A 122,196-nucleotide genomic window follows, 5' to 3' on the forward strand; every position below is an offset into this window, starting at 1 on the left:
GACACTGTATGTTCCTTGTCTAGATATTAAGTTGGATAATACGAAAAGACAGAAAGAATCATCTTGGGCGCCCACTAAACCTACATTAATCACATTTTATATTGATGGAAAATTAAACGTTTTTTTTTTCTGTTTTTTACTTTGGCTGAAAAAATAATAATTACTCAATTTTATGGTGAAACTAAAAAAAAAACAAAAAGAAAGAACTCAATCCATGTATCGATAGTCCATGTAATAACTTTGCAGCGAATAGAACTACTTTCAAATTAGTGCAGAAATATCGCATTAAGGCGTGGCACTATTTCTTACTCTATCCCCTCACAGAGATCTCAACTGATACTTTTAAGATAGCGATGCCCTACGAAATGCGAATTTATTCCCTTTTCTGACCTTTACGAGTTTTTAGCTGACTCAGCTGGCACCACCCCTTCGGTATAATTTTTTTTTTTTGCTTAAATTTTAGTACAGAACAAGAACGCAATTGAAATAATTTCACCTACAAGCATACGTTAATACAATGTATACAACAACTGTAATTGGTATCTTATTCACTTGATTGTTGGTATTAAAAGTTGAAGAGTTTTGAATTTCATATCAATTAAAAGGCTAATAGAGTAAATATTAAGAGCAGACAACTAACAAAGTGAGATTTCACACCTACACACAATTGAATTTTATAAAATGTATATGTAGCGTTGCCAAATGTCCCGTATTGGCCGGGACATCCCGTATTTTTCACAAATCTTAAAGTGTTCCGCCGGGAAATGCTATGTCCCGGCATTTTCACAATATCAAAATTAATAAATCATAACCTGCTACAAAACATGGCTATATTTGCATATTCGGTTGTATTCAGCTCATTAGCATATTGCATGCAACTCTGTAAAGAAGAAAAATTCATCCCTACGATGCAAAAACGTGTGACCAAAAACGTACACAGCCACACGGCACGATCACATTAATAGGAACGGAAAAGTTGGTGAAAAATCTACTCTTGCCCATGCAAATGTGACTATGAATATGACTACTACAATGACCGGGCACAATGACTGTAAATTACTAGTCAGATGACATGGAGCGTTCTTGCAGGGTACTGTGATTCTGAATATTGTCAATGTTTGACATTTCGCACACCTAAATATTCATTTTTCATGGGGAAGTGTTGTGTTTTAAAATAACGTTTGAAAAATTAATCCATAGAATATCGAATTCGAATTAAATGTTTGACATTTCGCACACCTGGGGGGATGTGTTGTGTTTTAAAATAACGTTTGGAAAATGAATCCATGGAATATTGAATTCACATTAAACACAGTAAACGTAATAATTGTTAGCCTGTTTCATAAAAATATTTGTCATAAATAAATGAGTTTAAAAATTTAAATTCTCTCTAAAAATTATTTCGCCGAATGAGCAACCCATACAAATATATAGGTGTTTCTTATTTTTCAAATGTCCCGGGAAATTTTTAAAAATCCCGGGAATTGGGCTCAAATTTGAGGTCTGTCCCGGGAACCCGAAATAAAAATCTGGCAACCCTAGTTATATGTCTGTATGAGTAGTTTTACTTGAACAGAAAATGAACACATATACACACACACCAACGTATACACAATATAAAGCAGATATCTAATAGCAACGTGCAACAAATTACTGGTCAACAAGCTGACAAAGAATCAATAAAAAAAACTACTAAAAAGTCAACTAAAAAGGGCCAAGAACGTAAAAGAGTGGTTAAGCACCATTGTATTGTGAAAACGTTTAAAAATATATTCAATTGGCACTGCATGCCAGGGTATTGAAGAACATCGCCTGCAGGGAAGGCACGTCTAGAATTTCAACTGCTGCAATCAAAGCTGCATCTGCTGCGCTTTGAACGCACTTGAAGAATAAAGGAGTATATAGCGAGTGAAAGGAGTATAAATTTAGGAATTTTATGTGCAATACATACATATATACTTATTTTTGTATGTATGCTAGTATGTCTAGGTATGTATTTGCAACAAATGATGCCACAAATTGAGTAACCCTGCCAGGGCCGTAGAGAGAAAATCCGGGCCCGGGACTAAACAATTTACGGGCCCCCTATAAAAAATCCACTGATACATTTGATTAACTTGAATTAATGATGTCTCATTCAGGAATCATTATTAATGGATTACATGAAAAAAAAAAATTTTTACCACATCAACTAAATGATTTTTGGACTACGAGCTGACAATAAAATTAACACAGAATATTTACTATTTATATTATTTTATTGTAACGTAGAAATAAAGTTCTCTTTTAGCAGCCATATATTCTTTCAAATAAACTGTTCTAGTTATTTGGTAACATTTTAATACATTTCTGATAAATTGAATGATGATTATACATTTTAATTATTCAATATAGAAAGTTCGGATATCAAAGAATGGTTTTACTTGTTTTTTATGCTACTAAATTTTTTAATAATATCAAAATTTAACAGTCTTGCCAAAACGGATTCAACACAAAACGTGGCAAATCCTGGAACTCGCTCTTGAGATGAACACAATCTATGAAAGTTTTTGATTCTTGAAAGGACGCTGAAGGAACGTTCTGCACTAGCTACACTGACAGGTATGGTGCAAAAGATACGTAAAGCAACACAAATGTTTGGGAGAAATCGTATACAGATTTTGAACATATGTAAATGGCATTTATCAATTCCAATGGTGACAGACCTTTATTAAAATTTGCTTCGTAAATGTGTTTCAAACGAATTATTTCGCAGTCTAAGCTTTGAGAAATGTCCGAATTGTATTTTTCGACAAATTTTGCTGCGCTCGCCCGAACCGTAGTTTCATCCATGTCTTCAAATTGTCACAAAAAGGAAAACGTCTCTTTTAAATTTCTTATAACTGCAAATCGTTTAATAATGCCAGTGATTACCGAATCGACGATCGCCGAGAATGTATTGTTTTTAAAATCAGACTCTGGATTATCCGTAGTCATCTCATTTCCATTATCTTCAAACCGTCTTTTGGGTTTTCTCTTTCGAATGTCCGAAAACTTTGGCGAGATAGTCAATTGAATAGCAAGTGTTTTTCATTCGTTTAAAATTGTTTCCGATTGGTTCCTGATCAACTTCATATCAACTAATAAGGCATCTAGATCTCGGACCTCAACATCTATGGTGGCGTCTCTAGCTTCGAGGACCACGTTTCTTTCATTAATGGTAGTATGCATTCTAGCTTGTTGATGTACTTGAGAATGCCGGTAACATCGCCGTATGCTTTCGCAGTCAAATTTGGCTTTTGGCTGAAAGACTATGAAGAGGGCTCGGTACATTTTTTGAGGATGTCCCATCGTTGTACAGTGCTGCTGAAAATAGTAAAACATTTTGTACAACTCCGAAGAAAGTAATTGCAACCGTACAGCATTCTGCAGCATCAACACCACATAAATTGAGACTGTGGGTTGCACAGGGAGAGTAATCATCATTCGAGATTTTGTCGAGAATATGACGTAGTACAATGGACAGTTTTGTTCACCAAAATATATGCTTTCGCCTTTGCAAGCTAGGCCTCTTTTCCGCAAAAATAAAATAGTGTCCAAAATTATATGTAAAATGTCTTTCCACTTTTGAGTTTCAGTGATTAGCTGTTCATTGATAAGTGTATCAATTGTAGACTCCTTTTGAATTAGATTTTGTAAAGATCGCCATTGCATATAACATATAATGTGATCTTGAGTATTTTCGTGTGATGGCAGTTTATCGTATAGCTTCTTCCACACCTGCAATTTCGAATATCCGCTAGGACAACAAATTTTGTGTCGATTTTAAGTATTGGTACATGGTAGGCAATAAAAAGTGTTACTACTTGCACTCCACACCAACCAGTCACGCTCCACCTTCTTCTCTCCATTTGGCAAGTTTCTGTCTAACAACGAGGTAAGAAATGCCTCGTATTGACAATCACGTGGAAAAATAACAGGACACTTTTGATGACCTCGACGAATTATTTCGTTGACTTCTTCAGATCACAAAAATTCATTATTCACTGTACCGATATCGAAGTCGTTTAAATAATCTGTACTTTAATACAGAGTTGGTGGTATTGTTGGAAGACTTTTTGAAGATGAACCTTCATCAGTGTCACCACGAAAACTTTAGGATTTCGGATTCATATAAACATACATTTTCTTTTGATGTTTTTATTATCTCCTCAGGCCCAGGCAAAAAAAAATTATCAATATTCGTTGCTTTTGAAATTCGGCTTAAAATTTGCACATGCAATAACTAAAGACTCTACTGAATTAAAAAAAAATGTCTTAGTACCTCTAAATCGCGGGCCACCTGAGAAAACCCGGGCCCGGGGGAATCCCCCACCCCACCCCCTCTCTCGACGGGCCTGAACCCTGCTACAAACGAAACAACAACAAATTTTTATATTTCGGGAAGCAATACAAAAGCATAGACAGAAAAATATAACGAGAAATATAATAAAGATTCGTTGTGTAAAATAAAAGCACACACGGCTATATATCTAACTACGGAAGGGGGATGCTTTATAAATGCTGACAAATCTCGCTGTTTGTAACGCAATATGGAAGAAAGTCAAAAACTAACAAATAAGTATACAAAAGTAAATAAGAGAAAAAGCAGCAATAAAGGATAAAAGTGTCGTATTCTCTAATCTAGCAATCTTTTGAACTTAACAATCCAAAAAAGCGAAATCGTCCATAAGGCACCAAAAAGCAGTAATTTGATACTAACACAAACTAAGTACACAGATACATATGTATTTAATAACTTAAGATATTACAATAAATGGGTATATGGGATGAAACTTTCAGTTTAAAACCAGAAACATTCAGGCATAAGTACATAAATACAAAATACGACGTTCTAGGCGAAATTCTTCTTTTACCTTTAATTCTCATGAAATAAAACTGTTTCACAAATAACGAATAACAAGTTACGAATTAAAAATTAAAAATTATAGTTTACGAATCACGAATAAAAAATTTTATAAATATATTTAAACAATTTAAATTTTCAAAATAAAAATTTTAAGTTTTAAAATTAAAATCAATAATTTGAGTTGAAAAGGGAACTGAGAAATTACAGGTTGCAAATTTAAAACATAGAATGACAATGTTAAAACTGTAAATTACAAATTATAAAATTTAAATTTATTTTGGCTAAAATCTACCTAACTAAAATTCCTGCCATATTTACACAGCATACGATCAGCTATCTTCCGCGGGTGATAGACAGAGATACAGGATTATTTGCTAAACCGTTTAAAGAGTTATGGCCGTCCAGAAAGGTGCACCAATCGCTTCTACTCGGAGTTAACTGGGGACAATTGATCACACCAAAGGAAATTAAATCGTTTTCCACATGGTCCTTCCAATGAAAATACTTCCTTAGGTGAAGCATCATCAGTCATTCGCAAAACATGGCCTTTTAATTCACTGCACTATGTTGATGTTGAACGCGTAGAGGGCCGTAAATCTTTCGAAGATTTTTTCTGTCGAACACTCCCAGAGCAGCTTCATCTTATGTTGTCATGGTCCATGCTTCTGCACCATATGGCAGGACGGGGACGAAAAGTGATTTGTAGAGCTTGATTTTCGTTTGCCGAGAGAGGACTTTGCTTTTCAATTGTCTTCCTAGTCCAAATTAGCATTTATTGCAAGTGTAATTCTTCGCTGGATTTCAGAGCTGATGTTGTTGTTTGTGTAAATTTTGTCTCCCAAATAAGCGAAGTATTTTACAATTTCGAAATTACGGCTGCCAGCAGTGACGTGGTTGCCAAGGCGCAAGCGTTCTCACTCTTTGCTCGATAACAGCAATTTTGATTAGGCGGAACTTACGGCTGTTCGGGCCGATGATATCAATGTCATCAGCATACCCCAGTAATTGTACGCTTTTATAGACCACGATAATCACTTCTAAAATCAGATGATCACTTCTATTTGTTATTTTGAGGTCTATGAAGAATATATCACACTTGTCTTATCCACAATTATCAGATTACAATGTACAAAGTAGTCAATGTCATATTACAAATTATAAATGACAAAAGATAAATGATAAATTATGGGTGAAAAAACTGCAATACAAATTGAAATGAAAAAACGAATGACCAAGCTTTAAGTGATTTGATGTAAAGTTGTGTGCGGAGGCTTCTTTTTTCCTCAAGTTATATTTTCAAGTCAGGATTTTCGGACTTGTCCTTTTTGTGACAACCTTAGTCCCTGCTTGAAACTTTAGAAGCTTTTGGCCACTATTTTTGTTTTTTTTTTATACCCAGCTGTACTTGTATACAGGGTATTATAACTTTGACTGGATAACGGTTGGTTGTATAGGTATAAAGGAATCGAGATAGATATAGACTTGGCACCGTCCACTTGTGATAAACTCAATTTTACAAATATTATTAATCATAAATCAAAAATCGTTAAACTTATAGCAACAAAATTCGGCAGAGAGGTTGCCTTTACTATAAGGAATGCTTTGAATCAAAATTATCGAAATCGGTTGAGGACCACGCCTACTTTTATAAATATTTTTAAAAGGATCGTGGACGAATAAAATAAGCTATATCTGTGAGAGATTTATATCAATAGTATTTCATTTCCGAAGTGAATTTATAACTTTAAATTAAAAAAATGGGAGTGGCACCGCCCCTTTTATGACTAAGCAATTTTCTTTGTTTCGGGAGCCATAACTGGAAGAAAAATTAGTTCAGAATAGAACCATATGTATATGTATTATTGCGCAGCCTTGTAACACTATTAAGCACACAAAACAAACAACAACAGCATTTCAAGTGTACAGATGGGTATGTAATGTTCGGTTTCACCCGAACTTGGACTTCCTTACTTGGGTTTTTCTAGAAATAAGAGAGATTTTGTGCTGTGCCGGTAAGCGCTAGTCAAGCGGATTACTCAAGTTCCACTTCCAGGTATTCACAAACTTTCAATGCTTTTGTCCCTTGTATCAATCCAAGTAGTTTCTACGTTTTCTCCCCTCGTTTGCATTTCTTTCGCTTCATTAGATAGTTTTAATGAAGTAAATCTAGCTTTTTTCTCACTTTTCCTTCCATAACACCAACGTTGAGCCATGGCCAACCAAGTTGAGTGGAAAATAAAAAATTTAAAAGCAAACTAAACAAAAAAACAAAACATAGTAAGTTTTAAAAGCAATTAACAACATTTGCTGACAGTATTTGCACACACGCACACATGCGCATAGGCAAAAAAAAATACTAGAACAAAAAATAAGAAATCCATGGTCAGAAGTAAAGTGGAGGAATTGCAATGCCAAGCAAACCTAGCAGGCAGCATAAATGGCAAGGCCAACAAGAAGACTGCAACTCAAGTAGACAAAATAAATGTAACTGATGTTTGGATGAGCTCGATTGGTGGACAGTTGGACAAGTTTGTGACGGTTTAGTATGTTCAGTGGATTCAAATCGTACGGATTAGTTTTAATTGCAGTATAAAATATTTAACCTATTTTAAGGCTATTTGAAGGATAATTGAATGTAATCAACTAAACAATGGACAATTAAAAATGAATTAAGAAAAAAAAGGTTGTAAGCAGTATTAAAACGTCGCAACAGCTTTAGTTTGTAACTGCCATCGGAAATGTGCGCGCTCAACATTCATAAATATTTCATATTATTCAACATATTGGCAACACTGTCACAACACCTGCCACTACAGCGCGACAAGCGAATTGCGACAATTATTGTGTCAGCTACAGCAGCAATGCAAACAAAAATAATAACAAAAATAGCAACAAATATTGTGAATACAAGAACACTAGCAGCTATAACAGCGCCAAGGACAACATCCGCATCCGCTTTTGTTGATGAAGTCTTGCCGCATAATGACAGCGTTGCCTCTACACGATTGTTGCATGCAAAAGCCATTGACAACAGCATCAGCAACAAAACCATGATATACTCATACAATAACTACAGCAACAACATCAACAGCAACACTGATGATTTCCAACAGCTGTTGAACAATAAATTACAGGAGGAGCAAAAGGTGGGCGGTGTATCCCCTGCGCTGACGATGGTCGATGGCGTTACGGGCCTGCCAGCGCCGCCGGACCATCGTTTACTCTCGCGCAAACGTCGTTATTTGATCTTTCCGGAGGGTAGCTCTTTTCAATTGGGTAAGTCTGTTTAAAGTTGACAATTTACTTAAAAACTGTTGAAAACTACTGAGAACTGAATTTATTGAGTCACTGCGTGCATAGATATGTGAATGTGTGTGTGTGTGTGTGTGTGTGTGTGTGTGCACTCATAAAATGCCGACGGGATTGCAATTACCAAGACTGTGTACGAATACTCAAGAGGGTTATTTTGCAAAGTGATTTTATACGAATTTCAAGCAACAATGTTAACAAATGTTTACTGAGAATTTCAGTTGAGAATTTTATTTATATTTTTCAAATTCTAAGCTTTTTCAAAGTTCACATAGACAAAGAATAGTGCATTCTGTGCAAAATTCTGATGTCCTTATAAAGAATAGGGTATGTGCATTTGGTTTTTCGAAGATTGGTCATTTACAAAGGCGTCAAAGGAGTACAAGTAATAATATATATTTTTCTTTTATATTACTTGACATTGAAAAGGCCTCTGACTCAATCTGGCATGATGGATTGATTCATAAGTTAATCAGCTTTAACTTTCCTCTGCATATCGTAAAGCTGATAAAAAGTTTTTTGGCCAATCGTTAATACAGTGTATGTTTGAATAATGAATACTCTAACTTAATTGAATTACCCACTGGAGTTCCTCAGGGATCAGTACTTGGCCTGGCTGTTATATATTATTTACTGTTCAGATTTTCCACAAGTTGAAAATTGCCAATATGCTATGTACGCTGACGATATTGATATTCTATTCGCATGAAATCGGCGATGAAACTGTAGTACGTATTTCTGACTATATGCATAATTGGAAAATTAAACTGAATGCTGGAAAAATACAAGCCATCTCTTTCACCAGAAAAAGAAGTCCTTGTTATCTACCTAGCACCAGGTTAACGCTAGGCACTCATCAAATATCATGGCAGAAATCTGTTAAGTACCTCGGAGTAAAGTTTGATAAAAAACTCACTTACAGCGATCATGTTAAATTTATAACAGAAAAAGTTAATATAGCTATTAAAATGATATACCCTCTTATTAATAGGAACTCCAATTTGAGCAAGGAAAATAAATTGGTAACCTACAATTCTATTTTCCTATCTATAATATTATATCCTTGCCCACCATGGGGCATAACTGAAAACTCGCATATTAAAAAATTGCAAATATGCCAAAACAAAGTTCTCAAAATGATGCTAGGGCTACCTTGGGATTTTTCCACTAGAAGACTTCATAGGGAGTCGAATGTAAATATGATAAGTGAACAAATTCAAAAAATTACTGAACGGTTTAAAATACGCTGTAGTATGTCTGACAATAATTTAATTTCAAATCTTTATAATTAAGGTAGAGTATTTTATGTAAAAATAATCAAACTAGCTTCTAAGATTTATAGCGGAGGTTTTTTCATATAGTAGTTTTTTTCCTCCGAAATAGCTACCTATAAAAGTACCGAAAAATATGTGATAACAAAAAACATGTTTTAGAATTAAGGTTTAGTTACCATATTCTGTAAGTTTTGCTAAAAATTATAGATTAGGGCGGGTCGATTTAAAAATCGCTCATTGCTCTGTGAAAATCGTATTCTAGGGATCAAAATAAGAAACTTTTCCGAAGGAACCATACCCCTAAAACGAATTCTGATGGCCCCCCCTTTGGGTCGAACTTTTGGGTAGGGACAATTTCAATTCTACCTGCTGTGTCTTGTGATGGCTTAAAAAAACAACACAAGCAATTTTACGATCTGCAATTGTGTCACAGTGATACCTTCTGTTTTTAAAACGGTTGAATAAAAAACCCACAGAACTATGTTTGCGACATGCAAATGCATCACAGTGATGTCTTGGTTTTAAAAGGGGGTTGCAAAAGCGCTAATTTCTAATAATTTTTTTAATTTCTTTTCTATTACTAAGTTAAATTCATTTTTTCATTTACATATGTTCTGACTAAATAAATTTCTAAAGAGAAAAATAAACTCCAAAAAGAAAAAACATAGGCATTTCAAAGTGGAATTTTTCAAAATTTGCAAGTTCGACCAAAGGGGGGACATCAGAATTCATTTTAGAGGTATAGTTCCTTCGGCAAAGCTTCTTATTTTGATCCCTAGAATATGATTTTCACAGAGCAATGGGCGATTTTTTTGCCTCCCGACAAATCGACCCGTCCTAATATAGATGTAAGATTTTTGTCTACTTTATAAAACACACAATTGATTATATATTTTTTTTTGCATAAAAAGAAAGATCACATCCAAAGTAGTCCAAAAGACCTATTTTCAATAAAAAAGAAAACAGCACATGTTGAAAAGTTACAAGCAAGTTAGATTGAATATGTTAGTTTCAGTTAAAAATGTAGATGTCCACATTATTTTTAGAACTTCAGTAATGCTTGTGCGTTCTATAGCTGTGAAATGCATCTTTTTCTGAGTTTATTAACAATTAATTTAATTTGCGTATTCATTTTTTTAAGAGGGATATGGAAAGTGATGATATCTACCAAAGTCACAGATTCCGCCTTCTAGAAAAATATGGCAATCAGAGTTTGTAATATTATAAAAGATGTGTACGATGTTATACTGATCCAGGGCGAAGTGCCTAAGAGTTTTATTTGTTATATTTTTTGTAGACAAAGGTTACCGCACACAAAGGTCGTTATCTGGTCGAAGAATATGTTTTTTTTCACTAATAAACAAATAGTAGGGAAATATCTGATGATATCACACTCTTTGCAGCAGGATTTCTGACTGGAAATATTCTTCTTAAGAAAAAAAAAAAATAAATGTAAGGCGCGATAACCTCCGAAGAGATCTAAGGCCGAGCTTCTCTTCCAATTTGCGTCGTGCTCCTCTTGATTTTCCCTACAAATTAGCCGGACGGGACCTACATGTTTTATGCCGACTCCGAACGGCATTTGCAAGGCCAATTTCCTTCTAAAACACAAGAGAGAACCAAGGGCATCCAATATGACTTGAGTCGGATATGACCTCTATATAGTCGTTATGACAAGGCTATAGCTAATAGAATCTCTCTACACGTTGTTTTGTGGGCTACAGTAACACAGTTTTAGGCTAACAATGGCAAAGGTTCATTATTTAAAGAAGGGGCTTTTATTTCCAATTACAGTTATCATCTCTTTTCTCCTCTTTTAATTTGCCTTAAGACCTCAAGTATATTGGGCAGTTATTCCTAGGTATTTGGAATAACTCACATAGCTATAGAATAATTAAGTCAACCAGTACTGGCCTAAAATAGAAAACAGTTTAAAAAATCATCAAATTCACGCCATTACATTGTTTGTTTTTTTACACTTCTTATACTCAACTGAGCATAACGGTAGTTCGTAATTGCATAGAGTAATCGGGATAGGTAAAGATTTCAACATGGAAATAAAAATATTATAAAATTGGCATGGCTCCGCTTCTTTTTTGACCAATCATTTTTCCACGTTTCAGGAGCCGCAGCTGAAAGAAGAATTGGTTATTACTAAAGCTGTCGGTTTATAGTTAAGATGATGGCCAATTCAAAATTGTATCAATAATCTTTATAAATCAACATTAAAATTTTTAATAATATTAATATTTAAAACCCTTCCCATGTTCTCCTATTTTTCTTTTAACACAGTCTACGATGCCATATTTGGTGTTGTTGATTACACCAATTATCTCATTCTTGGTATAACGGTCGCTCTGGCCTGGGAATTACCGGATAAGCCGCAAGGTGAAGTACTCGAAGAAATTGCTAATCGTCTAAAAGATGACCCTGACAACCCAGATTTGAGGCCCAACGACACAGTAACAGCAGCGAACGGTTATGCGGACATAAGAATGGATAAGGCACCAATAACTATAAAGCACTTACAACCAACAATAATGAAAAGCTCACGTCCCAACTACATCAATCTGTTGACAGCCACAAGTCCAGCTGCACGCAAAAGTGCCACCAACTCCATGAGTACCCAACGACTGTCTGCTGCTTTTCATGCACCAATGCATCGAAAATATTACTTTTATAACGGAAGTAATAAATATGATTACAACAGTAAGAATCATAATTTGCTGCGAAGACCAACAGAGACTTACTACCATCGTAAAGTGGCGCTACCGGTTGGTGGATATTACAAAACACATCCAAGCGACTGGCGGCGTAAGGACAATTACTACTACAAGTTCGAAAGTAACAGTAAAACACGAAATAAAAATTTCACAACGAACACATTGAAAGTGAATCCTTTTAGCAAGTGGACTTCGCAGCGACGTTTCAATTCATCGCCAGCACGCACGCATAGTTACGTGGGTGAAGAAAATGGCTACTACAGCCAATATCCTTGGTGGAATCTGAAATCGAGGTGAGGCCAATGCTTTTGAAAGGCAGTTGAGTTTGAGTGGCGCTTTTTCATACATACACACTTACTTAGTTGCGTCAATACGGGTTCATTCATTTGATGTGAAGCAATTGAAATTGCAATCTCAACTGAAATTATCAGTAGCGTGCGACATGCAATCACAGCATTAGGGTGTCCGCTAGGTAGAATTCCAAAAACCTCCTAATTGGTTTTTAACAAACTTGCTTCCTTTTATAAACTTAAATATGAGCGAAAGATCCACTTTCTCCACCTCTGCCAGGCTGTCGAAAAAAAGTATTGCCAAGAGTTCTGAGTAGTCTTGTCTGCAGTCCTGGAGATATGCAAGGAAATTTATAAATCAACACCCCTTCCTCCTCATACTGACAGCTTCCTAAGCGGTTGCTTGATTGAATGCGTCATTGTCGAAGCATTGAAGCAGCAGCACAACTCCTTAGAATTTTTACTGAAGCTTTTTTGGTTGTGGTAGTCGCACGCCTCCTTTTACTGTTCATCTCATAAGCGGAGATCCAGCAAAAGGAGACACTATAATACCTTCGGACTCCCTTAAAGCAGTCTGGCTGCCAACAAATGATGCAGTACTCTCTTGAAGAAGTCCAGTCACTCCCTCTATTGAAAAGAGCTCTGACTAAAATGCACTCTAAAAGTTAGGAAATAGAAACGGCTGGAACCTGAAATTCCTTTTAATGCTACACGGATATTACTGTTAAAGCAGAGGGGCTCCTAACGAAAAGGCAAAAGAGGGCGCTGCGCTCGATAAATCGCGGTATTCGTCCTAATTTGCTTGGAAAAAATCGAAGAGACATGCAATGCATATGATCTTCAAGCAGCCACATGCATATAAATTAGACCTCGTTAGTAACAACAGATGTCGGGGGTGTGCGCTGTGGAAAGAAACGGTGCTGTGTTCATGTTCTGCACTCGAGAGGTCAAGGATTCTGCGGGCCCGAGTTTGCAGATCTCGAGGCAGCTACTAAGTAGCTGGTATCTTTATGGACATATGCAGTCTACGTGACGTTTTTAGTAAGTGGCCATTTCAACCTATCCTTCTTCTACCTACGTCACTAGGAGTCAATGACTGGCGTAATAAAGGCCGTATCGCACGTTAGATCAGCTTCAAGCAATACCGTAACATGTCATTTAATAATGTGGTGTACCCTGATTCGGCTGATTTACACATTTTGAGCTCTCTCGGTCCAAGAAATTTGTTTTAAGGCCTGGCTTGAGACATATTTCTAATCTGAGAGCCATATTTTTAGTTTGTCTTACTTTAAGGCAAAACAATTTATTCGATAATTTTTCAACACCCTGTGCTCTATCATACAATCCTTTCGCAGCAACTTAAATTCACGCTTTTAAAATTATTAATTTTTATACGATTCATATTTTTCTCTCGTATGATTTTATTATACTTTGTACTTTACTCTCCGTTTACTACACATACAGACTTTCGAATTCATTGCGTAGAAAACCAATTCCCTCTAGACGTATTTACAATGCCAAAATTTCACAAAGCCAACAACAGCGACTGCAACAACAACGAAACGAACGGCAAGGAAAGTCAGCGTGGCAACAGCATGAAAATGAAGAAGAAGCCGAAGGAGCCGCATCCGGATTTAATCGACAACCACCTGCCACAGCACGGACACATCGAATTTATCCGGTCTTCGGTAAGCGCAGCATAGCAGATGAGCACCCAAAGAAGTCAACAACAGCAACAGTTGCAACAACACAATACACCATTCACAATAACAACAACAATAATAAGAACTCAAGTGCGAGTAACGCACACCAACAATCAATGCCTACTTGTCGCTATCGTCGCAGTGGCATCGTCGGTCCCGAGTTGAGTCGCATGGAACGAATTCATGTGAGGCATCATCGAAGTACAAGGCAAGCGCTATACGAGAAGATTGAAAAGTATCTGAACAAGTAAGTGACACTCATTTTGGCTGCATAGAGCAGCACATTTATTTTTATCATAGACTTTTTCCGCATTTTCCTTTGCATTACACACGAACTCTATCTTTTCACTTATCCATGATGGGACAAGTCGTAAATGTGTTATTCCTATAAATATGTGTATGGATGTAGGATAGAATTGCAATACACGTCGCAAATAAACAATTTTTTGGAATTTTTTATAGCGAGAATACAGGGTGTGGCAAAATAAAAAGTTATACATTACAAAAATGATAGTGATGAAAACTTCCATCTTTAGTCTTGAATTATTGAGCTTTAAAAGCCGGAGTTTTTTAACCAATCGAGTAGCATGCCAATACGCCAGTAATTACTTACAGATACTTTCAGAACATTTCTGAAGATTTAGCCGCTAGATCCTGAAAAGAGAGTCACGCAAAGAAACACTTTTGACCTACGGGTTTAATATTTACCTTCGAATTGATGCCAATCGGATGCAGTTCTTAGCTACACTTGCGCCAACAGCGCTCAATCAAAGCCAGCGTCTATTTCGGAATCACCTCCGACAAAAACAGTTACGAATGAGTTCGAAAAGTCTGCAAAGATGTGAAAAGTGTCAGTTGAAAGAATTGCGATGCGGTGGAACTGACCCTACCAGCTTCCGTTCAGTTCTGCGATGGTTCGGAACTAATGCAATTCGCTGCAGGGAGTACATACATATGTAGAGCGGCTACGTGGGCAATCGGGGCAAATATCTTAACAGGCAGGCAGGTATTTGCTAGTGAACACAGCTAAAGAGGGCTTTGGTGGTTGCAAGTAACTACAGTTCCAGAATATAAAATAATTGAGAAGCAGCCCAGCTTCCAAGAGGTCACATCGGGAAGCTCATTATGTTCGAGACAAAACTATGTTGGACGGTCCATATCACTGGAAAGTTTCCAAGAAATTTTACATACGAGTATAAGCAGAGATCAATCTGTATGAGGCTACTCGAATGGGATAATCGTTTAACTCAAGGCAATATATTCAGCTTAAATTAGATACTAAATAGTCCCCAATTACGTGGACTGGTTAGGGCTAGTAACACAACAAAGGAAGGCCGAAACAGTAGGAAGAGCTACATCATAGGGCGGCACTGGTGTGAATGAGACATTTTTGACATTTACTCAAACGATGGTTTATTATTCAGAACATTTCATGCTGCACTTGTTCTGATGAACGGGAGCTCTATGTATAGTTATTACTTAATTGACGCTTAACCGTCTAAACGGTTACGGCCGTCCAACAAGGCGCGCCAGTCGCTCCTTCGCTCCGCCAACCTTATCTATAGTTACTTCCTGCAAATACCAACATATGAAACCATTTTTTTCAAAATATTAACGAAAATTTGAATTTTGCTAACTCATTTTGTTCGTTTTGAAGAAGAACCGTTGTAGCATTAATCGCCTTCCTTCAACTTTTTATGCTTCCATGGTATCGTGCAATAAATTAGTCAAATATCGAAAATGTTTCGACACACCCTGTATTAGTTTGTTAGCATCCACTTTGGCTTGATATTCTGATGCATTTTCTTTTGAAAGTATGCAAATAGCTTTGCAGCGAAGTTAAGACAGCAAAGAGATTACTTTCAAGTCGATACAAGACATGTATGTGCATTATTTGATGTGTACGCATTAAAGTTCACATACTTTTAAATTCATGACTTCTTATCTATGAAACATTCTTATGTAAATTAGGGTCATCGAAAAAATTTGCAATTTATCCGTTGGAATGGAGAAATAAAGTATATTCTTTGAGCCATGATTGAGTATTAATATTCTTGACTTAGTCCATGTGCAAGCTGATCAAAACTACTTTTATCCCGACCTAACTTAAGATTTTTCTTAAAATGTTAATATCAGGGATTGCAAGTAATTATTAATGATCAAATATTAAACTATTAAGAATTAAACCATATTGACATCTACACACGAAATTCATCAATAAGATCCTTATTACTTGCGATTTACTTCATATTGATTATTACTTTTTGAGTTTTACTATAAAAATCAAAAACTAATAATTTTGAGTTTCTTTTGAAACAATAATGATTTTTTCTTTATATGCAGGGTTAGGCAGTCTAATGTACATTAGACTGGGTCGAAAAAAAAGTTGCTAATATCCGCCCCTAAATTTAAAGATTATGTTGGGGGTTTCGGAAAAAAAAATTTTTTTTTTTATCCTTCGAAATACAGCCGAAAAGGTTTTTTGTTGTAACTTGGTTATTTGACGTCCGATTTTTAAAATTGAGATGTCATTATTTCGGCCTTGAGAAGATTCACATTGCCGTTGCATGTCCTTTTAGGCCATGAAGTCATTTTCACATGACTAGGTCAGTTAACAAAGTTGTACACCCCCCCCCCCCAAAGGATCCTCTTTGCCTTACCAAACGAAAGTACTTATAAATTCAAGAAAATGTTGCTTTTAAACCATATTAAGTACTAAAATAATAAACAAATAAGTTATAGCACTTTCGATATTTATTGCAAATGTTATTTTATCTGATCCTTATTATACTTAGACCTGAAACTCGTGATATTTTTGGAGGAAAAATTATTATTAAGGTTTGCATTGGAAAGTTAATAAAGATATGCCAAATATCATGAATAGGGAAAGTCAAAGTAAATAAGTGAGTCAAACCTGTTGTTTCGTATTTATAATATTAACACTATGCGACAAAATCAACTTTTTTTCTGGGTATTGGACAAAACCCACTTTTTTGTAGAGATTGAAGCTTAAGTAAACAAAGTACTATCTCCGTTTTTCGTAGTTAGCCTCCAAAAAATATATATCGGCTTAAGAAGAAGTCAGAGTCTGACTGTAGTCAGAAGACAGAGTCTGACTTTTCACCTCAGCGCTTCAAATAAGGGAAAAGAGCGAACCACGACCACATTTTTACTTTTTCAATTTGCTGAACGCGTTTACAAAAAAAAAAAAATAAAATTTCGAAATGTATAATTTCGAACTTCGTAAGCCGATACCTATTTTTTGGAGGCTCACTTCGAAAAACGGAGATAGTACTTTTTTTACTTAAGCTTCAATCTCTACAAAAAAGTGGGTTTTGTCCAATACCCAGAAAAAAAGTAGATTTTGTCGCATAGTGTTATTATTATAAATACGAAACAACAGGTTTGACTCACTTATTTACTTTGACTTCCCCTATTCATTTTGTTTGGCATATCTTTATTAACTTTTCAATACAAACCTAATGTTGTTGTTGTTGTTGTAGCTTGCTCCCCGAAGGCTTTGGAGAGTGTTATCGATGTGATGGTCCTTTGCCGGATACAGATCCGGTACGCTCCGGTAACTCAGCACCATTAAGGTGCTAGCCCGACCATCTCGGGAACGATTTATATGGCCACATTAAACCCCCAAGTTCCATGAGGAGCACAACTTTGTTAGCTGACCTAATCATGTGAAAGCGACTTCATAGCTTAAAAGGGCATTAAACGGAAATGTGAAGCTTCTTAATGACATATCCATTTTAAAAATCGGTCGTCAAATAACAAAGTTACAACGAAAAATCCTTTTCGGCTGTATTTCGAAGTATAAAAAAAAATTTCCGAAACCCTCTCAACATAATCTTTAAAATTCGGGGCGGACATTAGCAACTTTTTTGTTTGTATGGGGACCAACCCAGTCTAATGTACATACATACATATTAGAAATTAATATCATATTAAGATAGCTAGAAACTTATTTTTCCTGTTCATGTAAGATAAATTCAATCGTAGAGGTTCCCGGCAGCTTAGGTGTGGTGGTAGCGTGCTCTGCCTACCACACCAAAGATCCTGAGTTCAAGTTCCAGGCAAGAAATAACAAGGCAAAACAACATCTAAAATTTAGAAACAAGCTTTTTTCAATTCAAAAAACTTTGGCATAAAAATATTGCTGCTAGGGGTCTTTGCAGAGCAAAAAAAATTTGTTTTTTGGACGTAGTGTTTATGTTGAGTCATTTTTTGAACATGACGTCTTGTATTAGTGGGTAAAGTGCTAGAGTGTCATATAGAGGAGCGGGGTATTATCAGAAACGTAAACGGCGGATGGACAAACAGGCCAACATGGCCCAATTAAAACCTATTTCGACACTGATAATATTGCTTGGAGTTGAAGTTTAAATCGATCCCTTTTCCTTATTACGCGATATAGATAGTTAGTCCTCACACGTTCAAGAGAAAATATGTCATAACTTCTAAGGTTCCTGTGAAAGCTAATCCATTCTAATAGAAAGGATACATCTGCTAAGCCTTGAATTATGTCGAAAACAAAGCAAAGATATAGTATGATTCTTCTATTGTGTAACATTTTTAAGTTAATAAGGAGGCATCTTAAATTATATGTAGGGATAGGATCCACAAAGTTTCGACCGCAGCCATTCTCGTCTGCTAACATGGAAATTTAATATGGCCCCATATGAAAACTGCCTTTTCCAACTTGGAACATACTAAGGACATATAAAAAGTTATAATTTGTATGGGTCAGTAAATTCTGCAAGCATTTAATAAGATTTAGCATTTGTATGATTTATATGATATTGAAAGTAAACTTAAGTCAAAGATTTTTCATAAATCTCGAATTTCAGACTAGATGGTCAGTCGTGGCTCATTAATATAGTAGGATGTAGAGATTGAAGTACGAGACTTACAAAAGGTTACGTGAAAACATTTACTAATATTAAGATACTGTGTGAGATACAATAATGCAGCAGCATTAGCAAATGCGATAGTATTTGTATTTTTTATGCTAGAATCTGTAGCCACAAAAACAGCAGAAGAATCATCAGAGCTTAATGCCTGTGAAGACCGTGTATTGGTAGTTGGTGTGCTTTGTTTAGGTTTCGCACTAGCTTTATTTTTATCATCACTAACAGCAATTACTAATGCTTGAGCTGATGGAGCAAACGAAGTTTGAATCATTGAGAGTGTTTAATAGCGGCAAAAAGCGCACAATATCTGGTTAAATTCTGCAAACTCTTTAAGCAACGAAAACCGTGCAATTAGGTGTGTGTTATTGTTATTGATGCTGCCTTCAATATTGCTTCTGGTATCACGTATGTTATCAATAGAAAAACTAATCCAACAAGTATTTGCACTACTTCACTCTTTGCACACAAACAATCTGTGAACATCAGTTGGCCCGAAGCCAGTGCACCCCAAGCAGAGAACTGCAAAAATCACAATTTTCTTGATTTAATCAATCACTAAAACTTGCATTCACATTCAATCATGCGAATAAACTCATATCGAATAAACTCATATATGAATAATCTCGTAATTGAATAAACTCAGCATCTGTCTTTACAAGACTCTGTTAGCACGATTGCAATCGAATGACTGAACAGGTTTTGCGTACGATTGTATTGATAAAACGAATGCAAGCGGAGAATAAAATCAAAGCACGAGAATTAGTATCGTTTAGTTCGGCAAACAAACAGAATCGTAAGCAATGTATATATGTATGTTTATATGTATATTTATATGTAGCTTGTCGCCGTGACGTAAGGGCAGAAGAATCATGCAAATATTCAGACGCATGGAGTTTTCAAATTTGTCTTTTTATTCCGATGAATGTAATCGCGGTGGAGGCAAACGAGCAATCGCCTAAATTGATTATATTCACGCATGCAATAAGTTGGTTGATTTTAAATCAATGTCCATTATGTTCGTTTAAGCAAGTTGGATCATTGAACACGATCATGTTGCCGAATTTAATCGAACGTTGTTGTGTTCGATTTTTGCAGTTCATTGCCCCAAGTGAAAGATCTCTTTGTAATTGTAACATTGCACTTTAGATTGGGCACGATCTACTTTTTGCCCACACACACGGCATATCTACCCTGCAAAAATCGTTGGACCATGTGGTCCACTGGAGTACTTACCATTATACTCCACTGTAATGCAGCAATGGACCAACTCATGTTTCTACACGAACATATTGTAAGCCGATCATTGCTCGTTTTTAACGATTGTAATCACTGCACGATGTTTATTTGACTGTGGGTACTCCATAGATTACTCTGATGTAATGCGGAGCTGGAGTATATGGTCCAGTCCTAGGACATCGCAATGTTAATTGAACCATATTTTTTGTATGAATTGTGGTTAATTTTGGAGCACTCGGTTGGTCCATAGCGAGTACTCCATACATGCAAAAAATATTTGCGAGCTTATGCATATTTCAGAAAATCTGAATCAGCTACATATTTGTAAGCCTGAAAACGAGGCGCGAACCGTTGTAAACCGTCTGCAAACAGCACGTCGCTGCTCTTGAAATAAAACTATAAGTCCATAAACCAATCTCCTTTTAAGGCATTTAATAATCTTGTGCATGTTATTGCAAATCCCTTACGTATATTACTATTTGTCCACAAACACCAATGTGAGTGACTCACTTTCGGTTTCACTCAAGTCAAAGTTTCTAATCTTACAACTTACATACATACTTACGCAATATTATGGGTCTCAAGAGTAGGACAAATTACATTCAAAGTACCTACATTCATATTTCCATCCAGTTTTTCAATGTTGAAATGAAATTGCAATGCTTTGAAAAGATTTACACAACAACAAGAACCTGAAATATATGTTTGTACAACATGCAAATTGCAACAGTCATTGACGACAATCCTATTTAGTTACAGTTACGCAAAACTTCCTGCTTTATGGCGATCTTCTTTGGAAATGGCAACCGGCAACCAAGAACCGGATGTTGCAGTTGAATTGAGTTACCAGCATGGATACTAACTGTGGCCTCTTATTTAGATTGGGTAAGGTAGGGAAAAATTGATTTAAAAGAGTGTGCGCAGCAGAAATGAGTTTGATTGCTAAAATAAGAAGTGAATTTGAATGCAAGCATTTCTGCTTTTTGAATTCTCATATCACCGCACAGAAAAAAATGAACTGTTGTAGGCAGCTCTATGTCGAGATTGAAATTATTGATATTAAATAATTCAAAAAAGAAAAAATTTTTGGAAATTTCACAAGTGAGGTTATCACGATGCAAATGGCAATGGGGGCATGTGAGCCCTCGTCTGGTTCTGTTGTTTTCCAGAACGATTATTCGTTACCTTTGGTTGTACACCAACCGGTATTTATAGTTCAAAGGTGGATTTTAAAGTATTGCCAAAGTGCTTGTAGATATTTGAAAAAAAAAATGTCAGCTACCCAACAGTGGCTTTTGCGATTAGCTGAAGCAAGTGGAAGTCAGACATTTTAATCCTTGTTTTGTGTGTTTGTTCCTTACATTTGTTCATCTCATTTTCCTTCCATTTCCTCAACCCGTCCAACTTACCACTCCCTCATTAACGATAAATTCGATTTTTTATAAATAGGTCGATCTCTGATCCGAGAATCCCCAATATTATTGTAGGCAAAAAGCAATCCGTGTTTTTAAGAATACTTGATAGTACAGGTATGCGCCTGGTTCATTTCCTGGATAAAATGCATACGAATTAATAGCGTAGACAAATTGCTACCTAAGTATCAAATTTCGAGCGAATCGCGTATCAAACAATTCGTTTTTTTAATATATGAATTTAAAAGTAAATCGTATATAAACTTTCGGTGTTGATCTGGTTTGTTTAGGAGGTGTCATAAACGAGAGTTTTCAAACAAAATAAGACCAAGACCTAAATCGAAATAAAGGGGCTAGCCGTCCCCGCCCCCCATTTTAGATTAATTTTAGTATGCCAATCAATTCCAGCAATTTGTATACGGGTGTGAGCAGCGACGTTGGCCGTTGTGCTATTTGAGCATAAAATGGGAATGTTAGAGAGCAGTAGGCCTTTTGTTTTTATCATAAAAGCATAAACGGTTGCAAAATAAACGTTCTAGGTAATGCATGGCCCTGTTGAGAAACTAAACAATTTAACCAGACACATAAATAAAGCAAACACATGTAATTTTAAGACTTTAATTAGGCAAATTCGCCAAGTCGATGAGATATTTTTCTCTTAGCAAATTAGGGTCTTCAGTTTTATATATAATAAAGATAGCACTTGCCATCTAATACCTATATATACTTTGACATTTAAACTTGTAGTACCTGAGCGACCAAGCTTTGCTTGGCAACGCTTCGTTGTGCTGGCAACGTTTCTTTTTTTTTAATTTCGAATAGGTGGCAACCTTAAATAACAACCCCACTCAAAAATTTCCCTATTGTAATGCGGAGTGAAATACCTTTCGTTTGATACCCATTCCGGCATATCTTATGCAATTTTTTTTAATTCCGAATAGGTGGCAACCCCAAATGGCAACCCTACTCAAAAATATCCCTATTGTAATTCGGAGTGAAATACCTTTCGTTTGATACCCATATCGGCATATCCCACGGAATTTTTTTTAATTTCGGATAGGTGGCAACCCTAAATGGCAACCCTACTCAAAAATGTACCTATTGTAATGCGGAGTGAAATACCTTTCGTTTGATACCCATATCGGCATATCTCATGCAATTTTTTTTTTAATTTCGAAAAGTTGGCAACCCTAAATGGCAACCCTACTCAAAGATGTCCCTTTTGTAATGCGGAGTGAAATACCTTTCGTTTGATACCCATATCGGCATATCTCATGCAAGTTTTTTTATTTCGAATAGGTGGCAACCCTACTCAAAGATGTCCCTATTGTAATGCGGAGTGAAATACCTTTCGTTTGATACCCATATCGGCATATCTCATGCAAGTTTTTTTTATTTCGAATAGGTGGCAACCCTAAATGACAACCCTACTCAAAGATGTCCCTATTGTAATGCGGAGTGAAATACCTTTCGTTTGATACCCATATCGGCATATCTCATGCAAGTTTTTTTTATTTCGAATAGGTGGCAACCCTAAATGGCAACCCTACTCAAAGATGTCCCTATTGCAATGCGGAGTGAAATACCTTTCGTTTGATACCCATATCGGCATAACTCATGCAAGTTTTTTTTATTTCGAATAGGTGGCAACCTTGAGAAACATTCTGAGTGGCAACACCTAGGTAGAAAGTCTTAGAAGGTGATACATTATCTCTGTGCCAAATTTCATTTAAATCGATTGAGCAGTTCCCGAGATCGTTCGACTATACAAACAAATAAGAATTGCTCGTTTAAAGTTATAAGATTTACTTTTCAGTGGAAAAAGATTAACCATGGGGCACCATGTCGTATACGTAACATTGTGGAATATTTTGAGAACAAGCTGACCCAATAAAGTAGAAATGAAATTTTATTCATAAAAAAGACTGTTTAATGTTGCTAATTTGGCCTATTTTCACACGTGTTCTCCGGCGAAGCCAGTAGCCGTCATAAGATCACCAGTAAAAATAAAGTCCTTGAAGCGAAGGAGCGAAATTGATGGGTGCACATAGCGGTTGTTATTATTAGAGTGCCATTCCGAGTCAGGAGAGACCATGCAACGTTAAGATAGCTCTTTGCCTTTTGAACAAAATTAAAAAAAAGAGATTTAATTGAATTTCTTTTTTAATTTCACACCAATGAATAGTGTAAAAAGTTATTACTTTTTTGACTTGTTTGACACGAAAAAGTTACTGAATACCTTCGGTAACAAAGAAAAATTTAAAGAGCACCCAAAAAAATAGCAAATCTAATTGGGCACATATACACGTTCATATGTTTATGACCTTAAAACAATGTACTAGTCACACTCACACACACACACATCCGCATTTTTCACGTGATGTCATACTGTTGTCATATCCACTCAAAAATATTATACTAATATATACAGAATTGCCAATCAATTTCAATTTTCTTCTGCTTGAAAAGATTACAACTGTATAATCACACAATCCTAACAACAAATATGCAAATATACTTACCAAAATGTAAGTATGTAAATGCATATAAAAATTGCATTTCACAATATCCACCAACCTTAGTTATGCAATGAGATAAAAACCTATAATTTACATGTAAATACTATTCTACATGCTTACATATGCGTATACATATTGTTTTTGTACGTATGTAGGAACATAAGACCATCGGAACATGAGTGTAATTGTTCCTTAGAGAGCTAAGCGCTGACATACATAGGAGTTTGTATGTGTTTGCGTGGTTGCATCAGTGGAAATACCAGCTTGCACTTACTCATACTTATATGAATATGTTCGTATGGATAATTCTAATAAAATTTCATAGCAAATATATGATAAAAGCAGAATTTCATACAAGCTAGTTAACATACTTATATTTGTAGGTATGAAACTAAATTCAATCACAGATATTGCATATGAAATCTGAATGCTTTCAAGCAGAACGAAACTTGATTGTATAAACATATCAGTTAACTTTAATACATACTCAAAGATTTATGCACGAAATATTTCCCAGTAGTCCAACGTTTTCAGTCAAAGTTAGTTTTGAAGATGAAACCAGTCACTTTTGGATGGTTGCATGCCTCATATAAAAAATGCATTTATTGAATAAAAAATGTTAGTGAACGTTGCTTTATTAAAAATCACAGAATTACACCTAACCATATTCGTACCATATGAAAAAACGTTTACCGGTGCGTAAACGTAACCTTTTTTTATTATTTGTAATAAAATAGGTGCATACCTACTCTTGCTAATTTTAAGGGTTTTCCTCTTTTGCTTTTTGTTGTCGTTCAAATCGAACTGTCAAATAAACTTTAATTTTCCTTATAAAAAGGATCTTTATTTACCGCACTATGGAAATACAATTTCACAGTTCAAAATATTCGCGTATTTCACTTACAACGTGTTAAAATCAAACTGAATAACCATCACTTGGACTGTTGCATCTTTCGCATATTTCCCCCAGGGTCTAGTCTTTTCGCGAACAACCTTCTCAATAAGTTGCTTATTTACTTCTCTCTGCTGTATCTCATATTCGCTGTTGTTGTTATTGTTGTTGTTGTTGTAGTGATAAGGTTGCTCCCCGAAGGCTTTGAGGAGTTTTATCGATGTAATGGTCCTTTGCCGGATACAGATCCGGTACGCTCCGGTAACACAGCAATATTAAGGTACAAGCCCGACCATCTCGGGAACGATATATGTGGCCACATTAAACCTTCAGCCCATCCCTTCCTCCCCACCCCCAAGTTCCATGAGGAGCTTGGGGTCGCCAGAGCCTCGTCTGTTAGTGAAACAGGATTCACCGCGGATAGGTGTGGTTGACAATTGGGTTTGGAGAAGCTATATATTGTGCTGGCAACCTGAAGGGTTGCGATACACAGCCCCTTGAATCTGGTATTTTAGTCGCCTCTTACGACAGGCATACCTACAGCGGGTATATTCTGACCCGCTGGGGTTGTCTTCTATGTATATGTGTGAGTAATGTTATTTGCGCTCCTTGTGGCTATGTAAATGTGTGTGCAATGTTTGCGTAGCTGTTTGATTTTATAGTTGTGGAGGATTTATTTGCTAGTGGCACAGTCTGTGAAAAACAAATGTTTGAGCAGTTGGCTTTGGAGAAAAATTATGAAAGTCCTCGGGTATATGGTCTATGGCTGAGCTGTGAATATTTACAATCAACGACTGCGCTGCTTATTTGATTGTAGCCAAATTTGAAAGCGTTTTTTGTGATTTGTAAATTACAAACTACAATGAGCTTGGTTGTAATCACTTCGCTTGTAATCAATCTAACAATGGATTTAGATACACTATGAAATTCTATTATTGAAATCGTCAAATATACAATAATTAGGCCATTAGCTGCTTCAAATAAAGTGTGCGATTCATTACTATGGTCCGCCTACCGCAATTCTGGAATCATATTCATGAAAATCAATATTACAAAAAACCAAAATAATTGTTTTTGAGATTGATTGCAATAACAATTTTTATAAAATTTGCGACTGTAGCTACGAGGTTTTTGCAATACATGATTGCATAAGAAAGCTGATTGCAGTCACTTTTATACAAATAATTGAACATTTAAATTTTTGGTCACATAATACTCCGAAGTGATTAAGAATGGAAAGGGCAAGTGGTAAATGTGAAACGGAATTCAGCCACTGAACTATACACTTACGGGCCGATTCTGAGCTTTACCGGTAAATTAGTACCCAGAACATTGTGTAACCGAAAATCGTTACCAGTTCTTTTATTCGCGTTTCTGGCCAAAGTGGTAACGCTGTCATTACCGAAAAACTCACAAATGTCTGTGGTGAAATTTAAAAGTTGGTTTTCTTCGCTTCAACCATGGCGGAACGATACAAAGTGGCAGCATGCGACAGCTGAATATAAACTTTTTTATTTGATTTGATACATCAACTTCCGGCGCAGTACGATTTTGACATTCGTCCATTGAATTTACAAAAACAAAGTACATGGAATTTTTATTTATGTTTGTAGGTATGTCACCATGCTGCCACCTTGTATGGTTCCGCCATGGCTTTACCGAAAATGTGTCACTCGTACGTACGAGGTTAACGAATAAACGAGACGATGTGTATATATGTACATACATGCATAAAATTTTACATAGCTATATTGTAATTTATTCTGTGAAAGTACATAATGTAAACAAATATATAATATATAGCAAGAGGCAACACTTTTTTACTATTATCTTTACTTATTTGCGCTTACAATTCTTTATTTTTCAGTTTTGCCTTTTTCTAAACAACAGCTGTTGGGTGGTTATTTCGCTGTAACCACCTACTTTTGTGGGTAAAAAATTATCCGGCTACTTTCGTGGATAGAATACCAAAAGGGTGTAAAAGTTTCCACATGATTTCGTTACCGTGGTGAAGAATATTGTTACCACACTAGAATCGGGGCGTTACTATTGACTTCGTCCCCCTTTTTTTTTTTTTTTGATAGGTACAAGCCAAATGAAAGTTAATACAACATTTCATGTTCATAAATGGTCAAACAAGATTCAGAATATGTAATCAGATAATAAACACTTTCACTATTCATTTCTTTTAAATTGGAGATCGAAATCCAGCCGGACGAACGGACAGCTGGAAAGAGGTAGTATAGACTGGATTCTAATATCTTAAAGGTGGTACACCTGAAAAGTATTTGAATCTTGTTTACGAAAAACAAGACAAAATATTGAATGATCAGTCAAACCGATTGGTAAATTTGTATCAACTCTTATAATTAGTTTTGTTGTAAGACTTCCTAGTAAATAGCCAGTTTCAGCCAAGCGAGAGTGTTTGCTGGGGATTATATTAGAAAATTTTCCTAACACATATGTATGTACGTTTGTATATATACTTACATATAAAGGGGAGATTCACACAATGCTTATTAGCTGCCTTGCAAAGAATCCAACCATGTCATGGAACAGTTACATAAGCTACAATGTGAAGATAGTGACAAACGAATACTTTTATTGTGTTTTTTCACTGACATTGCCATCGAAATTCCTTGTAGATTTAGAATTCTTTGAGTAAAGGACAAATCAATGTGGATATGGTAAATTAAAAAAAAGGTCAACTGCAAATGTCACACGCTGGTGACAAAATAAACTTCTGCTGAAAGCTTCAATTACTTAAAACAATTACATGGCATAAGAAAGCTTTGTGAAGTACTAAATAGAATGGACCAATGAGATGAAGATGATAAGCAAAATCGTGCTAGTGGATGTACAATTTTGGATAATAGTAAAATGTTAGATAAGCAAATTTTAAAACGCTCGCTAAAAATAATTAACTCAAATATTTTAACGGGCCGGGTGTAGAGCTTTTAACTGAGCTACCTATGTATGCAATATAAAATCTTAAAAGCGTGCAGCGAAACTTTCTAAACTTAGGCTGGGTGCAAGTTCGCTTAAACTAAACTAATGTTCCACAGCATTGCAACAACTTGGAAAAAGATTGTCAAACTGTGCGAGTTTATGCGGGGAATTATACCCAACAATATAAATTTGAGACTTGAATGGTGTTTGCAATGAATTTTCTGAATTTGAGTTGTTATTTTTCGAACTGGAATTGTAATTTGCTGAATTTTAAATTGAGATTTTCTAAACCTGAATTGAAACTCACTGAATATAATTTTTAACTTTCCCAGTGTGGCTTGTAACTTTCTGATTTTACAATGAAGTTGCTGAACTGAAATTTAAGCTTTCTGCATTTGAAATGAAGTTCTATACTTGAATAGTGGTTTTCCAAATTTGAGTTGTAATTTTCTGAGCTTGAATTGTGTTCAAAAACATTGACATTCGCTGAACTTGAACTCGAACATTCTGATTATGTGTTATATTTACTGAATTTGAATTGCTATTTAATTGAGTTGATTTCCTATGAACTTGAATTATGATTTTCTAAATTTAAATTGAAATTTCCTGAACAGGAACTGTTTCTTTCTGATTTTAAAATAAAGTTTTTGAACTTGAATTCTGAATTTGAAGCGAACTTCTGAATTTTAATTGTAAATTTCTGTATCTAAGTGGTAATTTTTTCAACATGAACTGTTTTTTTCTTAATTGTAATTTTCCAAATTTGAACAGTGATTCTCTGAACACAAACTATAATTTTCTGAAATTAATTTGTTTATTTCTAAGCTTGAATTGGGATTTTCTGAATTTAAGCTGCGATTTTATGAAATAGTAATTTTCTCGCCAAAATCTTTAAAGCCTGCAGGAAAATTTTCTGAACTGCAATTTTTGAATTGAATTTTATTTTTCAATTGAGATTTTCTTAGCTTGAATTAAAGTTTTCGGCATATGAGTTGTAACTGGAAATATAAAAACTATAACCATCTCATTTTTAAATTAAGTTTCTGATCTTTAATTCAAGTTATCTGAATTTAAACTGAAAAAGTATCATAAATTATTATGAGCTCTTTTAAGTCTATTCAACACACTTCAATTTGACTTTGTCTTTCTCATTTCAGATTGGACATTAAACACAGTCATCAATGCATATTGCGCGCTCTTTGCGAGACTGGACAAAAATCCAACGAACGTCGGCCTGGCACTTTTGTAGGCGAAATAATGCGCGCTGTTTTTACAATTCCAGAAGCGTTGGAGGCAGATATTCTACAGAACCGCATTCACTACAAAGATCAACGCTATGATCGTGCAAATACTTTTGAAGGCAACTGTGCCAAAGAATATTCACTCTGTCAGCAATCATTGTGGGACACACATTTTGTTAAATAATTCAACAAAAAAATAAAAAATTAACAGCTTTGAAACTTAAATTGTTAAGTTAAATTCTTTTAGCGTAATTTTTTTTTTTAATAAATATCACACGTTGTCAGTTCCGCGTTTGTCCCATCAACCAGGCCAACATATTGAAAGGACATGCTGCTTTTAGCTCCAAATCACATTTCTCATAATCCGATTGTACGATGCGGCTATATTCGTCTTGAATCCCACTTTTTGTTGGAAAACTGTGGGAAGTAAAATACAAAATTTTTTGTTTTACTATATTTTTTTTGTTTGTTTTTTTCATAAAATTTACATTAAGCAGTTTCAAAATGAGTGGCGCAAAATAATTTTGGAAATGATGCCCATGCGACTGAAAACTTATTCTTTAACGGATCTCAGATATGGTGAAAAGGAATTTTAGGCTCCCTGACTGTTTTTGTTATTAGCTCAATTTCATGTACATTCGCAAACTTGAGTATAAAGTAGAAAAAAAAAGCAATTCGTCTATATAGAGCAGAGGTTGAGATATATCGGGATCTTTTAAAAATGCAGTTTAAACAGAGCCCTGTAAAGTCCAGCTATCGATATTTCTCATTCAGATCAAAACTTGAGGACCGAAACAATATAACAAGAGGGAAAGCAAGTTTTGTTAGATGGCACACACATTGAGATAACATTTCGAGTTTCGCCATAAATTTTTATGTAGATTATCCGGTAAACTAAAGATTTGATAATAAATTGAAACGTGGTTCAAGGTTCAATACGTAAAGCAAAAATTTTCGCGATAAACCTACGAGAATATTTAGGCCTAGCTTCTCTTCAAATTCGAGTCTTGCTGCTGCGACTGTGAACGGCATCTGCAAGGCAGATAATTTTCTCTGAGATGCTTTTTGTAGCAGAAATACGCTTTTTATAAAGTATTTTGTATTTGGGGCTTAAACCTAAGATCTTATGCTTAGTAGACGAGCACGTTACCTCCACACCACCATAGCCGTTAATGAAGATATATAATCTTGCGGCGGATCTTTAAAAGACCTTCTACAAAGCTATGCACCTCAAAACTCACCCAATGCAACAAAATGGAAATATCAAATATCGAAATGCATATTTAGAAAAATTTAGACAAGATTACACATAGTGAAATACTAATGTAAAAACAAGGGGAAAAATTATGTTTATCCTTCATAAAATGGACCCTAAAAAAATATTTTAATGCACGTCGAAGGAGAAAAATTATTAAGTGGTTAAATTTTCTATCTCGAATGCAACTTCTCTTCCTAGGTAGCAACAAGTAGTACAAAGAAATAAAAAATTTAAGCAGTAACTGAAAGAATAAAGCTGGCAAAATCAACCGAATTACGGATTATTCATCTAAAGTTACTGTGAATTTCAATTGCAAAATGTCAACAAAAAAATGCCATAGCTCTGCTAATTATCTTTTATGATTATTATTAGCCGTGTTTTTTAACACGCTTATATCCGTTTACGCTTAAACTATATATTGACTGCTAGTCGACAAACTATAAATACACCTCTGAAATTGCTGCGCATAAATTTTGTCCTACTAAATTTCAATACGCTTTATACTCAGATGTAACTGAAATATGTGTCTTTGTTTCACCCTCTACACTAATTCTATGTATTCTATGTGTGCCCACAATTCATCGCAACTGATTCAGCTATATGTTATACCCTATGGCCATCAGAGCGTTGCGTCTCCGCTTTTCGGTACACCCTGTTGCTGTAGCTAGTTGTTTAACCACAGCCGCTAGATGGGTCTCCTAAGCATTATCTAAGCGAAGATAGGCGTTTTTTAACACGCGCAAACGAAACGTATACGCGCGTGTTAAAAAACACGGCTATTGTCACCCTAAGAATACCAATGAAAACTGTTAAAATAACAGATTTTCAACATAAGAATAACATCGAATACTGTTGATATTGTTACGAATATTAGCAAAAACTAAGGGGTGCTGCTATCTCTAAGCCGATGCTAAGCAGTGACGCGAATTCACATCAATAATTCAATAATTATGTATCTACATAAACGATTTTTTTTTTTTTTTTACATAAACGAAACAATAATTGCGTCTACACATATGTACCATGTACGTATACGGGCAGCGGAGAGTCAATGCACGCATATATCTGAGATACTCCTGAAAGTATGCAATGAGAAAAGCTATAAAATTGTGCAATTGTAGTTACAGCTGAGAAGTTTGAGAGCTGATGGACTAGTAGATTCTGGAAGCGCATAGAAGATGCGAACGTTGAAATCAAAGAGTATAAATGGCAACAAGTGTAGAGGCGCTGGAATTCAGTTTGATTTCAGATTTCGATTAAGACGCTATCTAGCGAGCAAGAGCAGTATTATTTTGAATAGTAGAGTTTCACTTGAGCTATCAATCAGTTTGTTTATTAAGCAAGCTATTCGTTGCAAAGTTTGAGTGTTATTGTGAAGTACTTTAATAAAGGCCATTTTGCATTATTAAATATTGGAGTTATTTATTCAACAGTTTAGTGATTCGAACTCAGCAGAAAATTGCAAATAAGGGGAATTGTGGTACCATGGTCATAAGAATAAAATTGTGGGCGCCGTGAGCATAATTTCCCGAATCCTCGACATAATGTAGACAGTTTCTCGCTGTTGATATGGCCATAAAAATCAGTTGTTTTAACAGAGAAATGAGTTAGGTTGATTTAGAATTTTTCATTTTCGCAGAATATTGTTAGCCCGTGACCAGCAGTTTCTACTCTGTTGAAATAACTAATTAATTGGTTCGTTTGACAAAAAACATGGTTGCGTTAACGATAAGGCGATCAATTTTACCGAATATCTGTTAATTAAATAATAATAAATCAAAGTTTTTACTTTACTAGCTTTATATTTTCCGGTGTATATCCATCACTAAATTGATTGTCGATTTGGTCCTTTTTCGTACAAATATTTTCACTAAGAATACTCCTTGTGAAGGTTTCGCTCCAATAATTTTCATGAGTATATCAAGCAACCGCCGTGTTGTGGTGGTAGCATACCGAAGATCCTGAGTCCACGCCCCGGGCAAAGCGCATCAAAGAAACAAGGTTTTTCAATTAAAAGAAAGTTTTTCTAAGCGTGCCCGCCCCCCGGCAGTAATTTGGCAAACAATCTATCGCAAACTTTTCAGTGAAAACTCATCTGCCTTTTAGATACCGTTTGGAGTCGGTGTGAAACATATAGGTCCCGTTCCGCCAATTCGTAGGAAAAAATAAAAAGGAGCACGATGTAAATTGGAAGAGAAGCTCGGTAGAAAATCTCTTCGGAGGTTATCACGCTTTGCATTTATTTTTTTTTATATGAATGTCAAACCAAGCCCATCCATTTTAACGACAATAAATCGGCACTCTGATGTTTGCGAGTGTACCCTGTTCATTTTAGCAGTATAGTAGCGTAATAAATTTGATGTAGGGAGGCAAAAAAAATCGCCCATTGCTCTGTGAAAATCATATTCTAAGGATCAAAATAAGAAACTTTTCCGAAGGAACCATACCTCTAGGGGCAAATTTTGAAAAATCCCACTTTTAAATGCCTATGTTTTTTATTTTTGGAGTTTATTTTTCTCTTTAGAAATTTATTTAGTCAGAACATATGTAAATGAAAGAATGAATTTAACTTAGTAATAGAAAAGAAATTAAAAAAAATTATTAGAAATTAGCGTTTTTACAACCCCCTTTTAAAACCAAGGCATCCCTGTGATACATTTGCATGTCGTAAACATAGTTCTGTGGGTTTTTTATTCAACCGTTTTAAAAAATGAAGGTATCACTGTGACACAATTGCAGATCGTAAAATTGCTTGTGTTGTTTTTTTTAAGCCACCACAAGACACAGCAGTTAGAATTGAAATTGCCCCTACCCAAAAGTTCGACCCAAAGGGGGGGACATCAGAATTCGTTTTAAAGGTATGGTGCCTTCGGCAAAGTTTTTTATTTTGATCCCTAGACCACGATTTTCGCAGAGCAATGAGCTATTTTTAAATCGACCCGCCCTAATGTTCACCCTAGCTGTGATCCGATATGTGTTTCAAAACTTTGTCAATTCATTTTCAAACATGGAGTTGGCACAACGATTTCGAGGCTTCAGTTTAAAGGTCACAATTTACTGCGCAACTAAGAATATTGTTGCACTGCCTTAATTTAAACTCCTTTTAAAATCTAGATATTTGTATAACTTACATGAACATTAGCCGAAGTATGTCTTGTACCATTGAATAGCCTGGCGGAAGCAAGAAACGCTTGCAATCACAAATAGCACGTAGAATGCAGGATTTCATGTCAATTCCAAGGCTGAAAGTATGCAACAATAAACGCATTTTAAAATATTTCTACTGCTTGAAGGACAACCCTAATAAGAATTGTAAGCAATACCCCATCAAGAATTAATCTAAACTACACCCACTCAACTTCCAACGATGTGTTATTTCACCTTACTCGAATAAGGAATTTCTTATATACATACATGCCACTCAAACTGTCCATCTGATAATACAACTGTCTGCGATCACGATAATTATGGTAATGCTTCCATTCATAATGATCATCCAATTCAGGAAAGTGTGCATACAATGGCTCGATTTCATCCAATTCATCTAAAGCATCAACTATATTCGGCTGACTTTCGGAATTACGACCTTCTGCGTTAACGTACCCCATTTCTGCTATAGGTGTGTGACGTTGCCAACGAGAATTCTTTGGCCAAGTGCTGCTAGCTTTATTTGAATTGTTCCATTTTCGCCATTTGTTCAACTTTTGCTGATTGTTTTTCTGCGCTGCCCATGGCAACGTCATAGTCGTCCACTTACTCCATTTCGGATCTTTTGACAACCATGCCGGTTGCTTTTGCGGCCATTGTTTAGCAGGTGTCCATTCATAACGCTGTGCATACCCAGGAGCACCATATTTAGACAACTCTTGCCACTTTAGTGGTTGTTTGTAATATTGTGATGGAGTTGTGGATTGCACTAATTTCTTTGTATCCACCCATTGCAATGTTTGACCAACATTCTCATCAATACGTTGAACTTTTGGTGGTTTTGTAGCGGGTTTTGCTTTATATCGTATAAGTGAACCAGGGATTTGTACAATTAGTGGTGTAGTAGGTCCTTTTGGCTTAGGCTTCATCGTGGTCGTCGGGCGTAAGCGCTTCGGTATCAAATCTAGTCTACTTGTTATCATGGGATAATAACATGCCAATTCTATATTGAAATTAAATCCACTGGGAATATTGGCGACTAGCTGTTTGCTTAGATTCAGCGTAAATTTGAGACGTGTCTTAGGTGGGGCCAATAGAAAACGTTTCTGACGCATAAAAATACGTTCAACTGCAGGACGAAGTGCGCTTGCGTCTTTCCCTCTGTTCATGTTGCTTGAAATATTAGTGGCGAACGATTCGTCCTTAGTCAAAATAGTTGTGGTATTTTGACCTTTACCACTTAACAAGTTAGGAAGTAGTAATATGAACAATAAATATAATTCATGCACAAATTTCATTTCGATTGTGGAGCCAACATTGCGCTCGAATTTAAATTTGGTACTAATTGCAGTGAAAGCTTTCGAGATGTCGCCAAGCCATATAATTCTAGTTAATTTTTTTTCCATCCAAGTTCTAGTAACTGCCATTGATTCTTTGCCATTTCTATTAAAATTTATATTTATTACTTTCCACTATACCCCACTGCAGCAAGCCAAAAATAAATTTTAGTAAATGGTGTTTTTACACAAAATATTTTAAATGGGCGGAAGGCGACTTCTACGATTGAAAAAATCGAAAAAAGTTTGTTACAAATTAAAAGTGATAAAATAAATTAAGGACTACCTTTATAAAATAGAAAAAATAGGGGCAGCAGAAAATTTATTCTCAAACAAAGATGAGGGCAACAATAATTAGTCCAGTGAAGACTTTCAACGCCTTGTCTAAATCGACAAAGCCTCCGATTAGCTACAAGATTACAAATGGCGCAGAAGATAACACAACGCTGTTACCGGTTTGTCTTCAGTCCCAATTTGAAAATATATATCGGAAAATTGGGTTAATGTCTAACAACTGATAACAATTTCAATAAAATTTGAGCCTTCTTAATATTAGATCCGTCGCATTTTTATACCGTCGTAATATTTATCCCATGATGCATATACGGCAAGTTCTGAACCAAGGCTTAAGTTTAAGGTGTCTAACTACTTATCAAGCTCTTTCAAAATTAATTAGAAGATCCCAAATTTAGTTAGATTCTTCCAAACACGACGACCCAAGCACCATCTAGCGGAATTTGATGCAGACAAATTTCCGTTGGACTGAGTTCTGAGCTAAGGTCCTTTTTGAGATCTCAATCTCACCGGTTAGTTACTTCAAAGTAAATTCCAATATTAAAATTTAATTTGAAAATTCTAGTTATCTCGATTCGCGAGCCACCTGGTGTTTTTTTTTTCAACGTTGCAATGTCACCAAGCATGACCTATATTCTATTTAAGGAACTGTTTACCTGGAAGTTCGATTACAAGATTCTGTCTGTTTTTAACAAATTTTCTTTATATCCTGATCTGTGTTCCTAAGTGTAACGGGACTTTTTTGCATCACCTGTAGTTCTTTCACAGCGCCTGTAAGATCACAGTATAACACTGTAAAAGCTTCGAATAAATCACGGTGACTTACTGAGCGGACGGCGTTTGAGTTTTGCAATTACAGATCCAATCACAGGCACTGTCACAATTCGCTACCGTAACATAAACAAATAATCCGATGATTTGTGCTTCGGGTAACTAGCGGTACATTTGCTGTAAACTTCAGTATATATCGCTGTGCAAACACTCCAGCTCGCAGTTTTGGAGGGGCTTAATCTGAAAATCCGTGATTTGTGCTGCTATCTGCTGCTTGATGTCGCAGAAGCCTGCTGGCGATGCAATTTGAATAGCTGCTTATTAAGCAGTTTATAGCGACATCTAGCAGTGAATATCAACATTAATTACACACTCAATAATTCGTTTTGCCACGCTATTTACTATGCTATGACAAGAGCCGTGATTGGATCTGTGATAACAATTACTGGTAAGTGTGATTGTGAACTGCCATTTATATAATCCTCGCGTTCCAATGAATAGAGATCAAGATACCGATAAAATTTTAACATGCAAATGCAAAAACAAACTGTTCCATATGGGTCACATTGTTGTTGCATATGCATGTTAAATTTCTATCGTGATCTAGATCACTGTTCATTGGAACGCGAGGAATATTACTCTACGATCATTATTCGGTCACAGTGGTGAAAAAATCACTGCAGGTAAGAAGACACAGTCACAACTTAGCTTATACAGTATTGAACCAACTTTAAGTCAAGAAGTGAGTGTAGGACTTCTATATCAAAGACCATCCTTGAAATTAAAAATTACGAAATTAGCCGATTTTGCACAGACCTTAGACATCACTGTTATTGTCAAAGCCTACAAAGGTGTATATAATTTTTGGATTAACTGGAACTTGGCCTTGCTTACATTCCCATTTTTTTTTTTTTTTATTTGTCACCTCTTTATCACAGCAATCGGATGCACGATTTGATTTAATTTATTTGTTTGCATTAATAATCTTCTCTTTCGTTGACTTAACAAATTTACAGCTCATTGACAATTCTCTGTTAATTCACATTTAATAAAGTCATCATCCCAAACAGAGAACCAGCTCTTACACTTGCTACTCTAGCCAATTCTTTAATCAAAAAGATTTATAATTTACTGTTTATGTTAGCGACATTCTGGATTCGGTGAAGCTTTATAAACTTTCCAAATATTCAATCAGTAAATTTTCATCATTCGTAGTGAACAAATCAACTTGCGTTATGTCAATGTTCACAGTTATTTTAGTACTCTACACGTTACAAGTGAACAAATTGCAAGCCTTGATTTATCCCCCTTCATCTACCTCCTTAGGTGTGAGTACGATGTACAATTCAAAAGATATCCATACAATATTAACCAGATGATGGCCTTTTCAAAATGTCTGTCATCCGTTTTCAGCTGATACACTCTGTGTCTTATCCCGTTGTTGAGTATCTTCCAGATAGAAGTATACTGATTGATTGGTGTTTCCAAATGTCCTATACATTGCCCGGTAATGTTTCACAGTTCTATAATATACCAATATGGCCAGGTATCCAGAATCCAAAACCAGGAAAAAGAAGTGCTTACGATGGGAACGAAAGTCCTGAGCTACAACAATATTTGAAGTGGTTAGAGAAGTATGACCGCAAGATTGGTGAAAATCAGCATCCAATGGATTTGACAGCCGGTGAGCTTTATCGTGGCATTGAGGACTATTTGACGAGGTAAAGTAGCAAAGGAATGAACATATCTATGTATGTATATGGATTTTAAATCGCAAATTGAACCTGGTAGATCACTAGTTTAACTGTTACTTTTTCTCTACTCTTTTGCGGTATAACCGTGGTTTGTTCTTTTAAGATATGTCAGCTATACTTTATATTTCAACAAAGAGCCACATATTCACATCATGACAACATCGTGCCTGTTGGAACTCACTATTTGCAATTCGTTTTCAAACAACGAACAAATCAATGCTTTCGCCCTATGGATTGTTAAGGTGGTACCTCAAAAACTATATGGATTTATTTCTGGATTTCAGCGTCCGTAAGAATTGAATATGTATAGCTGTGATTTTGTCACAGCGACTGAAGTATCACAATAAATCGTAGAGACAGCTTGAGAAAAATCGCCGTGACTAACAAACTTTAACGGCATATGGCGTTATTCCCAATTAAAGCTGTCCTCGATTCTTGATAAGTCAACCAGATATGTGAAGGATCTTAGACTGATGTCGTTTTGCCTTCTTCCTTCATAAAACGACCGGAAGATTCCACATCTTCGCCCTTCATGCAAAATTAACTAAGCTTAATGTTTAGGAGAACGGCACTTGCGCATTAGGCCACAAAGATCTCGCCCTATATAAAAATAGTGGTTTGACTGTAATTATTGAATCCCTGTAACAACAGAGCTGTGGATTGTGTGCCACCCACCTCAGTAGTCAGCAGGCATGCTACAATTTTGGCCAACGTCAAACTCTTGAAAGAATATATTGCTTCCATCCAGATTTTTATACACAGAGGAGCAGAGCTCACAGAGTATATTAACTTTGTTCGCATAACGTTACCCCGTAACGGCATAAACTAATCGATATAGATATAGACTTATATATATCAAAATGATCTAGGCGAAAAAAGAAATTCTTTTGTCCGTCTGTTCATAAACAGGTATCTTATTGAAATTTGTTATGTAAGTTCCTGGGCGCTCATCTCAGATCGCTGTTTAAAATTAACGAAATCGGACTATAACCACGCCCACTTTTGCGATATCGAAAATTTCAAAAAACCGAAAAAGTGCGATAATTCATTACCAAAGACGGATAAAGTGATGAAACTTGGTAGGTGGGTTGACCTTATGACGCAAAATAGAAAATTAGTAAAATGTCGGACAATGAGCGAGGCACCGCCCACTTTTAAAAGCAGGTAATTTAAAAGTTTTTCAAGCTGTAATTTGGCAGCTGAGTATGTAATGTTCGGTTATACCCGAACTTAGCCTTCCTTACTTGTTTGTTTGTTGTTTTTTACCAGCCCATTGCCTGAGACGAGATCATGGCAGACCTATAAATTAAGACTTCAAGCACCTTATTCCATTAATAGGGGGAAGTAAGAACGAATTTCCTTGTAGCGGAAGAATACCCCATCACTAAATCAAGATATACTTTTTTTATTCGACAGCTTTGGCTTGCATGACACCTGTCTGCTACGTAGCGTTTGTGAGTTGGCCCAACATCCGTTTGACGACAAGCATCAAACAATACTCACCGAGTTATTTACATTTGTACTGACGTAAGTGTGCATAAATTTATATATGTGACCCGGTCTATGAAAAGTTGGCTTATGACTCAAAAAAGAAATTGCGAGAAAAAAGAAAACAGCTTTCTTTTTTTTTTTTTTTTTGAGTCATAAGCCAACTTTTCATAGACCGGGTCACATATAATATATATTTTAGAGACATTATATCTGATTTCTTCATAGGCCATCCCTGCATCAAGGATTTTCCAAGCATGAGCGCACCTACCAAGAAGCCTATGAAGCGGCTGAGCTGCATGGATTTTTAGGTGAAAATTGTACTGCTCTATATGTCGATTGTAAACGAGATCTGTTAAGTGTTGTTACTAAAGTTATATTAATAAGTGGATAAGTGGCTGCTCAAAGAAAAATTGTTGTAGGTTTAGTGGGTTGAGGACAGCTTAACATAACTCTATTCCCATATGCGTTCTTCTAGAATGAAAGAAAAAATATATATATTTTTTTCTCTACAATTAAAATAGTCTACTTTATTTTCTCTTATTTAATCATTATCAAATATCACATGTGTAATAAGTTCAAGTAAACTTTTGTTACAGAAAGGATAAAGCATTTTGCAGTTTAAGCCAAGAGTTCCTGATTTCTCGGCAACTTCATAAACAGCTCCCTGCAACTCTTCACTCGCAGAAAATCCCAAATGCCACGAAGGACTAAAATATATGAGAAAAAAAAACAAATTTAAGCCTTAACAAAACAATGTTGGCAATATTTTACTTACGTGAGCGTAAATGTTATTAGTTCTGTTATTACATGATTGTGTTTGATATCAAAAGGATGTTTTGCCAGTTCGCACACACTTTGGAGTAAGCAACTTGAGTGATAGCTATGACTTGAAATGAAAATGTTAATAATATAATATATAAAGCCAAGCTCGAATGAAATAACAACAACATTTTATATAATATTTTATCATCCAGTGTAAGGGATATACTAACGCACTACTCTTTGCCTACGACAAGGTTAATCAAAAGCTTCATCTTTCCTCTAGACGAATAACCACTGACGTTCAATCGGTCACGAAACGTTCTACTAAATGATATTGGGAAGCCGGTAAAGGCTCCAAAATCAAAAAAAAATTGCGTGACAAAAAAAATTTGTTCATGTCTCAAAAACTTCAATTCGAAAAAATATGTGAGTACCAAGCAGAGTTTTTAAAGTGTGCATTTCATTTTGAATTTTTATTCCTCTGATTGCAGCATCAAAACTTTATAAATAAGGTTTTTCAATTAGAAGAAAATTTTTCTAAGCGGGGTCGCCCCTCGGCAGTGTTTGGCAAGCGCTCCGAGTGTATTTCTGCCATGAAAAGCTCTCAGTGAACTCATCTGCCTTGCAGATGCCGTTCGGAGTCGGCATAAAACATGTAGGTCCCGTGCGGCCAATTTGTAGGGAAAATCAAGAGGAGCACGACGCAAATTGGAAGAGAAGCTCGGCCTTAGATCTCTTCGGAGGTTATCGCGCGTTACATTTATTTTTTTATTTATTCTTGCTGTTCCGGTTTCTAAAAAAAGCACATTACCCCTGAAAAAGATTTTAAAAAATAATAACATAACATTACTTTTATTTTGAAAAATACGTTAAAATACACGGTCAATTCTAAGTAAAAAAATATTTGTTTAAATAAATTAAATTAAAATTAAAAAAATTTTGTTTTTTGCTTTTTACTTGAAAATATAGTGTTTCTTGAAAATTGTTTTCTACTAAAACGAATTCGATAAAAGAAAAACTGTGTGAATGAAAGTTGTTGGAAATATTCTGAACTTATTTTAGCTATAAAGTAAAAAAATTGTTTTCCATGAGAAATTTGTTAAAAATTATAATATATTAGTTAAAAGTTCATTTTAGGCTAATCTCTCATAATTTAAGCCTGATATCTCTACTAAAATTCAAAAACACTATAGATATTAATACAGATTCTGAAATGTACGCAAAAATGCCTTTAAAGTAGTCCAATATGTTATTTTTCCTATAATTCTATTAAAAGCTATGAAGATTTTTTAGCCAAACCCTTCATTCATATGGCAAAATGTCTATTTTGCAAAAGGCGGGGACTCGAAACCGGACTTAGAGCTGTGGTGTCTTCGGCAATTTTTCTTAGAATCATCTGTAGATTACGTTTTTGCTATACTCTAGATGAAAAAAAAATCCATCCATACAATTTGACCCGCTCTAATAATATAATAAATAAGTTCGATATGACCGATACTTTCACCAGACAGATGTCGTAAATGTACATTGATATATGAAATTCGGTCTTGTGGTAAAAAAGCGAGAGCAGACATTCAGGAGGCACACCTACAGCCAGTAAATAACGATGACATAGGTAATGAAATAACAAACGTAAAAGAAAATAGCGTAAACAAATGCATTCCTTAACAACTCTGGTACCAAATACTCGTACAATTCTTAGTGTATTATGGTGTACGTCTAGGAAACTAATGTTTTTAAATTAAAGCTCAAAAGACGCATGTGTACCAGTACCAAATATTTTTGGGCTATTTCATTGTTTTATTATCTACTTATTATCGATACCGATATTTTTATAGCCGAATCATCGCCTTCTTATTGGTTTGTTATCGGATGGATAATTTTTTGTAATAAATCGACAACTTTGGTAATACTTCGACTACAAATCGATACCCCTTCAGTAACCAATGGATAACGAATGGATATCTTTTCAATTACAAATAAATAACTTTGCGATATCAAAGCGATAACTCGTTAATGAAAAGACGATAACTCATCGATATCATTAGATCGATAATAAATCAAAAACTCGCCTATACTTCGTTGATAACGCTTCCATATCAAACCAATAACTCACCGATACTATACCGTTATCACTTCGAAAACAAATTGGCAACATGCTTTCTGGTTTTGAATCCCTTCCTTTCCTTTCCATTTCTTTACTTTCCTTCCCTTTCCTTTCTAGGCCATCCTGCCCCCCCCCCTCTCCTATTGTTTTATAAGGAACTTGGGTTGGCCAGAGCCTCGCCTGCTAAATATTCCTTTCCTCTCCTTTTCTTTCCTTTCTAGACCATCCTGCCCCCACCTCAAAGTTTCCTAAGGAACTTGAGGTCGTCAGATCCTCGCCTGCCAAATATTCCTTTTCTTTATTTTCCTTTCTTTTCTAAAAAGCTGATTTGCTGTCCGATTTTGTTCATATCAACTTTACATTTCCCATCTTACGCCACAGTGTAGTAGCTGCACTTACACCTATGCTTTACATTCAAGACTCACCACATCGGGCGCATTTACAAGTAAAAAATAATTCATACTTAGCTCTGAATAAAAACTATCTTGCTCACCTCTCCAGCAAACGTTCAAGTGATCTGTATAATTCGCCAGCTGTAAAATCAAACCGATGACGTGACCCATCGTCAGTAGATGTTGTAACTGTTTCATTACTCCCAAAATTTTCCCAATATTTTGCAGATCCCCTATCGAATCTTCGTGCGTGCTCATTTTCAATATTGCGTTTATTCTTTGGCCAAATGGGTACATTGTAGAAAGAAGCTAGATTATATGGCAAATTGTAATTCATCTGCAGTCCCCAGTCCCAATTAATTTTGCGATTTGGTGCCAAATCGACGACCGGCACTGATATTGATGCCGTTAACTGTAAATTAATAAGATATTAAGTATGTAAATTAAGAGCAAATAATTGATAATTTTTTTTTAGCATTATTGCTTTGCTCTTTAAAAAATGTTAATTAACAAACCTGTAATACCGTATTATTTGAAAAAAGTAAATAAGTGGTAGAAATATGAAAGAAGCTGAAACAGGCGCTTATGAAGATGTGAATGTGAATAACAAAATGCTGTGACAACATATTTTAAACTGTTAGTTGTTAGGTATGAATGTTAAAGAGTTAGTTATTGTGATTGTGATGTAGGAGAGTCAAATTGAGGAGACAGCTGTGCGGTTAAAATAAACAAATAACAATGGAACAGGTATTTGCAATATTTACCCTTCCTTAATTGGTTAAGTGGTTTAACGAGCTTCTAATTGGCAAACTGTATATGGGTGTGAAGATCCACTGAAATGTGCGGCTTAATTTATTGATGACAAATTATGAGTTGCCTTAGTAACATGTTAATGAAATATTAGTTTTGACACTTACATGCGAGAAACGGTTGATAAATTCACAATTACAAATAAGTACGCAAGGCATAAAATAAGTCATATTTACATACATATGAATAAGGCAGTTGACAAGATCTCCTATTCGCCGTATGTGCTACACTGAGGAAAAAAAATAGTAGAATCAAATACAAACGCGTATGATTTGACTAAATACGGCAATGAAAGTGCTGTATAGAGCAAATTATTTAAATCAAACATGCACACATTGTACACGAAATTATTCGAATCGAATATGCAATATTTGAAGCCCAATTGAATACTTTCATATTAATTTTACTACATAGCTTTTGAAAGCGATCTGAATACGAAATATTTGCGTGTAATAAGATGATATACAAATCCTATTCAAATACGAAATATTGAATTAAACAACTTTCGTGTTTAATTGTTTTTTGAGTATTAAATAGTATATTTAAATTTAAAAATATTTAAACTTGCTTTTGCTGGAATTAAAAAAAACGACTTTTATGGTTTTATAGATACTTATTTTTATTAAATATAACTTTGGTTGTACGTATATATGTATGTAGTTATATTAAGGCACAAAATAAGCTAAATACTATTACTATATCTAATAAAAGTTCTGCATAATGGAAATCATCTTGATTATCTTTTTTGTGGAGCTCATCACCAGCACAGACCTACATATAATATATATACAAAGTAATATTTATAATAAGCAACATTTTTCACTTCAAGTTTTTATTACGCTAATAATACACAGAATCCTCACAAAATGCACCGTGTGGTTATTCAGACACAGAAAAAGTGCTCTACTACGTCCAGCGCTGGTAGCATGAACGACGTTAGCAAAAATATATATTGTAACGAATTTAGAACAATTCCGCTTATTTGCAACCTTCTACTATCGTTCGAATCAATAAACTGTTGAATAAATAACTCCACTATTCAATAATGCAAAATGACCTTTATTAAAGTACTTCACAATAACACTTATACTTCGCATTTGATGGCTTGCTTAAATCAAACTGTTGCTGCTTTTATACTGTTTGGTTTCCTCGTTGGCATATTTCTAGGCGTTTCTATTTCTAGATATTACTAGTTAGTTACCAGCTATAAAATTACCAGCTATAACTACGTTTATAGCTTCTCATATGAGCGTGTATATGTGTGCGATACTTGCAAAAATAATTGCCTACTTTTGGGAGTATCTCAGATATATGCATGTGTTTGTGCGTTGCTCTCCGCTGCTTGTATGGACATATGTATAGACATAATAATTGACTTGTTGATGTGCATTCAAGTCACTGCTTAGTATTGGCTTAGAGATGTTAGTATCCCTTAGCGTTGCTAATATTCGTCACAATATGTACATATGCACATACATATTTGTGCTTACACAAACTATTTTGCTTCCAAATGCGTTATTTTCTTTAATAAAATACACTTGCACTTTGAATAACAATTGCACAATTCAAAATATAGTATTACGTACATTTTTCTTTTGCCAAGCAAAAAGCTTTTCTCAAAATTCAGCTCTTTTCCCAACTATCTTCACAGCGTCGGCAATATCAGCTTCATTTAAGTAACTCAAATGACGGAATTCTATGCCAGCGATTATAAAAAATAATATTACACGTTTTTTAATAAATATTTTACAAAAATTTGTTTAGTTACCGGTTAATTCTTCTAGCAGTTTATCTAATTAATAAGAAACCCGCAACATTTCTTTCAGTTGCTCATACATTTTTCCTTTTTCTTGGAGCTGCTATAAAATCATACCCTTATTAATGAGTTGCCACCTAACTATTATTAATTTGGTAGGTACCGAGTTGAATTAAATTACACATGTTTCTTCCGCAATACAAGTTTAATTGACGAAGCGCACTAATTCACGAACTTCGTTATCTAGAATTAGTATTTCGGTTGAACTTACTGATCATTTGGGGACGCTTCTGGGGTAATTTCTGTATGGTTTTCGGGATCCCGCCAGGGTAATTTCATGATGAAAAAAAACTAAAAAACTCGTTTTATGGCATATCAAACTAAAAAGTGAAAAATTATTATAAACTGTATCAAAATAAAGTTATAATAAAATCTAAGATATTAACAAACAAATTCAATTCAGAGTTAAAAAGCGTGGAGTGTCTTACTACTTTTCATAACTTTCCTCTTATAGATAGTTCCCAATAGAAGGATTGTTAAATTTTATTTAAATATATCAAGAACCCTACGCTTTTAACTCTGAATTGAATTTTTCTGTTCATAACTTAGATTTTATTTTGAGGTGATTAATTAGGATTGATTGATCGATCTTCTACTACTGCAGTATTTACTACTTGTACTTAAAAAATATTGTTCTATTATTTAATTCGGTTAGATATTAAACCTTGTTTCTTTTTAGTTTTTAAAATGTTAATGAGAAACATATAATAGCAAAACGAGCCTAAAATCTCTTTCCAAAACGGGCTGAAATGTGTATCAATTTTGAAGTTTATGAAGCACACCGGCAACACTGCATGGAATAAACGCATTTGTATATACTTGCTCCGCTCCGCTTATCAACAAGCGTACAAAAGAATGTACTTACATATATAAGAATGAAGATAGGCATGCATGCCTGAACACGGTTGGCATTTAAGCTGAATGCTTACATCTAGGATTCAAAGTTTTCTGTACAGCATTTAAATACGTACGTATTAAACTTTGGTCTGATCGTATTATTTTTAAACACGGAAATATTAATTTTTACTATGCATATTTTCTCTCGGTGTATGCATTAAACAAATTATATATTGAAACCCATAGAAACAACTCAAATCTTAAAATTTTACATGAATACGACACTCTTGTGAGTTCCAAGATAGACCTCTAAATATTAGAGCTATTAATATTAATGTAACAAATTTTGTAGAAGCTAGTGAGTAAAAATATCGAGGCGCAACTATTACAGCATTAAGCTAGATATACATATGTACATGGAAAGCTTGCCGCGTTTCTACGCTTGACGCTTTTACAGCGCCATATATTAATAGTCCCTGCATTCCAATGAATAGCGTTCCAGATCCCAATGATAATTTAACATGCAAATGCAACAACAAATTGATTTATATGGATCTGGATCACTGTTCAATAGAACGCGAGAAATATCTCAAGTTTTAGCTTCGCGTTACATTCCACAATCTCGGCGTAGAAAGCTATTGGTTCGGCCATACATTGAGCTCAACAAAGAGTTCTTTGTAAGTCCGTCATAAGGCGTTTTCAAAAGCTTGAATACGATTAGTGCTGCCACCGATATGTTTTTAAACGTTTAGATAAAAGGTAGCACTTTAAAAGAAATTGAATGTCAGTAAAAGGCAAAGGACCATCAACATTTATAACACTCCTCGAAACATTTGGGGAGTGTATTTGTCGCTACAATAACAACAAAAGATGTTATTGCTGCAAATGCTGTAAAAATAAAATTTTTACTTTTTTATATTTTTCAATTTGAAAATAATTTATTTATGATTGTCATTGACAATGAAATTCGAAAACTAAGCAAAACGGACTAAGTTTTTGACTGCATTCGACATTTTATAAAGCAGTAATGAGATAATTAAGAATTTGGCGGCCACCTCGGTGTGATAGTAGCGTGCTCCCGCATCCACACCGAGGATCCTGGGTTCACGCCCCGGGCAAAACAACATCAAAATTTTAGAAATAAGGTTTTTCAAATAGAAGAAAATTTTTCTAAGCGGGGTCGCCCCTCGGCAGTGTTTGGCAAGCGCTCCAAGTGTATTTCTGCCATGAAAAGCTCTCAGTGATAACTCATCTGCCTTGCAAATGCCGTTCGGAGTCGGCATAAAACATGCCGGTTCCATCCGGCCAATTTGTAGGGAAAATCAAGAGGAGCACGACGCAAATTGGAAGAGAAGCTCGGCCTTAGATATCTTCGGAGGTTATCGCGCCTTACATGTATGTATGTATGTATGTACGAATTTGCATGGAAGATTGAGTTTAGTAAGGGCGTTAATGTAGAAAACTTGACTAATTATGACATTAACACTCTATGTGAAAATGGTATTATGTACATTCTTAATTTTCTTTCTTTGCTAAATGTAGTTTCGGGCAGCCTTTTTTTCTTTTAAGGAATAATTAATCAGTATATACTTTTTTTAACTTTTTTTTATATAAATATTTCATATGGCCCCAATATTTGAACTTATAACTTAATTGCATAGATGGGCAATTCTTCTGCGTCACACATTTTCATACAATTTGTCAACAATCTGCAAATCACTGACATAAACAATTTTAAGTCAATCGGAAGCAATTCCAGTGCACCAATAATATTTGGCACATGGCAATTGCACGCTCACACACACCTACTATACTTTCATATGCAAAACACATACACACTCACAGATATTTTAATTCCCAAAACATATGAAATAAGCTCAATTCAATGAATCCAAAAGTGATAATGCGAGTATTGGCATATTTGCAGATGCCCAGAGGCGTCAACATATTTTGATTCACTTCATTCATCATGATGCACTTTCTGAATTCATTTTGACAATCAAATTTACGTCTGCAGCTTTTGATAGTCTGAAATGCTAGTGAGGTGAAAGTGGAGGTGAAAATGCAGCACAAATAAAATATTTAGGGGATTTTAAATTTTCATAGATGCTATCAGAATAGTCTCGGGCTTGTCTAACATCATATATATTATTTATAATTGCTGTTTTTATGTACGGGTCCTTTTTTCGCTCTTATTTGGAATCCAAATCTATAAATAAAGTTTTGGTTGTAAAGATGGAGATTCGGGCTATTAGCGAGCTTTGGGCAATTTTTGTGGTAGTGCATTTGTTTAGCTATATTTTATTAAAAGAATTTGTTAAAAATGAACGATTGTGAGCACACAAAGAAATCTATTTTTACTATGGCACTATTGTGAATATTTGCACTGCATTACTGGCAGTTGCTAACATACGCTAGATGGCAGCGCAAGCTGTAGGGGTTTTAATTAATTGATAGAACAGCTGATTTCTGTTGATGTTTGATAAGAGACTTTTATATTGGTTGCGCAAGATGCGCACGGGTCCGGCTCATTTGATATAAATGTACATTTGTATGTATGTACATAAATTTCTACCAAAGTTTAGTCTTTCAAAATCAATAATTGTTCGATCATAACAAATTGATTTGGACTAATCTTTTATTGTGTAAGGAACTACATATATGTGGGTGATAAAAATGTTTATTGTTCAAACCAATTTCAAAACGAATGAAAATAAACATGGAAAAACGTGAGTGAGAGATTGAGCTACTACCCAACAGTAAAATCGCTCGATTTTGCCAGCGAATCAAATGAAAGACGAAAGGTTCCAATGCTGGAATGAATTTATATAGAACACGGTGGCCTGGACGCAACAATCTCTGCTCTCTTGGACGAAGATAGCAACGAAGAGCCCAGCATGAAGGCAACTGCACCAACTGTGGCTCAGAATCAGCATTCCAAATGATTGGACCTTTTATGTGAGGCTTCAGACTTGGTAAACCAACCATCACCTCGTCATTGATTTTGAAGCCGCCTTCGATATCAAGAGCGTTTGTTACCTGATATATCTTTGTATTAGCTTGATTGCCATTCAAAACTTTTACGGCTGTTTAGTATGACGTTGAGCAAGACTACAATTCCAGTCGGATTTGGGAAAGATCTCTACCTACCCTAAACGAGCTTTCAGGCAGAGTGACTGAAACAGTAAACGACCTATTTTATATGGGCACTAGCATTAACATTTCGAACTCTGTTGCTCATACGTTCATAAGGATCATCATCGCCATCGACAACACGTAGTGATCCGTAAATCCTTCGAAGATCTTTTCTATCGAACACTATGAAATCCGCTCCATCAGATGCAAAGCAGGTAAGGTATTTTTATCAGTTTATGTGAAGAGGAAAACAAAATTCTAGTTCTTTTAAATTTGTTACTAAAGTTTTAAGCAAAAATAGCTTATTTAATATGAGCTTTTAAGATCACAAAATTCTTAAATAGGCTTAATTCAGCAGGCATATACACGTGCACTTCTATGTAGATTGAGCAAAGACCTCGCATTTATAATGTGACCGCCTAAGGGCTAAAGGAATTTGAAAATTGGATTGAATTCAAATTTGCAATTGTAACGAGCTTAACAACAACAATAAAAAGAACTTAAATTTCAAAACGGGTAAAGTAGAGGGGACAACCGATAACATATATACATATAATTTTTTTTATTAGGCTGAGTCAAACATTAGGCTTAATTTTAAGCCATTTACAAATTCTGCATGTTTCTCAAAAAAAATATAGAGGAAAAAAACCACGAGAAAGAGGAAAACTACACGGGACAAATCGTACGTAGTTTTTCGCCTCTAACTAAAGCAAACAATAAATGTGTCAATGTGTGTATTTGAAAAAAAATTTATATTTGTATGAAAATCTGAAATAAGCATGCGTTTGTACGGGACAGCTTTTTATCATCTTTTTATTTTCACTTTTTTAGTGCTGCCTACAAAAAGGCCTTTGGAGTTTTGGGTTTTGACTCACGGCCCAAATTTCAAGACTCTAGATCACCGGGAAATTACTTAAAAATCGATTGCAAGATTCCCCTCGTTTTTCAAAGACTTGCAATTATCTTGACTAGAGCGCCACCTAGCGAAAATTTGTTTTCTATAAGTTGTATTGTCACTAGGCCTCTAACTAAGTGCCAAGTTTCAAGTCTCTAGGTAACCGGGAAGTTAGTTAAAAATGGATTGAAAGATTCCCAAATCAAAATTAATTCTCTTAATATCTCGATCCATGCGCCACCTAACGAAATTTTTTTGATCAAATATTGCATTGCCAGCGGTTCCTGACTCACGGCCCAAGTCTCAGGTCTCTAGCTCACCGGTAAGTTACTTAAAAATCGATTGCAAGATTTCCTCGTTTTTCAAGGATTTGCAGTTATCTTGATTAGCGCGCCACCTAGCGGAAATTTATTTTCTATAAGTTGTATTGTCACTAGGCCTCTAACCAAGTGCCAAGTTTCAAGTCTCTAGGTAACCGTGAAGTTAGTTAAAAATGGATTGAAAGATTCCGAAATCAAAATTAATTTTCTTAATATCTAGATCCATGCGTCACCTAGCGAAAATTTTTTGATCAAATATTGTATTGTCACCGGGTTCTGACTCACGGCCTAAGTTTCAGGTCTCTAGCCCACCGATTTTCGTTTATCTCGATTCGTCTGCCACATGGCGGCATTTTGTTTCCACGAATTGTAGTGCCATCGACTCGCAAACTATGTGCTAAGTTTCAAGTCTCTGGATCACCGAGAAGTTAGTTAAAATTCGATCAGAAAATTTCCATTTAAAACTAATTTTCTGTATATCTCGATCCGTGCGCCACCTAGCGGATTTTTGTTTCACTTGCAAGACTTTTCCGTGGGTCAAAAATTCGTATGGAAATGAGGGGACAAACATGAAAGCGACTTAATATAAAGGTAATAAAAAGATGAAAAATATCTTATATAGTACTTGGATCAAGTTTTACTGCAACAAGAAAATACTTTTTTTATTTTAAGGTTGAAATGTTGACGAACTTTTTCTTTATTAATCTTTAAATTATCAAAAAAAATATTATTTTAAAACACATTTTCCTTTCCTGATATTTCAAACAAATCGTAAGTATTATGAAATTTTATACCAACACACAGAAGTTTAATGTAATCAAAACTTTGTTTAATAAATTAAGTAATTTTGCCTTTTTACATAGGGCCATTTGCTCCATTAACGAACATCTGTCAGCAGCCCCAAAAAAATTTTTAAAATGGAATGCAGGCGTTTTCGCTTTTATTTTGAAAGTAATCAAAATAAAATTCATTCGAAACTATTCACAGTTATTGCATCTAACCAAATATATGCCTTTATTTTAAAAAATCATATTATACTATCTTTTGCTGCAAATCCTAAAAAAATTTAATTTTTTGTTTTTTTTTTTATTTTTATAAATTATTGAAAATAATTTATTTTTCATTGTCATTTGTTGGATTAGGATAAAATTCGAAATTCCGAACAAAACCAATTAGATTTTTTACTAAATTCGGCACTCAACAAAGCAAATAATTAAAAACATCTGTTTGGTATGGGCTTGTATCATATATGTAATACTCCTATATTGCTACAACAGGCTAGGTACATTCCCAAACATCAGAGTGCCGATATATTGTTGTTTAAACGTTTTTGTTTTTGTATTCAATAATCGAATGTACCTAAATTTCAGTTTTTTCTTGTCACACTTATGCTGCTACAATCACAAACATTTTATGGCTGTCTTGTTTTGATTTCGAATTCAAAACACATTGCGAGCAGTTTCTATTAGCAATATAGGAGTATTACATATGAAGGGCTCAGAACCAAAAGGATCTAAGTGACGTTTTTTTTTAAATTCAGTTATACCCATATTTGTATATTTAATATAGTGTCTATTTGTTGACAATGCGATCCAAGCCATTTTGAACATTTTAGTGTCATATATTTGCCAGGCCAAAAACGTACTGTAACGAATTTACTTGCAAATCCTCTTATTTGCAATCCTCTGCTAAGTTCGAATCACTAAACTGTTGAATAAATAACTCCAATTTGTAATAATGCACAATGGCCTTTATTAAAGTACTTCACAACAACACTCAAACTGTGCAAAGAATAGTTTGCTTAATAACCAAACTGATTGATAGCTCAAATGAAACTCGACTGTTCAAAATAATACTGCTCTTGCTCACTAGATAGCGTCTTAGTCGAAACTGCTTGACAACTCAAATCAAACTGAATTCCAGCGCCTCTACAATTGCTGCCTTTTATACTCTTTGATTTCAACCTTCGCATCTTCTAGACGCTTCCAGAATCTACTAGTCCAGCAGCTCTCAAACTTCTCAGCTGTAACTACAATTGCACAATTTTATAGTTTTTCTCATTGCATACTTAGGAGTATCTCAGATATATGCATGTGTTTGTGCATTGACTCTACGCTGCTCGTATACGTACATGGTACATATGTGTAGACGCAATTATTGTTTCGTTTATGTAGATACATAATGATTGATCTATGGATGTGAATTCACGTCACTGCTTAGCATCGGCTTAGAGATGGCAGCACTCCTTAGTTTTGCTAATATTCGTAACAGTACTAAATTTTATTGCATTAATGATTGGAGCCAAAAGGATCTAAGTGCGCTCCTCCAAGCAATAAAATTTAAGTGCTCGGCCAAAAGAACATGCAGAATTTTTTCAAGTATGCAGTTTTGTAGCCATTAAGTCAGTTAATCTTAGTTTTGTAAAAAATTTCCATAATTTTTGGCAATTTTTTTCTTGAGTTATACCCCATAAGAATTTTTTAACGTAATTTTTTTTATATGGAAAAAAGTCCTTATCCTCGTAAGAAAAAAAAATACCAAAAATCAGCGAGACTTCCTACGAACTTAAGTTTAGCACTTTATTATACTAAAATTAAACGGGCTACAAGACTGCCTACTTGAAAAAATTCTACATGTTCTTTTGGCCGAGCAATCAACGTTCGAAATTTTATTGCAATAATTTTTGGAAATTTTTGCAATAATTTTTGGAAATTTACAGTTATTTTCCATCTGCAGTAAACATCCTTTGAATTAGTTGACTAACCTGCATTCATTTAGGCAGGAATTATTTCAAACGCATTTACCCAGAATTTACAATAAGTCATTTACATTAACCTTAATTATCTCAATTCAACGTCGATGTTATTTAGATCCTTTTGGTTCTAAGCCCTTCATATATGGATTTTATATAGAAACTTTGACTAATTATATGAATATAATAATTGGTTTTACATTCATTTCGACCCATCCTAATAGATTATGTCGTTGTTACATGATGCAAAAACTATTGAACATTTTTCTCTACAATTTTTGTGTGTACGCGTGAAAATATGCATAACATAAGGAAAATTTAATTTGGTTTAATTTAGCTAATTTTAATATTCTAATTTTTCGCTGTAGGCTATATTTAGTCAAGCTTTTTTAACTTGAGTGTACTTATACAGATAAATATTCTCCCATATATATTAAAATAAATTTTTTCAATTATTTAATAATTTGGCTTTAAACAATAATGCTTAATGTACCAAAGGCCCACCTTTTAAGTCAGAGTTGACCTGACACAAGGCATTGAGCTCGTATATTTCTGAAAGTTGTTTTAAATTAACTCTGTGTTAAAAAATAACATTCCGTTCTGCAAATGGGCCAAATGTGTGACCAAATTATTTTTGGAAAATCACAAAAATTTCGTAGAAGTTGAAATACTTTTTTGGATAGTTAAACCTTCTCCCATCGCCCTTCTTTCACAATGGGAGCCTTCACCCGCACCTGAAACCGGGCGTTGTTGAAAACAGTCTTCTTTTTCGACTTTTATTTTGAATCACTGATGAGTCCTGACAAATGAAAGTTGGTTTAAAAAGGGTCCTAAACCTGTCAGCTTGTCGATTTTGCCACATTTTTTATATTTGCATAGCACATAATAATAAAAATAATTTTCAAATAAACAAAATAAACATAAACTCTATCATTTTAATAATTACGATCCATTATTGTGCTTTTGTGTTTACATACATACTTTTGATTTCTGAATAAATTAGTTATTGATTTTGAATACCAGGAATGACATCGAATTGATAATTTTCAATTGTTTTAAAGTCTTTTAAAAATTTATTGTTGCATTAATTTTAATTTTATTTGCAATTAACACAAATTAATATTATTGCTACAGCAAAAAATTTGTAAACAAAAAACCATCATTTTGAATTAACGCAAAATGTCATGAATGAGAATTAACAAATAAGTATATTTATTAAATTTGCAAAAACATAACAATTGTGTGACAAATTTATGTAGCAAAAACAATTTTTGCTGTATATAAAAATAACATAAATAAATAAAAGGCGCGATAACCTCTGAAGAGGTTTTAGGCCGAGGTTCTTTTCCAATTTGCGTCGTACTCCTTTTTTAATTTTTCCTTCAAATTGGCGGGACGGACCTACTTGTTTTATGCCGACTCCGAACGGCATCTACAAGGCAGGCAAGTTTTCACTGAAAGCTTTTCATGACAGAAATACACTCGGAGTGCTTGCCAAACACTGCCGAGGGTCAAAGTTTTTTGTACTAATTGAAAAACCTTGTTTCTAAAGTTTTGATGTTGCTTTTCCCGGGGCGTAAACCCAGGATCTTTGGTGTGGCAGGCGGAGAACGCTTCCATCACGCCACGGCGGCCGCCGTCAGTGCAATATTTTTAAAACAATATATCTTTCAGTTCTTTACTTCTGACAACTTTTTCTATTTTAATATTTCGCTCTCTCAAACAAAATGAATAAGTAAGGAAAACTCCTTAACTTAAACAAGTACAATGCGGAATATGCCCATAAAGAACCTAGGAATTATCCCGAAATTATTTCAAAAACAATACCAAAGTTATCCTGTTATTGTTCCAAATTGTTTCTTAAATAGTCTAGAAATAGTCTCAAATTAGTCCTGGAATGATGCTTTAACTGTCCCTGATTTGTTCCGAATTCATACCGAAATAGTCGCGAAATGTTTCCAAAAATAGTTTCGGAGTGTACCCTAAAGGTTGCTTTAACTGTCTCAAATTGTCTCGACACAGATTCCAACGTTTTCTCGTTGTTATACCTAAAATAGTCCCCAAGGGATTCTGTTATTGTCCCAAATTGGTTCTTAAATAGTCTAGAAATAGTCTCAAAGTAGTCCTGAAATGATACTTTAACTGTCCCTGATTTGTTCCGAATTCATACCGAAATAGTCGCGAAATGTTTCCAAAAATAGTTTCAGAGTGTACCCTAAAGGTTGCTTTAACTGTCCCAAATTGTCTCGACACAGATTCCAACGTTTTCTCGTTGTGATACCTAAAATAGTCCCCAAGGGATTCTGCTATTGTTCCGAATTGAAGTGATCCTGTAACTCTGTGGAAAAGATTTCGAAAGAGTTTTGACATATTCCTGATGTTCTTCCTAAATGATACCTAAAATAATGCGGAATCAATCCTGAAATTGTACCGAATCCGTTCCGATATAGACTCGAAATAACAATGAAGTCATTACGAAATGTTCACAAAACGGTGCCGAAATTGTCCCAATTTATGCAAGAATATGGGGCGCAGTTTCATGCCCTTTGAAATTTTTTCGAAGTCTGTCAATCCTTTGCGCATGGATTAAGGTGGCACTCAGATTTGTATTAGGTGATATGCAGGCGTAAAAGTCGCTTTTAAATAATTAGTTTTCGAGTTTTTTACTTCCGTATTTATTACTATCAATTGTTTGTATGTAACGGAGACATTGACGTATGAAAATACAAGTTTCTAGGCAAATAGAAATAAATTTAAAAATAACTGTTATTTTCCAAGCGAAATTTTCAAAAAATAATAATTATGTATTTTCAATTTTTGTAGGAGAACTTAAAAAAACAATCAATCTATCCATCAATAGTCCATCGAATAAGAATCGTGTTTACTCCTTATGTAAGTAGGTGGCATTACACATTCAGAATTTTATACTCAGTTGAGCAGAGCTCACAGAGTATAATAACTTTGATTGGATAACGGTTGGTTGTACAGGTATAAAGGAATCGAGATAGATATTGACTTCCATATATCAAAATCATCAGTATGGAAAAAAAGTTTGATTGAGCCATGTCCGTCCGTCCGTCCGTCCGTCCGTTAACACGATAACTTGAGTAAATTTTGAGGTATCTTGATGAAATTTGGTATGTAGGTTCCCGGGCACTCATCTCAGATCGCTACTTAAAATGAACGATATCGTACAATAACCACACCCACTTTTTCGATATCGAAAAACCGAAAAAGTGCTATAATTAATTACCAACTAGTAAAATTTTGGACAATGGGCGTGGCGCCGCCCACTTTTAAAAGAAGGTAATTTAAAAGTTTAGCAAGCTGCAATTTCGCAGTCGTTGAAGATATCATAATGAAATTTGGCAGGAGCGTTACTCCTATTACTATATGTATGCTTAACAAAAATTAGTAAAATCGGAGAACGACCACGCCAACTTTAAAAAAAAATGTTAAAGTCAAATTTTAACAAAAAATGTAATATCTTTGCAGTATATAAGTAAATTATGTCAACATTCAACTCCAGTAATGATATGGTGTAACACAATACAAAAATAAAATAAAATTTCAAAATGGGCGTGGCTCCGCCCTTTTTCATTTAATTTTTCTAGGATACTTTTAATTCCCTAAGTCAAACAAAAATTTACCAATCCTTGTGAAATTTGGAAGGGACTTAGATTCTAGGACGATAACTGTTTTCTGTGAAAAAGGGCGGAATCGGTTGAAGCCACGCCTAGTTTTTATACACAGTCGACCGTCTGTCCTTCCGCTCGGCCGTTAACACGATAACTTGAGCAGATAAGTTCACGTACCTATCTGAACTCACTTTGTATATTAAGTAGAAGAAAATGAAAAAGTTCTGCAGGGCGAAATCGAAAGCCCTTGGAATCATGGCAGAAATACTGTTCGTGGTATTACGTATATAAATAAATTAGCGGTACCCGACAGATGATGTTCTGGGTCACCCTGGTCCACATTTTGGTCGATATCTCGAAAACGCCTTCACATATACAACTACCACCACTCCCTTTTAAAACCCCCATTAATACCTTTAATTTGATACCCATATCGTACAAACAAACTCTAGAGTCAGCCCTGGCCACCTTTATGGCGATATCCCTAAATGGCGTCCACCTATAAAACTATGGCCCTCTCCCTCTTAAAATACTCTTTAATACCTTCCATTTGATACACATGTCATACAAACACATTCCAGGGTTACCCTAGGTTCATTTTCCTACATGGTGATTTTCCCTTATTTTGTCACCATCGCTCTCAGCTGAGTATGTTATGTTCGGTTATACCCGAACTTAGCCTTCCTTACTTGTTTTTTTTTTTAGTTTAAATTTTGACCATTAACATTTATTTGCTATTCCTAGTTGAAAGGAAGCTAAAGCTGTTACAGTTAAATTAGAGCCATATTATTATTATTTTAATCAATTATTAAAAAATTACTAGCAGCACATCGACAAATAACGAAAAGGAAAGAAGCCTCTCCATCATTTGCACGACTTGCTTAACAAACAAACAAAAAGTCACGCATACGCCCTGGTGACCAAGCAAACAAACTAATCCAAACTTGTTTTCATAAAAGCTGCGGTGTTTGTTTTAGTTATTCTTAGCACACAAGGTAATCTAACGGTGTTCGCGTAGCGATAAGTTGGTCGACAATGAATGCATTGAGAGACGTATGGGCTCACACATGCAAATTAGGGTGGTCCTAATAAATGAAATAAACGTGTTTTTTTAGTCTCACCCTTTCAGATGGTAATACTAGGTCAAAAATGTCACAGACATATAAATTTTAGGCCCGTCTATTATTGGATCACAATACAGCACGCCTTAATTTTCCAAATCGGGACCATTATTTGTATGGTATATCGGAATTTATATGTACACGGTAAAAATGCTTGGATGATACACCCTCGATTGATACCATACAGCACCTATTCATTAGGTATGAACACAACCAATTGAGGAACGTGGAGTGACATCACAGCGAGGCTAACTTTCGTTGCAACAAACTGTGAGATACATTGTCGAAATTTTGGAGAAATTATACAGTCCACTTAATAGCTAGATGAGAACGCATCTAAGCAATATTGACCAAACACTGCTAAATTAGTGACTGATCAACAACAAAAACAAGCTAGTTTCGCAGAATACAGTGTTTCACCTCGAAAAACATTTTTTTTTTCTTAACAATCCCTTCGAAGAGTTTGGAAATAATAGTATTGGCCTATAGTTAGAAATATCATTGCCACCGATGAAGCCATTCTTAAATTGCAGACGAAATTGAAGCATAACTTATTTGTTACTAGCAGACCTGGCAGACGTTGTTCTGCCCTAAATTTGGCCTATCTGAATTTTTTAATAAGCTTTTTCCTTCTAACTATGCCCTCCCCCACCCCTCTTCACTTTTTCCCGATCCTTTTATTCACTCCTCCTTCCGTCTTTTTCGCTTCATCTATCTCCATATTCGTCTCATTCTATTTCTTTCTCAGTATCCTTCTACTTCTCTCTTTACTCTTCTCTCACCTTCTTCTCATTCTTCTTCATCTCTTATTGCCTATCCCAGAGGATGGTATGTATTTTGTTCCAGTCCCAGTCCCACTCCGAGTCTCAGTCCGGGTCCTAGTTCTAATCCCAGTCCCAGTCCGTCTCTGGTTAACTTCCCGGAAAAAGGATCGTAAATACTAATATAGGCAAATTTATATACCAAACTAGCAGACCCGGCAGACGTTGTTGCCCTAAATTTGTATATCTGTATACATTTTAAAAAGCTTTTTCCGTCTAACTCTCCCTCGCCCCTCTACACTTTTTCCTAATCTTTGTATTCACTCCTCCCTCCGTATTTTTCGCTTCATCTATCTCCATCTTCGTCTCATTCTATCTCTTTCTCAGTCTCCTTCTCTCTTCTCTCAAGTTTTTCTCATTCTTCTTCATATCTTATTGCCAGTCCCAGAGGGTGGTATGTATTTTGTTCCAGTCCCATTCCGAGTCTCAGTCACAGTCCCACTCTGAGCCTCAATCTCAGTCCCAGTCCTAATCCCAGTCCCAGTCCGTCTCTGGTCTACTTCCCGGAAAAAAGCATCGGAAAAACTAATATAGGCAAATTTATATACAAAATTCAGGCAAATCGAATAGGACGTATGTAAATAGGTATGTGGGTATTATTAATTCATGTCTTTATTTCGACTTCGCATGCATATTTATCAGTTTCGCCAGGTTGATGCGACTAAATCGAATATCACAATGAAAATTACTTAAAAGCTCTCAGCAACAGCTTTCATTTGATATCCAAAATACACACACATTCTAGGGGTGCTCAGGTCCACGTTTTGGCCTATATCTTAAGACCCTACTCACCGATAGGTATGAAAACTTCCCTGTACTAAAAGCACTCATCAACAGCTTTCATTTGATATCCATATTGTATAAACACATTCTAGGGGTACCCGGGTCCACGTTTTGGCCTATATCTCGGGATCCTAGTCACCAATAGGTATGAAAACTACCCTGTACTAAAGCAATCATCAGCAGCTTTTATTTGATATCCATATTGTATAAACACATTCTAGGGGTACCCGGGTCCACTTTTTGTCCTATTTCTCGAGACCCTAGTCACCAAGATGTATCCTGGTCCACTTCCCGGAAGAAAAATTATCCGACATTTTATTCTAAATATAACGCTACATACATACCAAATTTCAGGCACATCGAGCCATATATACGACAGTTTAGAATAAATCGGTCCCTGGTCCACTTCCGAAAAAAAAAGCTTTTCACAAACACTCTCCGGGTTCCTATTAAGTTACCCTAAAAATTTCATGGCAATCTTTCTATCCGTTCTCGAATTATGGAGTGACAATCAAAATGTACACTTCTTTTTATATATAGATATATGAAGTGCACTCTCTTAATTTATGTTCAAGTTATCTGTGTAAACAATATGGAGAGTTTGCAAAGCGTTTGTATCGACGTGCCAAACAAAAAGTGGGCCTTGAAAACTTTTTACAAAGAAATTTAATGTAAAAATTTTTAAGGTGTTACTTTTCGTTTGGGATGTCAATATTTCAATTTTTCTCACACAGCACAAAGCAAACCAATGAGTTCAAGGAATTCCAAGACTATTGTGGTGTTAAGTCATGCAAAATACTAGGCATTTATTTTATTCGTTTGCTCACTCTGGAAAGTGTGTTCTTGCGTACGCCTCACATTGCGATGGGCTATATTTTTTATCATTTTGTGTGAAAGTTGATGGCGTTTCTGCTATACAACTGTTAAATTTTATCACTTACAGAATTAAAAGTCTATATTTCCGGCGTGCACTAAGGAATTCAATAAGAAAAGGTTTGTCTGCCAATATTATACCATCAATATGAAGTATATTTTGAGTAAATTTGTACAATGATTATATCAAAATATTGGTTTTAAAAAATTTTAATGTACCTAATTTAGAATTATAGTTATCTTGACCCAAGGAATATTTTTATTGGAAGTAAAGCAGAAGACATATTTGTTGAAAACGATAAATTCACAATTGCCGAACCGAGAATTGATATCAAAGTTTTGTGTCAGATTTTTCATAAATAACAACATTGTTAACTAATATCTCGAGCCTAGTTAAATGTGATCAAAGTTCCATTGTTGCACAGTTAAAACTTTTAAAACTTTTCAATGATTAATCTGGGAACTGTGGCTAAATTCAACAAAATGTGAATTTTGAAATATAAATTTTTCTCTGAAACAAATTATATGGAAAAAAGGGTACATTTCAAAACCCGCCTGGATTCAGGGCCATAGATGGGCAAATTGAAGCCTGAGTTTGTATTGGTAAATGGAATAGTAAAGAATTTAATTTGCGTATCATTAAAAAAATTTTAAACACCTAGCTATTAGAAACAATTGTTTTTAACTATTAGGACTTATACATATTAGGCAATTCACAAAATCTGCTATTCGTTAAATCAAAATTTGTGGAAGGAGATCGTGGAAATAACCTGAAAATTAAGACTTTACAACGAGTTCGACACATTCGTGAAATACCGGATTTTTCGTAAGCCAATTAAAGAATACAAAAATTTGGTCCATTTCATTGATAGTTGGTCCTTTTTTATGCTGATATTGTGTCCAAAATGAAAGCATGGTGTGGCCGCCGTGGTGTTAAAGTGCTATAGCGGAATTTGGCTGAAAACACGAAAGAACAAGCAATGGGCTGATGGGATAACACCACCCTGTACTGAATCTGCCCTGTTACATTATCCTAGGTGCCGCCACTTAGAAATATTTAACATCATTGACATTTACTTAAAAAATTTGTTTTTTTGTGTTTCAATCGAAGGTGACCTTCGTCGTTTTTGAATAGAAAATTAAGTATGGTTGCGACATAATACGGACCAATAAAATATCTTATCGGGACTATTTTGAGAACGGATTCTTGCTTTAATATTTTCGGTATAGTTTCAGAAGTATTTTGGAACTGTTTCCAAATCTATTTTGGAATTACTATCAACTTTTTGAGCATTTTGGATGAGTTCTGATTTTTGTGTTCGAGATCATTTCGAAACTTACTTAAATTGGCGCTTAACCGTCTAAACGGTTATGGCCGTCCAACAAGGCGCGCCAGTCGCTCCTTCGCTCCGCCAACCGGCGCCAATTAGTCACACCAAGGGAGTTTAAATCGTTTTCCACCTGGTCCTTCCAACGGAGTGGGGGCCGCCCTCTACCTCTGCTTCCATAGGCTGGTTCCGATAGAAACACTTTCTTGGCCGGAGCATCATCATTCATTCGCATAACATGGCCTAGCCAGCGCAGCAGCTGCGTTTTAATTCGCTGGACTATGTTGATGTCTGCGTATAGCTCGTACAGCTCATCATTAAATCTTCTTCGGTACTCGCCATCGCCAACGCGTAGAGGTCCATAAATCTTTCGAAGAACTTTTCTCTCGAACACTCCCAAAGCCGCTTCATCTGCTGTTGTCATGGTCCATGCTTCTGCCTCATATAGCAGGACGGGTACGATAAGTGACTTGTAGAGTATGATTTTCGTTCGCCGAGACAGGACTTTACTTTGCAATTGCCTACCTAGTCCAAAGTAGCATATTCGAAACTATTTTGAAATAATTTAACTATTATTTCGGAACTCTTTTCGAGATCATTGCGAAAATAATTCGGACTATTTCGGGATCCTTTTAGCATTTTTTTTGGAATAACTGAGAAATATATTACGATTTAGGCCGTACCTAACAAGTTGTGGCAAGTATCCCTGCTTTGCCATTTAAATATAACTGTGACATAATTACACAGCTCCGAAAAAATTGAGAAATAAGGAAATTGAGAATAAAGGACACACATACATTTCAGCTTGATATGTACACGTTTGCTTATTTATAATGCAGTTAGTAATTCGCAAGGCACGATGTTTCTCATTACTTCAGTAGTACAAACATGCATAACTACCTAAGAATGTTTATCGCGTATTCCAATATTCCAAGAGCCGAGCAAATTATAAATGGAATTTTATGACATTTGCCATCACATATCTGTCACATCCAGTGGAGTACATAAGGGGGGTTATGAGGCAACCGTTAGATCCTTCAACCTTAAAATCTTTTTGTAGGCTTCAAAGCTGCCTCCATCAGCTGTAAAAAAAGTGTTATGTATGCTGCTATGTTTGAACGCGAGTTCCTTTCAAAGCTTTTACGGCTTTGGTTAATGACGTTAGCTACAGCATAATTTGCAGATATGAGCATAGTGTAACGAATTAAAGCCCAAATAATTCAATGACTATGTCATGTTACGTATAGAGCCTCTGACTTAGAAACTGTTTGGAAGCGGAGGAAGGTGGTGTACAGGTGGATGAGATTTGATCACCCTTGCTTCTCCAAGTTTACGTTAGTTATTGCGATGTAGGGATAACTGTAATATCTCTTTAAGCTTCTATAAATGATGACAATAGTGGTTAGACGTTAGTGCCCAAGTCTGAATTATAATATGTACTTGCCGTTATGCTACATTTGCTATCACAAAAGTGAGCTCACTCAACTAAAAAGCTGTCGTTATTATCTGAACTCCTCCATCAGCAGTTTTTGGATCTGCCTTTGCAGTACATAACTGTATAAGCTTTAGAATAGATGTCCAACTACAAATAACAGTCATGTATGGATTACTCTATACATGTAGTAAATTTAATTTAAGGCGGTAAACGCAAAAGATATGCTTTAATTCCTTATAAGCATTGAACGTGAAAGCATTCGAGCATTAAAGTTTATCCATCGCTTAACAACCAAATTTACTAATAACGTAAAATATGAACAAATAAAACAGAAGGACTCCAGCAAAAAAGCAGCAACCGTTACATAAATTGCGCCCCCCAAAAAAAGTTTACTGCAAATCGAAAAAGTCTTTTGTTCAAGTATTTTTGTTTGTTTCCAACGGCGGACTGTCATTTTTCTTAGCAAAAATCTTTGTGTAAATACAATAACAACTCAAGTGCATACATAAATTACAAATTAACATAGTTAATGTAATTAGAAACAGCAGCAACAGCAAACAGCAGCTCAGCTCACGCCTACGACGTATAGCACCAAAGAGCATCTTCATCAATACTAATCCACCAATAGACACACACACATACTCGGAAAGCCTCATGCCATGCTGTCATTTGCAGGATTCACTGCCATCCGCCATTATGCGCTAATAATGTGCTTAATAATATTGTTTGTTTTCTTGTTTCTTTTGTTATTATTGTTAGGTTCGTTATACGTCTTGACCGCCTGTAATAGTAACACCAACATCACTACAATTACGTTAAATAATAGCGATTTTGAAACGCAAACTAACAATAAATTAAGTGAAAATCCCAACAGTCAGCAACAACAAGAAACGCTTAAGCCTCAAATATTGCGCGCTGACCACCGACGTGTTGATGGTAGCATTGGTGACACTGTCGATGCTTCTCTTGTAGTAGAACACAACAATTTGCCTAAGTCACGCATCGTCGGCGGAAGCAATGCCAAAGTAACAACAAACTCCATAACAGTAGACCGCAAGTCCATTGCAGACACTGAACCAATTAGGTATAGCAAATCGGAAAATCAAGTTAACAGTGGAGTTAACAGCCATTTTATACCGGGGAATTCAATAAAAGGGAGAAATAAAAGGGTTATCATTTTCAGTGGTGGTGGAGTTGTCAAGGTCAGTGTACAAGATGCCTGGATTGAATTTCATTTCAAAGTCAAACCACCTCCTTTTTGTTAAACTAAAATAAGCAAACTGCTCTTTAGTGTACTTGTATGGACCATATTAAGATAGTTGGACTTTACATGTCCGATCCGAAAGCTGGGGTTTGAGCACCGGTTGTTAGCGCAGTAGTTCACAAGACATAACCGTTGCTCTCCAGTGCTTATGGGCTGCAGGGATAAGGAAAACTTTAAACTCCAGCTTTCGAATCGGAAATTTAACGGCTAATATATCCCATCCGTCAAGCAATTTTTGTAAAATTTAAATTTGGAGCTTATTTTAGGTAATTAAATGGGAATCAGAGAAAAATTCCGAGGTGATATGGTGATATTGAAATTAAACTCAGGCACCCCGCTAATTATAATCAAAATGTTTACTTTATTTTCCTTCCATCTAAACCCCCAAAATTCATCCGATTTTACCGATTGATCGACCTCTACCTTTTTTTTTTTTGATGTTATAGCAGCGCACTAACCAAAAGTGCGCCAACGAACTTAGTCTAATCTTGTTTCTCTACTTTTGTCACGACCCCCACCTAGAAGAGTCAGAAATTTACCTACCATAATATAAAGCATTTCAATTGCGTCTAAAATATGTTTCCATTCTAGTTCGTCGTGGGCGTTTCTTTTCCGATCGATCTTGGTGATAAACAACGTTCCTTAAGCCATTTTTACAATCTGCAAGGTCAATTCCCCCCGCCTATGAGGCCCACTTACTGGTGGAACTATTTCAACTCAAGCTCATTTGCAGCGCGTCGTCAGCAGCGTAAACAAAATAATTATACAAGAGAAAAACTGCATCATCGTCTAAAGCACGATGTAAGTCGCGAACTCATTTATACAGCTATCGAGCAGATTTATGAACGGTACCATCCATATCTCATATATATGTATGTATCTATAATGGTATTGCAACATAGCAACGTATTATATTTTAGGAATGGTCTATCCGGAGAGTCTTGTCTCTTACAAGCTATTTGTGAAGTTTCACAGCTACCTTTTCATGTACCACGAATTTGGGAAAACCACTTAGGACATCTATGGCATGCTATCCTCAACGCTGTGTTAATGTAAGTAAACAAATAGAATTTCCGCTGTAGTTTTGTACATATTTCCATTAAAATTCAATCTACAGCCCCACTCTACAAAATGTTGATATAAAATATTTGCATGCCGGTCAGGCGGGGCGCTTTGGTGCTGATTGTCGACAGGCATTTAGGGAATGCCCACAGAGAGTAAATATGTGGCTAAGGAATGTGGCGCGTACTATTTAGGAAGGTAGCATTTTATTTATTTATTTTGTTACTTTTATTAATTATTATAAACAATTAAAATCACTAACCTTCGGCACCGGTTCCGCTAAACGAATCGATAATCGTCGAAGTAGCGAATATCTTTCAAGTGGTTTCAAGTTACACACTCGCCCCAACAAATCGTTTCCCCACCAACCAAATAGTTCACGCAAGTTGAAAGAGAATCTTGGCCCCTGGGGGGATAATCGTTATTATTATTAGCCGGTTCTTACACTTATATACATCTACGTTTGCGGGTAAAAAAAACGCTTATCCTCACTTAGATAATGTTTAGGATACGCATCTAGCGGCAGGGGTTAAATAACTAGCTACAGAACATGTTGTTCCGCAAAACGGAGACACACTCCTTTGTTGGTCATATGTCATATGTATAACCTCTAGCTGAATCGGTTGCGGTGAATAGTGGACACACACCATTTGTAGAGGCGATACATAGAATCAGTGTAGAGGTGAAACATAGACACTTATTTCAGTAACATCTGAGTATAATGAGTATTGAAATTTAGGAGTACTAATTTTCTGCGCAGCAATTTCAGAAGTGTAGATAAAGTTTAACGCTTAGCAGTCCATATAAGGTTTAAACGTATATGTACATAGATGTAAAAAAAAACACAGCTATTATTATCATATCCGCATAAAGCTCTTATAGCCCATCATTGAAGCTCTTTACATACACACCTTTGGCATTGCGGACAGGACCATACATCTACCTTCTTTCATACAACATCTCTTCTACGCGATGTTAAACACGCTAATTCTTCATGTTTTGCGACAGCATGCGCTCGTTGGACCATATTTTGCACAGGAGTTGATGCATGCTCTTTACAAACTCTTCCCCTCCGTATTTGAACAAATTGGCGGATAGTTATGGCTCGGCCTCTTGATATTTTTCAGCTGAGATTTGGGTATCGGTTTCGTCTTCTATATTTAAGCACCGTAGCCAATGTTGCCAACAAGGGGTTCTACGAAGAAATACTGTGGATAGCGTTTACTAGATTGGCTATGGTCCACTTGCAGAACGATCAGTTATTTTTATAGCTCGGAGCTAACCTGACATGGGGGGCTCAACTCATAAATTTTTGACAAATTTGTAAACCTTTCATGAAAATTAAGAGGTGCATTAAGTTTGTCACGAATCTCAAAATTGTAAGTCTCTAAAATGGAAGAGATAAACTCAAACAATTTAGTTCCAAAATGACGAGGATCACGATCTGAGTTTATTTAGCCATGTCCTTCTGCCCGTCTGTCTGTTTGAATGCAAACTACATAGCTCCACAAATTTATGTCTGTATACATAAATATATCGTGATGAAATTTGTTGAGCGGGTATATTTCGGTTCCCGATTAGACACTTGTCGGGACCGACCGGGTCGGACCATTATACGTATAATCGACTTGCCAGAAAAGAGGTTTTCTTGTAATATATTCCTCAATTTATCAGATAAAAGCTTCAAATGTCAACAGATGCTTTCATGTATGGGCATATATTGTTGTTTGAAAATATTGTAGAGATCGGTCGTATATAGTATATAAATATATTGTGCAAGTGGGCTTAAGGATCTTTTTCTTTAGAAAATTGCAATTTTTAATGATATCCAAAATGTAGTTATAGCAGTTTTAAGACTAGAATTTTGCGTAATCTTTATTTGTTCTCTAACTTTCAATGGAAATAGAAATTTTGTACATCGTGCCCACGGCGCTCACTACTGCACTGTGACTCATGTACACTTTGTTATTTTTAATTCGCACAAAGTGCACTCGAAAAAGTTTTAACGAAAACTTCAAAATATTTTTTAAATTCTCTTACAAAAAAATTACAAACAACTTCTTTTTTCTTTCGGTCTTAAAAATTCTAATTAAAAATAAAAAAAAATCTTTAATATCTAAATAATTTATGCTACAAGTCAAAATTAACTATAAATGAAATGTCTATTTCGGCCAATGTTGGACGGTCCTTAAGTTGCGTTATGCAACGGCTACTGCCAAAGTCATCGCTTGCTGCAACTACAGTGCAATCAGTAAAACGCCTTTTATCATATCGATCGGATTGTGCCAATGCCAAAGATGGTTCAGAACCGAAAGAAAAGAAAGAGGAAAAGAAATCTATGTGGTCGAATCCGGAATGTTGTTTAGATCCGTGTCCTGATGTATTGCCACGTCTCGATGATCTATACTATAAGCCGTCTGATAAGTTGAAGCGTAAATACACCCAAACTTGGGTTGAATGTCCGAAAGTGAAATACGCACGGAAAAAGGTATGTTGCCTTCAGAACATCATTAAGCCTCCGTTCAAAAAGCGAATGCGCAGAAGGACGAAGGGAAAAGATGGGGAATGTATACCTGGGAAAACAGATTTAATGCCGTGCAAACAAGCTCAGCCTCGAAGCAAATGTCCAAGATTTATACTACCTGGCTGTAATCCAGCTCGGAATCCTCCCAAGTGTAAACGTCAACGTTACAAGGTCGATTGCCGTAAAGTGTGTACACCTTATCCGAGTTTCTCTGAATGCGTAAAAAAGAAGGCGCGCCGATTACGACCCATCGAGTGTCGTTGCTTAGATATCCCATCTCTGTGTGAAGTTTTACAAGAAATGCGTCGCCAAGCAAGTGTGAAGAAAGTAGCTGGCCAAGAAAAGTAAAATGAAAGTATTTTAAAAATTTAAAAACGTTAAAATCTTGTAACTACGTTACAACTGTGGCTTGGAAAATTTTTATTAATGAATTGGTATACGGACAAGAAAAAATTTAAATTTGCTATTAAAATATTTGTTAAATAAAAAAATATCCAAAAACACTGTAAGCTCTATTGAAATTTATTTTCCAAAATTGGACTAAAATTACATAAACTTTTTTCAAATCTTAAAGAATGTTTTTTCGAATCGAGAGTTATATGGGCATTTTTATACCATGAGTGTGATACCTTTAGCTTAGACGTCAAAATAACAAATAGATTGTATTACCCCGTGACACAATAAACGAGATGACTATCTGGGACGAACGTATTACAAAAACTCGCGATTGACAGTATACGGTACCAAGACCCAATATTTATAAACATATGTACACCAAGCGTTGAGGAAGGCTTATTGAGCACAAAAAGTGGCTGGTGTAAAAATATTATATGTATAGCGGCAGAGGGTTTACAGCAACAATGCATTAACAAATCAGAGCGCATAGATTTACCCGATGGAAAGAAAAAAACGTTGGCTTATTAGAACTTTATTTTAAACAGCTCTGGCTAACCCTACAAACATGAAATACTTCCAGTGGTGTAGCTTACCCACGCACGTATCTTCTGTCCAACCCTGTTGTTGTAGCGATAAGGACACTCCCCGAGGGCCTTGGGGAGTGATCGATGTTGATGGTTCTTTGCCGGATGTCGTTCCGGTAACAAGCACCATTAAGTTTAGTACGACCATCTCGGAAACGAACCTTCTGGTCATACCTTCCCACCCCCTAGATCCATAAGGAACTTTGGGTCGCCATAGCCTCGGCTGTTAAAGAAACAGGATTCGCCACTGGTAGTTGAGGTTGATAATTGGGTTGGAGAAGCTATGAATTGCTAATAGAAAATGCTCGCAATGTGCATGGTGGAATTATAAAAGGTGGCGGATGTAAGCAGTTTCTCGCTCTAACGCCGCTATCTTGAACGCCCTTAGAAATAAGAATGTTGTCGCTTCACAAAACTCCTTTTTTATTCAATAGAAAACGTGTATGTAAAACATTACAAATCGTTTTTTCTAAAAAAATATACAACGGCATCACTTTTTTCTCAAATTCCCTTTTCTGTTGACTTTTCTATTATCCACCTTCTATCATTACATTATGGCAATGTGTTTTGAATTCGAAATCAAAACAAGACAGCCTATAAAATGTTTGTGATTGTAGCAGCATAAGTGTGACAAGAAAAAATTTAAATTTATGTACATTCGATTATTGAATACAAAAACAAAAACGTTTAACCCATAATGTAATGATAGAAGGTGGCGGAAGATTTGACAGCTGTCATATCGAACGCCCTTAGCTCCAGTGACCTCCAGGTTGTATTTTGGAAGTACAAGAGAATGGGGGCATAAAAGAGGCCCTCTTTTGAAATAGTACTTAAATTAATACTTTTTAGATAATGATAGAATATAGATGTAACTTGATTTTAGTGCAACTTTTTGATAAAAACTATGAAATTAAGTTTGCTTTATTCATTTCTGAAACGTATGCAGCTTATCGATGTTACTGGTAATACTCTAGGACAGAGGTCGACTGCTAATACACTGCCAAAAATGTCGGAAAAGATATCAAAAGACGTGCTTTGATATCAATAACCTCAAAGTAAAGACCTTACTAATGTCAAAAGATGTTTGCAAAAAAAAAAACTTATTAAATTTTATGCTGAAAGGGGTCCTGCGACAAAAGACTACGGATCGTACTCCTGCTCTTGGAGCGGTTGAGGGCCATTGTTCGTATTTAAATACCGAGCCAAAAACGTGCCTTTTGAACACGCTCCTGACAGTTTTGAACGAGTATTAGCAGCCTACCACTGTTCTGTAGTATAACTTACTTAATTGACGCTTAACCGTTTAAACGGTTATGGCCGTCCAACAAGGTGCGCCAGCCGCTTCTTGGCTCAGCCAACTGGCGCCAATTGGTCACACCAAGGGAGTTTAAATCATTTTCCAGCTGATCCTTCCAGCGGAGTGGTGGTAAAATTTAACAACATACAATAGTAGGTGTATATATTACTTTGGATATAAGTTGAAGTTCTGAATTTGAGTCTTTATCGCGTAAACCTGAGAAGTTTCCGCTGTGATAAGATTCCTTGTTGGCCACCCACCATTACAATTCGACGCTCATATCAACTGTAGGCAGGGGTTGGGAGCCAATGGCATAATGTAATGATAGAAGGTGGATAATAGAAAAGTCAACAGAAAACGGAATTTGAGAAAAAAGTGATGCCGTTGTATATTTTTTTAGAAAAAACGATTTGTAATGTTTTACATACACGTTTTCCATTGAATAAAAAAGGAGTTTTGTGAAGCGACAACATTCTTATTTCTAAGGGCGTTCAAGATGGCGGCGTTAGAGCGAGAAACTGCTTACATCCGCCACCTTCTATAATTCCACCATGGTTTAAACAGCAATATATCGGCACTCTGATGTTGGGGAATGTACCTAGCCTTTTGTAGCAATGTAGGAGTATTACATATATGGCAGCGCTACACAACCCCTTGAACCAAATTGGTATTTTAATTGCCTCTTACGACAGGCATACTTGCCGCGGGTATATTCTAAGCCTCAATAACCCTATGCCTTTCCTATTTCCTCTCCCCTCTACATTTTCTGTTTTACCTAAATCAGCTCATTCAATTTCCTTATCGCTCTCAATCTTCAGTAAATATCTTTCCGCTCTTGCTCTTATCCAAGTCTAACTATCACTCTCACTTTTTATCTTATCCTTATTCTTCATTTACCTGTCAACCTGTCAACCTTTGTTTTCTACTTTGTCCCAAGCCATTTCGATTACCTGACATATTGTTGTACAAGGCGTTGTATAGAAAATAATCAAGAAGAAGCAATCAGCTGTCGGTATAACAACACCTGCCCTCAAATTCGAAAATTCGCTAACGCTAAATATATCTACAACAGTATCAAATGCGCAGAAAAGTATGCAACATTTAGTACCGAGTTAGGAATAACCGCCTAAGTCCCATGTAAGAGTATTAGTGTTAGGTTGTTATTCTTTGTACTCATATCAGGGTTCCATGATTTTTATTTGAATGAATCACGAATCCAAAAATAAAATTATTTTTTATTTTGTAAAACTTGACTATTATTTCTCCTTATTTCAGTGGAGATGCGAATAAGTTGAATTAACACACGTTCTCAGTTTGCAATCAGTATATTTAATGACAACCGGAAATTGACCATCTTCTTCTTCTTTTACATAGTTGCATTAATTCTCAATATCATATATTTCATAATCTGGTACAATACAATAATACAATTCACTAGCCGTTTTGTTGCCGTTTAGAGTTACCATCTTACAACTCGGCCAACCTGACGCTGTATCGACCTCGATACAGTATAACTTAATTTCTAGCATATATTATTCTGGTTCCTCCACATCTCTATCAGGTATTTGAGGCCAGCCTTTAATTCTGCAAGACTTCACTACTCCGTCGTAAGGCAACTGCGTGAGCTGACAGTTATCAATATCGCGTATAACATACCTATCTTGACCGAGTACCTTATGTATTACATATGGACCTTTATAAAATCGAATACATTTTTTATTACTTGCATATGTATTATCAACGTTTCTTATGACAACATAACTCCCTACTTCGTACGTCTTGGTCTCTGCCTTATTCTGAGAGATTCGGTTGGTATCGTAATCTTGCTTGGCCACTATTCTATTTGACGCATCCTTTCTCATCAGCTTTAAATTTCTATCACCGTCCGGGCAAAGTTTATTATGGAAATACTCTGTGAATTCATCCACTATTACGCCTCTTTGTTCAACCCCAAACAATAACCGACTTGGTGTCTCTTTGCACGTACTATGGACAGAATTGTTTATTGCGTACTCAACCTCCAGTAGCCTTTTAACCCAGTCGTCATGGCTTATTTCATTAGTCAGTTTTCCCGACATAGTTTTCAACACTCGATTCACTCTCTCCACTTGTCCATTGGCTTGGGGGGACACTACGGCAACCTTTACATGGCAGAAAATTCCAAAGAGGTAAAACAGGTTCCCCTATCACTTACTATACGCCTCGGTCGGCTATAGTAATTGAAATATTTTTCAACAGCTTCAGTTACTTCCCGTGTACTTGTAGAGTTTGTTGGATTTAGTTTAACATATTTAGTAAAAGCATCAACTACCACCAGAATGTGCTTGCGTTTAGATTTCAGTGGCGGCAGTGGTCCAAAGTGGTCAATGTGAATATTGTCAAATGGTAAAGACGTTTTGGGAATGGAGTATAAGGTTTTCTCTTTGGAATAAGGAGGGCTAGCGTTCAATGATACATTTTAAACAATTCCTAATGAATTTCTCCACTTTCATTCGCATACGCGGAACCCAATAATAAAGACTTAATTTGTTAGCAGTTTTATCTATAGAGAGATTACCCATTTTCTCATGTATTAATTGTATGACATTGTTTTCCATTTCATGTGGTACGTAAGGCGCATCTTTACCGTCCGTCTTAGTTCTGTATACTAAAGCATTAATCAATTTATAATCTCTAAGCTCCTCAATTTCGAGTTGCTTTCGCACCGACTGAATATCTTGATCCCTTTCCTGGGCTACTTGAATATGAAATTCTCCTTCGTCCGAATTTATGATTGACGCTATCTGTCTCCTGCCCAAAGCATCTACATGTCCCATAGAGCGCCTTTCCTGTGCTGTATTTTATAATTATAATTTTCGAATTCCAAGGCCCATCTTGCTATCTAGGATTCAATTGTTTTCTATCAAGGCTCAAAGCTGAAAAATTGCAATCAGTGACTAACGTAAACTGTACACTTTCCAATAAATGTCTAACTCTCCGTAGTGCGTATACTATGGACAGCGTTTCTAATTCAAAACTGTGGCTCGAAGCGGTTTTAGAAAAATACGAGATCGGATGAAATTTGCCATCTTCCTGATGTTGCAGCAAAACTGCACCGAACCAATACTACTAGCGTCACAGTGCAACTCAGTTTCCTTATACGGATTATAAATGGCTAAAACAGGACTCTTGACTAGACTAGACTTTAGTTCAACAAAAGCTTCATGACATCTGTCATCCAAATCGAAATATATGTTCTTTTTTAATAAATTCTGTAAAGGTTTAGGAGGCGGAAAGTTTTGTATGCTTTTTATGTGGGAACCCTAATCCAGGGTGTTATGTGGACCGTGCCTATTGGACGATTTGCAGCCAGGGGATAAATTCGGCTGTATTCGAACGGAGCCTTCCCGATACCGGGCCACCTCGGGAAGTATTTATGGCCTTACCACAGTAAGGGCGCTGCTGTAGCGGACGGTTCTTTCCCCGTATATAATACTGTACCGCTGAGCCCGCCTTGTCGGGCAGGTGGTCGTACGACCAAGATGAACGACTCATTACCTGATTGTAATAAGGAAGATGTAAATAGGAGGACTGAGTCGCAATCCAAGGACGACAAATACGAATTAAGCGATGCGTCGGACTCGGAGAGCGAGAGTAGGGCTGATTCAATGAACTCCGTGTTGGAGAAAATGGAGTAGAAGAGTGGAGAAGGGTACGGAGCAGAGGAAGTAAAAGAGCTCTCTCGCAGTACCGTGCAGCACTAAGAATTGTACAACGCTTGGGAGCAGTGGTCGATCCAACAGAAGTGGAGATCGAGCGCTAGGAATGGGCCCATGAGGCGGTAGAAGTAGGTCGAAGGCAGTTCAAAAGATTTGCTGGGAGAAACCCTCGGTTCTGCAACCGGTACGAGGAGGAAGAAGCGTCAAATGGCAGAATGATGAGGCAACGTTCGGCGGAAGGCGACAAGCCTGCTTTCAAGATGCAGAAAGGACCCAGTCCTAGAGCCGCGAGGCAGGGCAGTCGCATAGACAAGACAAGTAGGCCCAAAGCTGTAAGACAGATGGACCCCAATAGCGAGGTAGCAAGTACCTCGAAAGCTGCGAGTCAGAGGGAAGTCCCAACTACGGAAGTAGGAGATAAGCCAAAGGAAGATAACGCTAATACTCCGGCTATCTCGGAGATGCTAAACGGAGTTAACGCTAAGACTCCGGCATTCTCGGAGGTGCCAAAGGAAGATAACACTAAGACTCCGGCTTTTCCCGAGAAGATGAGTGATGTGGCAAAGCAGTCCCTGACTGTGGCGCTGGTTGATCGTAGCAGTCTTTTCGGACCAATGGCTACTGAAAGATGGAGATCTGTGGAAAGGGAGCTTATTAGCGTAATGCTTAAGATGATGCGGGAACAACCAAGTAAGCCCCTTCCAACCTTTGATTCGGGGGGATGGTATAATGGTGTGAAGATGATAGCGTGCGACAACATCGCGAGTTTGCGGTGGCTGGGGGAAGTGGTTCCAAACCTCCAAAGGCAAGGCACGAACACGCGGTTTGACGTGGTAGATAAAGCGCAAATCCCCACGGTACCAAAAGTTAAGGTATGGATACCATGCGCGATGAAGTTGGAGGATACACTGCGACTTCTACAGAATCAGAATCCGAACATACCGACACAGGATTGGAAGGTACTTCTTGTATCTCGGCCTACCGAGGATGGTCAGTTCTACATCTTCCAAATAAACAAGCAGGCGGAGGATATTTTGTACACGCAGCTTGGCAAAATGTCCTTTGGCACTAGCAAAATTTACATGCGACTCAGGAAAAGAAGTCCCGAGGACAAAAACCCTAACACGTTAGAGGTGGGCGAAGTCGAAAAGGACCTCAAAACCCTAAGGGAAAAAAGACAGGTGGAGTTCTCCGACGTCACCACGAAGGTGTTAGACGAGGACCAACCACCAAATGGTGCTGTGACTCGCACAGAGGAACACCCGGCACAACAGTCACGAGAGGCTGAAGGGGGCCTCGAATACTCTAAACCAAAAAGGCAAGGGGAGGACGACGACGTCACGACGAAGGTGCTGGAGGGGGACAAACAGCCCAATGGTGCTGCGAGTCCTACAGATAAACCTCCAACAAAGTAAAGTGGCGTCGAGCGAACTCCTCCTAACCCTTGAGAAGGGTTCGTTTGACGAGGCGCTGACTCGCGCCACGACTCCTGGGGCTCTCATTGGGAGGAAAGGTTTCTGGACTTAGCGCGCGCGGGTTTGGCGTATACTACGCGCAAAGGGAAGGACGGGTGCGAGCTCTAGTAATGGTAAGGAAACAGCTGCATTCATATATGCTGCTTAATTACACCACTGAGGACCTCGTAGCGGTGGCCGTTGAGCAAGAGAATAAGCAGGCATTTATGCTGGCGTCCTTCTACATGGCCCATGCTGCGGAGCTTCCTCCGATGGAGTGCAAAAGGCAACCTTAGACTAACAAAGTTGCTTCTATCATTAAAAAGAGAGGACTGTATACTCATGACGGGTATTCTGTCTGGACACTGCCTTCTGGCGTCACATGCCTTTAAATTAAGGCTTGGTCAGTGATAGCAGATGTAGGAAGTGCGGGTTGGAGGAGGAAACGATCGAGCACGTTATGTGCTCGTGCCATGCACTTGCCAGGCTATGACTCCAGCTATTAGGAGTGATACAGCTGTCAGATCTAGAAGCAGCAAGTGGCTTAAGTCCCAGGAAGCTTCTAGTATTTGCCAAGAGAACGGAGTTATTTTATAACATAGGTCCTGGTTTTTGATAGGGTTTTTCAGTTTGGTCGTTAAAACAAACTTCTGGTAACACTACGGACTCAATCAGTCTATGTGAGGTCCTCATGGACCGGCCAGTTTAACCTAACCTAACCTATGTGGGAACTACTCTGTGAAATTCCTTTGTGGTTAACTTTTTAACTTAAATAGTCGATTTACCTATACCCGAATTCACATTTACTTAATTTAAGTTCTAGAGTGCGAAATTTAATCCGGTCCATTACCAATTTCAGCAATTTCGCATGGTCCTCAAAACTTTCAGTACCAATAACTATACCATCCATTTAGATAATAATTTTCTTCTCATCTATCATATCTCGAAAAACTTTGTTGATAAATCGTTGAAACATGGTGGGAGCATTTTTCAGCCCAAACGGCATTTTCAAATAATCGAACTGCCCATGAGGGGTTACAACTGACATAAATGGTATTGACTCCGAAGCCATCTGAACTTGATGAAATCTGCTTTATAAATCTAGTACTGAAAAGAATTGTTTATTTTGCAGGTATTCGATACAATCATCAATTAATCTGGTTTGTTTGTTGAGTGCCCTGTAGTCCACGCACATTCGAGTTTTCCCGTTCTTTTTCTTAACCAACACAATGGCGGAATCATAAGGCGAGTCGCTAGGAGCTGCATCACGCTGGAACCCGCTTTGAAAAAATCCAAATTTTTTTTGTGATTTCTATAACTACAAACGATGCAATTGATTGTAGTGAAATTCATTTTTTTGTAGTTCTTATAGTTACTCCGAAAATATAATACATTGTGCGGAAACCAAGCAATTTAAGCAAATTTGGTTTTTTTCTTTTTGAAATACGTTTTAAATCGTTTGTAGTTTTTCATACGAAAAATAAATTTTTTTTTGGTCCACAGGTTTCGGAGATATCGGTAACGCATCTCAAAAAAACCAAGAACGCAGCAATTTGGAAGCACTAAAAGTACTTTTCCTATAACTACAAACGATGAAATTGATTGTAGTGAAATTCATTTTTTTGTAGTTTTTATAGTTACTCCGAAAATATAATACATTGTGCGGAAACCAAGCAATTTAAGGAAATTTGGGTTTTTTCTTTTTGAAATACGTTTTAAATCGTTTGTAGTTTTTCATACGAAAAAAAATTTTTTTTTGGTCGACAGGTTTCGGAGATATCGCTAACGCATCTCAAAAAAACCAAGAACGCAGCAATTTGGAAGCACTAAAAGTACTTTTCCTATAACTACAAACGATGAAATTGATTGTAGTAAAATTCATTTTTTTGTAGTTCTTATAGTTACTCCGAAAATATAATACATTGTGCGGAAACCAAGCAATTTAAGTAAATTTGGTTTTTTTCTTTTTGAAATACGTTTTAAATCGTTTGTAGTTTTTCATACGAAAAATAAATTTTTTTTGGTCCACAGGTTTCGGAGATATCGCTAACGCATCTCAAAAAAACCAAGAACGCAGCAATTTGGAAGCACTAAAAGTACTTTTCCTATAACTACAAACGATGAAATTGATTGTAGTGAAATTCATTTTTTTGTAGTTCTTATAGTTACTCCGAAAATATAATACATTGTGCGGAAACCAAGCAATTTAAGCAAATTTGGTTTTTTTCTTTTTGAAATACGTTTTAAATCGTTTGTAGTTTTTCATACGAAAAATAAATTTTTTTTTGGTCCACAGGTTTCGGAGATATCGCTAACCTATCTCAAAAAAACCAAGAACGCAGCAATTTGGAAGCACTAAAAGTACTTTTCCTATAACTACAAACGATTAAATTGATTGTAGTGAAATTCATTTTTTTGTAGTTTTTAAAGTTACTCCGAAAATATAATACATTGTGCGGAAACCAAGCAATTTAAGGAAATTTGGGTTTTTTCTTTTTGAAATACGTTTTAAATCGTTTGTAGTTTTTCATACGAAAAAAAATTTTTTTTTTTGTCGACAGGTTTCGGAGATATCGCTAACGCATCTCAAAAAAACCAAGAACGCAGCAATTTGGAAGCACTAAAAGTACTTTTCCTATAACTACAAACGATGAAATTGATTGTAGTGAAATTAATTTTTTTGTCTTTCTTATAGTTACTCCGAAAATATAATACATTGTGCGGAAACCAAGCAATTTAAGTAAATTTGTTTTTTTTTGTTTTTGAAATACGTTTTAAATCGTTTGTAGTTTTTCATAGGAAACAAAATTTTTTTTTTGGTCCATAGGTTTCGGAGATATCGCTAACGCATCTCAAAAAAACCAAGAACGCAGCAATTTGGAAGCACTAAAAGTACTTTTCCTATAACTACAAACGATGAAATTGATTGTAGTGAAATTCATTTTTTTGTAGTTCTTATAGTTACTCCGAAAATATAATACATTGTGCGGAAACCAAGCAATTTAAGTAAATTTGGTTTTTTTGTTTTTGAAATACGTTTTAAATCGTTTGTAGTTTTTCATACGAAAAAAAATTTTTTTTTGGTCCATACGTTTCGGAGATATCGCTAACGCATCTCAAAAAAACCAAGAACGCAGCAATTTGGAAGCACTAAAAGTACTTTTCCTATAACTACAAACGATTAAATTGATTGTAGTGAAATTCATTTTTTTGTAGTTTTTAAAGTTACTCCGAAAATATAATACATTGTGCGGAAACCAAGCAATTTAAGGAAATTTGGGTTTTTTCTTTTTGAAATACGTTTTAAATCGTTTGTAGTTTTTCATACGAAAAAAAATTTTTTTTTTTGTCGACAGGTTTCGGAGATATCGCTAACGCATCTCAAAAAAACCAAGAACGCAGCAATTTGGAAGCACTAAAAGTACTTTTCCTATAACTACAAACGATGAAATTGATTGTAGTGAAATTAATTTTTTTGTCTTTCTTATAGTTACTCCGAAAATATAATACATTGTGCGGAAACCAAGCAATTTAAGTAAATTTGTTTTTTTTTGATTTTGAAATACGTTTTAAATCGTTTGTAGTTTTTCATAGGAAACAAAATTTTTTTTTTGGTCCATAGGTTTCGGAGATATCGCTAACGCATCTCAAAAAAACCAAGAACGCAGCAATTTGGAAGCACTAAAAGTACTTTTCCTATAACTACAAACGATGAAATTGATTGTAGTGAAATTCATTTTTTTGTAGTTCTTATAGTTACTCCGAAAATATAATACATTGTGCGGAAACCAAGCAATTTAAGCAAATTTGGGTTTTTTCTTTCTGAAATACGTTTTAAATCGTTTGTAGTTTTTCATAGGTAAAAAAAATTTTTTTTTGGTCCATACGTTTCGGAGATATCGCTAACGCATCTCAAAAAAACCAAGAACGCAGCAATTTGGAAGCACTAAAAGTACTTTTCCTATAACTACAAACGATGAAATTGATTGTAGTGAAATTCATTTTTTTGTAGTTCGTATAGTTACTCCGAAAATATAATACATTGTACGGAAACCTAGCAATTTAAGTAAATTTGGTTTTTTTGTTTTTGAAATACGTTTTAAATCGTTTGTAGTTTTTCACACGAAAAAAGATTTTTTTTTGGTCCACAGGTTTCGGAGATATCGCTAACGCATCTCAAAAAAACCAAGAACGCAGCAATTTGGAAGTACTAAAAGTACTTTTCCTATAACTACAAACGATGAAATTGATTGTAGTGAAATTCATTTTTTTGTAGTTTTTATAGTTACTCCGAAAATATAATACAATGTGCGGAAACCAAGCAATTTAAGTAAATTTGGTTTTTTTGTTTTTGAAATACGTTTCAAATCGTTTGTAGTTTTTCATACGAAAAAAAATTTTTTTTTTGGTCCACAGGTTTCGGAGATATCGCTAACACATCTCAAAAAAACCAAGAACGCAGCAATTTAGAAGCACTAAAAGTACTTTTCCTATAACTACAAACGATGAAATTGATTGTAGTGAAATTAATTTTTTTGTAGTTCTTATAGTTACTCCGAAAATATAATACATTGTGCGGAAACCAAGCAATTTAAGCAAATTTGGGTTTTTTCTTTCTGAAATACGTTTTAAATCGTTTGTAGTTTTTCATAGGAAAAAAATTTTTTTTTTGGTCCACAGGTTTCGGAGATATCGCTAACGCATCTCAAAAAAACCAAGAACGCAGCAATTTGGAAGCACTAAAAGTACTTTTCCTATAACTACAAACGATGAAATTGATTTTAGTGAAATTCATTTTTTTGTAGTTCTTATAGTTACTCCGAAAATATAATACATTGTGCGGAAACCAAGCAATTTAAGCAAATTTGTGTTTTTTCTTTCTGAAATACGTTTTAAATCGTTTGTAGTTTTTCATAGGAAAAAAATTCTTTTTTTGGTCCACAGGTTTCGGAGATATCGCTAACGCATCTCAAAAAAACCAAGAACGCAGCAATTTGGACAACTTAAGAAGAAGCATTATGAATGAAAAAGAGGAAGCTAGTTTTCAGGATTTTGTGATTTACATTTAAACATACATATGTATGTATGTACACATGCTTGTGCGTAAGAATAATTATTGTTGGAAGTGGTTGGTTGAATAGAAGTTTTTTTTTTTTTTTGAACATGTGAATGTACAAACATACATATGTTAGCTTATGCTTGGATATATTGGTATCAATGAGGTGGGTGTGAAGTGGAGTGAAGTGGGGTGTTGGTTGATCTTTAGTTTAAGAATATACATATGTATGTGTTTGCATATATATCTAAGTTTGTTTATACGCTACGATCGTCATAGCAGATACATTACCATGTTCATACATTTCTTAGCTTACATATGAGCATACATACATATGTATGTACGTACATTTGCTTGAGCGTAAGAATAATTTTTGTTAGAAGGGGTATGCTGAAATGAAGTTTGTTTCATTTTTGAACATATGAATTGTAAGCAACAATATTTACTTGCACATTCAAAAACTTTAATATGCTTGTAATTTAAATCGAGAGAATTATTCAAAGAACCCATTTGCTGTGCAAAAATCATTGTTTGGAATACCCAACCGGGTGTATTCGAATTTCCCAATTTTGCAATGTATTATATTTTCGTAGTAACTATAAGAACTACAAAAAAATGATTTTCACTACAATCAATTTCATCGTTTGTAGTTATAGGAAAAGTACTTTTAGTGCTTCCAAATTGCTGCGTTCTTGGTTTTTTTGAGATGCGTTAGCGATATCTCCGAAACCTGTGGACCAAAAAAAAAATTTTTTTCCTATGAAAAACTACAAACGATTTAAAACGTATTTCAGAAAGAAAAAACCCAAATTTGCTTAAATTGCTTGGTTTCCGCACAATGTATTATATTTTCGGAGTAACTATAAGAACTACAAAAAAATGAATTTCACTACAATCAATTTCATCGTTTGTAGTTATAGGAAAAGTACTTTTAGTGCTTCCAAATTGCTGCGTTCTTGGTTTTTTTGAGATGCGTTAGCGATATCTCCGAAACCTGTGGACCAAAAAAAAAATTTTTTTTCGTATGAAAAACTACAAACGATTTAAAACGTATTTCAAAAACAAAAAAAACCAAATTTACTTAAATTGCTTGGTTTCCGCACAATGTATTATATTTTCGGAGTAACTATAAAAACTACAAAAAAATGAATTTCACTACAATCAATTTCATCGTTTGTAGTTATAGGAAAAGTACTTTTAGTGCTTCCAAATTGCTGCGTTCTTGGTTTTTTTGAGATGCGTTAGCGATATCTCCGAAACCTGTGGACCAAAAAAAAAATTTGTTTTCGTATGAAAAACTACAAACGATTTAAAATGTATTTCAAAAACAAAAAACCAAATTTACTTAAATTGCTTGGTTTCCGCACAATGTATTATATTTTCGGAGTAACTATAAGAACTACAAAAAAATGAATTTCACTACAACCAATTCCATCGTTTGTAGTTATAGGAAAAGTACTTTTAGTGCTTCCAAATTGCTGCGTTCTTGGTTTTTTTGAGATGCGTTAGCGATATCTCCGAAACGTATGGACCAAAAAAAAAATTTTTTTACCTATGAAAAACTACAAACGATTTAAAACGTATTTCAGAAAGAAAAAACCCAAATTTGCTTAAATTGCTTGGTTTCCGCACAATGTATTATATTTTCGGAGTAACTATAAGAACTACAAAAAAATGAATTTCACTACAATCAATTTCATCGTTTGTAGTTATAGGAAAAGTACTTTTAGTGCTTCCAAATTGCTGCGTTCTTGGTTTTTTTGAGATGCGTTAGCGATATCTCCGAAACCCGTGGACCAAAAAAAAATGTATTTTTCGTATGAAAAACTACAAACGATTTAAAACGTATTTCAAAAACAAAAAAACCAAATTTGCTTAAATTGCTTGGTTTCCGCACAATGTATTATATTTTCGGAGTAACTATAAGAACTACAAAAAAATGAACTTCACTACAATCAATTGCATCGTTTGTAGTTATAGAAATCACAAAAAAAATTTGGATTTTTTCAAAGCGGGTTCCAGCGTGATGCAGCTGTCGCTAGGTTGTATTACTTTGTCCCTAATAAGTTCATCTAAAATGTCTCGTACTTCGTTACGTTCACGATAAGGCAGTCGACGTGGATTACAATGGAAAGGAACATCGGTTTTTAATCGTATTTTCATTTTATATTTTAATGGCTCACTTTTCATTTTCGGGTTAAAATAAGTATTGTTCATAATTTGCTTTTACTTAGTACTTTACTCCTTCGTAATCATTTCGTCTATATTAGGTTCGTCTTTGTTATAAGAAACGTCAATATGAAATATATCTGGTAAACAAACGGAACCGGTATCAACAATTTTACTGTGGTTAATTTCCTTGGTTATCAGCAGAGTCTGATAGAGGATGCTTTGGAGCCAGCTACAATTTGACAAGCTTTAGAAACATTTAATTTATTTTTACGTCTTAAATTCAAAAATTCCATACATTTTTTCTTAACCCTCATCAATTTAATATTAAACGTACCATGGTTCAACTATATGGTTGGCTCATTTGTACAATAACAAAATATGTCTGTTCAAGTTGTCAAAATCTGTGTATTGGTGTTGGTGCGAATGGTATGGAATGGAAACATAAAACTTAACAGTTTTTGTATGTGTAAGAAAATGTTGCCAATGTTTTGGTTTCATTTTGTCCTTTTGACAATCCCATCGACCATGCAATGAAATAAATAAAATCAGCTGATGAAATGAGCCAACCATATAATTGAGCCATGAAACGTACTAAGAAAATCACGTCCCAATATAACTGGAACAACCATGTCATTATCTGGTATGACATTCAATTCAATTTTATTTCTTTGTTTATCAAAGTTTACATAACAAAAAATTTTATTTATAATATTAATATTTTTTCCCCCGATGCCTTTATATTTTGAGGGATATCTTGCGACTTGATTTTCCAGCAATTGTTTTGGAACATATGTTTCCCTAATAAAACTAACCGGACTACCGGTATCAAACAGAGAAAAAAACTTTGTCGGGCGTAAACTTATTATCTATCTTAAAGGGGATACTTACAAAATTGAATGCATTTATTGCATCGCTACCCGAGTGGTTATCGTCATCCTCACCTACGGCTGCAATCTCGTTGCGAGTTTTGAGAATCTTTGCTGGATTTGGAAATGAGCTCATAGCTCATACGCCAGCACCGGAAGCAAGCTCCGTTCAGCCGCATCGAATACGGACAATGTGGCTTAATGTGTTCATCTCTGGAGCAGTTGTAACATTTTATTTTATTATCGTTCACTGTTTTCGCCGCAGACGCCTGTTTTACTACTTTTACCGATTCCATTTGAAAATATTTCCGTTGATAGCGTCTCACCAATGTTTTCAGCCCATCCAATGTCCTAGCCGGTAAAAGGACGTGGGCATTTGGCAAGACATTTCCTATGCCATCAATAGTGAAATCAATTGTCTCTGTCTCCTCTGTATTCGCCCGTCTATCCATCGCCTGCATTGAAAGGACATAGCAGTGTAAAGATTCTTTCTTTTTGTTCCATTTACTCTTTGATAGCATTTTATATACCTCGTGTCCCTGCACCGACACATGGAATTCGTTTAACAAAGCTTTTTTCAAGTCATTATAGTTCAATGCCTTTGTTGTTGATAGAAAAACTTTTGCTATTCCCGTAAGACAGCGGCGAAGGGCCAACAATTTAAATCGCTCGTCAACACCTAATAATTCTATTACCTCCTCGAAATCTTGTATAAAATGCTCTACCGTAATTGACACGTCATCTCCACTAAATTTCATGATGGCGTGCTCGATGTCAGCTAAATCTATTCTACGTTGCTGTTGCGTCACGGCACTAGTTTTAATGTCGTCTACCTCTTTCATTAGGTTTAGTATTTCGACCATTGTTTACTATATAGTTTGGCAGCTTAAGTAGAGGTTATGTTGCGAATAGAGTGGAAGGCAGTGGACTAGGCAGTCGAATGTCATATAATGAAGGAATGGTGTTCGGAGATTTTTCAAAGTTAAAAAAAAAAATGATAAAAGCTTTAATATAAACAAAACTTTTGTTTTAATAACAACAAAAACGCCATATATATTCTGTATACATAAATTTGTAAGGATTATCTCACTTTAAAATTTGAATTAAATAATCTAAAGTTTTGTTTTGAAACTGAGTCGAGAACTGTGCGTGTGAATGTGCGAATTTTCACCGATCAGCTGTTAGTTGCGCTACTTGGTAAAATTTACAATGATTTCGACTCTCTTTTGTAAAGCCGCTAATTCGTCTTCTACATTTGTGGCGATCGTTTTGCCGATGGCCCTGGCGGCAGTTATTTCAGTTTCGGCTGGATTGATAGCAGAATTAGTAGGAACGGAAGAGGTAACAGCATTAGAAACGGGAGCAGAATTTGCACAAGTGGCACCCAAAATATTTGATTCCATGAAACCATCGACAGCGGCATCAACAAAAGTGGCTTGAACAGGGGTATCGGTAATAGGGGCAATAGGGACAGCAATGGCGGAGGTGGCGGCGGTGGCGGCGGTGGCGGCGGTATGAGCAGCAGGAGTGACAACCGAAACATTTAGTTCTGTAAAATCATCGGCAGCGGTATTAACAAAGGTAGCCGGAACGGCAGTGTCGGCAGTGTCGGCAGTACAGGCAACATGAACGGCAGTGGCATCAACAAAAATAGTTGGAATGGCGGTGCCAGCAGTAGAAGTAAGAGGAACAGTGATGGCGGCAGTGGTGATGGTGGCGGCGGTGGTGCAGCGGTGGCGGCAGCAGAAGTGACTCAGCTGTATGAGCAGCAGGAACGGCAGTAGTACCATTGGAAATGTTTTCGTTGATGCAGCCGAAAATCTTTCAGTATTTGAATTGATATCAGCTTTTATGCCCAATATATTCATCATTAATCTCCATAATTTTGCTATTGTGGCAGTAATAGGGAACGCCACATTGTTTTGCATTAGGACTTTAATTATAGTTTGTTCGTTAGGGTTTTCCACAACTGAGATTTAATTTATGTTATTTTTCTTTATTTCAGTGGAGATGCGAATAAGTTAAATAAACACACGTTCTCAGTTTGCAATCAGTATATTTAATGACAACCGGAAATTGACCATTATCTTTCTCTTCTTCTTTTACTTACAGCTCCGACACATAAGCGGTTTTTTCATATAGATGAGTTCAACACATGCTTATGCATTATGAGTAGATTGCACGTATTTTTATGGAGAACGGTAGAATGAGAGACACTGGCGCCATCTGATATTGAAAATTAGTAAACTCCCCAATTTTGTTCCAAGCAAATCATAAGAAGAAGATTTTGACATTTGCTTTGGCTAAGGGTGTTGGCACACTTTGCAAGTGCAATTATTTTTCCCACTGGTTGGTAAATTTTCTAACATTTTTCACAATTAAAAACTGCAATATAACAATCGAAGACGACACAAAATATATTAGCAAGTATTTTTGTTGTATAGGGAGAATGTTTACAACTGTGCCTCGCGAAATTTTGTATGTGGATGGGAAACGCGTAATAAACTTCAATTGCCAAGTCTGAAGTTCCTTCATATTTACAAACGCACATCTTGGTTGATTGTGGCGATGTTATTCGAATGCATAAGCTTGTGTTAAACGCATCTATATGAAAAATGTCATTGTACCGCGGCCTTAATACAATTCCTTAGCCGTTTCCAGGTTACCATCGCATAATTCGAAAATGTTTTCCAATCAAAGATTTTGGCCCCTATTATGAGACAAATTCGATCTTCGACTGTGGTCGAAAGAGCTGATCGAACGAATTTTCATTCGGTATTATGACGCGAGTTCGATGAAGGCAATCGTTATTGTGAATTTCGATAAATTCGAAAGTTCACAATAACACATTTCCAATACCCTGTCAAATAAAATAAAATAAATAAACAAAAGCATAACTAGTTAATAAATGCATGTATTAAAAATAAAAGTATGACTACGACGGAATTGTGGTTTGATGATTCGTCAGATAAAGAGGAAAGCTTACTGGAGCTAGCCAGAAGAATAAGACTTTGTAAATGAATTCTACCACGTAAGTGTAGCTTTCTAAATAAGTTGTTAAATTGTTGAAATTATAAGTTTTGTTTATATATTTACTCAAAACTTCAGACTATCCAAAGAAGCGTTCATGTAATTATTGTCCAGTACAGATGAACTGCTGCAGCAATGCACAAGAGCCAAGTCTTTTCCTAATATTCTAAAATTGGCAACATTTCTACGATTTTGTGCTCAGGGGCCAACTGAGCATTGGAAACGAGTGTGTCTGTGGTACTATCAAAGGTATTGAATGTCTTGACAATTTTATTTGTGAAAGATGGATAAAATTAAATTACGAGGAGGCTGTGCTGCATTAAGAAAAGTTACATTTCTATTAATGTCCAGTTCCTTTTGCTATATGGGGATTTCGTTCCATAATTGAACCCAGTCTTTCAAGCTTTTGTTTTGTACTCAACATCTTGGACCTATATAAAATTAATTCAAATAGTTTAAAATTACTACTAGGTAGTAAAAAAGTAGAATACAAATACAAAAAACTTACATTTTAAACAATTATTTTTCTATTCGATACAGCGTCGACAACAAATTTCTATTCGCTTTAATATTAGATACACAACGAAAATTTCGACAGAGAGAGAGGTGTCATAATACCAATTTCAAATTCGATTTTCGATGTTCGATAGTCAGCGAAGATTGAATAATGCTCATAATAGGGGCCTTTATTTTCGAATTTTTTATATCTTATTAGATTCGGCATCCAAATATTTTAAATTTTTTTTATTTGTTATTTGATTTTTCAGTCGAATCAAAGATACTTTTTATTTTTTATTGGATTCGGCATCCAAATAAAAATACTTTTTTGCGTTATTCGAAATTGGCGTTTTCTTGTTTTTTGTAAGTCGATAACTTCGCAAAATCTCAGGCCCAGTAAAATTTTTCTTTTGGAGCATAATCTGCTGTTAAGCGCCTAAAACTACTTTTGACTTGGGGGATCAGCTACGACGAGGCTAGAGAGTTCGCCAAGCAACATATTCTAAAGTGGACGTATCCGGTCGGTTCCAACACAGTTCTAATCACAAACCAAAATATATATACCCCCCATCGACTTTCATCAAGATATCTCAAAATTTGAGGAACGAGTTTGGCTTTGAACATACACACGGATATGGCTGAATCAATTCAGATCATCATCCAGATCATTTCCTCCGAATTTTTATAAATACGTCTATCTCTTCTCCTTTAAAAAAAATAAATAAATGTAAGACGCGATAACCTCCGAAGAGATCTAATGCCAAGCTTCTCTCCCAATTTGCGTCGTGCTCCTCTTGATTTTCCCTACAAATTGGCCGGACGGGACTTACATGTTTTATGCTGACTCCGAACGGCATCTGCAAGGCAGATGAGTTTTCACTAAGAGCTTTTTATGGCAGAAATACACCCGGAGCGCTTGCCAAACACTGCGGAGGGGCGACCCCGCTTAGAAAAATTTTCTTCTAATTGAAAAACCTTATTTCTAAAATTTTGATGTTGCTTTGCCCGGGGTGTGAACGCAGGGCATAACTTATGAGAGTTACAACGAAATTAAAAAACAAGTACGGAGGAAAAAAATTAGTAACGGAAGGGGTATTAAAACACAGCATGGAGTATTTAGGCTATACCTACACATCTATAATTAATGAAAGTTTCCAATTTGGTGTATTTCCAGACTGCTAGAAGACCTCAGTAATTGTACCTGTGGAAAAAGTAAGGGGAACAATTAAACCAGAGGAGATACGACCCTTAAATACCTTAACTAGCGAATAGAAAATAATAGAAACTGTAGTTAAGAACCAATTGCTGGATTACTTAAATAAATACGAAATTATTATAAATGAACAGTCAGGTTATGATCAAAACGCTCGTGTGAAACTGCACTTAACCTGGTAATTGCAGAATGGAAAGAAAGTAGAACGAAGAAACAATTTACAATTTCAGTTTTCCTCGACCTAAAAAGAACATTCAAAACAATAGACAGAGATATTCTTATAAAAAACTGTATAATATTGGCATTAGAAACAAAGCGCTTAACTGGTTCAAAAGCTACCTAGTGGAAGAAAACAGAAAACTGTAATAAGAAGTAATATTTCCCCCGAAGTGGACATTGAAATAGGATTGCCACAGGGATCGGTGCTTGCATCAATTTTTTTTAGAATTTACATAAATGATATTAAAAACTGTATCGCTGATGATGCACTTTTGACTATAAGCTGTAACACGATTGATGAGGCAGCCTCAAAAATACAGTCGGACCTACAGGCAATATATAAGTGGTTGTGCTTAAAATAAACATAGAAAAGACAAAACGGATGATAATGGGGTCTAGAGTGACTCAAGATGATAATGTGGGAATAATTATAGATGACAAATTAAAATTTGATGAACATCTAAAATACATTGAAGGGGAAATTTCCAAAAATATAGGGTCCATGTTTCGATCATGCAAGCATATTAGTATGCAATACAAAATACTGGTCTATAGATCCATTATCGAGCCGAATTTCATTTACTGCCCTACAATCCTATTCGCATTAGCCGATTCGCAAATATCCAGGCTACAAATTAAGCAAAACAAAATTATGCGTTTCATATCCCCCAGCGGGTTAGGGGATCAGAATATACCCGCGGTAGGTATGCCTGTCGTAAGAGGCAACTAAAGTACCATATTCAAGGGGCTGTGTAGCGCAACCCTTCAAGTTGCCAGCGCAATATATAGCTTCTCCAAACCCAATTGTCAACCTCACCTATCCGCGGCGAATCCTGTTTCACTAACAGACGAGGCTCTGGCGACCCCAAGCTCCTCATGGAATTTGGGGGTAGGGAGGGAGGGAATGGCCTGAAGGTTTAATGTTGCCACGTAAATCGTTCCCGAGATGGTCGGGCTAGCACCTTAATGGTGCTATGGTACCGGAGCGTACCGGATTTGTATCCGGCAAAGGACCATCACATCGATGACACTCCCCAAAGCCTTCGGGGAGCAACCTTATCGCTACAACAACAACAACAACATGCGGTTCATATTAAGAAAACGGTATGATACCCCAATTAGAGATTTACTAGACAGCTTAAACTGTTTTAGTGTAAAACAGAACATCAATTACTACACATTGAAGTTTATACACAACATAAAGTTGGGAAACCTGCCGAATTACCTAAGTGAACGTGTCAGACTAAATAGAGAGGTCCGTAGCTATCAAACAAGATACAATAACAACTTTTACTTGCCGGTAGTGAGATCCGAATTCGATAAAAAAAAGTATATACTTCGAAGGAATTAGAGAATATAATGATCTGCCAATTGATATTAAAAACTGTAATAATACCAAAAAATTTAAAAAATTATTATACAGCTACTGTAAAGCGCTACCTATCAAGTAGTTAAACATTTTTTAGTAAATAATTTTATAGATTATTATATATTTGAACTCAAAGAAATTCAATGAATTGAAACAAATATCTAAACATTAAAAATACTTTGTACCTTATTAAATTATATAGATCTTCAAGATCGTAGTAAATAAATAAATAAGGTGTGGTAAGCGGAGCAGGTTACCGTCACACCACGGTGGCCGCGATATTCGGACCAAACTTAATGTACAATTTGCATGAAAGGTGTTAAAAGTATCATTGATTTGGTTGAAGAATCAAATTACCAACTAAAATTGTCTTCGACTTCGCTGAAAAACCAAATCACAGATAAAAATTATTTTTATTTGGATGCCGAATCAAATAAAATGTAAAAAGTATGTTTGATTCGGCTGAAGAATCAAAAACAAATAAAAAATATTTTCGATTTGAATGCCGAATCAAATATAAGATAAAAATAATCTTTGCTCTGAAGCTGGATTTTAAATTAAAAAGGAATGTTGTGATTTTAAAACCATGATAAATACACAAATTTTCTTCGTTCTGTCAATATTTATTTTTTTTATATTTACGCTGTCATATTTACCTTAAGCCACGCTAATATTTTCAAGACGGTGCACCACCAAACTTATCAAAAATTATTATATCCCATGAAAAGACACCTTTCGACCTTCGATTTTACAATCCGAAATTGAAATTTAAAAATTGTATTTTTGATAAATATCAGGTGGAGCACCGTCTTGTAAAACGTTGCCTAAACTCTTTTTTTGTTTTCGAATTAAAAATTATGTTATTGAAAGAATAGCATCAAATCGAAATGTGATTTTCTGAAAGTCGAATAAATTGGCCTTTACAACTGCCACAAATTCTAAACTGGCAGTGCTGTGATAATCAGCTGATGATCTGTCAACCAGAAACGGTGACGATTTGAGAGCGCCTATATTCATACATCCATAATTAAACATAATTATTACTTATTACTAAAATAACATAAATGAACTAAAAAATTGAGAGAAAAAGTTGGTTCGTGTATAGTGTTTTCTTATTCTCAACCACTGATGACTTCACAACTTTGCTTCTCAATCGTAAACAAATCATCTGCGAGTGCTAACGTGCAACGTGACCAAAACAAGTGCAAGAGCAATCAAACGCCGCATTGCGTTGGAAAAAAAGCAGTTCCAACAATCACTAACGCACATAGAAATCAGCGAGTTTTTCATTTGTTTGTTTATTCCAATTCATTCCATAATTTTAAGTGCTAGCAAAAAGAAAGTTGCACTTCACATTACTGTTGTGTATACGTAAAGGTCTGTATACGAAACTATTATTTCTTAGACAATTGTGCGGATCAGGAACTTCTCCGCTTTCCATATTTGAGTACTATTTTACGTTTCTAAGGATTTGTGATACCCTCCGATAGGTAAGTATGTACATACTCCACTTTTGTTGTATTTGGCCACCATCTATTACCCGTTGTGCTAATGTTAGCATTTCTCTTTATTGTAGTTAATAGTATATGGAAATCTAGAGTTACAGGGTGAGCGACCATCATTTCGAAGAAATTACTGCTTTGGTGGCGAGGAAGATGTATGTATAAAAAGATAAAATCGTTGATCATTATCTATGATCGTTTGAAGCGCCGCACAGTGTGGTATTTAAAATCACCTGTGCTGAAAACTCCGGTTTCTAATACTCTTTTTATATTACCTAAGTTTGCTACTGATTTGGGCGCCACAATGGTGTGATGGTAGCGTGCTCCGCCTATCACACCGTATGCCCTGGGTTCGCACCCCGGGCAAAGCAACATCAAAATTTTAGAAATAAGGTTTTTCAATTAGAAGAAAATTTTTCTAAGCGGGGTCGCCCCTCGGCAGTGTTTGGCAAGCGCTCCGGGTGTATTTCTGCCATGAAAAGCTCTCAGTGAAAACTCATCTGCCTTGCAGATGCCGTTCGTAGTCGGCATAAAACATGTAGGTCCCGTCCGGCCAATTTGTAGGGAAAAACAAGAGGAGCGCGAGGCAAATTGGAAGAGAAGCTCGGCCTTAGATCTCTTCGAAGGTTATCGCGCCTTAAATTTTTTTTTTTTTTAAGTTTGCTACTGAGCAAGCGGTATTTGCATAAGTAAGTGTGGTGACATACCGTACCGAAGGTCAGAGGTTCAAGTGACTGGATTAATAATATTACAAACACTTAAATAACTTGGGCACCCCCAATTCTCATCCAAAATGCTTACGCCCTAGCAAATGCCCTTCGTAGTCGGCATAAAACATGTGAGTACGCCAATTTGGGAAAAATCAAAAAGTAGCATATGTTGGAGGAGGAGCTTGATATTAATTGTCATTAATAAATTTTAAATTTTTCTGATTTATTGCTTTGCCTACATTACATTACACGTTCTTTCAAAATAGACCACTGTGCGGCGTTCCAGCCAACTGAAAATATACAAACGCGGCAACCAACAATGAAAGTAATGAATGGGTAGGGTAAAACTTTCGTTTTATGCTACTTTGTTCACACACATACATATACATACGTACGAATAATTTAATCTTTAGTAAACAGGTACAAAATTAGTTTGAAAGCGACATTTGAGTGCCTCTACTACGCGAAGAATTTAACTTAAAAGGTGTTTTATGTAAATGGTTGAATTTTCAATAGCATACATGGTTGTAAATTGCACCTTGGAACTTTTTCCCTTTGTTTCTATCTCGTTTTAGTAACTCCATAGATATTTAGCGGCGGCACATTTTTGTTGTAAACAAAATTCCCTCCACTCACTACCATGACGGTACAACTGGGAAACCCCCAAGCTAGCACAATATCCGCAACGAATACAGCAGATGGCACTGCAAAATCGCACACTGCTAGTACAGAAAACCAACGACCGAATCCCGATTTAAAGACCTATATTAAGGAGAAATGGAAAAGCCATAGTGCAAGCGAACAACTAAGTCAAATAATATCAGGCGGCTTAGCTGCGGCCATAACCCGTACGATCTGTCAGCCATTAGATGTTCTAAAAATACGTTTTCAACTGCAAGTGGAACCGCTAAAAGAACACGCGAATCAACAGTCCAAATATACAAGCGTAACACAAGCTGTGCGCACTATTTACCGTGAAGAAGGCTTGTTGGCATTTTGGAAAGGTCACAATCCAGCTCAAGTGCTTAGTATAATTTATGGCATTTCACAGTTTTGGACATATGAACAATTGAGTTTATGCGCTAAACAAACAAATTATTTAAATAATCATACGAACTTAGCAAATTTTCTTTGTGGTGCTGGTGCGGGTGCAACAGCTGTAATACTATCGACACCCATGGATGTAGTACGTACACGTCTTGTTGCACAAGATAGATATAAAGGTTATAAGAACGCATCACGTGCGATAACTGTTATTATAAGCAATGAAGGTATTCGTGGCATTTACCGTGGCCTAAACACTGCACTTTTGCAAATCACTCCATTGATGGGTGCTAATTTTATGCTTTATCGGCTCTTTAGCAAGTCTGCTATGCAGTTCTACGGTGTGGATCAACGAAAGTATATCAATAAATATAATAAAGAGTAAACTAAAATATGTGATAAATATGTCTTCTCTTTTTTAGCGAATTGCCAGCTTGGGTACTATTGCTTTTAGGTGGCTCCTCGGGCATGATATCTAAATCACTAGTATATCCCTTCGACTTGTTGAAGAAACGTTTGCACATTCAGGGCTTCCAATCGAATCGTCAAACATTTGGTGAAAATATACGCGCAACTGGGGCGTATAGTTGTCTGCGTCAAACGGTTCGGCAAGAAGGCGTAGTTGGTTTGTACAAAGGAATGGCACCCACTCTATTGAAAGCTTCCGTCACAACGGCTCTTTATTTCTCTATTTACGATAAACTCAAGCAAATCAAGTGGTTCGCCTAGCTCAATGTTTAGAAAAGAAATTTAGTTTAGCATTTTAAGGGCTAGAATTTTTTTGTGTATACAGTAAGTGCCTCAAAGTCAGCTCAAAGAGAATCCTACTACTTGTTTTAGTTTTTTTTTGTCATTTACAAGTTCGCCTGCAGTATGAGAAGCAGTTTTAAAATGTAATAAACCTTACGATAAGCACAGTTTTTTTTAAGAAGAACGACTGAGGAACTGGATCCGTTTTAAGTCTTACGATCAATGACTGAAAACCATTTTCACTCAAACGATAACTACAGTCTAAAAATTATAATAAATTATGGATCTAAGGATTAGGATTTGTCGCTATTTCACATGTCATTAGTCAGATCCACCATATCAGAGCTATTGTGATTTAAAAAAAATTGTTTCAATCACGGATCGTAAAACGTAATACGGGCCCTGAAATTAGTTAGTGTTAACTTCGATAACTACTCGTATATATTTATGTGTGTATATATGTAAGATAGTAAATGTTATTTTATACGGAAATATTTGTTGGCAATCAGCGATGTAAGAGCTTTCCTCAAATGAACTTTAAAACTGATCTGCTCTATAAACACAAAGTTCGTTCACATAGAAATGTTTCCTCCAACAGATTAACTTCGAAGCTAGAACAAGGAAACGACTTTGTATGTAAATAATTAAATAAAATAATAATCTTGATTATTAAGAGAATAACCTACAGAAAGAGTGTGGAACACAGTAACCCAACGGGTATGTAATTCACCAACGAAGTAGATGACTGCCTATTTGCCAATTGAGATACTGATACGCTCTTATTTTTAGTCTTATATATCTAATATATATTATAAATGGGAAAGTTTGGATGTTAAGATGTTTGGATGTTTGGATGTTTAGATGTTTGGATGTTTGGATGTTTGTCCAGACGTTTGTCTTTGTGACTCAATAACGCAAGAACGGCTGGACCGATTTGAATGAAATTTTGCACACATATAGCCAATAGTCTAGAAGGATCTACTAGCTATATATTTTTCAAAAGGGGCGTGGTCCCCGCCCCCTAGGAACAGTTATAATTTAATTATTATATTTTTTCGTCTTTGCGACTGAATCACGCCAGAATGAAATTTGGGACACAGACAGTAGTCTACTAGCGAAATTTGTTTCGAACATGGAAAGAGGGGTGGGGGTCCCACGACCCTTCAAGAAATTATTTTTCATAATTTTTACACATTATAACTTTACGTATACTGGCCTTCACCAATATCACAGACTCAAGGGGTCAAATAAGTCGAGGGCTTACAAAGTAAGCAGTGACACCCTCCGCCCGCCCCCCTTTATCTCCCCCTCTGGTGTAAAATCCATAAATTGTTATAACTCAATCTAAATTTTCTCCTAAATCAATAGTTTTTGGTATCTGGTACATACAGAACGAGATCTAAACAATTTTGGAGGAACGATCAGTGGTCCTCTCCTCTACTCCCGCCATCCGCCCTCCATCAATTGTTTTTATTAGCACGCTTTTATTAGCTTTACCTGTATGTTTCTATCTAACTTTTTATTCGCTCCAATGCGCCTGCTGCCTTATTAACATGGTTTTATAATTAGCTTCACCTTATTTGTAATCCCGTAAGGGTCATATCGAGACCCTTCCGGGATCATTTCTGGATGGTTTTCGGGATCGGTCCGGGATTACGCCGGGGTAATTTCGGGACTTTTTCGGGACTATTTCGGAATCATTTTGGTACCCTTCCGGGATCATTTCTGTATAGTTTACGGGATCCGTCCGGGATCCCGTCGGGGTTATTTTGGAAAATTTTCGGGACTATTCCGGAATCATTTCGGGACTATTTCGCGATCATTTGGGGACCCTTCCGGCATCATTTCTGGATGGTTTTCGGGATCCGTGCGGGATCTCGTCGGGGTCATATGGGGACTTTTTCGGGATCATTTGAGGGCTCTTCCGGCATCATTTCTGGATGGTTTTCGGGATCCGTCCGGGATATCGTCGGGGTCATTTGGGGACTTTTTCGGGATCATTTGGGGGCTCTTCCGGCATCATTTCTGGATGGTTTTCGGGATCCGTCAGGGATCTCGTCGGGGTCATTTGGGGACTTTTTCGGGATCATTTTGGGGCTCATCCGGCATCATTTCTGGATGGTTTTCGGGATCCGTCCGGGATCCCGTCGGGGTCATTTCGGGACTTTTTCGCGACTAATACGGGATCATTTGGGAACCCTTTCGGCATCATTTCTGGATGGTTTTCGGGATCCGTCCGGGATCCCGTCGGGGTCATTTCGGGACTTTTTCGCGACTAATACGGGATCATTTGGGAACCCTTTCGGCATCATTTCTGTATGGTTTTCGGGATCCGTCCGGGATCCCATTAGGGTAATTTCGGGACTATTAGGGGATCATTTGGGAACCTTTCCGGCATCATTTCTGGATAATTTTCGGGATCCGTCCGGGATGCCGACGAGGTCATTTCGGGACTATTTCGGGATCATTTGGGATACCTACCGGCATCATTTCTGGATGGTTTTTGGGATTCGTCCGGGATCCCGTCGTGGTCCTTTCGGGACTTTTTTTCGACTAATACGGGATCATTTGCGGACCCTTTCGGCATCATTTCTGGATAGTTGTCGGGATCCCATCACGGTCATTTCGGGACTATTAGGCGATCATTTGAGGACCTTTCCGGCATCATTTCTGTATTGTTTTCGGAATCCTTTCGGGATCCCGTCAGGGTCATTTTGGGGCTAATACGGGATCATTTGGGGATCCTCTAGGGGTCGTTTCGTGACTTTTTCTGTTTTATTTCGGGATCATTTGGGGACCCTTCCGGCATAATTTCTTGATGGTTTGCCGGATCCATCAGGGTCATTTTGGGATCATTTGGGGACCCTTCCGAGATCATTTCTGGATCCGTCCGGGATGCCGTAGGAGCCATTTCGGGATTTTTTGTTACTTTTCCGGGATAGTTTTTGGACCCTTCTGGGATCATTTCTGGATCTGTGCGGGATCCCATCTGGGTCATTTCCGGACTATTTCGGGATCATTTTGGGATCCTTCCGGAATCATTTCTGTATGGTTTTCGCGATCCGTCGTTGATTCCCTCGGAGCCATTTCGGAACCTTTTCTGGAGTATGTCGGGGTCATTTGGGGACTTTTTCGGGATCATTTGGGGGCTCTTCCGGCATCATTTCTGGATGGTTTTCGGGATCCGTGCGGGATCTCGTCGGGGTCATTTGGGGACTTTTTCGGGATCATTTGGGGGCTCTTCCGGCATCATTTCTGGATGGTTTTCGGGATCCGTCCGGGATATCGTCGGGGTCATTTGGGGACTTTTTCGGGATCATTTGGGGGCTCTTCCGGCATCATTTCTGGATGGTTTTCGGGATCCGTCCGGGATCCCATCAGGGTAATTTCGGGACTATTAGGGGATCATTTGTGGACCTTTCCGGCATCATTTCTGGATAATTTTCGGTATCCGTCCGGGATGCCGACGAGGTCATTTCGGGATTATTTCGGGATCATTTGGGATACCTACCGGCATCATTTCTGGATGGTTTTTGGGATTCGTCCGGGATCCCGTCGGGGTCATTTCGGGACTTTTTCTCGACTAATACGGGATCATTTGCGGACCCTTTCGGCATAATTTCTGGATAGTTGTCGGGATCCGTTCGGGATCCCGTCACGGTCATTTCGGAACTATTAAGGGATCATTTGAGGACCTTTCCGGCATCATTTCTGGATAGTTTTTGGAATCCTTTCGGGATCCCGTCAGGGTCATTTCGGGGCTTTTTCGGGATCATTTAAGGATGGCTTTCAGGATTCGTCCGGGAACCCGTCAGGGTAATTTCTGGACTTTTCCGAGACTATTTCGGGATCATTTTGGGACCTTCCCAAGATCATTTCTGGATGGATTTCGGGATTTGTCCGGGATGCCCTCAGGGTCATTTTGGGACTATTAGGTGAGCATTTGAGGTCCGTTCCGGCATCACTTCTGGATGGTTTTCGGTATCCGTTCAGATTCCCGTCGGAATAATTGCGGGACTTTTTCGGGATCATTGGGGTCCCTTCCAAAATCATTTCTGGATGGTTTTTGGGATTCGTCCGGCATCCCGTCGGGGTCCTTTCGGGACTTTTTCTCGACTAATACGGGATCATTTTCGGGCCCTTTCGGTATCATTTCTGGATAGTTGTCGGGATCCGTTCGGGATCCCGTCAGGGTCTTTTCGGAACTATTGGGAGATCATTTGAGGACCTTTCCGGCATCATTTCTGGTTAGTTTTCGGGATCCTTTCCGGGTCCCATCAGGGTCATTTCGGGACTTTTTCGGCATCATTTAAGATTGGTTTCCAGGATTCGTCCGGTATCCGTCAGGGTAATTTCTGGACTTTTCCCAGACTATTTCGGGATAATTTTGGGATCCTCCCAAGATCATTTCTGGATGGATTTCGGGATCTGTCCGGGATGCCGTCAGGGTAATTTTGGGACTATTAGGTGATTATTTGAGGACCTTTTCGGCATCACTTCTGGATGGTTTTCGGTATCCGCTCAGGATCCCGTCGGAATTATTGCGGGACTTTTTCGGGATCATTTGGTGTCCCTTCCGGTATCATTTCTGGCTGGTTTTTGGGATTCGTCCGGCATCCCGTCGGGTTCATTTCGGGACTTTTTCTCGACTATTAGGTGATCATTTGAGGACATTTCCGGCATCATTTCTGGATAGTTTTCGGGATCCTTTCGGGGTCCAGTCAGGGTCATTTCGGGAATTTTTCGGGATCATTTAGAGATGGCTTTCAGGATTCGTCCGGGAACCCGTCTGGGTAATTTCTGAACTTTTCCGAGACTGTTTCGGGATAATTTTGGGACCTTCCCAAGATCATTTCTGGATGGATTTTGGGATCAGTCCGGGATGCCGTCAGGGTCATTTTGGTATTAGGTGATCATTTGAGGACCTTTCCGGCATCACTTCTGGATGGTTATCGGTATCCGATCAGGATCCCCTCGGAATCATTGCGGGACTTTTTCGGGATCATTTGGGGTCCCTCCCAAGATCATTTCTGGATGGATTTCGGGATCTGTCCGGGATCCCGTCAGGGTCGTTTAGGGGTGCGTTCCAGATCCCGTCAGGGTCATTTCGGGACTTCTTCGGGAATATATCGGGATCATTTCTGGATGGTTTATGGGATCCGTCCATGACCCCTTAAGGGTCATTTCGGGACTATTAGGTGATCATTTGAGGACCTTTCCGGCGTCACTTCTGGATGATTTTCGGTATCCGTTCGGGATCCCGTCGGAATCAATGCGGGACTTTTACGGAATCATTTGGGATTCCTTCCGGCATCATTTCTGGATGGTTTTCGGGATTTGTCCGGGATCCCGTCGGGGTTATTTCGGGACCTTTTCGGGGCTAATACGGGATCATTTGGGGATCCTCTAGGGGTCGTTTCGTGACTTTTTCTGTATTATTTCGGGATCATTTTGGGACCCTTTCGGCATAATTTCTTGATGGTTTGCGGGATCCATCAGGGTCATTTCGGGACCATTTTGGGATCATTTGGGGACCCTTCCGAAATCATTTCTGGATCCGTCCGGGATGCCGTAGGAGCCATTTCGGGATTTTTGTTACTTTTCCGGGATAGTTTTTGCACCCTTCCGGGATCATTTCTGGATCTGTGCGGGATCCCATCTGGGTCAATTCCGGACTATTTCGGGATCATTTTGGAATCCTTCCGGAATCATTTCTGTATGGTTTTCGCGATCCATCGTGGATCCCCTCGGAGCCATTTCGGAACTTTTTCTGGAGTTAGTCGGGATAATTTAGGGACCCTTCCTGGATATTTTCTGGATGGTTTCTGAGATCCGTCCGGGAGCCCGTCAGGGTAATTTCGGAACTTTTTCGGGACTATTTCGGGATCAATTTGGTACCCTTCAGGCATCATTTCTGTGTGGTTATCTGGATAAGTCTAGAATCGTGTCGTTGTCATTTCGGGTTTTTTTGGGACTACTTCGGGAACTTTTGGAAACACTTCCGGGGCGTTTCTGGATGGTTTTCGGGATCCGTCCGCGATAGCGTCGGGGTCATTTCGTGGCTTTTTCTGGATAATTTCGTTATCATTTTGGGATCCTATCAGGTTATCAGCTCATAAAGTTCTTTTTTTTACTCAATTACAAAAATAAAATGCATTAGACAGAAAAAAAATTTTAAACAGATAACTTTATAAGCAGGCTAACGTGAATAGCCCACATATTTCATTTTCTCCTTGCGGATGGGGCCGCGGGTAAAGGCTAGTATAAATATAATTCCAAAGTACTCTTAGCCATTTCATAATATCTTCATGTGCCTCTTCGTCCTCGTTTCCTTTGTACTTACACTCTCGCTCGTACTCTCATAATTCCTCTTCCTTTTCTTTCCCATCCTCTTTATTTACCTCGCCCTCTGCATCGCTCTCTTTTGAACCTCGCCTCGCATTAACCCTTTTATTTTCTTCAGATCCCTTTCATACTCAGATCACTCTTACTCAGCCTTTTGTTTCCCCATACTTTTTTCTCTCCCCTTCGCTCCCCTTTCTACCTTTTTACTATAGTAATAATGCCCGAAAATTCTACCAAAAATTTCGGCGCCTAACGGAAGGCTTTCAGACCTTTGCAGATCCCTGCAGGATTGCCGACGTCGTAACCGACGCACGGCGTGTGCTTCAGTTGTCGAGGAAAAACTTCTTCACTGCTAGATAGCGAGGGAGATGGCGAACAAAATAACCCATTATTGAACTATTCGCTATACCATGACGAAGGCGAACGCTTCCCACGCAGCAAGTTCTATATACCGGAGCACCTCGGGATTTTTCCGCACCAATGGCTGTCATTTATGTGTAACCCTATATAATTTGCTGCGTTCCTCGCACAATTGCCATTCTTCGAGCAGATCCTTGCACCGGACTGCTCCATACTCCCTTGAACTGGGAAGGTGTTGAACCTAACCGCGATCCAGGGAATTGATTTTGCTGCGTGTCACACAAACGAACCTTTTAAGGACGGTCGCAGTCATGCCAGTGTGTTACGTGCAAAGGATATTTGCGTCGAACGGGGTGTTTGCGGGTACATCTCAACTTTTGACGGCCCTGTCATTTCTTCTTTTGGTGCTCCTTGCTGCTCACGCCCAGAGCGTCCCGTAGTCTACGACTTAGCGCCTACCTTTTTTCCAGCAGCTTCCCTACTCAGCAAACCACAACAAATAACCACTGCTGCTCGCTCACTACGACGCCACCAGCACACGAGTTGGTCAGGTGTAAGATGACCATCGTGGTCATCTTTATTCTTGCGTCGTAGTTGACGCAGGTTATCGCCCAAACGCTTTAGCGCAACTTAAGTAAAGCACACAATATTAATTGCGTAGACTTCTCGCACATACACTGCTTCTAATACCAAAACAAGAAACTGATGAACTTTACTCTTTAAATATATTCTTTTGAAACTTTATTTTACTGAATATAAAAATGTTCACAAACTTAGAAAATTTAATATATATGTATATATATATATATGTGAGCTGCTGAAAACTTTGCTTCTTGACGAGTTGAATGCGCGAAATTAATTGGCGTCATTCGAAGTGACGTTTATGAAGGTAACCCTCATGGTGAGTGATTGGTGTGGTCAAAAAATTGACGTGGTTAATATTTAATGATTGATGTTATGGTCACTCAACACTTATCATAAGGGTTGCCTTACATCATCCCCCTTTGGAAAAGAAGAATTGGCCAAATTCTTCTGTCCCAAACGTGATGTATTTTATCTTAATAAAAGTTTAAGACTGTTAAACTAAATTTAAATCTACATCTATGTTTAGATATAAATTAAAAATGAAATTCTAAAGTCTAATTCTAAAGTAGGACTTAAATTTAATTTTTATAATTAAAAACAATTTTTTTGTGTTTTAATTCTACTGTATGAATTAAATTCTTAATTTTTAATGATTGTTTAAATTTATTTGATTTCATTGTCTTTTTTCCAGGTTTGGAAGAAAAACATTTTATTTCTAATTTAACAATAGAGATTAACTTTAAATAATCTTGAATTTAAAAATTTAATTTAATTAATTTTTCTTATTCTATTTTTATGTACTATTTTTTTCTTTTTCGTTTCGTCATCAATTAACGTGACGTTTACGCCGTCAATACCTATTACGGTATACGGACCAATATAGATACTACTATGCTTGTCGCGGGGTTCTTTTTCAAGCAATACCTTGTCAAATACCTTGACAGATATTGGTTGTGAACTTTTGTTATATCCGGTTTGATTTTTTAATTTGTGTTCTGTAACTGTTTTATTCGCTAATTCGTGAGTTTTTTGAAAACGAAATTTAACTTCTTTCGAATAGTTTTCTATGTTATAAATCGGGTCTATTTTATCGGTTTGCAGTTCTTTTGGTAAATTAGCTGCTTTGCCAAAGACTAATTCATATGGTGAGAATTTATTATCGAATACTGTGTTTGTTGTTGTGTTATGAAGAAAAGTGAAATATTTCAAGTAAACATCCCAGTCGGAAAAATTGGGATTTAGAAAAGATCTTAAATATTCATTGAAAACTCTGTGATTTCGCTCTACTGTGCCAAGAGTTTCATGATGGTACGCTGTGGAAAATTTATGTTCTATTTTTAATAGTTTTGTTAACTCTGAAAAAATTTCATTTTTGTATTCGGTACCTAAATCAGTTTTAATCGTCTTCATAATGCCATATATTAGTATGAAATTTTCAAAAATAGCTGATGCGACCGTTTTTGCACTTTTGTCAGGTATCGCAATCGTTACTAAGTATTTGCTGAGATCGCATATAATGGTGACAGCGAACTTGTTACCATTATCGGATTGAGGTAGAGGTCCTATAGTGTCAATGACAACAATGTCGAATGGCTTACATGGTGTTTCGGTTAGGACTAAATTTTCTTTTGTTTTTGGCTTAACCTTATTCAAAAGACATTTTTCGCAGTTTTTAACAAATTTCGCTATATCGCGCGTCATGCCTTTCCAATAATATTTGGTTCTGAGTTTTGCATAAACTTTTTTGCTACCGAAATGTCCTCCTAAAATTGGGTCGGTATGGTAAGTTGTTATTAATTGTTGTTTTTTGTCTTCGTCTGTCACAGTTTCTACGGGTTCGGTTAGGACGATTTCTAAATGTTTTAAAATTTTATTCCCAGTGGTTTTCAGATCTGATATCGAAAAATATTTAAAAAGATTATCATTTTTTTGCAATTCAATTATATTAATATTGCGCTTGCCAGCTTCTTTTTGTAGCTTCAAAAGTAATTCATCTAAATGTATTATTTTGTTAGCACACGCAACCTTAATTAACTCAATCTTTTTGTGTTTTAAATGCGCATTTAATTCAAAATTCGTAATTTTACCACTTTTATCATAACGTATTTGGGATTTTGCTCTGGGTATTTTCTTTGAAAATTTGTTTGAAAAATTATCATAAACTTGTAATTTTATCTTTTCTTTTACTTTTTCTTCTTTGAGTATTTCTTGTTGCATTAATTGTTCTTGTTTTGTCTGTGATCTTGTCTGTACTGCTAAAATTGATGTTCCTGAATTTTTTTTTTCTTCTATTGTGATGCGAGAGAGTGCATCTGCTCCTACGTTCGTTTTACCTTTTATGTATTCAATAGTGAAGTTGTACTCTGCCAGTTCAAGTCTGATACGTGAAAGTTTTGAAGAGGGATCTTTCATATTGAACAAGTAAACTAATGGACGATGATCGGACTTGACTGTAAAGTGTGTGCCATATATGTATGGTCTGAACTGTTTTATTGCAAAAAATATAGCTAAAAGCTCTAACTCAATTATTGATTTCTTTTGTTCTGAATTATTAAATGATTTGGACGCGAAACAAATTGGTAAGTCAATGCCATCTTTATTTTGACTTAAAATGGCACCACAACCAATTTTTGAAGCGTCGACAGTAATTATAAATTCCTTTTTGAAGTCTGGGTATTGGAGAATTTGAGGAGAAATTAAAGATTTTCGAAGTTTTTCAAATGCTATATCACATGATTGATCCCATTTAAATTCCACTCTTTTCCTGCTAAGTTTATTTAAAGGTGCTGCTATGGAAGCAAAATTTGGTATAAACCTTCTGTAATAATTGGCGAATGCCACGAATCGTCTTACTGCATCTTTATCGGAAGGTTTCGGATATTTCTTTATTGCAATTATTTTGGAATCGTCTGGAAGTAGACCTTTTGACGAACATTTGTGTCCTAGGAAAGTGACTTCTGAACGCATGAAGTTGCATTTTTCGGGATTAAGACGCAAATTAAATTTTTTGCATGTTTGAAAGACTTGTTCTAAATTTTTAAGATGGTGAGCTTCGCTGCACCCAATGACTATAAGATCATCGACATATAAAAAGGCTTGGTTTGGAGAAATTCCTGAAAAGGCAATTGACATCATTCTTGAGAATGAATTCGGAGCTACGTTTAAGCCGAATGGTAAAACTTTCCATCGAAAAGCACCGCGATCAGTGCTGAATGAAGTGATGTCTCTAGAATCTTTATTTAATGGGATTTGGTGAAAACCTGAATACAGATCCAATGTAGAAAAATATTTGGCTCTGCCTAGATTATCAAGAATATCGTCTATTCGTGCAAGTGGGAATTTGTCTGCTATCAATTTTTTGTTTACGGCTCTAAAGTCAACACACATCCTGTAGGATTTCTGTCCATTTGGGTTTTTCTTTGGCACAAGTATCAATGGACTATTATAGTTGGAATAGCTGTGTTCTATAAGATCGTTTTGCAATAAATTATCAACTTGTTTATTAATTTCCTCTCTCTGACAATATGGTAAACGGTAGTTTTTTATGTAAACAGGATTTGTATCTGTCAATCGTAATTTCTGTTCATAAAAGTTGTTAAGTGTCATACGATCGGTCTTTAGTGCAAAAATATCATCATATTTTAGACATAAATCGAGAAGTTTTGGTTTGGCATAGTTTGGCATTTGTTTTTCTAAAATTGATTTTAATTCCTCTGACCTTTTCGAATCTTTTGAAAGATCATTGATTTTATACACGTTATAGTTGGTGATTTCATCCGTAACTATGTTACAATTTCTTACGTATTTTACCTCGTCAGTGACGTTTAATACCTTTATTATCGGATTGTTGGTGTCAACAATACACTTTGCGGTGAACACACCACTACAAATTTCCTGTGCGTCTATGAAAACTGGATGTTTAGATTTTTTCAGCTTAAATAAGCGATAAACTTCGCATCTAGGAGGAATTATCAATGTATTATCGGTTGTATTATGTAAAATTGAAATTTTATGAATATTTTTGCCAATGCCAATTGTTATGCTCTCGTTTGCATAGTCTATGATGCAATTGTATTTTTTCAAAAAGTCTTTGCCTAAAATACCATCTGACGGTATATTGAATTTGTCATCTACTACATTTAAAGTATGTGGAATTGAAAAATTTGAATAAAAAAGTTCTGTTTTAATGGTACCCAATGTTGAAACTGTATCTGTCGTAACACCCGTTATATTTATAATATTGTTGTTATTTATAGAAACATTTTGTTTTAAACTTGAAAGTTTTATAATTGATATGTCAGCCTGTGTATCTACTAAGAAAGTGCATGTTTTAAAAGAGTCATTGCAATTCAGTTCGATAAAATCTGAGTAGTTCAGGTTTAAACAATAAATTGATTTATTTTGAAAAACGTTATTTAATTCAGATTCTGGTCCCCCAGTGTTCGCTCCTGAGGGCCGTTGGCGTTTAAAGTGCGTACACTAGCGTTATTTGTAGTATTTGAACGTCGATTGTTGTTGTTACTGTTGTTATTGCTGTTGTTTCTGTTTACGGGCCTGCTATTGTTATTTCAAAAATTACCATTATTTCGCGAGCCATAATTATTGTTGTTATTATGCCTATAATTGCTATTGTTGTTTCTGTTAAAATTGTTGTTGTACCTCGAAAAGTTGTTCCTATTATATTGATTTGACCTGAAGTTACCTCGAAAACTATTATTTTGCCTGTTATAACGTGATCTAAACGCTAGTACCTGCCTTTCACTTGTTTGGTTATTTTGTTCTACGATCATTTTCGCAACTACATCCTTAGAGTCAGTAAACGTAGTTGACGCTAAAATTGATTTTACTAGGTCTGAGCGAGTGTTAAGCCGACAAACGTTGACGGTTTGTTCGACTGCCATTTCGTGCGCTTTTTCCTGAGTCATTCCTTCTATAACTAATGATCGTTCTAAAGCATCGGAGAGTTCCTCAACACGTTTAGCGAATTCAGTATGATTATTATTAAAAACTTTTAACGATGCAATTTTTCCTGCAACAACTTTTGAGTTGTCAGGTTTTATTCTACTTTTTAATGCATCTTTTATTTGTTGAATTGTTGTTACTTCATTTGGAATTGCCTCACGCGCTTTCCCTTCTAACTTGGATTTTATAAACGAAATGAAAGTATTTGTCAAATTTTCTTCCATCAAATCTTCTATCAAAACTATTTTATCTATAAAGGATGCAAGTGAAAGCGGATCGCCGCTGTAGTTTTCTCTAATTATGGATGCACACATAGTTATAAAAGTTTTCTTTTGCTCTGAAGTCGCCATTGTTGGTTGTTCTTCGCTAATTGTGTCTAAATTATTATTGTGGAGTGAATTGGAAAATCCAGGGAAATCCTCAAGAAAAGATACGTGACTTTTTTTAATAATACTAGCTTTGTAAGCTGAAGTTGTCGATGCGTCAGATAATTCTTCCTCAGTGTCAAAATCAGAACTTGATTCGCTTTCTTGTATTAATTCAGAAAGATCTTTGGGTATTTTTATATTGCAGTTAATTCTAGAAAAACATTTAGTGAGTTGTTCTCTGCACTTTGACAAACTTTCGATTATTGAACTAGGCTTATCTCGATTTTCAAAATATGAGTTTACTTGTATTATTATTTGGTTATAGCTTTTAATTAAAGCATCTTCATATTCTATTGATTTTTTCGCTGAGATAGATCGGTTATTTAAAACTCGTTTAGTAACTTTAGTGAAATTAGAGCGTAAATTTTTGAAATTGGAATCAAAATCTGACATTTGACAACTGACATCTGAAAACTTTATTACATTTATTGAAAATGTTTACCTCCGTGGCAGAAAAAAAATGTTTCATAAAAAAAATTCGGAAAAATGTTAAAACTAACGCTGTAGGCACTGTTTATATAAGAATGAATTTGAAACTATTCATTCGCTCAGTAATTGTGGTTTGTAATTTAAAAAAAATTTTTTTTTGTTTAAAAATCAGAGAATATTCGAAATATTCAAAATCGATGAGTTAATTGGTAAATGGTAAAGATTCGCATATTCGAAAGGCACTGTATTTAAGACTTATTTTGTAAATGCAAGTGAATGTTGAAATATTTTAACCGCACTGTATTCGTTTAATAATGCAAAGAGAAAAAACTGTTGGGATATTTGAAAGACACTGTATATAATACACAGTTTGAAAAGAGTCGCAAATGTAAGATATGTTGAAATATTTGGAATACACTGTATTCGTGTGATGCTTCGAAGGAATTGTTAACTATTTGAATGGCACTGTATTTGTTGCAAAAAAATATGTAAATGTTTAGATATCTATGATGCTTAATTTCCGAAGAAATAATTGGAAAAAGAGAAAAGTAAGCTTTCACCGATAAAATAAATTTTCACCATTACCCTGATTGACTGTAACCCGTCTATGTTGATATTTAAAGTCAATGAGAATTTTTCAAAATTGATTAGGTTTGAATAACTATCGCAAAATTTTGACGAAAAGATTTGATATTTTTGGTATTATACATATAAAATTGATGTATAATTTGCGTTCCAAAAAATGTTTTAAAAAAAAATGTATGAATTTGAAAAAAATATTTTTTCGATTGTATTTATTACGAAGCAATGTTCGCATTTAAAATAAAAAATTCCAGTTCCATATTAATGTTCGAAAAAGAAAGAATATAGTAATATATGCGTGATAATATGCATGTGATGGCCGTATATTTGAAATTATATTTAATGTGCATTCGAATTTTTGGCGATATTTAAATGTTTATATGTTTATATTTCAATATAATTGTTTTATGTATGTAAGTAATTTGAAAAATTCAATTTCTTAATTTAATTAGTTTAACATGTTATTGTCTTTAAAGTAGAAAAAGTATGTTGCTACATGCGTAGTAAACAAATGTTTAAGAAAAGTATGTTTATAATCAAAAGTGTCAAATTGTGTTGCTACATGCGAAGGCTACATGTGTATTACGAAAAATTGTTGCTAAGTTTATAGTATACATGTATTTATACTGAGAAAGCCAAACTACCTACGTATGTACAAAGTTAAAATTTTATATACGTATATTTTAAGGTACTGTACCGCCCTTTTTTCTGCTTTGCTTGCTGCCTTTGCTTGTATACTGCTGAAATTTGTTGTTGTTGTCTTCCTTTGCTGCCGTTACCCACTGATGCTTTTTCTGCTTCTCTGCCTCTCATTCTTGCTTCTGTCTTTTTGCTTCTTTTGCTTTCTCGAATTTTTGTGGATGAGTAAATGGCTTGGGGTTATATTTAACCGCTATTAACGGTGCTCTGTAAAGGCGTCACTGGTGGTTGTGTTTTTAATATCACCGTTATGGCATGGTACAGCCGATTAAAAATTAAATTTTTGTTCATATATACATATGTATATGTATGTATGTTCCAGCCCATCACAACTTTCTAACACTTCTTTATATTTTCAAAAATGTATATATGTATATTTTCTTTTATATGTATTTTAAATGTAAATTTTTGGGTAAAAGTCCACTTTTCGTTGTAGTTTTGGTTTTTTTTTTTTTTTGAAATTTTATAATTTTTGTAGTTTTTCTTTTGATATATATTTGTTTGTACTTTTTAGAAATTTTGTAATTTTTGTAGTGTTTGAAATTTTAAGATGATTTTTTTTTTTGTAGTCTTTTTGTAATTTATAATGTTTTGTAGTCTTTTTATGATTCTATGCTACTTCATGTAATTTTTGCAACGTTTTTCTTTGTCTTTTATATTATTTTACGTATTTTTGCATTAGCACAACCACCACGCACTTTTTTCGTCCATAACCCCACGCACATATATATATATTTTTTTTTAAAACCTTAAATTGATTTTGTACTGCAGGGAATTTTCTTCTTCCCCGGAGCCATCTTTTGCCGCAGGCATGGCCACGGTCGCCATGTAAGACGACCATCGTCACGGTCGCCATGTAAGATGACCATCGTGGTCATCTTTATTCTTGCGTCGTAGTTGACGCAGGTTATCGCCCAAACGCTTTAGCGCAACTTAAGTAAAGCACACAATATTAATTGCGTAGACTTCTCGCACATACACTGCTTCTAATACCAAAACAAGAAACTGATGAACTTTACTCTTTAAATATATTCTTTTGAAACTTTATTTTACTGAATATAAAAATGTTCACAAACTTAGAAAATTTAATATATATGTATATATATATATATATGTGAGCTGCTGAAAACTTTGCTTCTTGACGAGTTGAATGCGCGAAATTAATTGGCGTCATTCGAAGTGACGTTTATGAAGGTAACCCTCATGGTGAGTGATTGGTGTGGTCAAAAAATTGACGTGGTTAATATTTAATGATTGATGTTATGGTCACTCAACACTTATCATAAGGGTTGCCTTACACAGGGCAGACTCTTAGTCCCTATGTTGTTGTTTTATTAACGATAAAGACACTCCCCGAAGGCTTTGGGAAGTGTTATCGATGTTGATGTTCCTCTGCCGGACTATATCGGGCACGGACTTCTGGGCCATACCGCCCTCCCCACCCCCTAGTTTCATGTGGAACTTGGGGTCCTCAGAACCTCGGCTGTCAATGAAAGAGGATTCGCCACGGGTAGGTGAGGTTGACAATTGGGTTGAGATGCTATATTTTGCGCTGGCAACCCCTTGAGAGGGTTGCGCTACACAACCCATTGAATGAATTTGGTAATTTAGTCGCCTCTTACGACAGGCGGATGTTAGTCCCTAACATCCTGTGTATCGTTTTCCAGTACAATATATGTATATATGTTTGCGACATCCTCCCAATGCTCTAGGCTCTATCCCCCATCGAGGCTTTTGTCGCACCGTGCTGTCAAGCCAAACGCTCAACACCGGGTACTCCGGCTCCTAAACTGTAAATGCGACCCACCATATTACTACTACCTAGGCGCAATCACCGTATTTTACCCCCAGAGTGACGACGTCCTCCCCGTTACACTTTAGAATACTACAGTTAAACTTCAATGGGTTAATTGGAAAGATCAGCGAGAGAGTCGACTTCGTGAAACTGCACAAAATCCGCATATCTGCGATTCAAGAGACTAGGCTCCCTGCAAAATCTGCTTTGTAGACCTGTCCCAAATTTTCAACAATCGCCAACGCTAAGTTTCGTTCGCCAAAATAATCTACAACAGTATCAAGTGTATAGTCATAAGGAATAACCGCCTAAGTCCCATGTCAAAGTAAGCTGTTATTCCTTAGTGAGCATGTGGTAATAAACATTGTTTACAATGGTAATAAATGTTGCATACTTTTCTGCGCCTTGATACTGTCCCTGCAAAAATTGTTGGATTACGTGTTCCATTTTCTTCATGTTGGAGTACTCTAACAAACCATCATAGTCTTTGTTTACTATATAGTTTGGCAACTTAAACAGGGGTTATGTTGCGAATAGAGTGGAAGGCAGTGGACTAGGCAGTCGAATGTCATAAAATGAAAGAATGGTGTTCGGAGTTTTTTCAAAATTAAAAAAAAAATTGATAAAAGCTTTAATAAAAATAAAACTACTGTTTTAATAACAACAAAAACGCCTTATATATTCTATGTACATAAATTCGTAAAGATTATCTCACCTTAAAATTTGAGTTAAATAATCTAAAGTTTTGTTTTGAAACTGAGTCGAGAACTGTTCGTGTGAATGTGCGAATTTTCACCGATCAGCAGTTAGTTGCGCCACTTGGTAAAATTTACAATGATCATAGTGTACCTATGTACACTATGACCACCATCAGCCGATCATTGCTCGTTTTTTAACGACCGTGTTCACGACACGATGACGATCGAACAGAGTTGCCAAAAGTAAAATATTGCATACAAATAACTGATAATAAAATTTTACTATGGCAACTCTGATAAAATGCAACCGCGCACTGGTTTTATGTGTACATACTATAGTATAGAGAAATATTAGTTTCTTTATTCACGCAAATGCTAAATAACATAAGAATATTCGTAGTAAAAAATATAAAAGTTGTATTGCCCCTTTTCATTTACCTTCATTTTAAATTAAATTCACTCCGATAATTCTTTCCCACACAATTCCTCTTTAGTACTTTGGCATATGATCCTCTGTGGGTGCTCCATGGAGTACTACAGTGAAAGTATGGAATACTCATAAACAAAGCGAGAGTGGGATCACCTACTCCTCTCCTAGGACATCGCAATGTTAATTGGAGCACATTTTTTGTATGAATACAGATTAGATTTGGAGCAGTCCTATACTCCCAAACGAGTATTCCTTACATTATTTATAGAGTACTCGCGTTTTTTGAAGGGGTTTTAGGATTTTTTGCGAGGGAGTTTTATGCTGCGTTCCAATGAAGCGTGATCCAGATACGGATAGAAATTTAACATGCATATGCATCATTGGAACGCGAGGTAGTGTTAGCGAACTTTGGAATTAGCCATTAGCTATCATCCGGTGGCAAAATCGTGAGCCAGATAAATAATTTTGCATGTAAATGCAACCACAACGATTTGAGCCAGATAAATCCAGATAGAAGTCTGGTTCAATTTGTGAGCCAGATAATTTGTTAATTACTTCTTTTTTGGTTGGCAACGCGGCCTTTAATATACCTACTTTTTCAAAAATAGATATCGCTGCTTAGCCTTTCGCCGTATGAGTTAAATGAAAAACAGCGGCGACATCTGTCTATCACATTTCACGTGTGCGAAAATTTCACGACATCTGATCCTTAAGTCTCTCAATGATCCAGAGCATTCCCGTGAGAATTGAGCGTGAGTCGGAGCTGTAAAACTCACTTAAAGACGGCAATTGTGAATCAATATGGCTACTTTTAAGGCATCAAACTTCTGTTAAAGAAACCAAGTTAGAAATCTGAAAAATAAGAATTAGTTATGGCGTTATAGCTTCTAAATGAGCCGGGCCAAGGTAAACTTTCATTCAAATAAATGAATGGAAGCAACTTAAAACTACAAACAAAGAATGCGTATTGAAATTTAGCAGTACAAATTTTATGCGCAGCAATTTCAGAGGTGTATTTAAAGTTTGCCGCTTAGCAGTCCATATAAAGTTTAAGCGCACCTGCAAGTATTCAGCCGAAGAAGTAACATCGTGTTTTTAGAAATGTCCGCGTAATAAGTACACATTCGTTTGATGTAGTATTGTCGTGTAAAGAAAATATATTTTGTATTACTTAAAAGAATTATATTTTAGATATTTAAATAAACTCTCGTTTATGAATAAAAAACTTTGTTATTATGTGAAATATTAAAATCAGATTTACTTTGCTACTATCATAATCGTATGATATAATGGAGAAACAAGCGGTAAAATTACCATAAGTTCATGATATAACGGAACTACATAACTGTAAAATGAAAATTAGTGGTTGACTAACAGAGTTAACAAAATGGAAAATATAATTATGTGGAATATTAAAATCAAATTTACTCTAAAGCTACTATCATAATCGTATGATAAACTGGAGATACAAAGCGTCGTATGATACAACGGAGCTACAAGATGGGAATTACCCAAAACGGTGCTTGATATAACGGATCTACAAAAATTTTTGTATCACAGTTGCATGACATAACGGAGCTACAAAACTGTAAAATGAAAATTAATTGCGTAATTAGTCCTACTCAACATTTAATGGGGAAATGGTATCAAAAAGTTTCATAAATTTTGTTTTATTTTTATAAAAGCGGTATTCATGAAATGTCCCCTATTTCACTCCCTCCCCGTAGATTCGCGCCTGGCTGCTATACACATTGAAATTATAGAGACATACACATGGATTATTCACATGGATAAAATATTAAATGGGAAAACATGGCAGTATCTGGATGACTTTAAGGCTTCACAATTATTAAAAATCTACATAAATAAACATGTTTTTACAAATTGCACTAGCTGGATGATTTAGCGCATCAATTTGTCACATTAATATTTCTATAACAATTGGAGGATGTCTGAGGCCACTGGCTTGGGCTTGATGGGGGTACCACTTGCTGGTTGGGAGAGAAAATAGTAAGCTGTAACTTAAAGCTACTATATAAATGTACATAAAAATTCATGAACAGAGTAAACATAGTAATACTGACACAAAAATATAATTCACGAGAAATTACAAATCTTGAAAAAGCACATGGCAACAAGCCATATATTAAAACTTAACATTTAGAAGGAAACACCTTTGTGCTACGGGGTTTTACTTTGCGATATGTGTTAGCTGCCTAGACACGTCTAAATGTTGCAAGTATATTACCCTTATACGTTTGTTAACCTGGCGATTTAAGAGGCAATTTAAGGGTCCTCTTGCCATTTTTGGAATTGAAAGATTCAATTCCCAAAACAAAACAAAAAAATAATTTAAGCGTAAACGTCTATAGATGTAAAAAAAACGCAGCTAATGTCGTTATAAAAGATCGTGCAAGAGGTAATGGAGGAGGATTTTACATACCAATCAAATATTATATAATTTGGCAAGGTATCGGCAAATTGTTTCGCCTAAATATAGGCATGCACCATTATTTTTGCCTATAATTTTTGTTACTGGTCGTTCAAAGGCCGGAATTTCAGGTAAGAGTACTGGGCTACATTTGTCCAACGTGTTTATTTGGCTGGTTGTCAGTTCTTTAACATTTTAAAGTATTGTTTCTCAATAAAATTTTCCTCTTAATATTATGGTGAAGCTAAAAAAATAATTTAATAGTCCTCCTTAAAATTTCAAATGTATATTTCATTTGGCAGTGGCATCGTACAGTATCATGGGCTCAACTCAGTGCACGGGCTTTACCACTTTATTGGTAAATCTACCAACTTTTTGACCCATTTTCATTTTCTACCACTTCTACCACCAAAGCCCAAAAATCTACCAACATTTCAATAAATTCGCATTGAAACCAAATACAGCGATCATTAGGTAAACGTATTTAATTGCCGAGCACACCCAAATAACACTAAGAGGTGACACTAACCAAACTAAAAATTTTGAAAAATTTGTGCACAAATTCAGACACGAAATAAAATTATTTATGAAATAAATGTAGTAAATGAGCACGCAAATATTTTGCTGCGCTATTTTCATCAGTTTTTTGTGAACGAAATGATTTTGAACGAAAATAAAAACAATTTTAAGTAAACGATAACATAAAAAAACATAAAACGTCGGTTATTTTGTGGCAGTATTTTTGGTACATTGGAAAATTGTTGTGGTAATTACGACGTAAATTTTCGTCAGTACCCTTCAAAAACGCGAATACTCCATAAATAGTGTAAGGAATACTCCTTTAGGAGCATAGGAGTGTTTCAAAACTAATCTGTATTCATACAAAAAATTTGCTCCAATTAACATTGCGATGTCCTAGGAGAGGAGTAGATGATCCCACTCTCGCTTTGTTTGTGAGTATTCCATAGAGTATGTACGTGAGAGTACTTTCCAACGTAATTGCACTGTACTACTCCATGGAGCACCCACAGAGAATCATATGCCAAAGTACTAAAGAGGAATTGTGTCGGAAAGAATTATCGGAGTGAATTTTATTTAAAATGAACGTAAATGGAGAGGGGAAATACAACTTTTATATTTTATAGTACGAATATTCTTGTTATTTAGCATTTGCGTGAATAAAAAACTAATATTTCTCTATACTATAGTATGTAAACATAAAACCAGTGCGCGGTTGCATTTTATCAGAGTTGCAATAGTAAAATTTTATTATCAGTTATTTGTATGCAATATTTTACTTTTGGCAACTCTGTTCGATCGTCATCGTGTCGTGATCACGGTGGTTAAAAAACGAGCAATGATCGGCTGATGGTGGTCCGCAAACGCATTGCAAAGGAATATTAGCTATCATCCGGTGGCAAAATCCTGAGCCAGATAAATAATTTTGCATGTAAATGCAACAACAACGATTTGAGCCAGATAAATCCAAATAGAAGTCTGGTTCAATTTATGAGCCAGATAATTTGTTAATTACTTCTTTTTAGGTTGGCAACGCGGCCTTTAATATACCTACTTTTTCAAAAATAGATGTCGCTGCTTAGCCTTTCGCCGTATGAGTTAAATGAAAAACAGCGGCGACATCTGTATATCACATTTCACGGGTGCGAAAATTTCACGACATCTGCTTCTCAAGTCTCTCAATGATCCAGAGCATTCCCATGAGAATTGAGCGTGAGCCGGAGCTGTAAAACTCACTAAAAGACGGCAATTGTTAGTGTACTCCAACACGAAGAAAATGGAACACATAATCCAACAATTTTTGCAGGGTGTTTCAAGCTTGAAATACAGGAAAAAGCAACTATCATATAGGCATAAGCTATGTATATATAAATTTACATGTATTTTTTTGTTTTGTTTACATGTTTTTTTAAGTGTCATTTCTGTGAAATGTACTTTATTTGTTTTACAATAAATTATGAATTGTTTTGTACAAATATAAACTGTAGCTATTGTTTTCTTGGAAAAAAAAATCTATCAACTTCTACCACTATTTGCATTTTTCGTCTACCAACATTATCTTTTTCAAAGTCCGCGCACTGGCTCAACTCTTCGTTCACAGAACAAATTTTCTATCACTCAACTGAAGAAAACATGTTTGCAACGTATGAACAAAAATAGTGTTCACTGAAAGCGCCCCTTGATGTGGGTGGATGTGGGCAAAAATATCCCTTTGACAAATGACTGTTCTTACCTGTCCATTTGTATACATTTTACATTTATCTATTTGTATACATTTGGCTTTTGGCATGTCTGCTACAAAATTCGAGAAAGGGCTTCCAATAGGATATCCGTACATATCTAAACAATAAATTAAAGTAAACAACTTTCCAACGGTGAAACTAACAACAATAGCATACGAAAAATCAAAATAGCAAATAATTGTGCAATACATAGTTCAACAAATCTACTTTTATGGAGCAGGTAGCGGTGGCAAAAACGAATGGATGCAAAAGAAAACACGATATATACACAACAAATCATCTTAAAAGTTCATCAAGTGAGAATAATGATGATAACTCATCTGAATTATATTACACAGAAGAAGAATCAGATGATGATGATCCAACTGGATTTGGATTATATGGAAAAATTACGACGGCGCAGCTTAGGGAGGCATTAGAGGAATCAATTCCTGCAACAGAAAGTTTAGATACAACCACCACCGAACTTGAAAGACTGTTATACAAACACTATGAAGATCACATTGTCTATCTAGAATCAACTGAAACTATCGAGACATCCGGATTTCCATATATAATTATGTTTCATAGCTTTAAAAAATATGCATCCCAATTGTGCCACTATACCGATATGCTCTTCCAATCGGCTATTCATTACGGTGGTGATATATGTTTTGCTGTGACAGATTTTGAAAACTATGAAGCCGTACTACATTACCGTCCCGGTAACGAAGCCTATTGGAAGCGTTACAAAAAACTTGGCTTCAACAAGCATCGATGGCCCGATGTATATGCAGTAGATACCGATCATCGCATTTACCAACTAGTCGGCCCGCTCAATGAAGTTACTTTAAAACAATTTAGTCTTAAACTAATGAATGGTGAACTGTTTAAGTCCGAACCATTGCCAGAAGATGATGAAGACGGGTTTGTACGTGTTTGTGTAGCAGAAAATTTCGAGCAGTTAGTGCTTAAAAGTGATATCGATATATTATTAGTATTATATGGTGAGAAATGTCCCTGTTCGTTTGCATTAATGCCAATCCTCGAAGAAGTGGGGAATCTATTGCAAGACGAGGACATAATTATTGTAAAAATGAATGCAGAAGCCAATTATTTGCCACTACAGTATTACGCATGGTATTACCCAACAATCTATTATATTAGAAGAAACAATAAGACTAATTTGGTAGAATATTGTGGTTGTACACGCACTGTGCAAGACATTATAACATTCATAGCGAGACATTCAACTGATGATCTATTGGATTTTAATAGACATGGGAAGCCAAGATACGATTAGTATTTCTTGACCATCATTTGTATGTTGTATTGCACAAAGTAACGTCAACTAAAACAGCTGTTGCTGACAGCGCAAAAACTAGCACAAAGCGCATAAGCCAACATACAAAAGCAATAAGAAACTGCATATAGTATACGGGCCAAAATCGGCAAAAGCTAAAAATTGTGTACCTAAAAATGCGTAAAATTGTAATACGTAATAATATAACCGCCATATATCTCGATCACCGAGAATTAATTAATAATATGTATAACAAGGAGATTATCTCGAATGGAGCAGAAAAGTTTAAGCTATGTCCAGAACTTTTCTACTTCCATGAACGCCCCAGTGACAGCAGACATGCCAATGCCAAACAGCAGTCGGAGGTCGATAATGGAGACACGAGTGTTGCAGCAAAGCCAAGCAAATCGAACAAGCGAAAACTGGATAAGTTTGAGGCAATTACAGAACTCCAAAGTATACAAATAATGGCCGAGGATTTTGTGCAACAATTAAACAAACAAAAAATATTTGAGCGTCCAAATATAATCGTAGACAGTAAAGTATTCCCGCGCTTTTGGGAAGAAATCGGTACAGACGATTTTCCGCAATTCAATGGCGCTAACACTACTACCACATATCAACATTGTCGCTTTGGTAATTATTCTTATCTCATACCGCCAAATTGCCGCTTTTTTAATTGTGATGTCATGGAGTTACCGAAACTACTACCTCAACTACTGTCTAGTTCGGAACACTTTGACCTAATTGTTTTAGATCCACCGTGGCGTAACAAATACATTAGACGTTTGAAACGTGCTCGGAAAGAGTTGGGATATCAAATGCTCAACATAGAGCAGCTAAGTCAAATGCCTATTAAACAGTTGATACATGAACGGAGCATAGTTGCAATTTGGTGTACAAATTCGCGGGAGCATCAGCGCGCAATTGTAGATGAATTGTTACCAACGTGGCACTTGCGGCTGCAACACAAATTGTATTGGTTAAAATTAAATACCAGTGGGAAATTAATTAGATCAATCGATATCAGTGGAGTGAAAAAGCAACCATTTGAGATGCTCTACATAGCGTGTCATATGGAAAGTACGCAGAATTTTACAGACAGTTTGCAGCAAGTGAAAGCGCTTGTTAGTGTACCAAGTATTGTACATTCACACAAGCCGCCCATCCTACCGTGGTTAAGTGAGATGTTACCGGAGCAACCCAATTGCTTAGAGATTTTTGCGCGGTATTTACAGCCGCAATTCACTTCTATCGGATTAGAAGTACTGAAATTAATGGACGACCGACTGTACAGCTCAATCGATAATTAAGAATTTTACATTGAAACAATCGAATATTTATATTATATAAATATTTTCAGTTTTATTGTTATGTTTATGAGAAAGCGAAAGTTACATATGTAAGTTAGGACATAGAAGTGTGTGCTCGAAGTGCATTCCAGTAAGATTCCTATTCAAAGTTCCTATTCATATTTTTAAGAATTAAACGAAACAAAAATGGTATTGTGTGTAAAAAATGTTTAAACATTTGAAGACGGTTTGAAGTTCCTAACATATTTTTAAGAATTAAGCTAACAAAAACGAAATCGTGTGAAAAAAATGTCTCAACATTTGAAGACGGTTCAGAGTTCCTAACATATTTTTTAAAAATCGATTTAGCATTAAATAAAACAAAAAATGATATCATATGTAAAAAATGTTTAAACATTTGAAGATGATGGTTCAAAGTTCCTAACCAACCATATTTTTTAAGAACTAATAAAGAATTACCGATAGAAAAATTATGTCTCCTTTGTTTTTGTAACTTTCAGCTAAAACCCGACCTAAAGGATAGTTGATTTTATAAAATAAGGTAAAATAGATGGTTATGTTATAATATAATTTTTTACTCATGCTGCTTTTGTTATGGAATATAAATTATTCTTGGCCTTGCGCAGCTGCAGCTGGATTCCCGACATTGTCACCTTTCTTTTTGGAGCCAGATACAATATCATCAATACGCAGAAGCAAAATGGCAGTCTCCACAGCGGTTTTATATGTTTGCATTTTCACGGCTAAAGGTTCCCATATACCTTTGACATTCATGTCAACGATTTCACCAGATTCACCATCGATACCCCAAGTGCAAACACCATCACCTTAAACAACAGATAGTAATAAATACATAAAATATTAAACTTTCTTACTGGCGATCTTACCCGAATGTGATGCGTGCTTGGCACGCAAAGCTGTCAGAGTACGTATGGTATTAGCACCACAGTTTTGTGCCAACGTACGTGGTATGATCTCCAAAGCATGTGCTACAGCAATATAAGGTCCTTTACGCTGTTTACGCGATAATAATTGTGATACAGCCATTTCAATAGCACCGCCACCAGCAACCAAACGTGGCTCTATCACCAAATTACGGGCGACATGCAGAGCATCTTGCAAATTGCGTTCTGTTTCATTTAATATGTCTTTAGAAGCACCGCGTAGCAAGATTGTACACGCTTTTGGGTCTTTGCAATTAGTAATGAATGTAAAGTACTCATCACCAATTTTTTTTATCTCAAACAGGCCTGCACCAGTGCCAACATCTTTCTCGGTCAATTCCTCCGTGCGATTAACAATTGTTGCACCACAAGCACGTGCAATGCGTAAATTATCTGTTTTGCGTAGACGACGAATAGCTGTGATACCAGCCTTTAACAAGTAATGCTGAGCCAAATCGGAAACACCCTTTTCCGTAAACACAATATCGGGTTTTACAGCGATGATATCGGCACAAATACGTTGCACAAATTCTTCTTCAATTTGCAACATGCGCGTGAAGTCCTGTTCACCTATTATCTCTACATTTGCTGGACTTTCTCCTTTCTTATATTCCAGTGAACAATCTAAAAGTACAATACGTGGATTTTCGATGTGTCGGCGCATTTTTGGATGAGTAACATCTTTATTGATCATGACGCCTTTCAATACACATGACTCGTCAATGCTACCACCCGGAATTTTTTCCACCTTAGCGTATCTATGTAAAATTTACAAAAATTTTTATTTAACTGCAAATAAAATAAGTAAGGAAGGTTAAGTTCGGTTGTAACCGAACATTACATACTCAGCTGCCAAATTACAGCTTGCAAAACTTTTAAACTATCTTATTTTACTATTTCTACACAAAAGAAAATTAGATCTTTATAATATTGCCAAAATTACTGGATACTGGGATGATTATAATGCTATTAAGAAAATATACAAAAGTACCATTAATTATAAAAAGAAGAAGTACATGGAAGACAGAGTGCTCAACAATGGCGGAAACATGAAGCAGATGTGGTGGAAGTGTCTTAAAGACCTTGCAATTAATGGGAAATGTCTAGAGAAGGGACAGGATATAGCTAATGCCCTAAACAACTTTTTTGTGCAGAGTATAGTAGAAATTAATGATAGTATTGCCCAGAACGGACGAACTGTACGCAAATCATTTTACCACAAGTGAATCATTTCATTTCAAAGCCATCGAGTTAGATGATATAATGAATACCACCCAGTCATTTAAAAACAAATACGGTGGAGAGAAGCTCTTATCTGAGGGTGTCTTCAAGGATGCCATGGTGTACATTGGTAACTTTTTCAAAGAGATTACTAATGAATCCCTAAACAGTGGCATTGTTCCTAATTGCTGGAAAGTGTCATCAATAGTACCCGTGGAAAAAGTAAACAGCACAGTAAAACCGGAGGAGCTACGCCCAATACTTTATCCGCAGATGAAATTATTGAAGTAGTGGTGAAAAATCAACTGGTGGCATTTCTAGACAAACACAAAGTGATTATACCAGAATAACCGGGATTTAGAAAAAGCCATTCATGTGGAACAGCGCTTAACATGGTAATTGCAGAATGGAAAGAAAATATATCAGACAAAAAAGTTGAAATGTCTGTCTTCTTAGATTTGAAACGGGCTTTCGAAACAGTTGATAGATTGAAATTTTTAGACTTTATGTTTAAAATTGGCATCAGGGGCAAGGCCCTGGAATGGTTCAGAAGTTATTTGAAAGAAAGAAAGCAGAGGACAATAATCGGAAAAGCAGTTTCATCGATTGTGGACGTAAATATTGGATTGCCACAAGTTTCGTTACTTGCACCGATATTATTTACATTGTATATCAATGATATTAAAGGATGTTTAAAATATTGTAAAATAAGCTTGTTTGCAGATGATGCTTTGCTCATCATCAGCGATACATATGCGGACGGTGCTATGCACAAAATACAGGAAGTTCTTGACTCCTTATACAAATGGTTGTACCTTAGAAAAATGAAGTTAAATGTAGATAAGACCAAGTTCATATTTTGCAAAAATCAGACCATCATACGCCGCAACGATTTAAACAATATAACGTTGAAGGTAAAAACTGTGAAATTCAAAGAGTAAAAGAAATGAGGTATTTAGGAGTTATGATTGATGATAACTTAAACTTTGGCGAACATATAAACTATATTGAAAGAATAATTGCTCAGAAGATAGGATTCATGTACAGAACATGCAAACATATTAACCAACGTCACAAAATTTTGGTGTATCGTTTAATTATTGAACCACATTTTATCTATTGCCCTACAATCCTTCTGTTAGCGAATGAAATGCAAATTAAAAAACTGCAAATACAACAAAACAAAGCAATGCGGTTAATTCTACGATGCCCTCCTAGAACAACAAAAATTATAATGCTGAATAGGCTAAATTGGCTCAGTATAAAACAGTCAATAACTTATTTTACATTGAAGTTTATACACCATGCAAGATTGGGAATGTTACCGAGCTACCTTAGTAATAAAATAAAATATAATCATGAGATCCATAACTATGGAACTAGGTACTGCAAAAATATAAGACTGCCTAGAGTAAGCACTGAGTTCGCAAAGAAGACCCTAGAATACGTAGGGTATAAAATTTATAATGAATTACTTACTGCGATTAAAGA

General features: G+C 36.0%; 10 protein-coding genes across 18 annotated transcripts in view; 7 read left to right on the forward strand and 3 right to left on the reverse strand.

The window, feature by feature from the left end:
- Window positions 1-7,491: 7,491 nt before the first annotated feature.
- Window positions 7,492-29,565, forward strand: LOC137238824 (uncharacterized). Its single transcript, XM_067763848.1, has 4 exons — window positions 7,492-8,164; window positions 11,764-12,487; window positions 13,949-14,434; window positions 29,272-29,565. The coding sequence occupies exons 1-4, from the start codon at window positions 7,627-7,629 to the stop codon at window positions 29,537-29,539; spliced, it is 2,016 nt and encodes a 671-aa protein (XP_067619949.1). The 5' UTR covers window positions 7,492-7,626; the 3' UTR covers window positions 29,540-29,565.
- LOC137238825 (uncharacterized) lies at window positions 29,521-35,058 on the reverse strand. The gene is made up of 3 exons (XM_067763849.1): window positions 34,028-35,058; window positions 33,745-33,855; window positions 29,521-29,772 (listed from the first exon to the last, which is right to left on the reverse strand). The coding sequence occupies exons 1-3, from the start codon at window positions 35,056-35,058 to the stop codon at window positions 29,637-29,639; spliced, it is 1,278 nt and encodes a 425-aa protein (XP_067619950.1). The 3' UTR covers window positions 29,521-29,636.
- Window positions 35,059-37,346: 2,288 nt separating this feature from the next.
- LOC137238826 (uncharacterized) lies at window positions 37,347-40,179 on the forward strand. 2 transcript variants are annotated; one of them, XM_067763850.1, is made up of 5 exons: window positions 37,347-37,490; window positions 37,576-37,883; window positions 38,020-38,205; window positions 39,333-39,443; window positions 39,633-40,179. In XM_067763850.1, exons 1-5 carry the CDS (start codon window positions 37,398-37,400, stop codon window positions 39,796-39,798), a joined length of 864 nt encoding a protein of 287 aa, XP_067619951.1. In that variant the 5' UTR covers window positions 37,347-37,397; the 3' UTR covers window positions 39,799-40,179. The 2 variants fall into 2 exon arrangements, with proteins under 2 accessions (XP_067619951.1, XP_067619952.1); XM_067763851.1 differs by lacking the exon at window positions 38,020-38,205 and having other exon boundaries at window positions 39,633-40,175.
- LOC137238827 (uncharacterized) lies at window positions 39,928-43,294 on the reverse strand. Its single transcript, XM_067763852.1, has 4 exons — window positions 43,184-43,294; window positions 42,770-43,080; window positions 40,183-40,293; window positions 39,928-40,114 (listed from the first exon to the last, which is right to left on the reverse strand). The coding sequence occupies exons 1-4, from the start codon at window positions 43,292-43,294 to the stop codon at window positions 39,949-39,951; spliced, it is 699 nt and encodes a 232-aa protein (XP_067619953.1). The 3' UTR covers window positions 39,928-39,948.
- A 20,193-nt stretch (window positions 43,295-63,487) lies between these two features.
- Window positions 63,488-76,764, forward strand: LOC137238829 (uncharacterized). 4 transcript variants are annotated; one of them, XM_067763855.1, is made up of 5 exons: window positions 63,488-64,434; window positions 65,088-65,344; window positions 65,417-65,548; window positions 65,614-65,756; window positions 76,644-76,764. In XM_067763855.1, exons 1-4 carry the CDS (start codon window positions 63,892-63,894, stop codon window positions 65,750-65,752), a joined length of 1,071 nt encoding a protein of 356 aa, XP_067619956.1. In that variant the 5' UTR covers window positions 63,488-63,891; the 3' UTR covers window positions 65,753-65,756; window positions 76,644-76,764. The 4 variants fall into 4 exon arrangements, with proteins under 4 accessions (XP_067619956.1, XP_067619957.1, XP_067619958.1 ...); XM_067763856.1 differs by lacking the exon at window positions 76,644-76,764 and having other exon boundaries at window positions 63,488-63,708; window positions 63,772-64,434; window positions 65,614-65,873; XM_067763857.1 differs by lacking the exon at window positions 76,644-76,764 and having other exon boundaries at window positions 63,488-63,708; window positions 63,778-64,434; window positions 65,614-65,873.
- Window positions 67,225-68,591, forward strand: LOC137238828 (uncharacterized). Its single transcript, XM_067763853.1, has one exon. It carries the CDS (start codon window positions 67,717-67,719, stop codon window positions 68,428-68,430), a length of 714 nt encoding a protein of 237 aa, XP_067619954.1. The 5' UTR covers window positions 67,225-67,716; the 3' UTR covers window positions 68,431-68,591.
- A 14,145-nt stretch (window positions 76,765-90,909) lies between the features above and the next one.
- Window positions 90,910-94,621, forward strand: Tpc1 (Thiamine pyrophosphate carrier protein 1). 5 transcript variants are annotated; one of them, XM_067763858.1, is made up of 4 exons: window positions 90,910-91,424; window positions 91,511-91,591; window positions 92,722-93,547; window positions 93,613-94,621. In XM_067763858.1, the coding sequence occupies exons 3-4, from the start codon at window positions 92,787-92,789 to the stop codon at window positions 93,917-93,919; spliced, it is 1,068 nt and encodes a 355-aa protein (XP_067619959.1). In that variant the 5' UTR covers window positions 90,910-91,424; window positions 91,511-91,591; window positions 92,722-92,786; the 3' UTR covers window positions 93,920-94,621. The 5 variants fall into 5 exon arrangements, with proteins under 5 accessions (XP_067619959.1, XP_067619960.1, XP_067619961.1 ...); XM_067763859.1 differs by having other exon boundaries at window positions 92,733-93,547; XM_067763860.1 differs by having other exon boundaries at window positions 91,511-91,541.
- A 21,256-nt stretch (window positions 94,622-115,877) lies between these two features.
- On the forward strand, window positions 115,878-117,227 carry LOC137246618 (uncharacterized). The gene has a single exon (XM_067777673.1). The coding sequence runs from the start codon at window positions 116,157-116,159 to the stop codon at window positions 117,225-117,227; it is 1,071 nt and encodes a 356-aa protein (XP_067633774.1). The 5' UTR covers window positions 115,878-116,156.
- A 26-nt stretch (window positions 117,228-117,253) lies between these two features.
- Mettl4 (Methyltransferase like 4) lies at window positions 117,254-119,348 on the forward strand. The gene has a single exon (XM_067777669.1). It carries the CDS (start codon window positions 117,404-117,406, stop codon window positions 118,538-118,540), a length of 1,137 nt encoding a protein of 378 aa, XP_067633770.1. The 5' UTR covers window positions 117,254-117,403; the 3' UTR covers window positions 118,541-119,348.
- Window positions 118,567-122,196, reverse strand: part of CCT3 (chaperonin containing TCP1 subunit 3) — a 5,067-nt gene continuing 1,437 nt past the window's right edge. The window contains exons 4-5 of the mRNA XM_067777664.1: window positions 119,428-120,242; window positions 118,567-119,367 (exon numbers count right to left, since the gene is read on the reverse strand). Of these exons, the coding sequence (XP_067633765.1) occupies window positions 119,147-119,367; window positions 119,428-120,242 (1,036 nt within the window). The 3' untranslated portion in view covers window positions 118,567-119,146. The remainder of the gene's footprint in view (window positions 119,368-119,427; window positions 120,243-122,196) is intronic.

This window comes from Eurosta solidaginis, chromosome 1 (assembly GCF_040869045.1).
Source record: "Eurosta solidaginis isolate ZX-2024a chromosome 1, ASM4086904v1, whole genome shotgun sequence".
In the NCBI taxonomy this organism is placed as follows: Eukaryota; Metazoa; Arthropoda; class Insecta; order Diptera; family Tephritidae; genus Eurosta; species Eurosta solidaginis.

What these genes read in the sequence shown, in the direction of transcription:
- Tpc1 (XM_067763858.1), top strand. Translation starts at nt 92,787, where the DNA reads ATGACGGTACAACTGGGAAACCCCCAAGCTAGCACAATATCCGCAACG. An exon ending in TACGGTGTGGATCAACGAAA is followed by an intron (nt 93,548 to 93,612) that starts GTATATCAATAA and finishes TCTCTTTTTTAG; the next exon opens with CGAATTGCCAGCTTGGGTAC.
- LOC137238825 (XM_067763849.1), bottom strand. Translation starts at nt 35,058, where the DNA reads ATGAAATTTGTGCATGAATTATATTTATTGTTCATATTACTACTTCCT. An exon ending in ATGGACAGTTTGAGTGGCAT is followed by an intron (nt 33,856 to 34,027) that starts GTATGTATATAA and finishes GCATACTTTCAG; the next exon opens with CCTTGGAATTGACATGAAAT. An exon ending in ATACTTCGGCTAATGTTCAT is followed by an intron (nt 29,773 to 33,744) that starts GTAAGTTATACA and finishes TACTTCCCACAG; the next exon opens with TTTTCCAACAAAAAGTGGGA.
- LOC137238828 (XM_067763853.1), top strand. Translation starts at nt 67,717, where the DNA reads ATGTCTATTTCGGCCAATGTTGGACGGTCCTTAAGTTGCGTTATGCAA.
- LOC137238824 (XM_067763848.1), top strand. Translation starts at nt 7,627, where the DNA reads ATGTGCGCGCTCAACATTCATAAATATTTCATATTATTCAACATATTG. An exon ending in TGGTGGAATCTGAAATCGAG is followed by an intron (nt 12,488 to 13,948) that starts GTGAGGCCAATG and finishes CTACACATACAG; the next exon opens with ACTTTCGAATTCATTGCGTA. An exon ending in ATTGAAAAGTATCTGAACAA is followed by an intron (nt 14,435 to 29,271) that starts GTAAGTGACACT and finishes TTCTCATTTCAG; the next exon opens with ATTGGACATTAAACACAGTC.
- LOC137238827 (XM_067763852.1), bottom strand. Translation starts at nt 43,294, where the DNA reads ATGTTGTCACAGCATTTTGTTATTCACATTCACATCTTCATAAGCGCC. An exon ending in CTTGAACGTTTGCTGGAGAG is followed by an intron (nt 40,294 to 42,769) that starts GTGAGCAAGATA and finishes TTTCATTTCAAG; the next exon opens with TCATAGCTATCACTCAAGTT. An exon ending in CTAATAACATTTACGCTCAC is followed by an intron (nt 40,115 to 40,182) that starts GTAAGTAAAATA and finishes CATATATTTTAG; the next exon opens with TCCTTCGTGGCATTTGGGAT.
- LOC137246618 (XM_067777673.1), top strand. Translation starts at nt 116,157, where the DNA reads ATGGAGCAGGTAGCGGTGGCAAAAACGAATGGATGCAAAAGAAAACAC.
- LOC137238826 (XM_067763850.1), top strand. Translation starts at nt 37,398, where the DNA reads ATGTCAATGTTCACAGTTATTTTAGTACTCTACACGTTACAAGTGAAC. An exon ending in CTTCATCTACCTCCTTAGGT is followed by an intron (nt 37,491 to 37,575) that starts GTGAGTACGATG and finishes ATCCGTTTTCAG; the next exon opens with CTGATACACTCTGTGTCTTA. An exon ending in TTATTTACATTTGTACTGAC is followed by an intron (nt 39,444 to 39,632) that starts GTAAGTGTGCAT and finishes ATTTCTTCATAG; the next exon opens with GCCATCCCTGCATCAAGGAT.
- Mettl4 (XM_067777669.1), top strand. Translation starts at nt 117,404, where the DNA reads ATGCGTAAAATTGTAATACGTAATAATATAACCGCCATATATCTCGAT.
- LOC137238829 (XM_067763855.1), top strand. Translation starts at nt 63,892, where the DNA reads ATGCTGTCATTTGCAGGATTCACTGCCATCCGCCATTATGCGCTAATA. An exon ending in GTGGTGGTGGAGTTGTCAAG is followed by an intron (nt 64,435 to 65,087) that starts GTCAGTGTACAA and finishes TTTCCATTCTAG; the next exon opens with TTCGTCGTGGGCGTTTCTTT. An exon ending in ATCGAGCAGATTTATGAACG is followed by an intron (nt 65,345 to 65,416) that starts GTACCATCCATA and finishes ATTATATTTTAG; the next exon opens with GAATGGTCTATCCGGAGAGT.